Source organism: Musca domestica, unplaced genomic scaffold (assembly GCF_030504385.1).
Source record: "Musca domestica strain aabys unplaced genomic scaffold, Musca_domestica.polishedcontigs.V.1.1 37, whole genome shotgun sequence".
Lineage (NCBI taxonomy): Eukaryota > Metazoa > Arthropoda > Insecta > Diptera > Muscidae > Musca > Musca domestica.
The window spans coordinates 1,208,174-1,311,236 of NW_026712321.1; the positions used below are offsets into that span (position 1 = coordinate 1,208,174).

General features: G+C 32.8%; 12 protein-coding genes across 18 annotated transcripts; 4 read left to right on the top strand and 8 right to left on the bottom strand.

Moving 5' to 3' along the window:
- Positions 1–23,199: 23,199 nt before the first annotated feature.
- LOC101901026 (uncharacterized) lies at positions 23,200–30,513 on the top strand. Its single transcript, XM_005185055.4, has 4 exons — positions 23,200–23,663; positions 28,869–29,062; positions 29,686–29,960; positions 30,049–30,513. Exons 1-4 carry the CDS (start codon positions 23,612–23,614, stop codon positions 30,323–30,325), a joined length of 798 nt encoding a protein of 265 aa, XP_005185112.1. The 5' UTR covers positions 23,200–23,611; the 3' UTR covers positions 30,326–30,513.
- Positions 30,514–38,045: 7,532 nt separating this feature from the next.
- On the bottom strand, positions 38,046–56,132 carry LOC101888949 (calcium-transporting ATPase sarcoplasmic/endoplasmic reticulum type). Of its 4 annotated transcripts, none has more exons than XM_059126236.1 (9): positions 55,970–56,132; positions 48,197–48,343; positions 47,606–47,706; positions 45,336–47,507; positions 45,136–45,251; positions 44,825–45,061; positions 43,929–44,046; positions 42,827–42,944; positions 38,046–38,323 (listed from the first exon to the last, which is right to left on the bottom strand). In XM_059126236.1, the coding sequence occupies exons 2-9, from the start codon at positions 48,312–48,314 to the stop codon at positions 38,292–38,294; spliced, it is 3,012 nt and encodes a 1,003-aa protein (XP_058982219.1). In that variant the 5' UTR covers positions 48,315–48,343; positions 55,970–56,132; the 3' UTR covers positions 38,046–38,291. The 4 variants fall into 4 exon arrangements, with proteins under 4 accessions (XP_058982219.1, XP_058982220.1, XP_058982221.1 ...); XM_059126237.1 differs by lacking the exon at positions 55,970–56,132 and adding an exon at positions 51,202–51,350; XM_059126238.1 differs by lacking the exon at positions 55,970–56,132 and adding an exon at positions 50,850–51,012.
- Positions 56,133–62,210: 6,078 nt separating this feature from the next.
- Positions 62,211–66,427, top strand: LOC101901366 (transcription elongation factor SPT5). The gene is made up of 12 exons (XM_005185057.4): positions 62,211–62,338; positions 62,409–62,833; positions 62,900–63,024; positions 63,087–63,224; positions 63,285–63,735; positions 63,799–63,863; positions 63,923–64,089; positions 64,143–64,315; positions 64,375–64,628; positions 64,697–64,892; positions 64,948–65,260; positions 65,323–66,427. The coding sequence occupies exons 2-12, from the start codon at positions 62,420–62,422 to the stop codon at positions 66,297–66,299; spliced, it is 3,273 nt and encodes a 1,090-aa protein (XP_005185114.1). The 5' UTR covers positions 62,211–62,338; positions 62,409–62,419; the 3' UTR covers positions 66,300–66,427.
- A 55-nt stretch (positions 66,428–66,482) lies between these two features.
- Positions 66,483–68,193, bottom strand: LOC101901199 (probable transaldolase). Its single transcript, XM_005185056.3, has 3 exons — positions 68,023–68,193; positions 67,445–67,568; positions 66,483–67,373 (listed from the first exon to the last, which is right to left on the bottom strand). The coding sequence occupies exons 1-3, from the start codon at positions 68,117–68,119 to the stop codon at positions 66,599–66,601; spliced, it is 996 nt and encodes a 331-aa protein (XP_005185113.2). The 5' UTR covers positions 68,120–68,193; the 3' UTR covers positions 66,483–66,598.
- A 1,810-nt stretch (positions 68,194–70,003) lies between these two features.
- On the bottom strand, positions 70,004–70,952 carry LOC101901639 (elongin-C). The gene is made up of 2 exons (XM_005185059.4): positions 70,653–70,952; positions 70,004–70,259 (listed from the first exon to the last, which is right to left on the bottom strand). The coding sequence occupies exons 1-2, from the start codon at positions 70,853–70,855 to the stop codon at positions 70,118–70,120; spliced, it is 345 nt and encodes a 114-aa protein (XP_005185116.1). The 5' UTR covers positions 70,856–70,952; the 3' UTR covers positions 70,004–70,117.
- Positions 70,953–71,859: 907 nt separating this feature from the next.
- LOC101889129 (actin-related protein 5) lies at positions 71,860–75,501 on the top strand. 2 transcript variants are annotated; one of them, XM_059126268.1, is made up of 6 exons: positions 71,860–72,103; positions 72,159–72,485; positions 72,540–73,057; positions 73,111–73,539; positions 74,996–75,176; positions 75,240–75,501. In XM_059126268.1, exons 1-6 carry the CDS (start codon positions 72,097–72,099, stop codon positions 75,488–75,490), a joined length of 1,713 nt encoding a protein of 570 aa, XP_058982251.1. In that variant the 5' UTR covers positions 71,860–72,096; the 3' UTR covers positions 75,491–75,501. The 2 variants fall into 2 exon arrangements, with proteins under 2 accessions (XP_058982251.1, XP_005185129.2); XM_005185072.4 differs by having other exon boundaries at positions 71,860–72,099.
- LOC101901804 (NADH dehydrogenase [ubiquinone] 1 alpha subcomplex assembly factor 3) lies at positions 73,534–74,363 on the bottom strand. Its single transcript, XM_005185060.4, has 3 exons — positions 74,055–74,363; positions 73,802–74,000; positions 73,534–73,742 (listed from the first exon to the last, which is right to left on the bottom strand). The coding sequence occupies exons 1-3, from the start codon at positions 74,288–74,290 to the stop codon at positions 73,608–73,610; spliced, it is 570 nt and encodes a 189-aa protein (XP_005185117.1). The 5' UTR covers positions 74,291–74,363; the 3' UTR covers positions 73,534–73,607.
- Positions 75,502–75,849: 348 nt separating the features above from the next.
- Positions 75,850–77,297, top strand: LOC101887511 (uncharacterized). The gene is made up of 2 exons (XM_005185062.4): positions 75,850–76,531; positions 76,597–77,297. Exons 1-2 carry the CDS (start codon positions 75,929–75,931, stop codon positions 77,248–77,250), a joined length of 1,257 nt encoding a protein of 418 aa, XP_005185119.2. The 5' UTR covers positions 75,850–75,928; the 3' UTR covers positions 77,251–77,297.
- LOC101887343 (trifunctional enzyme subunit beta, mitochondrial) lies at positions 77,263–79,704 on the bottom strand. Its single transcript, XM_005185061.4, has 6 exons — positions 79,517–79,704; positions 78,911–79,061; positions 78,666–78,840; positions 78,228–78,603; positions 78,036–78,166; positions 77,263–77,971 (listed from the first exon to the last, which is right to left on the bottom strand). Exons 1-6 carry the CDS (start codon positions 79,575–79,577, stop codon positions 77,468–77,470), a joined length of 1,398 nt encoding a protein of 465 aa, XP_005185118.1. The 5' UTR covers positions 79,578–79,704; the 3' UTR covers positions 77,263–77,467.
- A 1,417-nt stretch (positions 79,705–81,121) lies between these two features.
- LOC101889308 (ADP-ribosylation factor-like protein 6) lies at positions 81,122–85,291 on the bottom strand. 3 transcript variants are annotated; one of them, XM_005185073.3, is made up of 5 exons: positions 85,114–85,275; positions 83,109–83,453; positions 82,911–83,039; positions 81,518–81,646; positions 81,132–81,451 (listed from the first exon to the last, which is right to left on the bottom strand). In XM_005185073.3, the coding sequence occupies exons 2-5, from the start codon at positions 83,287–83,289 to the stop codon at positions 81,303–81,305; spliced, it is 588 nt and encodes a 195-aa protein (XP_005185130.1). In that variant the 5' UTR covers positions 83,290–83,453; positions 85,114–85,275; the 3' UTR covers positions 81,132–81,302. The 3 variants fall into 3 exon arrangements, with proteins under 3 accessions (XP_019892862.1, XP_005185130.1, XP_019892863.2); XM_020037304.2 differs by having other exon boundaries at positions 81,334–81,467; positions 85,114–85,285; XM_020037303.2 differs by having other exon boundaries at positions 81,122–81,451; positions 82,911–83,453; positions 85,114–85,291.
- A 53-nt stretch (positions 85,292–85,344) lies between these two features.
- On the bottom strand, positions 85,345–87,619 carry LOC101887683 (5-aminolevulinate synthase, erythroid-specific, mitochondrial). Its single transcript, XM_005185063.4, has 2 exons — positions 86,035–87,619; positions 85,345–85,891 (listed from the first exon to the last, which is right to left on the bottom strand). Exons 1-2 carry the CDS (start codon positions 87,344–87,346, stop codon positions 85,551–85,553), a joined length of 1,653 nt encoding a protein of 550 aa, XP_005185120.1. The 5' UTR covers positions 87,347–87,619; the 3' UTR covers positions 85,345–85,550.
- Positions 87,620–94,275: 6,656 nt separating this feature from the next.
- On the bottom strand, positions 94,276–100,112 carry LOC131803998 (uncharacterized). Its single transcript, XM_059126105.1, has 4 exons — positions 99,521–100,112; positions 97,257–98,612; positions 96,583–97,193; positions 94,276–94,389 (listed from the first exon to the last, which is right to left on the bottom strand). Exons 1-4 carry the CDS (start codon positions 100,110–100,112, stop codon positions 94,276–94,278), a joined length of 2,673 nt encoding a protein of 890 aa, XP_058982088.1.
- Positions 100,113–103,063: the final 2,951 nt, after the last annotated feature.

The following is a 103,063-nucleotide window of genomic DNA, read 5'->3' on the forward strand; positions in this document are numbered from 1 at the left end:
AACTCCTAAATATTGACATTTCGGGGGTTTTTAGCATCGTTTTGATCGCAGATATTTTTAAAAGAGAAAAATAGGGTATTTAAAATGCTCATAACTCCTTAAATATTGACATTTCGGGGTTTTTCGCATCGTTTTGATCGCAGATATTTAAGAGGAAAAATAGGGGTATTTTAAAATGCTCATAACTCCTTAAATATTGACATTTCGGGGTTTTTTAGCATCGTTTTGATCGCAGATATTTAAAGAGGAAAATAGGGTATTTAAAATGCTCATAACTCCTTAAATATGACATTTCGGGGTTTTTTAGCATCGTTTTGATCGCGATATTTTAAGAGGAAAAATAGGGTATTTTAAAATGCTCATAACTCCTTAAATATTGACATTTCGGGGTTTTTAGCATCGTTTTGATCGCAGATATTTAAAGAGGAAAAATAGGGTATTTTAAAATGCTCATAACTCCTTAAATATTGACATTTCGGGGTTTTTAGCATCGTTTTTGATCGCAGATATTTAAAGGAGGAAAATAGGGTATTTAAATGCTCATAACTCCTTAAATTTGACATTTCGGGGTTTTTTAGCATCGTTTTGATCGCAGAGTATTTAAAGATGAAAAAATAGGGTATTTTAAATGTCATAACTCTTAAATATTGACATTTCGGGGTTTTTAGCATCGTTTTGATCGCAGATATTTAAAGAGGAAAAATAGGTATTTTAAAATGCTCATAACTCCTTAAATATTGACTTTCGTGGGGTTTTTAGCATCGTTTTGATCGCAGATATTTAAAGGGAAAAATAGGGTATTTTAAAATGCTCATAAACTCCTTAAATATTGACATTTCGGGTTTTTAGCATCGTTTTTGATCCAGATATTTAAAGAGAAATAGGGTATTTTAAAATGCTCATAACTCCTTAAATATTGACATTTCGGGGTTTTTAAGCAGCGTTTTGATCGCAGATATTAAAGAGGAAAATAGGGTATTTTAAAATGCTCATAACTCCTTAAATATTGAACATTTCGGGGTTTTTAAGCATCGTTTTGATCGCAGATATTTAAGAGGAAAAATAGGGTATTTACAAATGCTCATAACTCCTTAAATATTGACATTTCGGGGTTTTAGCATCGTTTTGATCGCAGATTTTAAAGAGGAAAAATAGGGGTATTTTAAAATGCCTCATAACTTCCTTAAATATTACATTTCGGGGGTTTTTAGCATCGTTTTGATCGGCAGATATTAAGATGAAAATTAGGGTATTTAAAATGCTCATAACTCCTTAAATATTGACATTTTCGGGGGTTTTAGCATCGTTTTGATCGCAGATATTTAAAGAGGAAAAAGAGGGTATTTTAAAAATGCTCATAACTCCTTAAATATTGAACTTTTCGGGGTTTTTAGCATCGGTTTGATCGCAGATATTTAAAGAGGAAAAATAGGGTATTTTAAAATGCTCATAACTCCTTAAATATTGACATTTCGGGGTTTTAGCATCGTTTGATCGCAGATATTTAAAGAGGAAAAAATAGGGTATTTAAAATGCTCATAACTCCTTAAATATTGACATTCGGGGTTTTTAGCATCGTTTTGATCGCAGGATATTTAAAGAGGAAAAATAGGGTATTTAAAATGCTCATACCTCCTTAAATATTGACATTTCGGGGTTTTTAGCATCGTTGATCGCAGATATTTAAAGAGGAAAAATAGGGTATTTTAAAAAATGCTCATAACCTCCTTAAATATTGACATTTCGGGTTTTTTAGCATCGTTTTGATCGCAGATATTTAAAGAGGAAAAATAGGGTATTTTAAAATGCTCATAACTCCTTAAATATTGACATTTCGGGGTTTTTAGCATCGTTTTGATCGCAGATATTAAAGAGGAAAAATAGGGTATTTTAAAATGCTCATAACTCCTTAAATATTGACATTTCGGGGGTTTTAGCATCGTTTTGACTGCAGTATACTTTATAGTAAAAATAATGGGTATTTTAAAATGCTCATAACTCCTTAAATATTGACATTCGGGGTTTTTAGCATCGTTTTGATGCAGATATTTAAAGAGGAAAATAGGGTATTTAAATGCTCATAACTCCTTAAATATTGACATTTCGGGGTTTTTAGCATCGTTTTGATTCGCAGATATTTAAAGAGGAAAAATAGGGTATTTTAAAATGCTCATAACTCCTTAAATACTGACATTTCGGGGTGTTTTAGCATCGTTTTGATCGCAGATATTTAAAGAGGAAAAATAGGGTATTTTAAATGCTCATAACTCCTTAAATATTGACATTTCGGGGTTTTTAGCATCGTTTTGATCGCAGATATTAAAGAGGAAAAATAGGGTATTTTAAAATGCTCATAACTCCTTAAATAGTGACATTTCGGGGTTTTTAGCATCGTTTTGATCGCAGATATTAAAGAGGAAAATAGGGTATTTTAAATGCTCATAACTCCTTAAATATTGACATTTCGGGGTTTTTAGCATCGGTTTGATCGCAGATATTTAAAGAGGAAAATAGGGTATTTTAAAATGCTCATAACTCCTTAAATATTGACATTTCGGGTTTTTAGCATCGTTTTGATGCAGTTCCTTATAGCCTTTTTTTAAAATGCTCATAACTCCTTAAATATTGACATTTCGGGGTTTTTAGCATCGTTTTGATCGCAGATATTAAAGAGGAAAATAGGGTATTTTAAAATGCTCATAACTCCTTAAATATTGACATTTCGGGGTTTTTAGCATCGTTTTGATCGCAGATATTTAAAGAGGAAAAATAGGGTATTTTAAAATCTCATAACTCCTTAAATATTGACATTTCGGGTTTTTAGCATCGTTTTGATCGCAGTTATTTATAGCCTTTTTTAAAATGCTCATAACTCCTTAAATATTGACATTTCGGGTTTTTTAGCATCGTTTTGATCGCAGATATTTAAAGAGGAAAATAGGGTATTTTAAAATGCTCATAACTCCTTAAATATTGACATTTTCGGGGTTTTTAGCATCGTTTTGATCGCAGAATTATTTAAAGAGGAAAAATAGGTATTTTAAAATGCTCATAACTCCTTAAATATTGACATTTCGGGGTTTTTAGCATCGTTTTGATCGCAGATATTTAAAGAGGAAAAATAGGGTATTTTAAAATGCTCATAACTCCTTAAATATTGACATTTTCGGGGTTTTAGCATCGTTTGATCGCAGATATTTAAAGAGGAAAAATAGGGTATTTAAAATGCTCATAACTCCTTAAATATTGACCTTTCGGGGTTTTTTAGCATCGTTTTGATCGCAGTATTTAAAGAGAAAAATAGGGTATTTTAAAATGCTCATAACTCCTTAAATATTGACATTTCGGGGTTTTAGCATCGTTTTGATCGGCAAGATATTTAAAGAGGAAAATAGGGTATTTTAAAATGCTCATAACTCCTTAAATATTGACATTTCGGGGTTTTAGCATCGTTTTGATCGCAGATATTTAAAGAGGAAAAATAGGGTAGTTTAAATGCTCATAACTCCTTAAATATTGACATTTCGGGGTTTTTAGCATCGTTTGGATCGCAGATATTTAAAGAGAAAAATAGGGTATTTAAAAATGCTCATACTCCTACAATATTGACATTTCGGGGTTTTTAGCATCGTTTTGATCGCAGATATTTAAAAGAGGAAAATAGGGTATTTTAAAATGCTCATACTCCTTAAATATTGACATTTCGGGGTTTTAGCATCGTTTTGATCGCAGATATTTAAAGAGGAAAAATAGGGGATTTAAAATGCTCATACAACTCCTTAAATATTGACATTTCGGGGTTTTTAAGCATCGTTTTGATCGCAGATATTTAAAGAGGAAAAATAGGGTATTTTAAAAAAGTGCCTCACTGACTCCTTAATATTGACCATTTCGGGGTTTTTAGCATCGTTTGGATCGCAGATATTTAAAGAGGAAAAATAGGGTATTTTAAAAATGCTCATAACCCTAATATTGACATTTCGGGGTTTTTAGCATCGTTTTGATCGCAGATATTTAAAGAGGAAAAATAGGGTATTTTAAAATGCTCATACTCCGTAAATATTGACATTTCGGGGTTTTAGCATCGTTTTGATCGCAGATATTTAAAGAGGAAAAAATAGGGTATTTAAAAGCTCATAACTCCTTAAATATTGACATTCGGTGGTTTTTAGCATCGGTTTTTTGATCGCAGATATTTAAAGAGGAAAAATAGGGTATTTTAAAAATGCTCATAACTCCTTAAATATTGACATTTCGGGGTTTTAGCATCGTTTTGATCTGCAGATATTTAAGAGGAAAAATAGGGTATTTTAAAAATGCTCATAACTCTTAAATATTGACATTTCGGGGTTTTAGCATCGTTTTGATCGCAGATATTTAAAGAGGAAAAATAGGGTAGTTTAAAATGCTCATAACTCCTTAAATATTGACATTTCGGGGTTTTTAGCATCGTTTTGATCGCAGATATTTAAAGAGGAAAAATAGGTATTTTAAAATGCTCATAACTCCTTAAATATTGACATTTCGGGGTTTTTAGCATCGTTTTGATCGCAGATATTAAGAGGAAAATAGGGTATTTTAAAATGCTCATAACTCCTTAAATATTGACATTCGGGGTTTTTAGCATCGTTTTGATCGCAGATATTAAAGAGGAAAAATAGGGTATTTAAAATGCTCATAACTCCTTAAATATTGACATTTCGGGGTTTTTAGCATCGTTTTGATTCGCAGATATTTAAAGAGGAAAAATAGGTATTTTAAAATGCTCATACTCCCTTAATATTGACATTCGGGGTTTTTAGCATCGTTTTGATCGCAGATTTAAAGAGGAAAAATAGGGTATTTAAAATGCTCATAACTCCTTAAATATTGACATTTCGGGGTTTTTAGCATCGTTTTGATCGCAGATATTTAAAGAGGAAAAATAGGGTATTTTAAAATGCTCATAACTCCTTAAATATTGACATTTCGGGGTTTTAGCATCGTTTTGATCGCAGATATTTAAGAGGAAAAATAGGGTATTTTAAATGCTCATAACTCCTTAATATTGACATTTCGGGGTTTTTAGCATCGTTTTGATCGCAGATATTTAAGAGGAAAATAGGGTATTTTAAATGCTCATAACTCCTTAAATATTGACATTTCGGGGTTTTTTAGCATCGTTTTGATCGCAGATATTTAAAGAGGAAAAATAGGGTATTTTAAAAATGCTCATAACTCCTTAAATATTGACATTTCCGGGGTTTTTAGCATCGTTTTGATCGCAGATATTTAAAGAGGAAAAATAGGGTATTTTAAAATGCTCATAACTCCTTAAATATTGACATTTCGGGGTTTTTTAGCATCGTTTTGATCGCAGATATTTAAGAGGAAAAATAGGGTATTTTAAAATGCTCATAACTCCTTAAATATTGACATTTCGGGGTTTTTAGCATCGTTTTTGATCGCAGATATTTTAAAGAGGAAAAATAGGGTATTTTAAAATGCTCATAACTCCTTAAATATTGACATTTCGGGGTTTTAGCATCGTTTTGATCGCAGATATTTAAAGAGGAAAAATAGGGTATTTAAAATGCTCATAACTCCTTAAATATTGACATTTCGGGGTTTTTAGCATCGTTTCTGATCGCAGATATTTAAGAGGAAAAATAGGTATTTTAAAATGCTCATAACTCCTTAAATATTGACATTTCGGGGGTTTTTAGCATCGTTTTGATCGCAGATATTTAAAGAGGAAAAATAGGGTATTTTAAAATGCTCATAACTCCTTAATATTGACATTTCGGGGTTTTTAGCATCGTTTTGATCGCAGATATTTAAAGAGGAAAATAGGGATTTTAAAATGCTCATAACTCCTTAAATATTGACATTTCGGGGTTTTTAGCATCGTTTTGATCGCAGATATTTAAAGAGGAAAAATAGGGTATTTTAAAATGCTCATAACTCCTTAAATATTGACATTTCGGGGTTTTTAGCATCGTTTTGATCGCAGATAGTTAAAGAGGAAAAATAGGGTAGTTAAAATGCTCATAACTCCTTAATATTGACATTTCGGGGTTTTTAGCATCGTTTTGATCGCAGATATTTAAAGAGGAAAAATAGGGTATTTTAAAATGCTCATACTCCTTAAATAATTGACATTTCGGGGGTTTTTAGGCATCGTTTTGATCGCAGATATTTAAAGAGGAAAATAGGGTATTTTAAATGCTCATAACTCCTTAAATATTGACATTTCGGGGTTTTTAGCATCGTTTTGATCGCAGATATTTAAAGAGGAAAAAATAGGGGTATTTTAAAAATGCGCATAACTCCTTAAATATTGACTTTCGGGGTTTTAGCATCGTTTTGATCGCAGATATTTAAAGAGGAAAAAATAGGGTATTTTAAAATGCCCATAACTCCTTAAATATTGACATTTCGGGGTTTTAGCATCGGTTTGATCGCAGATATTAAAGAGGAAAAATAGGGTATTTTTAAAATCTCATAACTCCTTAAATATTGACATTTCGGGGTTTTAGCATCGTTTTGATCGCAGATATTTAAAGAGGAAAAATAGGTATTTTAAAATGCTCATAACTCCTTAAATATTGACATTTCGGGGTTTTTAGCATCGTTTTGATCGCAGATATTTAAGAGGAAAAGGGTATTTTAAAATGCTCATAACTCCTTAAATATTGACATTTCGGGGTTTTTAGCATCGTTTTGACTGCAGTTCCTTTATAGCCTTTTTTAAAATGCTCATAACTCCTTAAATATTGACATTTCGGGTTTTTAGCATCGTTTTGATCGCAGATATTTAAAGAGGAAAAATAGGTTATTTTAAAATGCTCATAACTCCTTAAATATTGACATTTCGGGGTTTTTACATCGTTTTGATCGCAGATATTTAAAGAGGAAAAATAGGGTATTTTAAAATGCTCATAACTCCTTAAATATTGACATTTCGGGGTTTTTAGCATCGTTTTGACTGCAGTTCCTTTATAGCCTTTTTTAAATGCTCATAACTCCTTAAATATTGACATTTCGGGGTTTTTAGCATCGTTTGATCGCAGATATTTAAAGAGGAAAAATAGGGTATTTTAAAATGCTCATAACTCCTTAAATATTGACATTTCGGGGTTTTAGCATCGTTTTGATCGCAGATATTTAAAGAGGAAAAATAGGGTATTTTAAAATGCTCATAACTCCTTAAATATTGACATTTCGGGGTTTTAGCATCGTTTTGATCGCAGATATTAAAGAGGAAAAATAGGGTATTTTAAAATGCTCATAACTCCTTAATATTGACATTTCGGGGTTTTTAGCATCGTTTTGATCGCAGATATTTAAAGAGGAAAAATAGGGTATTTTAAAATGCTCATAACTCCTTAAATATTGACCATTTCGGGGTTTTAGCATCGTTTTGATCGCAGATATTTAAAGAGGAAAAATAGGGTATTTTAAATGCTCATAACTCCTTAAATATTGACATTTCGGGGTTTTAGCATCGTTTTGATCGCAGATATTTAAAGAGGAAAAATAGGGTATTTTAAAATGCTCATAACTCCGTTAAATATTGACATTTCGGGGTTTTTAGCATCGTTTTGACTGCAGTTCCTTTATAGCCTTTTTTAAAATGCTCATAACTCCTTAAATATTGACATTTCGGGGTTTTTAAGCATCGTTTTGATCGCAGATATTTAAAGAGGAAAAATAGGGTATTTTAAAAATGCTCATAACTCCTTAAATATTGACATTTCGGGGTTTTTAGCATCGTTTTGACTGCAGTTCCTTTATAGCCTTTTTTAAAATGCTCATAACTCCTTAAATATTGACATTTCGGGGTTTTTAGCATCGTTTTGATCGCAGATATTTAAAGAGGAAAAATAGGGTATTTTAAAATGCTCATAACTCCTTAAATATTGACATTTCGGGGTTTTTAGCATCGTTTGACTGCAGTTCCTTTATAGCCTTTTTTAAAATGCTCATAACTCCTTAAATATTGACATTTCGGGGATTTTAGCATCGTTTTGATCGCAGATATTTAAAGAGGAAAAATAGGGTATTTTAAAAATGCTCATAACTCCTTAATATTGACATTTCGGGGTTTTTAGCATCGTTTTGATCGCAGATATTTAAAGAGGAAAAATAGGGTATTTAAAATGCTCATAACTCCTTAAATATTGACATTTCGGGGTTTTTAGCATCGTTTTGATCGCAGATATTTAAAGAGGAAAAATAGGGTATTTTAAAATGCTCATAACTCCTTAAATATTGACATTTCGGGGTTTTTAGCATCGTTTTGATCGCAGATATTTAAAGAGGAAAAATAGGGTATTTTAAAATGCTCATAACTCCTTAAATATTGACATTTCGGGTTTTTAGCATCGTTTTGACTGCAGTTCCTTTATAGCCTTTTTTAAAATGCTCATAACTCCTTAAATATTGACATTTCGGGGTTTTTAGCATCGTTTGATCGCAGATATTTAAAGAGGAAAAATAGGGTATTTAAAATGCTCATAATCCATAAATATTGACATTTCGGGGTTTTTAGCATCGTTTTGACTGTAGTTCCTTTATAGCCTTTTTTAAAATGCTCATAACTCCTTAAATATTGACATTTCGGGGTTTTTAAGCATCGTTTTGATCGCAGATATTTAAAGAGGAAAAATAGGGTATTTTAAAATGCTCATAACTCCTTAAATATTGACATTTCGGGGTTTTTAGCATCGTTTTGACTGCAGTTCCTTTATAGCCTTTGTTAAAATGCTCATAACTCCTTAATATTGACATTTCGGGTTTTTAAGCATCGTTTTGATCGCAGATATTTAAAGAGGAAAAAATAGGTATTTTAAAATGCTCATAACTCCTTAAATATTGACATTTCGTGGGGTTTTTTAGCATCGTTTGACTGCAGTTTCCTTTATAAGCCTTTTTTAAAATGCTCATAATACTCCTTAAATATTGACATTTCGGGGTTTTTAGCATCGTTTTGATCGCAGATATTTAAAGAGGAAAAATAGGGTATTTTAAAATGCTCATAACTCCTTAAATATTGACATTTCGGGGTTTTTAGCATCGTTTTGATCGCAGATATTTAAAGAGGAAAAATAGGGTATTTTAAAATGCTCATAACTCCTTAAATATTGACATTTCGGGGTTTTTAGCATCGTTTTGACTGCAGTTCCTTTATAGCCTTTTTAAAATGCTCATAACTCCTTAAATATTGACATTTCGGGGTTTTTAGCATCGTTTGATCGCAGATATTTAAAGAGGAAAAATAGGGTATTTTAAAATGCTCATAACTCCTTAATATTGACATTTCGGGGTTTTTAGCATCGTTTGATCGCAGATATTTAAAGAGGAAAAATAGGGTATTTTAAAAATGCTCATAACTCCTAAATATTGACATTTCGGGGTTTTTAGCATCGTTTTGATCGCAGATATTTAAAGAGGAAAAATAGGGTATTTTAAAATGCTCATAACTCCTTAAATATTGACATTTCGGGGTTTTTAGCATCGTTTTGATCGCAGATATTTAAAGAGGAAAAATAGGGTATTTTAAAATGCTCATAACTCCTTAAATATTGACATTTCGGGGTTTTTAGCATCGTTTTGATCGCAGATATTTAAAGAGGAAAAATAGGGTATTTTAAAATGCTCATAACTCCTTAAATATTGACATTTCGGGGTTTTTAGCATCGTTTTGATCGCAGATATTTAAAGAGGAAAAATAGCGTATTTAAAATGCTCATAACTCCTTAAATATTGACATTTCGGGGTTTTTAGCATCGTTTGATCGCAGATATTTAAAGAGGAAAAATAGGGTATTTTAAAATGCTCATAACTCCTTAAATATTGACATTTCGGGGTTTTTAGCATCGTTTTGATCGCAGATATTTAAAGAGGAAAAATAGGGTATTTAAAATGCTCATAACTCCTTAAATATTGACATTTCGGGGTTTTTAGCATCGTTTTGATCGCAGATATTTAAAGAGGAAAATAGGGTATTTTAAAATGCTCATAACTCCTTAAATATTGACATTCGGGGTTTTTAGCATCGTTTTGATCGCAGATATTTAAAGAGGAAAAATAGGGTATTTTAAAATGCTCATAACTCCTTAAATATTGACATTTCGGGGTTTTTAGCATCGTTTTGACTGCAGTTCCTTTATAGCCTTTTTTAAAATGCTCATAACTCCTTAAATATTGACATTTCGGGGTTTTTAGCATCGTTTTGATCGCAGATATTTAAAGAGGAAAAATAGGGTATTTTAAAATGCTCATAACTCCTTAAATATTGACATTTCGGGGTTTTTAGCATCGTTTTGATCGCAGATATTTAAAGAGGAAAAATAGGGTATTTTAAAATGCTCATAACTCCTTAATATTGACATTTCGGGGTTTTTAGCATCGTTTTGATCGCAGATATTTAAAGAGGAAAAATAGGGTATTTTAAAATGCTCATAACTCCTTAAATATTGACATTTCGGGTTTTTAGCATCGTTTTGACTGCAGTTCCTTTATAGCCTTTTTTAAAATGCTCATAACTCCTTAAATATTGACATTTCGGGGTTTTTAGCATCGTTTTGATCGCAGATATTTAAAGAGGAAAAATAGGGTATTTTAAAATGCTCATAACTCCTTAAATATTGACATTTCGGGGTTTTTAGCATCGTTTTGACTGCAGTTCCTTTATAGCCTTTTTTAAAATGCTCATAACTCCTTAAATATTGACATTTCGGGGTTTTTAGCATCGTTTTGATCGCAGATATTTAAAGAGGAAAAATAGGGTATTTTAAAATGCTCATAACTCCTTAAATATTGACATTTCGGGTTTTTAGCATCGTTTTGATCGCAGATATTTAAAGAGGAAAAATAGGGTATTTTAAAATGCTCATAACTCCTTAAATATTGACATTTCGGGGTTTTTAGCATCGTTTTGACTGCAGTTCCTTTATAGCCTTTTTAAAATGCTCATAACTCCTTAATATTGACATTTCGGGGTTTTTAGCATCGTTTTGATCGCAGATATTTAAAGAGGAAAAATAGGGTATTTTAAAATGCTCATAACTCCTTAATATTGACATTTCGGGGTTTTTAGCATCGTTTTGATCGCAGATATTTAAAGAGGAAAATAGGGTATTTTAAAATGCTCATAACTCCTTAAATATTGACATTTCGGGGTTTTTAGCATCGTTTTGATCGCAGATATTTAAAGAGGAAAAATAGGGTATTTAAAATGCTCATAACTCCTTAAATATTGACATTTCGGGGTTTTTAGCATCGTTTTGACTGCAGTTCCTTTATAGCCTTTTTAAAATGCTCATAAGTCCTTAAATATTGACATTTCGGGGTTTTTAGCATCGTTTGATCGCAGATATTTAAAGAGGAAAAATAGGGTATTTTAAAATGCTCATAACTCCTTAAATATTGACATTTCGGGGTTTTTAGCATCGTTTGACTGCAGTTCCTTATAGCCTTTTTTAAAATGCTCATAACTCCTTAAATATTGACATTTCGGGGTTTTTAGCATCGTTTTGATCGCAGATATTTAAAGAGGAAAAATAGGGTATTTTAAAATGCTCATAACTCCTTAAATATTGACATTTCGGGGTTTTTAGCATCGTTTTGATCGCAGGATATTTAAAGAGGAAAAATAGGGTATTTTAAAATGCTCATAACTCCTTAAATATTGACATTTCGGGGTTTTTAGCATCGTTTTGATCGCAGATATTTAAAGAGGAAAAATAGGGTATTTTAAAATGCTCATAACTCCTTAAATATTGACATTTCGGGGTTTTTAGCATCGTTTTGATCGCAGATATTAAAGAGGAAAAATAGGGTATTTAAAATGCTCATAACTCCTTAAATATTGACATTTCGGGGTTTTTAGCATCGTTTTGATCGCAGATATTTAAAGAGGAAAAATAGGGTATTTTAAAATGCTCATAACTCCTTAAATATTGACATTTCGGGGTTTTTAGCATCGTTTTGATTGCAGTTTCTTTATAGCCTGTTTTAAAATGCTCATAACTCCTTAAATATTGACATTCGGGGTTTTTAGCATCGTTTTGATCGCCGATATTTAAAGAGGAAAAATAGGGTATTTTGAAATGCTCATAACTCCTTAAATATTGACATTTCGGGGTTTTTAGCATCGTTTTGATCGCAGATATTTAAAGAGGAAAAAATAGGGTATTTGAAATGCTCATAACTCCTTAAATATTGACATTTCGGGGTTTTTAGCATCGTTTTGATCGCAGATATTTAAAGAGGAAAAATAGGGTATTTTAAAATGCTCATAACTCCTTAAATATTGACATTTCGGGGTTTTAGCATCGTTTTGATCGCAGATATTTAAAGAGGAAAAATAGGGTATTTAAAATGCTCATAACTCCTTAAATATTGACATTTCGGGGTTTTTAGCATCGTTTTGATCGCAGATATTTAAAGAGGAAAAATAGGGTATTTTAAAATGCTCATAACTCCTTAAATATTGACATTTCGGGGTTTTTAGCATCGTTTTGATCGCAGATATTTAAAGAGGAAAAATAGGGTATTTTAAAATGCTCATAACTCCTTAAATATTGACATTTCGGGGTTTTTAGCATCGTTTTGATCGCAGATATTTAAAGAGGAAAAATAGGGTATTTTAAAATGCTCATAACTCCTTAAATATTGACATTTCGGGGTTTTTTAGCATCGTTTTGATCGCAGATATTTAAAGAGGAAAAATAGGGTATTTTAAAATGCTCATAACTCCTTAAATATTGACATTTCGGGGTTTTTAGCATCGTTTGATCGCAGATATTTAAAGAGGAAAAATAGGTATTTTGAAATGCTCATAACTCCTTAAATATTGACATTTCGGGGTTTTTAGCATCGTTTTGATCGCAGATATTTAAAGAGGAAAAATAGGGTATTTTAAAATGCTCATAACTCCTTAAATATTGACATTTCGGGGTTTTTAGCATCGTTTTGATCGCAGATATTTAAAGAGGAAAAAATAGGGTATTTTGAAATGCTCATAACTCCTTAAATATTGACATTTCGGGGTTTTTAGCATCGTTTTGATCGCAGATATTTAAAGAGGAAAAATAGGGTATTTTAAAATGCTCATAACTCCTTAAATATTGACATTTCGGGGTTTTTAGCATCGTTTTGATCGCCGATATTTAAAGAGGAAAAATAGGGTATTTTGAAATGCTCATAACTCCTTAAATATTGACATTTCGGGGTTTTTAGCATCGTTTTGATCGCCGATATTTAAAGAGGAAAAATAGGGTATTTTGAAATGCTCATAACTCCTTAAATATTGACATTTCGGGGTTTTTAGCATCGTTTTGATTGCAGTTTCTTTATAGCCTGTTTTAAAATGCTCATAACTCCTTAAATATTGACATTTCGGGGTTTTTAGCATCGTTTTGATCGCCGATATTTAAAGAGGAAAAATAGGGTATTTTGAAATGCTCATAACTCCTTAATATTGACATTTCGGGGTTTTTAGCATCGTTTTGATTGCAGTTTCTTTATAGCCTGTTTTAAAATGCTCATAACTCCTTAAATATTGACATTTCGGGTTTTTAGCATCGTTTTGATCGCCGATATTTAAAGAGGAAAAATAGGGTATTTTGAAATGCTCATAACTCCTTAAATATTGACATTTCGGGGTTTTTAGCATCGTTTTGATCGCAGATATTTAAAGAGGAAAAATAGGGTATTTTAAAATGCTCATAACTCCTTAAATATTGACATTTCGGGGTTTTTAGCATCGTTTTGATCGCCGATATTTAAAGAGGAAAAATAGGGTATTTTGAAATGCTCATAACTCCTTAAATATTGACATTTCGGGGTTTTTAGCATCGTTTTGATTGCAGTTTCTTTATAGCCTGTTTTAAAATGCTCATAACTCCTTAAATATTGACATTTCGGGGTTTTTAGCATCGTTTTGATCGCCGATATTTAAAGAGGAAAAATAGGGTATTTTGAAATGCTCATAACTCCTTAAATATTGACATTTCGGGGTTTTTAGCATCGTTTTGATCGCAGATATTTAAAGAGGAAAAATAGGGTATTTTAAAATGCTCATAACTCCTTAAATATTGACATTCGGGGTTTTAGCATCGTTTTGATCGCCGATATTTAAAGAGGAAAAATAGGGTATTTTGAAATGCTCATAACTCCTTAAATATTGACATTTCGGGGTTTTTAGCATCGTTTTGATCGCCGATATTTAAAGAGGAAAAATAGGGTATTTTAAAATGCTCATAACTCCTTAAATATTGACATTTCGGGGTTTTTAGCATCGTTTTGATCGCCGATATTTAAAGAGGAAAAATAGGGTATTTTGAAATGCTCATACTCCTTAATATTGACATTTCGGGGTTTTTAGCATCGTTTTGATCGCCGATATTTAAAGAGGAAAAATAGGGTATTTTAAAATGCTCATAACTCTTAAATATTGACATTTCGGGGTTTTTAGCATCGTTTTGATCGCAGATATTTAAAGAGGAAAAATAGGGTATTTTGAAATGCTCATAACTCCTTAAATATTGACATTTCGGGGTTTTTAGCATCGTTTTGATCGCAGATATTTAAAGAGGAAAAATAGGGTATTTTAAAATGCTCATAACTCCTTAAATATTGACATTTCGGGGTTTTTAGCATCGTTTTGATCGCAGATATTTAAAGAGGAAAAATAGGGTATTTTAAAATGCTCATAACTCCTTAAATATTGACATTTCGGGGTTTTTAGCATCGTTTTGATCGCAGATATTTAAAGAGGAAAAATAGGGTATTTTAAAATGCTCATAACTCCTTAAATATTGACATTTCGGGGTTTTTAGCATCGTTTTGATCGCCGATATTTAAAGAGGAAAAATAGGGTATTTTAAAATGCTCATAACTCCTTAAATATTGACATTCGGGGTTTTTAGCATCGTTTTGATCGCAGATATTTAAAGAGGAAAAATAGGGTATTTTAAAATGCTCATAACTCCTTAAATATTGACATTTCGGGGTTTTTAGCATCGTTTTGATCGCCGATATTTAAAGAGGAAAAATAGGGTATTTTAAAATGCTCATAACTCCTTAAATATTGACATTTCGGGGTTTTAACATCGTTTTGATCGCAGATATTTAAAGAGGAAAAATAGGGTATTTTAAAATGCTCATAACTCCTTAAATATTGACATTCGGGGGTTTTTAGCATCGTTTTGATCGCAGATATTTAAAGAGGAAAAGAGGGTATTTAAAATGCTCATAACTCCTTAAATATTGACATTTCGGGGTTTTTAGCATCGTTTTGATCGCAGATATTTAAAGAGGAAAAATAGGGTATTTTAAAATGCTCATAACTCCTTAAATATTGACATTTCGGGGTTTTTAGCATCGTTTTGATCGCCGATATTTAAAGAGGAAAAATAGGGTATTTTAAAATGCTCATAACTCCTTAAATATTGACATTTCGGGGTTTTTAGCATCGTTTTGATCGCAGATATTTAAAGAGGAAAAATAGGGTATTTTAAAATGCTCATAACTCCTTAAATATTGACATTTCGGGGTTTTTAGCATCGTTTTGATCGCCGATATTTAAGAGGAAAAATAGGGTATTTTAAAATGCTCATAACTCCTTAAATATTGACATTTCGGGGTTTTTAACATCGTTTGATCGCAGATATTTAAAGAGGAAAAATAGGGTATTTTAAAATGCTCATAACTCCTTAAATATTGACATTTCGGGGTTTTTAGCATCGTTTTGATCGCAGATATTTAAAGAGGAAAAATAGGGTATTTTAAAATGCTCATAACTCCTTAATATTGACATTTCGGGGTTTTAGCATCGTTTTGATCGCAGATATTTAAAGAGGAAAAATAGGGTATTTTAAAATGCTCATAACTCCTTAAATATTGACATTTCGGGGTTTTTAGCATCGTTTTGATCGCCGATATTTAAAGAGGAAAAATAGGGTATTTTAAAATGCTCATAACTCCTTAAATATTGACATTCGGGGTTTTTAACATCGTTTTGATCGCAGATATTTAAAGAGGAAAAGAGGGTATTTTAAAATGCTCATAACTCCTTAAATATTGACATTTCGGGGTTTTTAGCATCGTTTTGATCGCAGATATTTAAAGAGGAAAAATAGGGTATTTTAAAATGCTCATAACTCCTTAAATATTGACATTTCGGGTTTTTAGCATCGTTTTGATCGCAGATATTTAAAGAGGAAAAATAGCCAATTTTAAAATGCTCATAACTCCTTAAATATTGACATTCGGGTTTTTAGCATCGTTTTGATCGCAGATATTTAAAGAGGAAAAATAGCCAATTTTAAAATGCTCATAACTCCTTAAATATTGACATTTCGGGGTTTTTAGCATCGTTTTGATCGCAGATATTTAAAGAGGAAAAATAGGGTATTTTAAAATGCTCATAACTCCTTAAATATTGACATTTCGGGCTTTTTAGCATCGTTTTGATCGCAGATATTTAAAGAGGAAAAATAGCCAATTTTAAAATGCTCATAACTCCTTAAATATTGACATTTCGGGGTTTTTAGCATCGTTTTGATCGCAGATATTTAAAGAGGAAAAATAGCCAATTTTAAAATGCTCATAACTCCTTAAATATTGACATTTCGGGGTTTTTAGCATCGTTTTGATCGCAGATATTTGAAGAGGAAAAATACGGTATTTTAAAATGCTCATAACTCCTTAAATATTGACATTTCGGGGTTTTTAGCATCGTTTTGATCGCAGATATTTAAAGAGGAAAAATACGGTATTTTAAAATGCTCATAACTCCTTAAATATTGACATTTCGGGGTTTTTAGGGTATTTTAAAATGCTCATAACTCCTTAAATATTGCCATTTCGGGGTTTTTAGCATCGTTTTGATCGCAGATATTTAAAGAGGAAAAATAGGGTATTTTAAAATGCTCATAACTCCTTAAATATTGACATTTCGGGGTTTTTAGCATCGTTTTGATCGCAGATATTTAAAGAGGAAAAATAGGGTATTTTAAAATGCTCATAACTCCTTAAATATTGACATTTCGGGGTTTTTAGCATCGTTTTGATGGCAGATATTTAAAGAGGAAAAATAGGGTATTTTAAAATGCTCATAACTCCTTAAATATTGACATTTCGGGCTTTTTAGCATCGTTTTGATCGCAGATATTTAAAGAGGAAAAATAGGGTATTTTAAAATGCTCATAACTCCTTAAATATTGACATTTCGGGATTTTTAACATCGTTTTGATCGCAGATATTTAAAGAGGAAAAATAGGGTATTTTAAAATGCTCATAACTCCTTAAATATTGACATTTCGGGGTTTTTAGCATCGTTTTGATTGCAGTTTTTTATAGCCTATTTTAAAACGCTCATAACTCCTTAAATATTGACATTTCGGGGTTTTCAGCATCGTTTTGATCGCAGATATTTAAAGAGGAAAAGAGGGTATTTTAAAATGCTCATAACTCCTTAAATATTGACATTTCGGGGTTTTTAGCATCGTTTTGATCGCAGATATTTAAAGAGGAAAAATAGGGTATTTTAAAATGCTCATAACTCCTTAAATATTGACATTTCGGGGTTTTTAGCATCGTTTTGATCGCAGATATTTAAAGAGGAAAAATAGGGTACTTTAACACACAATATTTTTTTCTTTTTCAAATGCATGGAGCATGGTGCGGAGGTATTTGTGTCAAATTATTTTCTAAAACACCTGGACTTTTTTTCAAAATAAATTCCTTCATAGATTTTCCTCTTTTTGAACAGCTGACAATAACCACCCATAAAAACATGCACTTTTCCAACAAATGAAAATAGTTCTCAATTTTTTTCGTTATTAAATTTCAAGTTTTGTGCCAATGGCTTGAGGTTGCTTTCAGTGGAGGTGGGGTAACATGCATCGATCGTTTTTTTAATGGTATTTTTAATTATGTAATAGTATGCCTGCTCGTGCCCTTTATCCATTCATACAAACAAATGCACAGATGTCAACATACCTACATACATACTTATGTTATTATTAAACTATCAACCACCCCAAATTTTTGAGTTGGCGGTACAAAATTAACATAACTCCAGTGTTTGCTTGCCGAGGAGTTGAAAGACAACAACATTCTCTGCTGTTAAAAAAAAGTCGGAAAAAGAATCAAATAGATTGTAAAATAAATTAAAAAACATTAAAAAGGTGGTGGTTCAATGACTCCCCGACTAACTGACACTGTTGTTGTTGTTGTTGACTGGTTATACATTGCTGCATATGGACATGGTTGAAAACACCTTGCAGCTGTGCGGTACGTTACACGGTGTGGTGGCGCGCGGTATATTGCAATGGATGGATGGCACGCTCTATTGTTTTATTTTATTTTTTTTTGTTTTTGGTTTTTTAATTCTTTGGCCAGTTTAGTTGAAACATTTCCACATCAAGATATAAAGTTACTCTTAGCTGTCTATCTTTCATAAAAGGGGTGGAAGTAACAAAACAGAGTTTAAAACTCTTTACGGTTTTTGCCTTTCTAAGCATGTGTATGTGTGTGTGTGCGCGGGGGCCTTATATATGACCTTAATGTGTGGATGATTAAGCCAAAACCAGCACTCAAGCAGGCTGGCTGGCTGGCAAGAAGGCGCACATGTGTAACGCCGCCTAGGAGGGAAAGTTAAATGTAAACAAACCATGACCGAATGCGTTATTCTCACTCAAATTGTAACAATAATAACTAAAAATAAAAAACATACTTACCACCGATCCGTATGAGTAGATCTAGCCTTTTTATATCAAGTGTCTGGTAAATAGAAAAATACAATTTTAAATGTCTTCCTTTTTGTGTTGCATATTCCTAATGTCAAACCTATTACTTTGTTTAGGGTTGCCAGCATATGCATGCATGGTTGGGTTCATACATTAGGGTTGCAAGGGAAATAACCGAGCAACCGGTTCTTATATCCAATTTGGATTTTAAAGTATATTTCACAAAGTTACGTTACAGAACGTACCGTAATGCAATAATTTTACCGATTTTCCATTGTAAAATTAAGAAGATAAAGTCACTGCAAATAAGCATACCCATCTCTGCATTTTCTGTAATTTACCTTGACAAATTTTAAATCTCCGATTTCTGTGTATATTTATAAATATATATTTTGACAATCAAACGTTGTCAATTAAATAATTTTGAAAAAATTGTAGACATATGATGGCATATCTTAACCTTCTTAGTTTTACCATGCGATTTTCGTACAAAAAATAGATTTTCAAATTAATAAAGCAAAAATAAAAAATACAAATCTGTATTGTCCCACTATTTTAGATTCAATTTTGTAGAATAACTTCAAAATTCCATTCTTGTTTCGCGGGGTTTACAAAGTATAAGAGTTTTGTTTAAAAAAAAAATGAAAAATAAACAAAACCAACTGTTGTATATATAAAAGTCTATTCGACAGTATAAGACTCCAGCACAGAGTTGCATTTTTCTGGTTTCTTTGAAGTTGAGCAACCTTTCTTATTGATCCATGAGTAGAGGAAGGAATAAAAAACGAAAATAAACAAAAAAATATATATATATATAAACATTAGTATTTTCCATGGTACAATAAAAAGGTAAAGTAGAGCTAACAGCTGATTACATTTTTTTTTTCTAAGTGTGCCCGACTTCTGCCAATTTTGTGTATGTATTTATTGTTTTGAAAAATAAAAACAAAATATTTTCAAAATCAATGATTGGAAGAATCTTAAATTGCGGGGTGCGCATTAATGATATTAAACAGGTTTGCCACGGAATTGAAAAATTGGACACTTAGTATCATATTTTTGAGGGAACATCCAGGCATTTCATTCAACTTTCGCGCTATTTTTTTTTTTTTTTTTTTTCATTTTAAAAGTGAACAGAAAAAATCAAATAAATGAAAACAGCTTGTTGGATATAATTTTGAATAATTCTGACAGGAAGCGGGCATAGCCTCAGGGCTATTTTTCTGCAGTTTAACGAAGCTCTTCTACCTCCTTATTGTACCATGATATTTTCATAAAAAATCCAGTATAAATTCAACGAAACACTCTATAGTCGCAAGTGTCTTCGCAAAAGGGTTGCCTCCAATAAAACTTAAAATTACATTTGCTCTTTCTAATACCATGGCAAACACCAGAGGTAGTCTCTTTTGCTAAATCGAATTTGACAGCCCTTTTCCTATGAACTCGACCTTAGGTTTCTTCGTTTACTTTTCCAGTAACATTTACTTACTGTAAAAAGTTACTAAGAAACAAATAAGATTTTCTCTCACGAGAGAGAAAAGATTGTAGAGAGTAAACAAACAGCACCTTACAAAACATTTGTAGAGCTGCTATCAGACGATGGGAGTTTTACATATGTAGTGTCATATTTTCGATTCGTAGAATTTGCACACATCGTGTGATACATGGATGACATTTCACTTGTGAAATACATGTGTAAAGTACATATGTAATTTTTCGATCACAGAGAGTACTATTTTCATCAGAAAAAATAATTTAATAAAAAGTAATGTTTGTTTGTTGTGTGAAAATATATAAGACATCCATAAAGTATATTCTTTTAGAAAAAACACAATATAATAAAAAGAAATAAAAAACATATGCAAATGTGTGATAGCAAGAATTATGAGCCATGTGTAAAATTGCTAATTTTGATATACACACGAAAATAAGCATGGATAATAATAGTGACAGCACATATATAAAAACCCTTATCGTCTGATATCAGCCATGGTAGAGGAATACAAATAGTCGCATCGACATAGTTGCTGGAACTATGAAGTGTTAAATCAATTTTAAAATTGATAATTTTGATTGAAAAAATATTCAAATTTGTTAAAATTGTTGAAAAATGTATATCATAACAACCTCCGATTGATGTCGTATAAAAAACATATATAAGAATTTACTTATTTTTGAAAAAAAAAATATTTTAAAATGTTTGACATATCAATGTTCCCAAGCGTTGATGCATCTACCTGTATTCTTCTATCATGATAGCAGCTTAAGATCAATGAAAACAACATTGGCGCAAATCTTAACAGCAAAAATATTTTGATGCACTTTATATTTTTTACATTTTCATTACAAAAAATAATGAATAATAAAGAAAGGGTTCCATGCACAGAGATACCGTTTGCAACAAATATCTATTATTCATGAATATCCAATTAAAACAGGGGAAATTTTCGCAGTAAGAATTTACAACCTCTCAGTAATACAAATGTCAAAATGTATCTCATTTCGCTCTCATTTACTGAACTTTTGGGAGCGGCTTTCAGTATACATTTGTACAAATTATCAAGCAATACAACATTTTTATTGTTGAAATAATTGATTATGTCTTAAATACTTACGTGTGGCGAGTGGCATATTCTATAAAAGTACGAAAAGACGAAACTTTACTTGGCCTTAAACGTATAAAAATGCGACTAATATGCTGGATGACAATCTTACTTACAAATGTTGTTGCTGAAATGCTGTCCTTCATTCGGAGATTTTATCGAAATCAAAATTTTCATCAATATATTTTTTGATCCTTCAGCATCTGATTGTTCAGCATCATAGCAACATTGAGTTAAAACATCTATTGTTTGCATTTTCAATTTTCAACCAATTATTTTGGCAAATTCTTGAGTAAATAACAAAGCGCGTATGTATACGTAAACAAAGATCAGCTGACTGTCATTCTATATAATTTTAAAATAGTCTAAACAAGTATTTAAAACTTGGATTTAGAAATCGAGTCGATTTAAAATGACTAGTCTAAATGGGTTATTATGTGTATCTAAAGACAAATGATTAATCCTAGTTTTGGCGTGACACAAAACATAAAATTCTTTATTCATTGACTATTATTAAAAAGGTTGGACTATGTTTACAAGCCTCATGATAGAAGAATACAGTTGGTCGTTGGGACAATGAACTGTCAAACCGAGTTTGGAATTGAAAATGTTGAATGAAAAATTATCGAAATTGGATTTTTTTTTTTGAAAAAAAAAAAAAAACGCGTATTATAATAACCTCTAAATAAAGTTGTATAAAAACTATATAAAAATCTACTTATATTTGAAAAGACATTTAAATTTTTTTGACATATCAATGTTTCCAAGCGTTGATGCATCTACCTGTATTCTTCTACCATGATGTAAACACAAGTGACTAAACCCAGCTTTGACGTTACACAAAATTCTTTATTCATAGACCCGTTCTTATATTTTCCCTTTTTAGTCCACTTTTGTTATCCCTTACTTTAGGAATAGTGAAGGATAAGTTCACATTATCGGATTCTCATTATTACATCTTTCCTTTAAAGTATAGAGATATGGCAAGCTTTTTGTAAAAGTAACTGCTAGTCACAGCATTTTTTTCACAATGGCATCCTCATTTTTGGTTGAAAATAATAAATAAATTTATAATTCAATTTTTCAATATGAAATAAATGATTTGCGTTATCCATTTTTTTTATCATTTAAATAAATTTTTATTATTTAAATAAAATATGGCAACATGAATTCAGTAAACTTTTGCTTATCGGACAGTTTATATTTAAATGAGACTTGTAATAACGAAAATCGATTTATGTGTCCGACAACATCATTGTTTTATCCATGGTACAACGATATCAAGGTAGGGCTATGATACCATTGGTTTGACAGTTCATTGTCCCAGCAGCTGTGGCGATGCGTCTACCTATATTCTTCTACCATGCAATAACATGAACCGGGTTTTTTCATTATTATTTGCTTATCGAACATCACTAGGATGCATACATGTATGCAGCCGTTGTGTTTTGGCCACATGATATTGACCGGTCTTATATTCTGCCCAACAATATTTCTTAAAGCGTATCATTCTTTTGTTTGATGGTTGGTTGGTTGGCTCGTTCGTTCGTTCCATATGCGACCGCTCTCCTTGAGTACAAAACATAAACCACCACCAACGCCGCTATTAATTGCAGAGTGCAAAAAACAACAACAACAACATTATCAATATCAAAATGATATTTTTCTTCCTTTCGACCAAAAACCATTTAAATTTAGTTGATGTTTATGTCCGATGTCGTGTTTTTTATTTTATTTTGTTTTCCGCTCACTCATGGATGGACTGGCGGCAGACGGTTTGGGCCAACCAATTGGAACGACAATGTTGTTATTTTTGTGTATGGCACCACATCACACCGCTCACTCGCTTACTCACTCACTCAAACCAAAAAATGATCGCACAACGGATTCGCTCAGTTGTCGGACACTTTTTGAAACAATCGGTTGGTATCATCACCACCACCACACAAAACAAACACCCAATAGCCAGCCCAATCGTAGCTATGGTCTCGTTTTTTGCGATTCTATTGCTCTGGATTTGAATGAAAAAGGAATAGAAAAATAACAACAACAAAAAAAAAACAAAAATAGCTCCTCTGGTGTTAGCTCCTGGTGTTCCAAAATAACCACACGAAAAAAACAAAGAGGAAAGGAATTTCCAATATTTAAAAAAAAATAAACGAAATAAAAAACTAAACTAAGTGTTTCCTGTATCCGTGTTGTGCCGTGTTTTTTGTCGTTAAACCCGTTTTATTCTAAAAAGAAATTTTGAAAGGAATACCCACAATGAAGTTATTTATGCTATTAACATTTAGTTTTTGTCTTCTATATAGTCAAGGTAAATCTCATTTCATTCAAATCAAAACTATTTTGAAATATATATATAATTTTTGAATGTGTTGTATAGATCGATCGCGCACACCAACGAAACGAAACGACAACGCCATAATGTGTAAAAATAAAATATAAAACATCTGCAAAAAAATATATTTATACATATATATCTGTGTGAAAACTGTCTTGTACATTTTGAAAAAAATAACGAAAATGAAAATATCTAACAATAAACATTCGTACACAGCTATAGATACAGAAGAAAGTGAGATCACCATTAGCGGCGCCCAAACGCCACACCAAAAAAATAAAGGATATTCAAATATTGCTATGCAGTTGTGAGATACTAAAAGATGACTAATAAAATCTTGTATAGGGTTCCGATTGGCAAAAGTATACAGCCTCTTGCCAGAGTTCCCTGAAATTTTTGAAGAAAACCAGGTCTATAATCCCTTGTTCATTACTGCAGTGGGATTCCTTTCTTCTTTTTAAGTTACCGACAAATATCGCTACTAACGAAACATTCCGTTAATTTCCGAATTTCGAAAACCTTAATATTAACAATTTATGTCGGTAATAGTACGTTTATATATATGAGGGTTAACCCACTGGGTTTGGATTTAAATTGTCATATTCATTATTTTTACTTCAAATAAATCCTCTCAAAGTAGGTTAACCCTACAAAATGTTCTAACGTAAACATGGCATAACTCAAAATGTATGTTAGAAAATCGCAATACCAGAGGTGAGAATACATAAAACGCTTTTTTGATTGGCTTAAATCATCGACTGGCTTCTTCGTAAAGCGACAAAGGAGTTTTAGGTTGAATTAGTTCGATTTCGGGCCTTTGTCCATTTCCGAAGAAGATAGCCGATGATTCATGGTAAAATTAAAAAGGTAAAGTTATATCAAATAAGCATACCCATCTCTGCATTTTCTGTAATTTACCTTAACACATTTCACTACATAAAAACAGGTTGCCATCTCTGATTTATAAATACAAATTTTGACAATGAGATGATGTCAAATGAATAATTTTTGAAAAAATTGTAAACATGTGATTGCATGACTTTACCTCCTTGATTCTACCATGCCAATGACTTAAGCCAGTCTAAAAAGTGTTTTATGTATTCTCACCTTAAAGTTATTATCCTTTTAGACGATAAGGCGTTATCAGACGAAATGGGTTTTACATATGTGCTGTCACTTTTTTTACAATCCATGTGTATTTATGTGTGAATGTCAAAATTGTCATTTCACTTATGATTCATAATTTTTGCTATCACACACTTGCCTATGTTTTTTTTATATATATATTGTGTTTTATAAAAAATGGAAATATTTTAGGGATGTATTTTTAACACAAATTGAATTTTATATATTTTTTCACAAAACAAACAAACCAAGACTTCTTTAAATTATGTTATGTTATTATGTATGTATGAATTAGCATATGTAGTTTACTCATGTATTTCACGGCTAAAATGTCGTCCATGTATTACACGATATGTGTAGATTCTGCATATGGAAAATTTGACATTACATATGTAGACAACTTTTCTTCTTATATGCACCTCTGCATTTCTGTATTTTAACCTGTCACATTTCACTGTAGAGAAAACAGCTTGTCATCTTTGATTTGGATTTATAAATGGACATTTTGACAATGAAATGTAAAATGAATTTACCTTTTTAATTCTATCATGACAGAGTCTTTAATTTTAGTAAATATTTCATCAGAACTCTAATACGTTGAGGATATGTTTATATGGAACCTACCAATAATAAAACTCTTCACTTGAATTGGCAGTTCCAAAGAATATATGTCAATATAATTGGGCGTTTAGAAACAAAATATTTATTCGAATTGACTAACATTATCATTAGAGGGATTTATTGCTTAGAGGGATGTATAGCCACTTTAGAATAGTCATTTAAAATTGACACGATTTCTGAATCCAATTTACACATATTACTTGTTTAGACTAGTGTAAAATGATATAAAATGTCAGTCAGCTGATCTTTGTTTACGTATACATACTTGTTTTATTATTTACTCAAGAGATTGCAAAATTAATTGTTTAAAAATTAACAAGTTAAAAAGCAGTAAGTTCGGCCGGGAAGAACTTTTAATACCCTCCACCATTTGCAACGAATTTGGAAATTTTCAAAAAATAAAATCCTTAAAAAATTCTGTTAAAATTTTAAAAATACCGAATATAGCCGTTATTTTGGGGTCTATACGACGTGGACATACATAGGCATTGTTGGTCATAAGCCATTACCATATTCAAATTCGAAACTTGAAATAAACGGTGAACAATGTGGCTAAAATCATCAAAATACCGAATGTAGGGAGGTACCGATATATGGGGGCTATACGAAGACCGGGACCCGCACAGACAATTGTCACAGACTGTAGTTCCCATAACGAACTTCAAATACCAATTTTAAAACAATTCCGGTGAATAATGTCGCTAAAATCATCAAAATACCGAATATAGGGAGGTACCGTTATATGGGGGCTATACGGAGACGTGGACCTGCACGGATAATTCTCCATCTTAGGGTGTAGTATCCATTTTGAACTTCAAATACCAAATTTAAAACAATTCCCGTGAATAATGTCGCTAAAATCATCAAAATACCGAATATAGGGAGGTACCGTTATATGGGGGCTATTTGAAAACGTGGACCTACATGGCCCATTTACGAACTTAACCTGCCTACTGAAAAAATAAACATGTGTGCAAAATTTTAGCCACCTATCTCAATTCATTCGAAAGACAGCGTGATTACAACAGACAGACGGACAGACAGACAGACGGACATCGCTAAATCGACTTAGAATTTTACGCTGATCAAGAATATATATACTTTGTTGGGTCTGACATGAGTATTTCGAGGAGTTACAAACGGAATGACAAAGTTAATATACCCTCCATAGTATGGTGGAGGGTATAAAAATGGAACCAATTGATGTTTTAATTCAAGTTTTTCTCCAATGTTGCTATCGGTGGGAAAGTGAATAAATTATGCTGAACAATATTTTCATGGATCAGAAGAATATATTAATAAAGAACATAATCATATAAGGTCTAAACGTACTTTTAACTAACCAGATTTAACAGATATTCTCACGACTTTATTCTTAGTACTGCGGTACACTCACAATTCGAATGCGTTTCCGCAAAAGGCGTTGTTTACAGTTAGCATTCGAACCATGGTAGAAGAATACAGGTGGATGCATCAACGCATCAACAATGATATGTCAAAAATTTAATTTTTTAATCCAGCCAGATTTTTATATGTTTTCTTATATGAAGCCAATCGAAGGTTGAAATACATTGTGAAATACTTTATTTTCCTTGTCATCAGTGAAAAAAACACTTATTTTCCAACATTAATTGTCTTCATTTTGTTTGTTTATTCTCTTTTTGTTATGTATGCATACGTAAACAAACATCAGCTGAGCGGCATTTATATCTTTCTTGTGGTGCGACCATGGTAGAAGAATATAGGTAGACGCATCGACGCAGCTGCTGGGACAATGAACTGTCAAACCAATTTTGGAATTGAAAATGTTGAATGAAAAGTTATTTAAATTTTTAAAAATCGTTGAAAAACACGCATTAAAATAACCTCCACACGACTTTGTATTAGAAAACATATAAAAATCTACTTACATTTGAAAAGAAACTAAAATAATTTTGACATATCAATGCTCCAAAGCGTTGATGCATCTACCTGTATTTTTCTACCATGGGTGCGACTAAACACGAAATATTAACCCACTACATCTGTTAATTCCAGTGGCTTCATTTTCAATTGTAAACTGGCTATAGGCCGAAAATAAATCCTAATAATGTTGCTAAATCTCGATTAAAGATTGTATGTAAACATAACATTTTATTTGCATTGTTCCATCGCAGAAGAATACAAGTAGTCGCATCGACACAGCTGCTAGGACAATTAACTGTCAAACAGATTTTGGAATTGAAAATGTTAAATGAAAAATTGTTGCAACTTGTATTCTTCTACCCATGGTAAAAAAAATAAGGAAAAATCAATTCAAAAAAGACTATCCATCTCCGCATTTTTCTTGATTCTACCATGAATTGTTTAAAAAAATTTTATAATGTGGGGTACACACTATCATTTTTGACTATTATTTTAATAAGAAACTAAGCACCGATTTTTTGTAGGTAAAAAAGGTTGCCACGGCGAATTCAAGCCTTTACAAATAATCAGAATTTATTTCTTAATTAGGATTTATTCAATTAGATTTGCCATACAGAAATAAATCTTCCGACGACCGGTTGGCGATGCTTGTGAATGTAAACAAACCCATGGTAGAAGAATACAGGTAGTCGCATCGACACAGCTGCTAGGACAATAAACTGTCAATCCGATTTTGAAATTGAAAAATTTGAATGAAAAATTATTGAAATTTGTAAAAATTGTTGAAAAATACAAATCATAACAACCTCCGATTTGCGTCATATAAGAAAACATATAAAAATCTACTTTTTTTGACAAAAAATTTAAAAAATTTTGACATATCAATATTCCTAAGTCTACCTAAAACTCCTTTGTTTCTCTACGAAGAAGCCAGCCGATGACTTAAGCCTGTCAAAAAAGCTTTTTATGTGTTTCTACGTTTCTACGTACCATGGAATGATATATTATTTATCACTTATGTACTTACGTAAATATTTCAGATATCAAAAAAATAGTTTGAAAAATTTTAAGGTGGGAAGAAGCCAGCCGCTGGTTTAAGGGTGAAAATACATAAAGCGCATATTTGGCTGGCTTAAGTCATCGGCTGGTTTCTTCGTAGAGGAGCAAAGGAGTTTTAGGTTGACTTAGTTCGATTTTTGTCCTAGGCTCCTTTATTCATTTCCGAAGAAGCCAGCCGGTGACTTAAGACAGCCAAATAAGCACTTCATATATTCTCACATTAAGTCATCGGCTTGCTTCTTCGTATAGGAACAAAGTAGTTGTAGGTTAACTTAGTTCGATTTTGGCCAACGCTCATTTGTTCTATTCCCATGAAGCCAGCCACTGACTTAAGCCAGTCAAAAATCTTTTTATGTATTCTCACCTTTAAGTTCAAGTACTGCAGAAAAGTTTTGTCTAAATATAAACTAACACCTGATCGTATATAAATTCTTACTTGTATTATTTCTTTCTTCTTGTTTTTTGTAGTGATACACGGACTCAAAATTAACGATTTGGATGGCCCAGAACTTGTCACATTAGACAAACATACAGACAACAAAACTATTGACTTAGATTGTGACTATGAGTTGAGCGAAAGTGTTCCATATTTATTGGTGAAATGGTTTATGAATAACAATCTTATCTATCAATGGATTAGGGGGAAGCAGCCGTCGGTATTGGTGAGTATTCGTATTTTAGCATTCATTTCATTTATATAAAGCAGTAAACTTTTTGTTAGACAATATTTAGCTTACTTTGAATTCATGGTAGAAGAATACAGGTAGATGCATCAACGCATGGGAACATTCATAAAAAAAATTAAAATGTTTTGTTAAAAATAAGTAGATTGTTATATGTTTTCTTATACGACGCAACAATTTTTACAAATTTCAATAATTTTTCATTTTAATTTTCAATTCCAAAAACCGATTTGACAGTTCATTGTCCCAGCAGCTGTTTCGATGTGATTTCTACCATGAGTAAATTTCACCACCTTTGCATGGTAGAAGAATACAGGTAGATGCATCAACGCTTGGGAACATTGATATGTCAAAAAATTTTAAATGTATTTTCAAATATAAGTAGATTTTTATATGTTTTCCTATACGACGTCATTCGGAGGTTATTATTACATGCGTTTTTCAAAAGTTTTTACAAATTTCAATAATTTTCCATCCCATCAGCTGTTTCGATGCGAATTCTACCATGGTTGCATTTCACCACCTTTGACATTCATATACCATGTTCACACAGCCACTGAAATTGTACTTGTTCTAATTAAAATATTTTATTCTATTTACAGCCTGTTCTTCGGGATTACATTGAATTGCGGAAAATATCTGATGACCCGGACCATGAATATAGTGGTTTGACGCTGAACAATATCAGTATACAATTAAATGGCACCTACAAATGTTCAGTTAATGCCGGTCATAAATATAAGTCGGTGGAAAAAGAGATACACATTGTTGACCTGAGGCAATACGAAGTCGAATTTCATGCACGCAAAGTACAAAATGAAACCCATTTAGAGTGTATTGTCAATAATATTTTTCCCAAGCCCATTATTAACATGGTGTAAGTATTAAGAGAAAAAAATGTTGAAATTTACAAATGTCAACAATATTGGGTTTTCAATAATATATTTCTGTATAATTTTTTGTAGATCCAATGACCCCATGGCAATAATTCTCAAAGATAATCCATCGACAGTACTACGAGAAAATTCCTATTTCAATGTTACCCAAACAGCTGTTGCTTCCAATGCCGAGAGCGAAGAATCGTTTGATTGTTTTGTCTCCTTTGAGAGTTTACCCTTCAATATCTCAGCCCGTGAAGTAGCCGCACAATTAGAGGCTGGTACCGATGCAGCTTCCATGCTTGTTAATCCGCAATTTGTTGTATATGTTTTGTTTGTTATATCAACATTGTTGATGTTTTAGTCAAATATGAGAAAGAAAAAAATATTTATTTATTATTTATTTATTTACTATGTATGTATGTATTTATTGTTTGTATATTATTAATAACTTAGTACCGAGTACATAACTAATACGAATTTTATAAATTTAATAAAAATAACCAAAAAAAAACGAAAAATTCAATAAAAACGATCTGGTCAACTAATAAAACAATGTTTGTCAAAAAAAGGAAAAAATAGTTAATTTATAGACAACTTTGCTATAAAGACTACAATTTAGGCCAAGTGCACAATTAAAGGTGAGAATACATAAAACGCTTTTTTGAGTGGTTTAAGTCATCGGCTGGCTTCTTCGTAAGGAAAAAAGGGATTTCAGGTTGACATAGTTCGATTTTGCCCTTATTCACCTCTCTTCTTTTCCAAACAAGCCAACCGATGACTTAAGTCATTCAAAAAAGCGTTTTATGTATTCTCACCTTTATTTTCGAGTGTATACAAGTAATCTAAATATATATGTCCAAATTTTCAGTCGGCTAGTTTACATGCGACAAGTTACTATTTTGTAGGAGAGAAAGGTAAGGGGAAAGGAAATCGAAAATTTGTTAACACTAAAAATGGGAATAACAATGACAGAGAATTACAACAATTTCTGTAATCACATTGTCTTGTATAAATTAATGCGGCAAATTCAAAACTTACCTGAATCAGGATTATATATCAAAATGATATTTTATATTATCCACAGTGTGTGCAACAACTTACGGATGAAACGATCAACAGTGTGTACTTTACTTCAAAAATGAAGTTATCAACAGTTTGTACTCTACTTTACTTGGATGAACCGATCAACAGTGTGCACCGTACTTTATAGATTGCAATTTAAAAGGGATTAAAAGCACATTTAAGGCCAAAGCCGAATAAGGGTGGAAATACATAAAGCGCATATTTGTCTGGCTTAAGTCAACGGCTGGCTTCTTCGGAAATGAACAAAGGATCCTAGGGCCAAAATCGATCTAAGTCAACCTAAAACTCCTTTGTTCATCTACGAAAAAGCCGGCCAAGTATGCCCTAAGCTAGTCAAAAAAAGCGCTTTACGTTTTTTTCATTTTAACAAAGGAGTTATAGGTTGACTTAGTTCGATGTACTACCTTTGTTCTTTTCCGAAGGTTCCAGCTGATGACATTACCGGGCCAAAAAAGCGTTTTTTGTATTCTAACCTTTAATTGGGAGTATATCCAAGTTATTTAATAACGACCTAATAATAACATGTCCGAATTTACAGTTCGCTAGTTTAAATGCGGCAAGTCACTGTTTTGTAGGAAAGTTAGGGAAGCGGTTACTTGGAGAAAAAAGCTTATGGATGAAGTAATCAACAGTGTGTACTCTACTTTAAATGAAGAAACTACTTATTGTTGAAATGATCAAATGTGTGTACTGTACTTTATATAATAAAGTTTTTAGTGAAGAATGCATCAACGCTTGGGAACATTGATAATATACTGTCATTTGTTGGAGATGGGACATATTTCATAGTTTTTCAGAGAATGCGGAAACATTTTTTCCCCTCAGATATGATTGTGTGGTGAATTATATTTATATTTTTAGTAATGAACTGTGGAACAACGAATAGGTAGCGAATTGCTTGCAATGTGAACTTGGTATTAGATTATGTTTATATCATGGCTAAAGAATATAGGTAGACGCATCAACGCTTGGGAGCATTGATATGTCAAAAAATTTAAATGTAAGTAGATTTTTATATGTTTTCTTATACGACGTCATTCGGAGGTTATTATAATTCGCGTTGTCAACAATTTTTATAAATTTAAATTATTTTTCATTCAACATTTTCAATTTCAAAATTGGTTTGACAGTTCATTATCCCAGCAGCTGTGTCGACCCTTAGGAAAATTGATAAGTCAAAAATAAGGTTATTTTATAAGTTTTCTTATACAATGCCAATCGGAAGTTGTTTTGATACGCATTTTTCAACAATTTTAAACAATCTGAATAATTTTTCATTCAAAACTTTCAATTACAAAATTGGTTTGACAGTTCATTGTCCCAGCAGCTGCGTTGATGCAACTACCTGTATACTTCTACGAAGATTATGATTGAATATTCCTCATACATTTTTGTTTACTTTTTCACAAGTTTAATTAATTAATAATAAAAGTTCTTTCATGGTAAAATGAAGAAGGTAAAATAATTTCAAGTAAACATTTCCATCTCTGTATTTTCTGTAATTTACCTTTTCAAATTTCACTGCATAAAAACAGGTTCCCATCTCTGATTTGTGTATATCCATTAAAAAAACAATTAAACATGTGATTGCATTACTTTACCGTCTATTATAAGTTGTTTACTGGGACCGCTTTTGATTTCTGTGTTCCATATTATGTTTTAAATTACCAAGAATGCCTTTTGGTGCTGAAACAAAGCTTGAACTAGGATCAAAGCGTGGAATTCTTCCATTTTTTGTATAAACTTTTTCGATCCGCTAAGAAAACAAATTGGAAAGTTCTGTTGAAATTATGCAGCTACTTTCAAATCAGGGTTACCATGACAACATAACACACAACATCAACACAGCTGATGGTACAATGAACTGTCAAAACATTTTTGAAAAATCATTTTTTTAATGAAAACATTTTTAAATTATTTACATATTTATAAAAAATATTTTAAGAGGTTCTTAACGGAAAATATTTAAAAGATAATATTTTTGACATATCAATATTCACAAGTCTTCCTAAATATATTCTTCTACCATGGGGGCACCTGTGCAAAATTTTAGCTTTCAAATTTTTCTAATAGAGCTTTCTAAGAATGTTTTTGTTGTTGTTTATTTTTACCAACACCAGTGAACATGTTGTTTTCAATTTTGCTTTAAATATTTCCATTCTATTAAGCTTTATAAAGCATACCAATAAATTTAAAAGCAAGCTAGCAGCTAGAACACTTTGTCAGGGTCATGTGTCCGTAAGTGTGTGTGTGTGAATAAATAGACCCTGGAAAGTTCATTTGTTTTTCTTAAAATATTTGTCATCTGTCATTAACCTCCAAAAAGGAAGACTAAAAACGAAAACATAATTGACAGTTTTTGATTTGTTATTTTTGGAAAGTGGTGGTGGCCATGTGAAAGATGGAATTTTTTGTGGGAGGTATTTGTGGTATTTTTTTTTCCGTTTTTTTAATGACGTAAAATAAATATCGCGTAATTTTCATCATATCTATTTTTAATTCTTTTTGGCTGGTTCTATGACAGAATATGGCATTTGTTGGTGTGGTTGTGAAAATAGCTTAAATCATATTATTCATACATAAAACTTGTCATAATTATTGTATAATATGTCTGATAAATGCACCACAATCTTCTTGCATTATTAGTAGAAGTTAAACGGTGGAAATTTGAATGTCACTAATGTCTCATTTTAATTTTTGTCCAACATGACAGCATCTCATTGTCAAAATGTACATTCACTGATCAGAGATGGGAACGTGTTTTCTATTCAGTTACATATAACCATTATTCATGGTAGAAGAATATAGGTAGATGCATTAACGCTTGGAAATTGATATGTCAAAAATTGTAAAATGACTTTTTCAAATAAAAGTAGATTTTTATATGTTTTCTTATACGACGTCAATCGGAGGTTATTATAATATGCGTTTTTTTTTTTTTCAGCTATTTTTACACATTTGAATTTTCATTCAAAAATTTCAATTGTAAAATATGTTTGACAGTTCATTGTCCCAGCAGCTGTGTCTATGCACAATAAAAGCAGCACCATCGACACAGCTGATGGCACAATGAACTGTCAAAGTACTTTTGAAAGAGCATTTTACAAAGCCTTAAAAGGCGTCCTATAGGAAAATATGTAAAAGTCACATTTTTTGCAGATTTTTTAATATATTGTTGACATATCAATGTTGTTTTCTACACAGTTAAATATAAGAAGAATGATATGGTAGAGGAATACAGGTAGTCGCATCAAAAAAGCTGCGGGCACAATGAACTGTCAAACTGATTTTGAAATTGAAATTTTTAAAAGAAAAATTATTCAAATTTGATAAAATTGTTAAAAATGCATATCATAACAACCTCCGATTGGCGTCTTGTTTCAGAAAAAACAAAAACATTTTAAAAATTCTGACATGTCAATATTCCCAAGCATTAATGCATCTACCTGTATTCTTCTTCTATTATTACACAATAAAAGAAGCACACTCGCCACAGCTGATGGCACAATGAACTGTCAAAACATTTTTTGAATTCAAATTCTTCAGTGAAGGAGCATTTTAATTAGTTGAAAACACATATGTTACAAAGCTTTGAAAGGCGTTCTATAAGAAAATATGTAAGAGTCACATTTTTTGAATTTTTTTTAATATATTTTTGACATTACAAGTGCTGACGCACCGACCTTTATTCTTCAAACCTGAATATAGCTCCGTTCATGTAATTCTTTATGATCAAATTATCAACAATTTTTTAATACCTGTATGAACATACAAATAGGAGAAGAGAGCTTCATTTTTGTTTAGAGATAAGCATGATAGAACATTGATATGTCAAAATTTTAAAACTGTTTTGTCAAAAATAAGTACATTTTTATATATTTTCTTATACAAAGCTTTGAAAGACGTTCTACAAGAAAATATGTTAAAGTCCCATTTTTTGAAGATTTTTTAAATATATTTTTGACATTACAAGTGCTGATGCATCATGTACTTCTTTAAGATCAAACTGTCAACAATTGTTGATATCTACATGAACATACAAATAGAAGAAGTAGAATACAGGTAGGTGCATCAAAGCTTGGAAACATTGATGTGTCAAAAAAATATTAATTGTTTCTTCCAAAATAAGTAGATTTTTTATATGTTTTCCTATATGACGCCAATTGGAAGTTGTTATGATTTGCATTATTCAAAAATTTTAACGAATTTAAATAATTTTTCATTCAAAAATTTCAATTGCATAATTGGTTTGACAGTTCATTGTCCCATCAACTGTGTCGATGCGACTACCTATATTCTTCTACCATGGAGATAAGAAAACATTTGGCACATTTTTTAAGTACGGGAACCGGTTTTTTGGGCAAAAAGTGCAAAAGTATCAGAAACTTTATAGTTTTTGAAATGTGGATACCTTTAATTATTGTACTATGGGTGACATGAATAAACAAAACATTTAAGGTGTAGGGTATATAAGCAGCTTGGCATCATGACATTTTTTATGATAAGTCACAAAATATTCCATGCAAAGATTTCAAACTGCATATGTATCCACACCTTTATTGAAAACAACTTCAATTTCTTAAAGCAAGCATTCAATAAAACAATTTTGTCATACAATTTTTGTGAGATGTTATGACTGGGCTTTCACACAACAAGGTTCACAAACAAATAATATATTTGTATTTAAAAATACCCCACACATTTACATTCAGAATACATAGGCCGGTTATTACATCTTGGCGATAGGTAAAAAAGTGATGTTGCCGGACACATAAATCGTTTTTCGTTATTACAAGTGTAATATAGTGAATGATGGCAACCCTAAAAAAATTGTCAATTGACGTTTGCTGATTTTTCATAATCCTCGATCTCTTCCTTTAGTGACTGGCTTTGAGTAAACAAGTATTCTTTAACATTAAATTGTAATTTCTATTTTTTAAGACATAACTATTATTCAATAAATGAATTCCGAATAATAAAAGTTATGTTAACTAGTTTCATTTAAGTATGAACTATCCGATAAGCAAAAGGTCAGACCATCTTTCCTTTATCTTTTAACGTAATGTTTACTGAATTCATGTTGCCATATTTTTTATTGATAATATGGCAATAACAGCAAAATTTATTTAAATAAAAAAAATGGATGACTCAAATCGTTTATTTTATATTGAAGATCTGAATTATAAATTTATTTCACGAAATTAATTACAAATTCGGATTTTGTTAATTATTTTTGAACTAAAATGAAGATGTCATTGTGAAAAAATGCAGTGAATACCAGTTCATTTTTAAAAATGCAAATGTTTTAAAGGAAATATGTAATAAAGAGAACCCGATAATGTGAACTTTATACTTCACTTTTCCTAAAGTAAGGGATAACAAAAGTGGACCATAAAGGAAAGATATAAGAACGGGCCATAGTCTTTAAAGCAAAAAGGCAGATAAGCAGAAAATTTCTCGAAAAAAATATTTAGAGAGAAAGGTGAGAACACATAAAACGCTTTTCTGACGGGCTTAAGTCATCGGCTGGCTTCTTCGTAGAAGGAAAAAGTAGTTTTAGGTTGACTTAGTTCGATTTTGGCAATATCCTTTGTTCTTTTCCGAAGAGCCAGCCGATGACTTAAGCCCGTCAGAAAATCGTTTTATGCGTTCTCACATATGTTCACTTTAATCTCACTTTCATCTCCCACTGGTAAAGACACTAGTAATTTCCTAGAAGAAAGAAGTGTGATTTTGGGCGAAACCTGACCTTTTTCGTCCAAAGACGCTTAATTTCATGAAGTTATTGGCGTAAAATCCCTAAGTATTGAACATGCTTTCATGTGTTCAACAAATTTCTTTGTCTTATTATCCGTGAGATATTTTTATATCAAAGATTACACAGTGTTTTTTATGTGGGCATGAATAGAAATTCAAAAGAGAATTGAAAATATAAAATTACAGAAAACGGTAGTGCCTAAGCGTAGAAAGTTCAATGTTTGTACCTCACTTAATGCAATTATTCTTAAGGCCAGCAATTTGTTATTTTGAAAACATATAAAACTCCCAGGTATGCATTGTAAGAGTATTAAGCAAGTTTGGTAATGTATTTATCTCTCACTTAACAGAATGTAGAGCAAAATGACAGATAAGCAGAAAATTTCTCAAAAAAAAAAACCATTTAGAATAAGGCGCTTGTGAGAGATAAAGAAAACCTTCATGTTTCACTGGTAAAGGTACTACTAATTTCCTAGGAGAAGGAGGTGTGAACCAGTTATTTTTATATTTTTTTTATGTGGGCATGAATAGAAATTCAAAAAAGAATTGAAAATATAAAATTACAGAAATGTATCCCACTTAATGCAATTATTCTTAAGGCCAACCGGCCATAAATCAATTTGTTATGTTGGAAACATGTAAAACTCCCAGGTATGCATTGTAAGAGTATTAAATTAGTTTGTTAATGCATTTATCTCCCATTTAACAGTATGTAGAGAAAAAACATCCATTTAAAGATACATAATACCAAAGAAACCCAAAAAACGTTTTATTTTTTTAATTATTTTATTTATTTTTATATATTATTTTGTGTTTTTTTTTTTGTTTGTTTCGGTGAATACTTTATTAAATAAAATTTAATTTCACTAGGCATGCTCATACATATATATTTTTCCGTTACTAATATATATGTTGTATATTGTATATATATACTTATACTTTTGTTGTAATAGTTGTTGTTGTTGTTCTAATTTGGATTTTGTTTTTTTCCGTTAAATATAAGTTATGTTTTTGTTTTATACATATACACACTCAACATTTGTTTGGTTTTCTTTATGTTTAAAAGGTAATAATTAATAATAGTTTTATTTAATTCTTTTTTATGTTTGTATATGGTTTTTTTCTCCATTACTTTGAGGGGGAGGGGTATTCAAAACTGGTGCGGCGGTTCATCTAAGAAGTTATATAATTATAACATACGTAACGTACGAGACGAAAAATGGGGATATTTGTTTGTTGGCTTTGTTCTTTTTTTTCGCACTGCATACATATCAATTTTTAAATATGTATGCAGTTGCAAAGTTGGGAATTAATAGTAAACTTATTAATGTTGTTGTTTTTGTTGCTGTTTTTTCTTCGGGTTGATGAGGTTGTTGGTGTACACATTACGTCCTTATGAGACGCCAACACACGATTGATTGTGAATTGTTGCTCTGCTGCTGCTGTAGTTTACTGTTGTTGCTGAGTAGTTTTGTTATTGAAATCAATTACCATTTATTGGTGTCAACAACATCAGGAACTATCGATGTAAATATGTATAAAAAATTATTTGTAAAAAAAATCAATTATTTTACTATGTGAAATATAGATTGAGATAGATTGTTTTTGTTTTTAACAAACGTTATAAAGATCCATTCAAATAGTTCATAAATCGGGGGAACGGGGGGTTTGCGCTGTTGTTGTTTTTTTTTTTTAATTCTAAGAGAAAAGCTGTAAGGAGAGAAACCAAGGCAAATAACGGAAAAGAGTAAAACCAAACCAACAAAGCTCTCAACTCCAAAACCAAGGTAGTGTTGTTTCAACCGCAAGTTAAGAGAAGAGCAAGGATAAGAGTAAGGGGAGCCAACAATATGCATTGACTTCTAGCTGGTGGAGTGGGGAGGTAATTTTCTTTCTTTAAAAGGCAGGTCTGTCTGGCGGCATCATCTGTAAGGTGATCTTGATATGATGGTGTATGTGTGGTCCAAAGTAAACACAAAGATAAGGGAAATTTTCCATGCCCCTTTCTTTGTGTTGTCATTATTTTGTTCTTTCTAACGATGTGGGAAGAGCTTGCTAGGTAGGGGGGTATGTTGTGTTTTTTTCAAAAACTGCATACATTTTTTTAGTGAAAAAAAAAAAAAACAAATTTTTATTTCGTGTTTTCCGTTGCCTTTTTTCGTTTTTTTGGTATCTGTGTGTTTTTTTTTTTTTAATGTTTGTTTGTTTCTTTTTATTATACTTAAGCAGCTATAGCATCTTAGGAAAAAAATAAATAAATTTTATGAAAAATACATCGGAGGGAGGATTGGTGGTGGCCTTTTTTTGTTTTGATATTTTGGTAATCTTTTTTAATGGAAATTGGGGTTAACTGCAAATGGAATGGAAGAGAAAGGTATTCAAAATTTTATGATTAGAATCGAAATTTTGGTTTTGTAAAAAATTTAAGTTTTTTTTTTGTTGGGGGGATTAGTAAAACAGAACATACCGAAACGTTTTTGAGAGGGGGTGTGAGTTTTTTTTTTGTGTAGCAAGCAGGCGAGCGAGCGAGCGGGCGGGCTGGCTTTAAACATGTTTAGGTTTGCGCATAAATTACATCAATGTTGAAACGAAAAAGCCCAGAAAATTATCGAGAAATCTTGGAAATTGGTGTTTTATTTTAATTTGTTTTACAGCTTCTTTATTCTATGGTGTTTTGCTATTATCACTGTTTGTGTGTGTATGCTTTGAAAACAAAAACCTGGAAAAATGTGTTGTTTTGCCGCCTAAAAGGAACCTAAATTATTTCTAGTCTAGGAAAAACAACTACCGTTTTAACAATTTAAATAAAAATCTCCACAATTCGATTTGTGAGAATCTGGGGATTAGTTGACACTGAATAAATTAATTAATAATAACATTTTCTGAACCCTTTGTTCAGTTTTCAATTTCATTAATTTAAAACAAAATTGGGATATATTGAATATTACGTGTGTCCACTTATCCTAAAATTTGAAAGATTTTGTGCAAATTGCATGGTAGAAGAATACAGGTAGATACATCAGCGCTTGGGAACATTGACACGTCAACATTTTTTAAATGTTTTTTCAAATATAGGTAGATTTTTATATATACGACATCAGTCGGAGATTATTGTGATATGTGTTTTTCAAAAATTTTTACAAATTTGAATAATTTTTCATTAAAAATTTTCAATTCCAAAATTCGTTTGACAGTCCCAGCAGCTGTGTCGATTGTTACTAGAAGTAATCTGTTAACACAAAAGTTTTGCAAAAGAGAGAACGGTTCGAGAGAGACATTTTGACAGTTCTTTCTCCGAGTGCAAATTTTTTGCTGGGCAAATTACTTCTTGCAATCTCTTTCAAATATTCTTCTACTTCCGGTGATTTATTCTTTTTTTGTTTTGGAAGTACGAGCCTTAAGGTGGAAGTACATAAAATTCGATTAGTGAGAATCTGGGAATAGTTGTTACTAAAAAAATTTGTCAATAACATTTTCTGAATTCTTTCTTCAGTTTTCAATTTCAATCATTAAAAAAGAGATTGGAATATTTTGAGTATTAGATGTGACTGGTTACCCTAAAATTTGAACGATTTTGTGCAAATTGTTACTGGAAGTCACCTGTCACAAAAGTATTGCAAAAGAGAGTGGTTGGAGAGAAAAATTTTGACAGTTCTTTCGCCGAGTGTTTGCAAATTTTTGCTGGCCAAATTACTTCTTGCAACTCTTCTTCTTCTATTTCCGGTGATTTATTAAACTTTTTTTGTTTTTGAAAATCGCAAGCCTAAAGTTGTGAATACATAAAACGCCTTTTTTAATGACTTAAGTCATTGGCTGCCTTCTTAGGAAAAGTATAACGGAGACAAAGGCCAAAATCGAACTAAGTCAACCTAAAACTTCTTTGTTCACTTTTCACTTTGTTCATCTAGGAAGAAGCCAGCCGATGACTTAAGCTGGACAATTCCTGATGGAAAAGTAACCAGACACACCTATTGGATTCTTGTTCTCACTTCTTTAATTCTAAACAATATTCTATGGTTATTTTTTAACTGCAAAACAGGATAAATCTTGATGCACCTTGATGTGTTTTTCTCGTTTTTGGGTTGGAAGCGGCTGCATAGACAGTGTGATGCTAGTTGTTGTTGTTGGGTGTAGTATGTGTGTATTTTGTGTATATATGTATGTATGTTATATTAATAATAGTAATAATGCAATAACATGCCAATATTAGCAAATAGCTTTTGTTGCTGTTTTTTTTAGACTCAAAATTTTAGGTTTTAGTTAGAAGAGAGTAAATGATGTAGTTTGTTAAATTAGATTTTTTTTATTTTATAATGAAATGATTTTTTTCAATGTTTTTTGTTTTTTTGGTGTTCACAACTCATTTGAATTCGAATGTTGTTCTACTACTTCTTCTTGTTGTTGTTGTTTAAATATGTAGTAAATAGTGTTTTGTTTTGTTTTTTTGTTATATACAATTAAAAATTTCTTTTATTTGTTTGTTTTGTTTGTTTTCTTTTACTATCCTTAATATTTCGTTTAAAATTTAATGCAGATCCTTAAAAATGGAGACATTTAATAATTTACATATTTGTTTTAAATATTATTACCACTAAACTAAATTTACGAATGTCTATAACATTACCATATCACCGTCAACCTCTCATAGCCAGTGAATGGTGAGTGACGATGATCATCAAAATCATCAAAAAAAAAAAACGAAGACTATTTGTTGTTATGGTTTTGTTTGTTGTTGTTTCTTTTGTTTTTTTGCAATATATATATAAGTCACAATAATACTTCTAAAACCTATATATGTGTGTATTGTTGTTGTTGATTTTTAATTGTAGAAATACAGCTAGTTTTGGGGCCAATTTTTTTTGGAGATGTTTGTTTGTTTGTTTTTTTTAGAAAGTTTTCTTTCAGTGGGAAAAAAGTTGTAGTAATTGGAAAACCTGTCGTCTTGGCCGAAATACAAAAATGAGGTGGTATTAAGTTTTTGGCTGGCATTTCCCTACCCTGGTGCTGTATTACAACAATATCTTGCTTACCCAGATTTTCAAAATCCCTTTGTTTTTGTCTTAATAAATTGCTATATATTTCTTAAGTACCAAAAGTTTTGTTTTTTTAGATAGAGAGAGAGAGATAAATTATGAAGAAAATTAATTTATGGGAAAATTATTGCTTATGTTTTTTTTTTTTTTCATGGAAACCCAATACATACATATTATACTATTTATAATTAAATTGGAAACACATCCTCACTATTTTTCGCATTTGACAAAACATAACCTATAAAAAAGTGGTTGGTTTGTGGCTACTATCATCATCATGAACATAAAAGACAGAAATTGCACTATTTTATGTGTAAATGTTTTGTTGTAGTTTCTTGTAATATAGTAATAATGGAAAATGATTATTGTATACAAAAAAAAAAAGAAAGAAATAAAAACAATGCTGCAGTAAGAGATTCATTCAAAACGCATATGTATATATATATAGCAATATGTATAACAATCATCAAACAAAAAGCATTTTTGGGGGGCGCCAAAACGTTTGTTTTTTTTAGTTAAATTTTTAAGCCTAAATGTTATATCATTTGTTTTCGAATAAGTTAGTATTGGGTAAACAATTAGTTATATATATTTTTTTGGATTTCTTTTGCAACAATTTTGAGTTTCCAAACATGTTGTTCTGTTGCTCGGTTTTGTTTGCATTTCAGTTGTTTCTTTGCTTGAAAAAGTAGAAAAATTAGTTTTTAGAGGTTTGGAGAAGGAGGGTATATATAAAGCATTAGAAAAAGATACGAGAGATATTTGAAAAATTAGTTGGTATGCACATAACGACGATGATTATTGGCTTTTCATTTTTATATATATATATAGTATATCAGAGAGGTTTTTTGTTTTGTTTTTGTTTCTTTTGTTAAGATGGGTTAATTAATTTTAAACTTAAATTATTTAAGACTGCATAACAAACAAGAGGCCAAAAAATACGGCCCACATTAATATAATCCCGTGCACTTTATAAATGGGATTCTCACCGTCAGCGATCTTTCTAGCAGCGAATTTGAGTGTTTCATCTAATAAAACTACAGGAATAGAGAATTTCATCACAGTAATCCATTCTTCGCCCGACAATGGTGTCACTTGGAACACGGTCTATTGAAAATAATATTAAAACAAAAAAAAACAAATATTTGAGTATGGAATTGATAATATTTGATTTGAATTTTTTGATAAACGAACACCGAATAAAACCAGTAAAGAAAGTCTTAAAGTCAGGCGGGGCCGACTTTATGATACCCTACACCACTTTGCTAATTTAGTAGAGCTCCGCATAACAATTACAAGTTTTTATGGGAGAATTCAATCATATACGCTATGACTATAATTATAAGTTAAAGTTCAAAGGACTAAATATGCCGAAGCATTTGTATCTTTTAAATTCGGACTTGCATTGCCCATTTGGTGCACAATTATTTTAAAATGGGATAAATATATACCTATATGGGAGCTATATCCAAATCGGAAACGATCTCGATAAAATTTAGCAAATGTATTTCTGAGCTGTATTTGATATATTTCCCGAAATATTGTTGTTACAGAGTGCATATTACGGCTGCGGAGGACAAAAATAACAAATCGGATGAACAATATATATGGGAGCTATAGCTATATCTGAACCGATTTCGATCAAATTTGGCATACTTATTTTCAGGCCTAATTTGGTTGTATGTGCAAAATTCCATACTATTCGGGCTGATATTACACGTTGGGTGCACAATAAAAGGCAAATCGGACGAAGATATATATGGGAGCTATATCTAAATTTTGTCCGATTATCTCCAATTTCAATAGGGTTCGTCCTTGGACCAAAAAAATGATTTGTGCAAAATTTCATCTGGATAGGACAATAAATGCAAACTGTACTTTGTTTACAAAAATACATGGACAGGCGGACGGACGGACGGACATGCATAAATCGACTCAGAATGTGATTCTATGCACATCATCAAAAGGAACTATGGGTCTATCTCGATTCCTTTTGCCTGTTACCAACAAATGCACCAATACATAATAACCTGACCACCTTGTGGTGTAGGGTATAAAAATTTCGAGGGAAAAAAAGTCTGCAATACTTACGGAAAGAACATCGACGTAGAGAATGACAAAGTGCAATGAGAATGACAAAGCCATTGAGCCAATCAACCACATGTTGGACCATGGAGGCATAACAATCAAGGATTGATTTTCAGACAAGCTATAGAAAAAATGGAAAATGAAAAGTTAATAAATAATTAAATTACAACTCAACATAACCTAATTCATAACTTATTTTGTGATTCAAAAATAAAAAAAAAATATTAAAAAATTAAAAAATGTAATTAAGTTTTAGTGTTTTTCAAAAAAATGTAAAAAATTGGAAACATGACAAAAGAAAATAACTAAAAATAAGGTCAAACCTAACCTCAAAAAAATTAAATAATTAGATTATATGTCAACATAACCTAAAACATTCACAAGTCTTTTCTTTGTGATTAAAAATTAAAAAATTACATTAAAAAATAAAAATATTACAAAAAATACAAGTTTTAATGTTTCTTAAATAAATATAAAAAACAGGAACTTGACAAAAGAAAATAACTAAAAAATAGCTCAAACCTAACCTCAAATTGTATTTTGATAAATTTAATTTAAATTATTCCTAACCAAACCTTATACAGGACATCAAAGTTATACAGATTTTGAGTTACCCACCTGATCATGGCGTTAAGCATTTCAATTGTGACCAATACAGACAAGGCCATGATCATGGCATGAGGATCGAAATATCATGAGGAAAATATTACAAAAAAAAAAAAACAATACAAGTTCTGTTTTTCAAATAAATGTAAAAAACAGGAAACATGACAAAAGAAAAAACTAATAAAAACAAGTCAAACCTAACCTCAAATTTTATTTTGATAAATTTAATTTAAATTATTCCTAACCAAACCTAATAGAGGACATCAAAGTTATACAGATTTTGGGTTACCCACCTGTTCATGGCGTTAAGCATTTCAATTGTGACCAATACAGACAAGGCCATGGTCATGGCATGAGGATCGCTGAAGATCTTGCAATCAACACCCTTGAATTCATCACCACCGCCCAAGCAAGACAAGTGATGGGTCAATTGCCAGTAGCTTAGATGGGGACCGGTTTCGGCAAACAAGAACCACCAGGCAGCGGAGCCAACGGTAGCAGCACCGACATAACCACCGATGGCCATGTAACTGAAGACCAAAGAAAAAAAGAAACATTTCAAAACATAATTCATACATTTTCCTCTGTAACTCTCAAAACTTACCGGAAGAACAACCAGCCAGAAATCAAACCTTCATCGGCCTTACGTGGTGGTTTCTCCATGATGTCCATGTCAGGGGGATTGAAACCAAGAGCAGTAGCTGGAAGACCATCAGTTACCTAGAGAGGGGATAACAAAACACAGAATTAATTATTACAATTTCCCTTTGCATTGCACCCTCCCTCCCCTCTTTCCCAACTTACCAAGTTAACCCACAACAATTGTACGGGAATCAAAGCCTCTGGAAGACCCAAAGCGGCAGTCAAGAAAATGGACACAACTTCACCAATATTCGAAGAGATCAAATAACGAATAAATTGTTTCATGTTATTGTAGATAGCGCGACCTTCTTCAACGGCAGACACAATGGAGGAGAAGTTATCATCAGCCAAGACCATCTCAGCGGCAGATTTGGCTACAGCAGTACCCGAACCCATGGCAATACCAATTTCGGCCTTCTTCAAGGCGGGGGCATCGTTGACACCATCACCAGTCATAGCGGAGATTTCATTCATGCTCTGCAAATATTCAACAATCTTCGATTTGTGTTGGGGTTCTACGCGCGAGAACAAGCGGGAACGGGAAACGGCAGCCTTTTGCTCGGCAGGGGACAAATCATCAAATTCACGGCCAGAGTAAGATTTGCCAGTGGTATCTTCATCTTCGGCAAACACACCAATACGACGGCAGATAGCTTCAGCGGTAGCCTTGTTGTCACCAGTGATGACAATAACACGAATACCAGCGGCACGGCAACGGACAATAGCATCGAAGACTTCCTTACGTGGGGGATCCAACATACCGACAACACCGACAAAGGTAAGATTGACTTCGTATTGATAGAATTTCGAGGAGTCTCCCAAGTCCATTTCTTCGGGGCGCATTGGGCTATCGGCAACGGCCAAAGCCAAGCAACGCAAGGTATCGCGGCCAGTACCGTATTGACCGGTCAAGGTGAGGATCTTGGCCTTCAAGGCGCTGGTAAGAGGAACCTTAGAGGTACCAACACGGGCGTGTGTGCAACGTTCCAAGACACCTTCGGGGGCACCCTTAACGAACAATTTGGGACCGGTTCCCAAGCGGGATTGTTTCAATGGTACACAGTAAGAAGACATGGATTTACGATCGCGAGAGAATTCCAAGGTGAACTCCTTCTTCCACTTGGTTTCGATTTCTTGACGCACGCAGATGGCAGCAGAACGACGATCCAAACCGGACTTGTTGACACTGAAGGGATTCATCTTTTCGGCCAAGACAATCAAGGCGGTTTCGGTGGCTTCACCGACCTTCTCGAAGCATTGTTTGAATTCATTGTAATCAATAGCGGAGTCGTTACACATGATGCAAATGGTGGCCATTTCTTGCAAGACATCGAAGTCGGCAGCCTTAACCTTTTGGCCGTTCAAGAAGACCTCACCGATGGGTTCGTAGGTGGAGCCAGTCAATTCGAATTCCAAGAAGCTGCTGTCATTACCTTCAACCTTGTCGAAGACGAACATGCGGGAAACAGACATTTGATTGGTGGTCAATGTACCGGTCTTATCAGAGCAGATGACAGAGGTGCAACCCAAGGTTTCAACAGATGGCAAGGAACGGACAATGGCATTCTTCTTGGCCATACGGCGGGTACCCAAAGCCAAGCAAGTGGTGATGACAGCGGGCAAACCTTCGGGAATGGCAGCTACAGCCAAAGCAACGGCAATCTTGAAGTAGTAGATGGCACCCTTGATCCAGGAACCACCGTGAGCGGGATCGTTGAAGTGACCAATGTTGATGGCCCATACAGCAACGCAAATGATCGAGATAACCTTGGACAATTGTTCACCGAATTCATCCAATTTCTGTTGCAATGGAGTCTTGATTTCTTCAGTCTCGGACATTTCAGTACGGATCTTACCAATGGCAGTATTGAGACCAGTGCCAATAACGACACCACGGGCCTTACCAGCAGCCACATTGGTACCAGAGAACAAAATATTCTTTTTGTCCTGATTGACAGCACGGGGATCGGGAATGGGATCGGTGTGCTTGATCACAGATACCGATTCACCAGTCAAGATGGACTGATCGATACGCAAGGTGGTCGAATAGATATGTGTTAGTCTGATATCTGCTGGGATCTTGTCACCCACAGACACTTCCACAATATCACCGGGCACGATTTCCTTCGCTCTAATCTTTTGGATACCTGATTTGTCTTGACGGACAATCTTGCCCATCTCAGGTTCGTATTCTTTCAGGGCCTCGATAGCGGATTCAGCATTTCTTTCTTGCCAGACACCGACAACGGCATTAGCAATCAAAATCAATAAAATAACTAAAGGTTCTACAAATGCAGTGAAGGTATCTTCATGTTCTTCAAAAAGGGCTAAGACCTGGAAGTTTATAATGGGGAAAAAAGAAGAGAACGATGAGTATGGGGAGTTAAAAAAAATGAATGACCTCTACTTATTAGGTATGTCACAAAACTTACGAAAGAAATAATAGCGGCCAAAAGCAAGATCTTGACAAGCAAATCATCGAATTGTTCTAAAACTAGCTGCCAAATCGATTTGCCTTCTTCGGTAGGTAATTCTGTAAGGAAAAAAAGAAGAAACAATCGTGTTATACGTACATTTATTTGGAAGCAATAGAGAGGTTTATTTTGTTCGGTGGTCAATTCGCAAGGATTTTTTTGAGTTTTTTTGTGGACTTTTTTCTTTTTGAAAAAGTGGATTTTTTTCTTTTTTAAGAAGAAACTCAAAAACTTCGTAAAAAGCTAATCACCTTCTGACCACCGATGGATTTTTATGGAAGACTTTTATGACAGAAAGATTGAATTTGGAGATAGGGTACCTTTATTAACCTTCAAATATGTTTTAAAGAAATTGTATGCCATTGACCGCCAAGGAAGGTTATGCACCTAAATTTAGTTATTCAAGATGGCGAACACTGCACCATGTCCTCATTTTTTTTACAAATTTGGAAAACTAAATTTGCCACAGAAAATTGGCGATCCCACCTTCCAAAAATTCAAACTTTCTAAGTTTTGGGGTTTTTTTAGTCTGAAAAATGAAAATCTTACCGTTGGGGCCGTATTTCTTTTGGTTGTCTTTAACTTGGTCGAGTGTCAGGCCACGTTCTGGATCTGTGCCAAAATGTTGTAACACCTGTTCGACGGTTTTAGCATGACCGTCTTCCATGGCTGAGCTTTAAGAAGCACTTAGCGTAACTGCAAAGAAAAACAAGAACAAAAGAAATAAATGTTAATAATTTTGTAAAAAATTTGCTCAAAATATTGATGTTTAGTTTTACATTGATTTGTTTTGGCCGTGACATTCAAAAGAAAAGTTTTAAAAAGAAAAAAAAAGAACATGAGACCATTTGTTCAAGTGAAGGGGGAATGCAAGCTGTTTGTTTTGTCATTTCCGATGTTTGTTATTCAAAAAATAGTAAAGAAAAAACAATAATCTGAAATTCCCTCAAAAAAATTGTGAAAGAAAACCTAATTTTTTTGGTAAATTTGCGTGATTTTATGTTACCGACATAAACCGGGGAATTTCAAACGTAAAATTCGAAAATTTTACATTTTCTGTTTCCATGTCCCATCTATTTAACGTCAACATTTCAAAGAAATTAAAAAAAAAATACCGAAATAGTCGATGTTGATAACACTTGTTGTGTGGCCCGTACCTTTACAACACAAAAGTTAACCTGTGGCCCACTAGTTATCTTAGGACAGCCATATTCTTATTAATTCTTTATTCTTTCAATTATAGTCAATAATAAATTAATATATAACATAATTATGAATACCAACAACATTCACTAACAAAAAGGTGATAATTAAGCCTTTTTTCTTTATGTTTATAATACCGCTAAAGTGAGGTACACACTAGCGAACATGTGTAACAGTTTTGTTGGCACATTAGTTTTTGATAAAAATATTGATTACATCTGGAAATAATCAAGATTGCAACTGCATTAAAACGTAATAAAGAAGAAAGACTGAAATGTCAGGGGATTTTTGCGGTTAAATTATTACGAAAATCTATGTTGCTACCTTATTTAAAGAGAAAATCTAAACACAAAAATATCATTCTATAAATAGATCAACTCTATTCTACAATTTGTAAAAGTAAATGTAAATTGTAAAAGTAAATGAGAGCTCACTAAACGCCAAATGATATGATGCCTGTCAATTGACGTACAGAAAAGAGAGAGAGAGAGAGGTGAGGTAACTACGTGTAAAACAGAAACCATAAATCACCTGTTAATTTCTTTAGGAGCTCGCAAGAAAGTTACAATCATTAATATAAATGTAAAAACTATGTAAATTTATTTCTATTACATAATATTTCGAAAAAAGAGAGGAAAAGTCCTTGTATCTTAGATGGAGAAAACACGTCTCAGCTCACTTTTTGGGAGGTAAAAAAAAGAAACAAAAAAAAAAAACTTTCACAAATCCCCCGAGACAAAAGGTTAATGTGCGATAATATTAGCAACAACGACCAGAGCAAAAAAAACCCCCCTCTTGGAAAAAAAAAGTGTGCTACGTAGTCTGCTTTTTAACAGAAATATAAAAAAACAACTCCGTTTTCGCTAAGCGATCTCCAAATTGTCACATATATCAAGAAATTGTTTTTGCTACCCCTAAATAATGATATTTCCAAACTAATCCTAGTGGCATTCCAGCCAAGGTAGACAAAAACCGTGTGAACATTTTGATAAGAATAAAATAACAACTACAACGTAATTAAAATCGGAAGTTTGCTGTTATCTTTTCTTTTTGTTCAAGTTGTTAACAAAAGTGGCAATGACATCCCACCACCACCACCACCGCTACGCAACAGGCCTATTATTTACTTTTTTGGGTAACCATAACTCTTTAATTGAAAGCTGGAGATAACATTCTATAATCTTAAGAAGAAAAAAAGATAGGCGCACTGGCCTAGTTCTATTTTCCCACTATGTACAATAACAACAACTACAAATATTTGTTCTAAGAAACTAGGTATTTTTATTTAACATTTGCCAAGGTAAAAAAACAACCTTTACACCATGTAAAAAAACTATTTTTTAGAAGGAAGCCAAATTATTTTGTTAATTTTTTTTTGGGGGGAACTGATTTGGCAATCGAGTCTGTGGTGACCCATGCATGTAATAATGGATGACTTGGTCAATTCGAAAAGAACACGTGTAACATAGAAAATTATTTTGCAAACATTCTCGCGCTGGCCTTAAAACTGCCAAATCGTTGCTACGTTTCTTGCTCTCTCACTCTCTCAATCGCTCTTTTCTCACTTTTTCTTTCGTTTTTGATGACTGTTAATGCTTCTTCTTATTATTCATACAGACTTGCCCGCCGCCTTGCCGCTTTGCTTTCTTGCTTGCTTTTTTTTATTCACACCCGCTTTCAACCAACTCTTACCCAAAAGCCAGAAAACCAATGAACAATTTCACTTATATTTCGTTTAGACTCAACCACATACAATAAACGTTTTATTGCGCATTCCTTTGTGGTTTTCTATAACAAAAAATAGCCCCGACAATTCGATTATTTTCACTTAATACTTTTTTCTTACAACACTTTTTCTTCTCTTTACAAAGCACGGGCACACGAATTTGCCGAATTGCAATTTGCACAATGGAACAAGAAATCAACTTGCATGCATTCGTCCGACGTCCAAGGTTTTTTTTGTTGAACAATTTCTATTTGTATTTTCTTTGTTAAATACCTGTGTTGAATAGTAATAAATACTACTAGAGTTTACGGGGTTTGGGTTTAACTTATACACTAGAACTATAACTATATTCTTTTTTTCTTGTAGATATTGTTTCAACGTATAAAATATAAAGCTTGTGATTTTGCAAAAAAATAAGTGTGTTGCCTCTCTTCTCTTTATGCCAAGTCTTGCACACACACACACTCCACTCAGCAGCAGTTACTGTTCAGTGAATTGATTTTAATGTTGATGCTTCTTCTTTTTCAGTTGCTTAAGCCTTATGTTATCAATGATGATGACAATGTTAGTTACTGTTCACAGTCACCACAAAATACGACTCTGTTCGCAAAAATTATTTAATTACCGTTAAAAAATAAACTGAACAAGCAAACCAAGAAAAAAGGACCACGATACGTTTGCTTGGATTGCCGTTACACTTGTGCGCTTTACTAATACAAAATTTTATTTATTTGGCTTCACCACACAACAATTGCCTGGGCATTCAGCATGAAAATTTATTATTCATATTTCAATTGTCTGGGATTTTAACACAATTCGTGTGTGTGTGTGTGGGTCTGTCTGTCTGCTTGTGAGTGAATGTGTGCGAGCTGCGCGCGCTACTGTTTGTGTTTATGTTCAGAGTTTTGCGTTTTGTACTTATGACCCATTTGGATTGACACGCTCATGACGGCCCACAGTGGCAGGTGTTTTTGTCTTAAAAGGGCTATTTGTAGATGCTCGCACTTATTCCCCGGGAATTTGAATTGTTTCATTTACCTTATTTGTATACAATACTTGACTTTTTTAGGTCAAACAAAACAGAGAAGAAAAATAAATAAACCGTTATAATGTTCATTTTCCAAAGATTGCTTGCATTTGCATGCATTATCTACACGTATATATGTACAATACGAATTTATCTGTTGGCCAGGAAATGTACTTTATATAACATTACAATGGCTGCTCATTTTCCGTGATGGATGGATAGATAGATAGACAGACAGATAGATGGACAGAACTTTGTCATGTCTTCTAATTGACAAGGGTATGTGTCTCTTTTTTCTAATTAATGTTATGTTTTAAAAATACTATTTAGTACACATAGCCATATTTACACACACCAGTTCTTTCTGTGTGTGTGTAACAATAAGTGAAGGCCATGTAGCTTGACTTGTTTTAAATGTCTTTTTCGTCTCTATTAATTTAAGTACACGTGATTAATTTATCAAAGTTCATTAGCCCCTATGTATATGCCTATTACATAATTATTTCAGGTTATGCTTTGAAAGCATAAAAACATATTTCTGTCTATGCGACTATTTTTAGATTTTAAAAAGAACCTTACCACAAATATGCTTTTACGTTGATATCCCTTAAAATACTAATTGTACTTTAACCCTTGCCGATGTTTTTAGCGTATTTTGGTACATATTTTAAATATGAACTTTTGTTTGCCGGTATTTTTGTACAAAATCTATATTTAACTCATTTCCAGGGTAAAATGCGCACAAAAATCGAATACATAACCCATTGTCGAATAGCTACTCTAATAAAACATATGATTGCATGACTTTACCTTCTTAGTTCTACCATTCTTGCTACAAATAAATTTATAATTTACATAAAATTTTGTTTACTATAGAGTTTTTATCGTTCTATTGCACAAATCACAAAATTTTGTATATTCATTTAAACCTTAGGGAACATGAAATAGAGAACCTAAAAAAAAACTGAAAAAGCTTGGACAAAATAGTGGATATTTTACAAAAAAAAAAAAAAATAATTCATTTAAGCTCACAATATGAACAGATTCAAACTGTGACCTCCAAATATATATATTTTAACAATGGTAGAATTATGTGTTTACAATATTAATTATACCTTTGACAGCATCTCATTGTCAAAATCAATCAGAGATCGGAACCTGTTTTCTATGCAGTGAAATTTGACAAGGCCAATTATAGAAAATGCAGAGATGGGTATGTTTATATGAAATAACGTTACCACTTTAATTCTACCATGATATTGACTGGCAACAATTAAATAAATTCTTAAATTCCGTTCAAAAAGAACGTAGAATATTATAAACGTTCTTATACAATTTTGAATTACAATTATAATTTTTCTGCATAGTTTACATTTTATAAACATATTTTGAACTATTTTTAAAGTCTCTTATAAAATTACTATTTGACTATTTGACTTTTATCTTCGTTCGAATCATGTATGTACTACTTTCTTCCCCTTAGCTTCCCCTTAAAGTGACGTATCCATTACGTATACGTCAAATTAAATTAACTGAGTTGAAGTTTTGACATATAGCCAATGGAATTTATAGTTGAAATCCACTCTATTTATTTTGTGTAAACAAGCCTTTAGACTTTGTTTACACCTAAAGTGTTTTCATAAAACCCGTTATTTAGATTGTCAATTTCTTTTGTTATACGCCATATAAAAGGCCAATAATTGAAAATCGCGCAATTTAGGTGTTGGGGTAAAACATACATTTGTTTTTATTTACATCGTACATGGTTTCGTAAAAGACGTAGTTGTCAAATAGCCAACTTCTTTGATCAAATAAATGTCTTATCTGTTTTGTAAATAAATGACTTATTGTCATTTGTTTATGTCTTCTTTCTATTTATGTTACAAGTTAAGTGAAGTTAACAAATGCTATATGAAAATATTAACAAGTACAAATCAAAATAGAAGAGAAAAAAATCGTTATAATTAGGTCGTCTGGGTTCACTCAGGAAGGTGCTTTATTTTGTTGTCCTCCAACACCATAAGTGCACGTTTTATGAAAATTCCGCATTCATTTGTCATATAATGAGAGGAATTGACAATCAAAATGTTACGTTTGGTGAAGATATGTTCGACGTGAATAAGACTTTTGTCCAACTAAAGAAATTCCTTTTGCTCAAGTTCAATTTTGTTAGGCATTCCCAACTATTAGCATATCAATTTGTTGATATTTTATGAAATGTTTTTAATCAAATGAAATCAAATGAAATTAGAATTGATAGTTCAATTCCAGAGGATTTCGTACGTATAAACATGGCATTAGAGTTGTTTTGCTTTGTATAGCTTTAAGCCGCCTTTAGACTTTGCGTTTCATAGACAATAAAATATTTGTGACAGTGCACAAAATATTAACATATCTTTTATAATTGTGTATTATTAGACATTTTTGTGGATTATCTAATTATTGTGCAAAAAAAATATTTGTTGTTTTTTTTTGCTTTTATGCCTTTCAATATTGGCAGAAGTACTTTTCATTTAGGATGACATTAATGATTGTCTACTTTTGAAATGCTCTGTTAATTATTGTTCATGATACATATATACCTTTTGTACGTTTCGTATTTCTCTGCTTGTGTGTGTGTGCATGATACACACATATATACATACATTGACATATTTTTGAAAAAATACATATTTATGTTCATATTCTTGCCAAAAATAACTTTGCTAGCTGCTGGCTTGTTATGCAACGGCAACACGAAGAACAAAATGAAAAAAAAAAAAATATGAAAAACCATGAAAATTATTATATATTTAAAGAAAAAAAGTTGTTTTTGTTTTCTTCTCGAATTGTGCTTTTTTGCTTGAAATCTCACAAAAAAAAGCTTTCCTCTAGAGACTGCTTTCTACGCTGCTCATTGGGCAAATCTAGTGAATACCTATATGGTACATATAGGTATATTGTGTATTTATATAAATATACCACTTCTATACGATGACAAACACATAAATATGTGTTGACATTCCTTTTGACAATTCAATTCTTAAGGTGAGTTTTCTGTCGCAAAGACAAAGAAAATTATTACAAAATTTTTGGGGAAAAAATAAGATCATTTTTGAGAGAGAGCGAAAGAATATGGCACATTTAAAACGAACAAGAGAGAGAGAGAGAGGAGAGAGTTTGTGTAGTAAATTGTTTGTGGGATTTTAGGCCAACACTTCCTAAGCAGTTTTTCCCCATTTTCAAGGCACCACTAGCCAAATATTTCTAATTAACTAATACCACGAAAATGATAAACACTTTGAAACACATACACACACACTCTGTATATACATACTCCGATTTTTGGGGACCACAACAGCAATTTAGTTAATAACAGCAAAATAGAAGACATATAGCTGTTTCTTAAGATAAATGAGAGGGGACAGAGAAGGGAGGGAGGGAGAACGTTAATATGTACATATACACAGATTTATACTAGGGAACCTTGAATAGATGATGGTTTATTTTTAATTTTTATTTGTTCTTTCTTTTTTCACTTCGCTCTCTTTCTTTCTGGTTTTTGATGGCAGGGGAGAAAAGTTTTAAAGATAGTTTTATTATTAGTAAAAAATATAGTATAGGTTAACAAGTACTGGTGCGTACATATGTGTGTAGTTTTTTTTGAATAAGAAAGATTATCCTTTGGGGAAAAAATATAAATACAAATTAACAGAATATACATACATATGCACACACTGCAACCACAATCATACAAAGAAAGACATGAAAAAAATTGTCACATGACATTGAATTTAGAAAAAAAAAAAGAGAAATAAATCCGTTATTCTCTTCTTTTTTTAACTCATTTGCACAATGACAATCCAATGTTTATATAACAAAATTTTGTTATAATATTTTTTTTTAAATATGATTATTGTATGATTATGATTTGTACTTCCCATTTACACATGCGATATATGTACATATGTTTTGTTGTATATTTGTATTTATTTTTTTTTCTTCGGAAGAAATTTTTTTCTTGCACATGTTCTTTTGAATCCTCCTTAAACACCTTACAAAGATACTGGTATACTGGTATAACAAATAACTACTATTTATTATAACGGTTTCAGTGTTGCCAATAGAGTTATGATTTAAGCACTTAAATTATAGGTATGATGACATATGGAAGTCCTTTTTTTCTCTTTTAACACTTTTTCGTATCATTTTTTGTCCTTTTTCGCAGTTTTTTTGTTTTAGAACGTTGTTAACTCTTTTTTCTCTCTTTTTCTTATTATTTGTGATTTATTGTAAATAAAAACATGTGTTGTATTACAGTTTTTCTTAATTTTTTTTCTTTAACAAAAAAAAAAAAATAGTTACAATTGTTGGCATTTAAACTTACAAAGTATTTTCGTTATTAAAAAATGCTGTTCGAACCCGAAAGAATTTTTTATGTAATTATTATTTTTTAAATTTTTTGGCCCAGCCAAAAAATTAAGAACTAAGGAAAAGATCGCGCTTTTGAAACGATCGACGGCGACTAAACACAGGGAGAAAGTGCTTGATGAGAGTGTCTATCCGAATTACAGAATTTGTTGCTTTTGGCAAAATTCCCAGACAGACGTAAACTCTCTACTGCCCGGGAAAATACTTTTAGCATATTAGAAAAAGAAAACACACAGAAAAGCAACAGCAACAGCAGCAGCCAGCCAGCCATCCAACCAACCGATCGATCGACCAACAAACATACATATGTTTTTGTTTTTATTTTTTTTTCGTTTGTGATGAGGATATTGATGATGGAGATGGTAAAACGTAAAGGCAGAACGCTAGTCGTCAGCCTAGTGCTAGCATTTTATTTGCTTTTTGTTATTGTTGTTGTTGGTATTTTGACTTCGTGTCGTCGTTTTTCATACACGTTGTGGCTTTGTTGTTGCTATTTTCCCCAAAAAAAATTTTGTTTTTCTTTCTTTTGCCTCAAGAATAATAATAACTGCATGTACATATATTCCCCCGATTATTGTTGTTGTCGTTTCTTTTCTTTCTGTGTGCCACTCATATTTGTTGTTATTTTGTTAATATTTTTTTTTTTTTGAGCATTTTCACAAAGGTTATTATGTTTATATGACACCAGGGACGTGGTGTGGATTTTCCATATGGATAATAATAATAATAATTATAAATATGTATGTATTTCAATGTGTTTCCAAGGGAATTGCCTCACGAGTGATGGATGTCTTTGCATTTAAAAATATTAAACATTAATTTGCAAAAAAATAAGAACATTCATGCATATTTTTCATGTAGTTGTTTCGACACTACAAAAAGAAAAGGGTTTCAAACAACAAAAAAAAAAAAAAAACTAGACATTAGCTGTGGAAAATATGTTCCCCCAGCATCAGCTGTCAAATTCAATGTGAAAAAGACAGGATATGTCATTAACGAAAAATGAATATTAAAATTTTGGTAATTTATCAAAGAAAATACATGTTACCAAGTGAACAAGGAACCTACATTAACACATGAAAGTCTTGAAATAATTTCGTATAAGTGCAATGTGGTGGTAAAATTTAATTTCATAAAACTCATCAAAAAAAGTGACTGATTGACAGACATTTTATTTTGAAGTATTACCACCAAGTTTTAGCATTTATATTTGTCTTCCTTTTCCGCATTGCCAGTTCCAACTGCTTTGTAAACCTACCTTCTTAATTCTCCCATGATTAATTTTATTGATGACGGAAAAATGCTATGGCAGAAGAATACAGGTAGATGCATCAACGCTTGGGAGCATTGATATGTCAAAAAATTGTAAATATATTTTCAAATATAAGTAGATTTTTATAAGTTTTCTTATACGACGTCATTCGGAGTTTAGTAAATTCGCATTTTTCAACAATTTTTACAAATTTGAATAAATTTTCATTCAACATTTTCAATTTCAAAATTGGTTTGACACATGGCAGAAGAATACAGGTAGATGCATCAACGCTTGGGAGCATTGATAAGTCAAAAAAATTTAAATATTTTTTAAATATAAGTAGATTTTTATATGTTTTCTTATACGACGTCATTCGGAGGCTATTATAATTCGTGTTTTTCAACATCTTTTACAAATTTAAATAATTTTTCATTCAACATTTTCAATTCCAAAATTGGTTTGACAGTTCATTGTTTCAGCAGCTGTGTCGATGCGTCTACCTATATTTTTCTACCATGGTTTGACAGTTCATTGTCCCAGCAGCTGCGTCGATGCGACTATCTATATTCTTCTACCATGGCATATATGTAAAAAAATCCAGTAGCTGTCAGATTTTACGCAATGTATTGTGCATGGTAGAAGAATACTGGTAGATGCATCAACGCTTGGTAACATTGATATATCAATTTTTTTAAATGTTCGTTCAAATTTAAGTAGGTTTTTTTATACGATGTCATTTTGAGGTTATTATAATTCGCGTTTTTTAACCATTTTTACAAATTTTAATAATTTTTCATTCAACACTTTCAATTCTAAAATTGGTTTGACAGTTCTTTGTCCCAGCGCAATCCAGAACAATGAGACTGGCAGTTCAAATCGACGGGTTTATTAAATGCGAATACATTTAGATTTACGAAATCAACTCGATTTCAAATGTCAATTACGTATACGTCAAATAAAAACTGGATTCATGGCCAAAGAATACAGGTGGATGCATCAACGCTCGGGAACATTGACATGTCAAAAAAATTTTAATGTTTTTTCAAATATATTTTTATATTTTTATTTTTATATATTTTTTCTTATGCGACGTCTTTCGGAAGTTATTATAATTCTCGTTTTTTAAAAATTTTTACAAATTTAAATAATTTTTTTACAAATTTAAATAATTTTTCATTCAACATTTTTAATTCCAAAATTGTTTTGACAGTTCATTGTCCCAGCAGCTGTGTCGATGCGTCTACCTATATTCTTCTACCATGCCTGGGTTTTATTAAATGCGAATACGTTTAGATTTATGAAATCAACTCGATTTCAAATGTCAATTCCATAACGTATACGACAAATAATAACTGGATTTATGAAAACGATTTACGTGACGTGTACGCTTTGGAATTGACATTTGAAATCGAGTGGATTTAGTAGTCTAAACGTGCTTTAAGTTTTAAGGCTACATAAAAACCATAGTAAAATTAAGAAGGTTAAGTAATTTTAAATAAGCATACCCATCTCTGAATTTTCTGTATTTCAAATTTCACTGCATAAAAACTAGTTTTCCATCTCTGATTTGTGTATTTACAATGAATTTATATATATATATATATTTTGACAATGAGATGTTGCCAAACGAAGAATTTTGGAAAAAAATAAACATATGTTTGCATGACTTTACCTTCTTGATTCTACCAGGGACAATGAACTATAAAACCAAGTTTAAGGTGCAAATACATAAAAAGCTAGAAGTCATGGCTAGGCATACTAATGTCAAATTATGATGGAAAACGATGGCTGGATTTTAATGCGGCTCTGTAATCCCGTTATGAAATTTCACAAAATATGCCTAGCCGTGACTTCAAGCTTCTTATGTACTTAGACCTTTAGAGTTGAACATTTTGAATGAAAAAATATTGAAATTTTTAAAAATTGTTGAAAAATGCATGTCATAACAACATCCGATTGGCTTCGTATAAGAAAACATATAAAAATAAATTAAGGTCTGGAAAACATTTAAAAATTTTGACATATCAATGTTCCCTGACCGGTCTAAAAAAACCTAATAAATCCCAACATAGACTACGCTTCTGTAATGAAAATAATGAGTAAAAATTTCTGTATGAAAAAAAAAATATATTACAGAACCTCGTACTTTTTTTAGATATAAATAAAAATAACGCATGCAATGTCAAAATTTCTAATAGCCGAAGGATAGAGTGTATACAAAGAGTTTTTCATCTTTAGCTGTATGTGGCGTGCATATCACAAACCGTACAACATTTCTATGGGCATCACATTCACACATACATAAATATATACTTGTGAATATGTGCGCATTTCGATCTACATGCACACATATATACTCCTCGGTTATGGCATAAATCTTAATGATTAAATAATTAAGTAAAAAAGAAAAAGAAATTTAACAAAAAAACAAAAATCAAAATGAAAAATTTTAAATATTCCCAAAACATATTAGAACATCTACTATAGTCATACGTAAACGATGTCACATAAACATAAATACATACATGCATACACACAGCTGTGGTATATTTTAAATAAATATTTTATTTAAACAAAAAAGCGAAAAAAGTAAAAGGTCAAGAACATTGGACTGTACCAAACAGCCGCACTCACCCCCGCACACATCTGCCTAAAAATTCAAATTTTTTATGCAAATTGTTCTATCATAATAAATATTTGAATAAAAATTAAGTGAAAATGCTTTGAAATACACAGTGGTATTGATTATATTCCGTAAGACCAGCTGATTTCCTTTGTATTGTCAAAATAAATACTAATTGTAAGGTATTCAAAAATAAAATCAAAACTATGTGATTGGCTTTGAATTTACACGACCAGTTTAATTAACCTTGCATACATGGTAGAAGAATTTAAGTAGATGCATCAACGCTTGGGAACATAGGTATGTCAAAAATTTTAAAATATTTTCTCAAATAAGAGTAGATTCTTATACGACGTCAATCGGAGGTTATTATAAAAAGCGTTTTTCAAAAATTTTTACAAATTTGAATAATTTTTCATTCAAAAATTTCAATTTCAAAACTTGTTTGACATTTCATTGTCCCAGCAGCTGCGTCGATGCGTCTACCTGTATTCTTCTTCCAAGCTTGCATATATGTATGCAATCTGTTGTGCAATCAATACAATGTGGAATTACGTTTACATACAAATCTTTTTCCGGGTTAACCCTGAAAATTGGCGAATCACAATAAAGTTGTCCGTATAAAGATTTTGTATATGTGTTAAATGTGTTAAAATATATAATTTATACTATTGAAGATAAAAAACAAGTTTATATGCCAAACTCTACTCGGGCTAACCCTGATAATTGACCAATTACAATCAACCTAACTGATTGCACAATTATCAGAATTAGCTCGGGTAGAGTTTTAAATGTAAACGTACCTTATCCCATTGGGTTTAATATATCTATTAGGAGAATATAGGTAGACGCATCGACACAGCTGCTGGGACAATGAACTGTCAAACCAATTTTGGAATTGAAAATGTTGAATAAACATTTATTTAAATTTGTAAAAATTATTGAAAAACGCGAATTAAAATAAACTCCGAATGACGTCGTATAAGAAAACATATAAAAATATACTTATATTTGAAAGAACATTTAAAATTTTTTATTTGATACTTGTTTATTTAATTTTAGCGGATTATGGAGGGAAATGAGATTTTTGAGGATAACGATTTTTGACAATAACAAGTCCCCATGGTACAACAAAGAGGTAGAACAGCCTGGAAAAAATATCAGAATTTTACAAAATAAGATGCAACAAGTTGTTTCATATTTTTCCTCATTGAGTAAAGAAAAGAGGGCAAAAGATGAATCATGGTAGAACTAAGACGGTAAAGTCGTGCAATCATATGTTTACAAGTTTTTTTTTTCAAATTTATTCATTTGACAACATCTTATTGTCAAAATCTATATATTCACACATCCATTGTATACACACAAAGTCAGAGATGGGAACTGTTTTTTATGCATTAAAATTTGACAAGGTAAATTACAAAAAATGCAGTGCTGGGAATGCTAATTTGAAATGAGGTTACCTTTATTTCATTGTACCATGAGATGAATGAAATGCATGGAACTACTTTCCAAAATTTGATCCAAACTGTTCATCATTCAAGTCCATGCCAAAAGTAATAAATATATTTAATACGAACCCAGCAATGTTCGCGTCTTTCAATCATTAATTTTGAAAATATTTTGTTTTTATTTTTCAAGACAACCAATATATACACAAAATTGGCAAAATTCGGGCACAAAATTTCAATTACGATTTTAATTTTTTGTTTAATTTAGAACGACTAATTTGGAAATATCATAATGTCGTCATAATGGTAAAATTAAGAAAGTAAAGTCATTTCAAAAAAGCCTACCCATCATTTTCTGTAATTTACCTTATAAAATTTCACTGCTTAAAAAATAGGTTCCCATCTCTGATTTTTGTATTTATAATGGATTTGTAAATATATATTTTGACATTGAGATGTTGTCAAATTAATAATATTGAAAAAAAATTAACATATGATTGCATAACATTACCTGTTTGATTCTAACATGGCCGTCATCTGCCTTGCCAATAAAAATTTCAGCAAGATGTGTTTTTATTTCAAACTATTTTTCAAAACTATTAAATTTAACAGAAGATTACAGAGAAATTGAACGTCACTGATTTTTAGCAATAAAGAGTTTCTATACATATTTTTGTTCATCCCATTGCATTAATATTCATTAATTCATCAGTATTATATATTAATAAATTGGAGCTTACTCATCCCTGGAATAACAGCTGATTGTGTTGTCTCCCATGTCTTATTTGTAAATACTCTTGGCATTACACTTCACATTCATTCGTAAACAATATTCATTCTATTTTGCAGCAATTTTTATCTGGCATTCTGTCTTTTTTGTATGGAACGCCTTTAACTTTTTTAGGCTCACAAATCAAGATGGCGAAGACAGTGTGCAAATGTGTGTCTATGTGTCCATTTGATAATCGAGAAGGAATATTGTGGCTTTTTGAAAAGGTGAGCATTATCTATTATTTACCCATTTAACTTAGTATAATATAATAATAAATTACACTATTTTACATAGTATTAACAAAAATGTCGGATTCGGAAAGTAATATGTCCGATAGTGGGTCTGAGGACGGATCTGTCGGTTCTAACAAATCGCAGAAAAGTGTACGCTCTAGATCCCGTTCTCCCATACGTTCCCGGTCAGGTTCACGTTCCGTTTCCAGATCACGATCTAGGTCTCACTCGAGATCACGTTCCCGATCGAGGTCTCGTTCGCGTTCTAGATCTCGTTCCAGATCACGGTCGGTTGCATCGGAATCTGGATCGGAAGGTTCGGTAAGAGGCCATAAGAGGGCACGCGATGAAGAAGAGGAGGAAGAAGAAGGTGATGATGTTGACTCCGAAGAATATGAGGAGGACGAAGAGGACCGCCACCGAAAGAAAAAGAAGAAGGATCGTTTCGGTGGTTTTATTATTGACGAAGCCGAAGTGGACGATGAGGTAATTATCCCAGTGGCTTTAGTTTAAAAATGCAGGTGCATATTCTTAAGAAAATTATGCTTGTAGGTTGACGAAGATGAAGAATGGGAAGAAGGAGCCAATGAATTGGGCATTGTTGGCAATGAAATTGACGAATTGGGTCCTACGGCCCGTGATATTGAAATTAGACGACGTGGCACCAACCTTTGGGAGTAAGTACAATCCGCCCTATTTGTAATGTAATATTTTACTTACCCTTCTTTGCTTGTTCCAGCACCCAAAGGGAAGATGAAATCGAGGAGTATCTTCGCAAGAAATATGCTGACGAATCGATTGCCAAGAGGCATTTTGGTGATGGAGGTGAAGAAATGTCCGATGAAATTACCCAACAGACACTTTTGCCAGGCATTAAGTAAGTCAATAATATCAAAATAAATAGTATACATATTAAGTTGTATTTACCACCGCCTAGGGATCCCAATTTATGGATGGTAAAATGTCGTATTGGAGAGGAAAAGGCCACAGCTTTATTGTTGATGCGAAAGTTTCTAACATACCTAAATACTGATGAACCATTACAAATTAAGTCAGTTGTAACGCCAGAGGGTGTCAAGGGTTATGTGTACATTGAATCGTACAAACAGACTCACGTTAAGGCGGCCATTAACAATGTGGGAAATCTTAGAATGGGCCAATGGAAACAAGAAATGGTACCCATTAAGGAAATGACCGATGTTCTAAAGGTTGTCAAGGAACAAGTTGGTCTTAAGGTGAAACAATGGGTAAGACTCAAGAGAGGTCTATACAAGGATGATATAGCGCAGGTGGACTATGTGGATTTGGCCCAAAATCAAGCCCATTTAAAGCTATTGCCACGTATTGATTACACCCGAATGAGAGGTGCTCTTCGGACAACAGCAAGCGTAAGTAAAATGAAAAATGTTCGATTTAACAATTTAATGAAAAATCTATTATCTTTATTTTAGGATGCAGATAAGAACAAAAAGAAACGTAGGCCACCAGCCAAACCGTTTGATCCAGAAGCTGTAAGGTAAGATAACATTTAAAGATTTTTTGTAAATATATAATTTATTCGTCCCTTCTCTGCAGAGCTATTGGTGGTGAAGTCCATTCAGATGGTGATTTTTTGCTGTTCGAGGGCAATCGTTATTCACGCAAGGGTTTCTTGTATAAAAATTTCACCATGTCTGCCATTCAAGCCGAAGGTGTTAAACCCACTTTGGCAGAATTGGAAAGATTTGAAGAGACGCCAGAAGGTACCAACTAAAAACAATTCCATGGGAATGTTTTAATTTAGTTTATTTTCTAGATGTCAATTTGGAGATTGCCTTGGGGGCAAAGGATGACCCCACCATGGGACATTCCTTTTCAATGGGTGACAATGTTGAAGTATGCGTGGGTGATTTGGAAAATTTGCAGGCTAAAATCATAGCCATTGATGGAGGGATGATTACTGTCATGCCCAAGCATCAAGACTTGAAGGTAAGGTGAAATTTTATTACCCCAATGTTTACGTTTAGTAATTGTTTTATACTCCATAGGATCCCTTAGTATTCAAGGCAAATGAATTACGCAAATACTTCAAAACTGGTGACCATGCTCGTGTATTGGCCGGTCGTTATGAAGGTGAAACGGGTTTGATTATACGTGTTGAACCATCACGTGTTGTATTGGTTTCCGATTTAACCAATCATGAGTTGGAAGTGTTACCTAAAGATTTGCAGCTTTGTTCCGATGTGGCCACAGGTGTTGATTGTTTGGGCCAATTTCAATGGGGTGATTTGGTACAACTTGAGTAAGTTACATATATTCCCACAAGCGAAACGAAAGTAGTGGTTTTTATTAACTCATCTAATTTTATAGTGCTCAAAATGTGGGAGTTATTGTACGTCTGGAGAGAGAAAACTTCCATGTATTGGGCATGCATGGTAAGGTTATTGAATGCAAGCCAACTGCTTTGCACAAGAGAAGGGAGAATCGTAATACAATTGCTTTGGATGCAGATCAAAATCAAATCAGGCGTCGTGATATTGTTAAAGTTATGGAAGGACCGCATGCCGTAAGTTCAGCTTCAATACTGTTTTTCTTGACTCCAACTAAAGATGTTATTCTAGGGTCGTTCTGGTGAAATCAAACATCTTTATCGCAGCTTGGCATTCCTCCATTGCCGTATGTACACCGAAAACGGTGGTATATTCGTTTGCAAAACACGTCATTTGCAATTGGCTGGTGGCAGTAAATCCCAGACTAATAATTTTGGCCCATTGGGTGGTTTGGGTTTCATGTCACCTCGTATACAGTCTCCCATGCATCCATCTGGTGGACGTGGCGCCCGGGGTGGTGCCAGAGGTCGTGGCGGTTTTCGTGTTACACGTGATCGCGAAATCTTGGGTAAAACTATTAAAATTAGTGGTGGTCCTTACAAAGGTAGGTCAAATGTTTATTTCGAATTGAAAGGTATTAAAGGTATAAATTATTTTTTTACGTAGGTGTTGTTGGTATTGTTAAAGATGCCACCGAGAGTACAGCCCGTGTGGAATTACACACTTCTTGTCAGACAATTTCCGTCGACAGAAATCATATTGCTATTGTTGGTCCAGCTGGCAAAGATGGAAGTCTTTCTTCCTATGGTCGTACACCAGCCCGCACTCCTGGCTATGGTTCCCATACACCAATATATGCTGCTGCCGGCTCCAAAACTCCATTGCTTGGCAGTCAAACACCCAATTGGGATTCTGAAGGTCGTACTCCATACAGTAGTTCTATGACACCATTGCATGATGGTAGCATGACGCCACGTCATGGTGCCTGGGATCCGACCGTTACAAATACCCCGGCCCGTAGCAATGACTTTGATTATTCCCTGGAAGAGCCAAGCCCAAGCCCTGGATATAATCCCAGTACTCCCGGTTACCAGATTAATACCCAGTTTCCACCACAAACTCCTGGTACATTGTATGGCTCAGATCGCAGCTACAGCCCATTCAACCCAAGCCCCAGCCCAGCACCATCTCCTTATCCTGTGGGCTATATGAACACCCCATCCCCGTCAAGTTATTCCCCCAATACACCAGGTGGAGCACCAAACTCTCCCTATAACCCTCAGACACCAGGCGCCGGATTGGAATCGCCAATTGGAGATTGGTGTACAACCGATATTGTGGTTAAAATTCATACACATGACGATGCGGATTTGGTGGGACAAACCGGCATTATACGCACTGTTTCAAATGGTGTATGCTCGGTGTTTCTTCAAGAAGAAGATCGTAGTGTATCGGTTGTAAGTGAGAATCTAGCACCGGTCGCACCCGGGGAAGGAGATGAATTTAAGGTTATTTATGGTGACGAACGAGAGTCGGTTGGCAAAATACTTTCGGTCGAAAAGGATTCGTGTGTCTGCAAACTGAATGGCGAAGTTAAGATGATACCAACTTCACACTTGGCAAAAATGAAATCAATTGATTAAATATTCTTCTATATTCTATTATACGTAGTATATACATATACACAATATAATATTGGGATTCTCTAATAACAAGGATACGCGGACAACCGCTCAGTGTATGAGTAATGAACAAAGTAGTCATTTCAATTGTTGGGAATCTGTTCTATATTACTTTCATATTCTAAGTAAATAAACAAGACAAGATTTGTTTAAATCTTACAAAAAATGTTTATACAAAACTTTTATTTATACGAATATAAAATCGAAACAAAATTGGAATTTCAAAAATGGAGATATGGAGACCCTTTATCCTTTAAGATTTAAGCCAAACGCTGGCTAATGAGATTTTCCAATGCCACAGTGTCAACAGCAAATTTACGAATACCTTCGGAAAGTTTATCCGTGGCCATGGCATCTTCATTTAGCATCCATCTGAAAGTGGGCTCATCCATGCTGATCTTTTGAAGATCTGTGGCAGCTGCCTTTTCGGCATTCAACTGGGGAACAATTTCTTCGTTATCGTTTTCCAATTGTTTGAGTAGAGAAGGTCCAATTGTCAATAGATCACAACCGGCCAAGGCCTTAATTTCCCCAGTGTTTCTGAAGGAAGCACCCATTACAACAGTTGGATAGCCAAACTTCTTATAATAGTTGTAGATTTTTGTGACAGAAACCACACCAGGATCCTCCTTGGCTTCGTATTGTTTCTTATCAGTATTGGCCACATACCAATCGAGAATACGGCCAACAAATGGTGAAATCAAGGTGACCTTGGCCTCAGCACATGCCACAGCTTGGGCGAAAGAGAACAACAATGTTAAATTGCATTTTACACCGTGTTCTGACTCCAAGATTTTTGCTGCCTGAATGCCTTCCCAGGTGGAAGCCAACTTGATCAAAATGCGTTCCTTGGCAATGCCCATATCAGCATATAAACCAATCAATTTCAAAGCCTTTTTGACACTCTTTTCTGTGTCAAAGGAAAGACGGGCATCCACCTCAGTAGATACTCGACCGGGAACAATTTTCAAGATTTCACAGCCGAACAAGACACACAGATAGTCCATGGCTTCTTCGACTTTTTCTTGGGCAGATCTGTGTTAATAAAAAGACGTAATTCGATGGTTAAAGATAAAACGACTTCAATTATAAGGAGATTAACTTACCCTCCAACTTTCTGGCCATATTCCACAGCCTTTTCCACTATGCTTTGATAACGTTCCATTTTGGCGGCATTTAAAATGAGTGAAGGATTAGTGGTGGCATCGGTGGGCTTGTAAAGCTTCATGCCTTTTTTATGAAACAAAAAAATAAGGGAAAAGGTTATCTCAAGACATTTTACTGGGGACGAGAGTGTATGCGTGCATCGTGTAATTAAATCAAAGCTCGCTCATATTCTAGAATAGATAGATCTTTATGTAAATGTTGATATTTGCCGCCTGCCCGCCAGGCATGACTAGATAGTTGTCTTTGTTCTAATCTAAGGCACAAATCAAGGTGAAACTGCCTACTTGAAAGTTGCGCGATACCTAAGGTCATTAATGTGTGCGTAAATAATTACTGTTGTGAATGTAGTATGGCAATGGATATTTGCTGATTTTTTTGCAAATCATACGATCAAACGTGTTCATCTATTAATGGCACATTCACACATGTAACTCAAATGATCCAGCTAGAATATGACCTAGGTGCCAAGTATTTAACCGGTCCTTGAATTTGGGTGCAAATAAATGATAATACTCACTTTCAAAGTCACCGGTGTCGGCCACAATTGTGGTAAATTTCTTCAACTGTTCCAGCGAACTCATTTTTGATCTTTTTGCCTCGATGGGAGCCACCATTATGACTTGAATTCCTCCAAAACGTGCGATGGTAAAAATCTAAAAGTTGAAGTCGACTTTTGCCTATAGTAAAAATCGACTTTTCGTAATCGATTTAATCAAAAATTTCGATAAGAATGTACAAAACGTGAACGTTGGTAGTGGTGAATGTTCTGCTGGAGTATAGCGTGTTCCAGAGAAGTACATTTTGGTATTAAATACTTTTAACAAATTTCTAGACTTCTAATTCGAATGTGATAGCTCCAAGTTAAGCTTATTTCTTACATTACGTTTACATATAAGTGGGATAACACACTGGATCAATTACTCATACTTCAAATAGATCCTATTAAAGGAAGTTAACTCGACAAAAAGTTGTAACATAAACATGGCATTATTCTATGTTTTAATTTAAGCTGTTTATGTTCAATAGATAGTTGATAGTTTTTAGAAAATAAAAGCAGTTAACTTAACACAAACCTGTGTTTCACAATTTTGGGTTATCATCTCAATTAGCTTATCATTTTAAGTAAAAAAATTACTTTGGCAGATCCTGACATATGTCATTAGAAATTATTGAGTTAATGGATCAGAATGAGAAAAAAATAACATCTCTAGTCCTAAACACTTAAAATATTTTTTAAAACACGGCAGCGCGTGTCATAACATTGGGAATCATTTCACTTTACATAACATCAAAAATATTGGGTAATCATCTCACTTTGCATAACATCAAAAATATTTAGGGCTCTACTTTAATAAATGCGTATGTAAACGATTTTATTCACCACAAAAATTAATAACAAATTAAATGATTTTTATCAATATACGCCTTGCATAAAAAAAATTAAAATTGCATAAATACTAAAATAAAGTTTCAACTCGCAATTTAAATTCCAACAAACCTTAGTGAATTTTTTAAACCGTAGACTTTAAAACCCATCAGTCCGTCTTCCTATAGCAGCACAAATACAGGAGTATGCAATGAAAGCAATATATTTCTTGTGGGAAAAAAGCCCATAACTGCAAAATTAAACTTTGCTTTAAAAAAGATTTGCTAGCCGAACACGAGTCGAACATGGATGTAAAAATAGTGAACATTTTTAGGCGATACATTTTTGAAAAATTATTTGAATTATTTTTCAGCATTCAACATTCTATTATGTATCATATAACTATATTTGCACTATAAGAAATGCCATTTTGATTCCCTATCCTAAACAATTTTAAAGTGCAACACATACATTTATACATATATTCTGTTCCAGAACCTGCAAAAATATGCTAGTTTTGCATTTTTTTTTTCAAAGGGAAAAATCGGTTATCATTAGCAAAAACTTTTGCATTCTTACAGTTCTGGAACAGATCAATATTGTTCGATAACCTCTTCTCAATAAAAGTTATTGAGTATTTTTTCTGGATAGAATTTTGTACATACATTAAGTTTTTAATATTAATAGTATTTCAACCTTATTTGTGCTGGCCTCTCAGGCCCCGCAAAATCCTAAGTTTGGCTAAAGTCCTCTAATCATAGTCTACCCTCTTTAACAAAAATATTATGCTGATGCTATTAGCCTACAGATTAATGTTGATAAAGTGGTCAAAAAGTAAACAACTTATCAAGAATGGGTAGGTAGTGTAAATTGTTGGTATATCACATTGATGATGATACATCTTTACGATGTTGTCGTCATGTCAAATTCGACTTTGTTATATTCCGGACAAAGTACAATTACGAAAAGATAGATAAGTTAGTTTTGAATCATAACACGTATGGGGTCTCTGACATTTTCAATAACTCTAATCTACAATGCTAACAACGTTTACATTTGCTACATGCAGGGACATATATTCTTAACTTTTAACCTATTATCGTGCCCAAGGAGTAACAAAAATTTCCAAATATTTTGTTCTCCAAAAAGCCTTATTTATTATTATTAAAATAATCGAAATTTTTCGTAATCATATGAGTTTTATATTAAAAAAAAGGAAAAATAAACAAAACACCCAAATATTCTTCTAACAATCTAAAAAGTTTGCAGCCATTAACAGTTCCAAAGCGATTTCGGGGGCAATCGGAAATTCTGGAATCTCTGTAGAGCTATTTGTGTAACGCACTTTGTAGGTAAAGTAAATGCATACTTTTTGCAAGATGTGTGAGCTGAAAATTGAAGAAACAGAAGGAAAAAATCAATAGCAAGATTTGAGGTGGTCATTTACCAATAATGAATCATTATTGTTATAAAAATGCAAACAGTAGCTAAGGGTTGAAACCGGTATTGATAGCCATAGATCACAGTGCAAAGACAATGTTTCTTTTTTTATTTTTCATAACCATTGTTTGCTGAAATCCTCAATTGACTTTCAAATATCAAACAATTGTATGAATCCAAAAATGTCCACACATTCTAATACATATATATCACGATATGTACATAGATATGTATATTTGTTTATGCACTTGAACCTAGTATATTCTTTTGTACATTACACCAAATTAAATTTTTATTTGTTTATCTAATTATTCCAAATCGTTTTGCTGCTTTTTACTTACGGTATTTCTCGAAAATGCACTTCATTAGCTTCATTTTCAGCAAACTGGCCAGGTCCAGAAAGCATAGCCTTGATGGTGCCAGAGGTTAAAGCGTGTTCCCTTTTGACAATAAATTCATGGCCATCCGAAGAGATTAATTTGACATACATGGCATCGGGGCCCTCACATCCGCCATAGATTTTATCGCTGCGTGGTTCCTCCATAATAATTATTAAATAATTTATTAATTTTTTTATATGTCTCTCTCTCTTGTGTGCAAAATCTAAAGTTCCCTGCCGCACAAATTGACGCAGTCAACTTTATTTTTACTGTCGGCCGATGCCGCCTTAATTTGTACCGGCGTTAATTAATTGTTATCGATATGCACAGTGCAATGTCAACAAGTCGAGCTGATTGAGCAATATATCTATTTTAAGAATATGTTCACATACAAATATTGTTTCGAAATAACCATAATCCATTATTATTCCACCAGATTTACCATAAAATATATAAATTCTTCTGATTGGTTTTATTTTTAATCCGGTGCCAATACTTTGTTCCAGTACCTGCAAGAATCTACTAGTTTTGCATTTTTTTTCGATATCACAGAGAAAATCGAAAAAATAAAAATGTTTACATTCTTGCAGATCTGGAACAAACCACAAATCTACACACAAGTGATACGCAAAGCTGTACAAATCCAAACATTTTAATAACGCAATATTTTTATTGTGATGATGCATTTTGCCAAGTTAATATGTTAATTAAAGCTATCCTTTGAATTACGGTAAAATTAAGAAGGTAACCTAAATTCAATTAAGCTTATCCTTTTTTCTGCGTTTTCCTTAATTAAACTCGCCAAGTTTAACTTCACACGTTCCCATCTCTGATTTGTGTGTATAAAATGTAATGTAACCTTCCGAAATCCAATGCTTAGAACCTTCTAAAAATACAATTTTTGTCTTAATATTTTGAAAGGTTGTTCAACTTGTTGGTATTGGAACTCTCATTAAATTTTGGTGTTATATATTTGCTTGTCATTGCCAACATTTGCTGTTCCAGAACTGCAAGAATGTAAGAATTTTTTCTACGATAACCGATTTTTCCTTTCTTGCAATTCTGGAACAGAGCAATTGAGTGAACAAACAGATGTTTTGTTGGGAGAAATTGTTTTTCTAGAACCCTTTTTCGATCTTCCAGATCCCTTAGAACAGTCGCCCCTGTTTTTGTTTACGTTTGTAAGTTTGCGGTATTTCTTGTCAGTGCGAGAAGGTTTAAAAAACAATAAAATTATTAAAAATAAAATAATAAAAATAACAGGAATCAGATATTGTTAATTAAACTTTTACTCCACACTCCGTTTTAAAGAGAAATAGGGACTTAAGAATCTTAAGTAGACTCCTCGAGGAAGCTTTCCGAAGCAAGATCGCTGAAATGGCGGAAAAAATTCTAATAATTGACAATGGTTGGTATGCAAAGTTATAGTTTAGATTTCGCACAGATATTGAAACATATATATTTCAGGATCCTACAAATGTCGTGTTGGATTTTCAGATTCCACAGCACCTTTGTTCGAATTTAGAAATTTGATTGCAAAGCCGAGAAAAGACAAGAAGAAGGATGCCCCTAGTGCTTCAGAGAATGCCTTCCAAATAGGCGATGAAATCGATGTTGATGCAATGCGTTTATTGCTGAAGACGCAATTTGAACGAAATGTAGTGACACATCCAGTTTACCAGGAACATATATTTGATTATATTTTGGGAAGGATAACGCCGGAGGGTCGTGATTGGACGCCCCAGCCGATTTTAATTACAGAACCTTTAGCCAATCCAACCTACTGTCGTCAGAGTAAGTTAAAGGACTTTTGGAAAGCAATTTATTTCACTTACTTTCATTTGACAGCAATGAATGAATTATTCTTTGAGTGTTATGATATACCTTCAATTTGCTATGGCATCGATTCAGCATTGGCTTGGCAACATAACCGCTTGTCCACAGAAGAGAATAGTTTAATTGTAAATTTTGGTTATCACACTACACATGTTGTGCCGATTTTGAATGGACAGCTGCAACATGACAAAATACGGCGATTAAATTTAGGTGGCTATCAAATGATTTCGTATTTGTATCGTCTTTTGCAAATGAAATATCCAGCCCATTTAAATGCTATATCATGGACACGAATGGAAGATATTTTTCATAACCACAGTTCGGTGGCAGTGGATTATTTAGCAGAGTTGAGAAAGTGGGATAATATGGATTATTATAATGCAAATGTTAAGAAAATACAGCTGCCCTATACCGCCCCGGCAGCACCAAACCCTTTGGCTGCTGAAGAGAAATTAAGAAGACGGAAGGAAATGGCAAAACGACTGATTGAGGCCAATCAAAAACGGCTAAGGGAGAAAAAAGGAGAGGAGGTAAATATTAGATTATTTTCTTGAAAACAATTATAACTTTCAGGGCTTTATAGCTAGGTTCTGATGCCGCCGTCCCTGTTAGTACAAGCTCCTCGACCTCTAGCAGAAATTCAAAATATCAACCTCCACCAAATGTACCGCTTGAAGTGTGGCTGGAGGAGATTAAGAAAAAACACAATGACATTGTCGAAAAGAAAAGTACGCGGCTGAAAAGACGCCAAGAAATGGTTAAACGTCATACAGTGGCGTCTCAAGAACGTATGCGAATTATTTCCCTGCTTGCCTCACACGATAAAGGTTCCGATGAGTTTGGCAAAGATGACAAAGATTGGGATGTCTACAAGAAAATAAGTCATGAAAATGAAAGCGATAGTGATGCGGAAAATGAAAAACTAATGGAATATGAGGGAATAATGAAATATCATCAGGCATCTATGGCAAAGGACACTGAGTCCATTGAAAATACAGCGGAAATGTATCAGGTATTTAAAATTTATGCTATTTTATATATTTGAACAAACTTTTTTAACAAGATTGGGGTTCCATGATTTTAAAAGCCTACTTGCATTTTACGTGCACTTGTGGCCATCAAATCATTCTCATTATATGAAATGTGAAGGGGAGGTATAAGCGCTGAGGCAACCATACGATTTTCGGCATTTAGGAAATTAAACGTAGCACAGGCCTATAAATACAAATTATTAGAAAACTATTAGATAGAAATTCAAATGTTTGCAATCTTACTTGCTCGGTCCTCAAGACCTCAACATTAATTTTATATTTTCTCATAAAACTTAAAATTTCCTTAGATATATTTGGCGAAGGAGTTTGATCACCAATGCCCAAAATTAACACATCAATTTTTGGTTCTAGGGCGGTAAATAGAGATAGACTAGCTTCATTAATATCTTCCACCGAGTTCACATTCCACGACAAGAGGGATCTAAGAAGATAACAAAGTTAGTTATAATTTCAGTAGCGTATCGCTTCTACTGACCTCGGAAACACTGCCACCGGCCCAATAACAACCATATCGTTGTTCATACGGAAGCCAAACTGACTATATCCCGTAATCATTATACCCAAGTCTTGTTGTGTATTAAATATATCAATTTTTGTTTTGCCATCATAGTCATAAGCTTTGCTGCTTAATTTACTCGATGATTGGTGCAAGTTTCTTCGGATTAGACCACCAGCAATTGTGGCACTTCGTTTCAAACCATTTAAATACATAATTCTAATTCTCTAACTTACGCGAACAACTTAGATCACAGATGTAATCAAAACAATAATGAAGTCGTGCATGCCTATGCCATGCACATATGTTCAACAGGGTGACACACATATTTTTTAAATAGAACCTTAGGAGGGTTTAGACGATGTGAAATACTTCACAGAGCACGCGTGTTATTAATTGTAAAACCAAAAAATGAGAAAAAAATGAAAATGTGACTGAGAATGTATGGAAAAAAATTAAAAATTTAAAGCTGGATTTTAAAACGGACATACATGTTTATTTATTTGCCGAAAGAACTTACAGGATAAATGTTACTGAAAATACAAACGTCATCCAATAAGATAATAGTGCGATGTAGTGCGATTCTCTAACTCATTTTTTGAGAACTTCGAAAACCCAAAATTTTGATATACAACATTGGTATCTATCGGTAGGTCATACCGATTACTCTGATTTCATCGCTAACTTACCGACAAATTTCGTTAATTACCGAAATTATAAGCATTTTTATTTTACCGACTTTTGTTGATAACTCAAAAAATGAGTTAGAAAACTTAACTACGGGTCAGATTAAAAGGAATAACATTTAATTAATTGTTCATACAATAATAAATCGTCCAATGAATGCTGAGCTCCCAAAAATACTCATTAATGTTTGGTTTTATTTTTAATAAATTTATTAATCCCATGTTTTTAAACAGTTACACGTTGGTGTTGAATCTCTGCGTGCCCCGGAATTATTATTTCAACCAAGTATGGTGGGCATGTATGAAACAGGCGTAGCCGAGTTATTAAAATTCGTGTTCGATAACTTTGCACCAGAAGATCAACAGAAATTAGCCGATAATGTCTTCATAACAGGTGGTTGCTCAAAATTACCAGGTAATTTAAAAACTTATTAAAATCATTTCCCTCCCAATCTAATCATATTCCTCTAACATTTAGGTTTAAAAAATCGTCTAGTAAAGGAACTGCAAGAAATGCGCCCATTTCAATCAACCTTCTCAGTAAAAGAAAGTAAAAATGCATCATTAGATGCCTGGCTGGGAGGCAAAGACCTGGCCAACTCTGCGATTTGGACATCGTGTCTGACAACAAAAGCCGATTACACGGAGAAGGGGACAGAATATTTTAAAGATTATCCCACAAGTAATAAATATTTAGTCACTCCCAGAAATGTTATAAATAACACTTAAAAGGAATTAAATTTTTGTTTGTTTTTATTCATTTCATTAGGCTACACAAGAGGTAAGTTGATAACTTAATAAACCGGATCGTATATATATTTTTGAATAAGTATTTCAAGAATTCGAATAGCCTGGGTAGACTGCCAACATCACTCTGTTTTAGTTCATATATATGTATATATTCGAAATAGTCACTCCAAGTGGATTTGTTTTACACATGTCAGTTCTTGACTTGCTGTATTTCATTTCAATTTGTGAACGCCGACCTACATACGTTTCCTACTACTTTAGATAGCTAAACATTAAACCTAGTCTAAAGCACCCTTTTAGAAAACAGTATTATATGAATCGCCCTGTGTTTCAATATTTACAATTTTTGACTAACACATGATTATGTCAGAATTGTGGAAGTAGGATAGACTTTTTTCCCAAACTTGGTCTGGCAGGATGTTGGCGAGTCAAAGATTACGGGTTTGCTCCCCATTATATCTAAATTTATCAAAGAGACTGATTTCCAATGAAATCAGAGAGGTGTTCAATACTCGTCTCGAGCCCCCGGCCGGTATCAATGGCAATCAATTGCAGTTGTCAGTTATTAGCAAAAACCTCAATGCTCTTAACCTAGATTTGTACGTAAACAGTCTGGGCCAACATGAGGACAGAAGTTCAACGATTGTCGATCTTTTGACTCACATCCGATCAAGTCGTTTGGCCAATAGCTGTCTGGAATCAACAAATTTCGGTGTTGTTCGCCAGCTATTAGATAACGTCAGTGTTCAGGAGTTGGTGCCCATATTGATTGATCGTCCTAAGTATGGTATTTTCTTGGACAACTTTACGGGATTCGCAGTCACGTCAGCTTTGCACAGTGAGAAGGAATATTTGTTGGCATTGCCGTTGGCTTTGAAATTGGTTTTGTTGGATGATTTGGACAGCGTTTTCATACAACAATTCTGTGCTAAATCGTCATTGGCTGAATTAAAGAAACAATTGCTGGAGGAAAATGCAACTGCTGAGGAACCCAAGGCACCTGTTGGCAAGGTTCAAGAGGTATGTTATATATACCTATCTTTGTAATTTTTATTAACATTCAATGCTCACAATTTCTCTTTTAGCAAAAAGTCCGTGTCCACTTTATACGCAATCCTTCGGAATATGACATCAAGAACGATATTTCCAAATCTTTGTTGAAAATGTCTTCTAAAGTCTTCGCTGGAGAAGCCCAAGACAACGCCAAGATATTGGGCTATGTTCTTGGCAAACTTTTTAATGATTTGGAAAAATCTTTGTCCTCAATAACATCAGGCATTTGTCCTGATGTTTTCGAAATAAGCAAGGCTTTCCTTATCCGCTGTGAGCAAACAGATATGGTGGCTAAACTAGAAAGTGCTGCTTCCAAAAAGAAAGGCAGCAAAAATTTCGAAGAATTGCTAGATTCTCTGCTTGAAGAATCAGTGACCAAGGAGGCGAAAACATTGGCTGAACGTCAAAAGGAATTATTCCCCACATGGCAAAAGCTAAGAGAAGAAAAGAAAAAGGCATTGGAAAAGGAAATTGCCGATATGGAAAGAAAAGAGACCATAGAAAAGCTGCAAAACGAAATCGAAACCAAAAAGCAATTGCTGTGGTTCTTCGAGGAGGAAGATAAATTGGATTTGGAAATATACAAAAAACGGGTATTCTATCCCAAGAGGTGGTTTGGCAAAAAGAAGAAGCCACGCGTCTTGGATGAACACTATGTACCACCACAAATTAGAAGAATTCAATAAAAATCCGTGTGGTTTAGGATTGGTTTTGAACCAGTAATTGTATTTTATTTGTTAAGTTTTTTTTCATTTTTTCAAAATAAAAAATACATACATAATGAAAAAGTTCGGGTGAATTCGATGAGGGAAATGCATTTAAATATTTTTACAGACTCGTTGGAAGTTTAACTATTTTTGGACTTAAACAATAGTATTACACTTAGGACATAGAGAGTAGCTTTTAGTTGGCTGTGGCACCGGGATATCTTTCGAGCAGCATAGCAACGCCTTGACCGCCAGCGGCACAAGCGGCCACAACTCCCAATTTTCCATCCTCTCGCACCAAACGATTGGCGGTGTGCATGCATAGACGTACACCTGTGGCGGCAAAAGGATGGCCAATAGACAAAGAGCCGCCCCAATTATTGAATTTGCTCATATCAGGGGCACCATATTTTTCACTGAGACCCAAATATGTCTTGCACCACCAGTCAGAATCCATGGCCTTAATGTTTGCCACAATTTGACCGGCAAATGCCTCATGGACTTCCCAGGTGTCAATGTCTTTAAGGGTGAGACCGGCCTTTTTCAGCAACTTGGGGATGCCATAGGCGGGGCCCAAAAGCAATTGATCAACGGGATCTTGGGATACAAAAGTGAAATCACGCAAATAGGCTTTGGGCTTAAGACCCAATTGTTTGGCTTTCTCTTCGGTCATGATGAGACAAGCTGAGGCACCGTCGGTCTATAAGAAATGTAAAGATTTAGTTTGCAAAGAAAAAAGCAAGTCATTTTAAATAAAGACATACAAGGAATGAGGCATTGGCAGCAGTAATGGTGCCATGAGGTTTAATAAAGGCAGGTTTGAGTTTACCGAGTTGTTCCATGGTGGATACACGAATACCATTGTCTTTGGAAATCAGACTATCAACACCAGATACTGAAAAAATATAAATAATAATCAATTTTTATGTTTTTAAGGTTTCAATATTCATGCTCACCCTTGAAGGGTACCAAATCGGTAAAGTAACCCTTTTCTTCGGCTTGCTTGGCCAAGGTGTGCGATCTCAAGGCATATTCATCTTGTTCTTTGCGCGATACATTGAAGGCGGCAGCCAAACGATCGGCAGAGTGGCCCATAGTCTCACCCGAAGAAAATTCAGCAACAGCTGGCAATTCGGGTACTAGGAAGTTGGGTCTAAAGGTCGACAAGAGTGATAGACGTTGACCCATAGTTTTTGCTTTGCTAGCCCTCATCATAAGGGAACGCATTTTACGTGAAAATCTAATGGGAACATCAGACATGAATTCAACACCACCAGCCACAATGGTGTCATATGTACCAGTGGCAATTAAACCCATGCCAGTGGTAATGGCCTGTCAAAAATATATATTTTTATAGAATTTCAATGAAAAACATTCAAGAGCATATAACTTACAGCGTTTGAACTAATGCAAGCCATGGTGACAGTGTGGGCGGGTGTTTTGTCACTAAAGCCAGCAGCCAGGGCAGCCTCACGTGCAATGTTGGAAGTCTTAACTTCCTGTATTACGGTGCCATAAATGATGTAGTCAATAAGTTCTTTGTCCACTTGGGTTTTGCGCAAGAGGCTCCTAAAGTGAAATATCAAAAGAAAAAGTTCATAATGTACTGTAGATTGTAAATTGAAGATAGAATACTTACAAAAGCGAATGACGAGCCAATTCATGTGGCATTAATTTGGAATAATTAGTACCAGACAACAAGAAGGGACTGCGTACACCATCCACAAGAACTATGTTTTGACGGCCATTGGGACTGGTTGAGGATGGTGTAGACATAGAACGGGCAGCACCTGAGCAATTGTTTAAAATATTTGTTTAATTATAAAAAGCCGGTATGTTACCACACACACAGTCGCACATACATTATTGGATTTGCAAGGAAATATTTGCATTTAATTATAAAAAATAAATTACAATTTTTTAATATTAAATAATTTTCTTTTATATTTTCTTTGTTACTGAACTTATGTTCCATATTTTTTTATTCGTCTGCGGTTTATCATCATACATAACAATCTAAATTATCTGTTTTTTTTTTGTCATAGCTAACTTTGGACTTTGACCATCAAATCAGTGAACTAAATCAAAAATGTTTTACAGTTAAGTACATGTGTATGTGTGATTGTGTGCGTAAGCCTTAGCATTTTTTTTTTTAATTTTATTAATTTGACACAGTTTTTAATTTCACATAATTATTATTATTTTTTAATTTATTTTATTTTATTAATTTTCTTTAAATACTTACTAATTGCCCACAACTTTTTTGCAGCATTTTGCACAGCAATTGATTTTAAATTTGCCAACATGTTTAAAGACCTTATGACTTATAAATATTAAAAAGCAACTATGAAACTCAAAGAGGTAAATATATTAACAAATAAAAAACAACTAATATATGAAAGTACAAAGATCACTGCAAAAAAAAAAAACTTATAATACGTCAAAAAATAATTTGCAAAACCAAGATAAGCACAGAATTCAGTAATCGAATAACCGACTTTTCATTGATTAGCTTAAACGACGTTTACATAGTATTGCCTAACGGTTTTATAGGAATTTATATTATGCTGGTTTCAGTAAATCTAGTGGATTCAAATTTCAATTTATTTTGAACAGGGTCTGGATTCTTTTTCTATGAAAATATGAAATGAAAAATATTTCCTTTATAAAATTTTTCATTTGACATTTCTTTCCTTTATAAAACTTTTCATTTCAATTCTTGTTCTATGAAAATGTGAAATGAAAATTTTATAAAGGAAAGAAATCTCAAATGAGAAATTTTATAAAGGAAATATTTTTCATTTCATATTTTCATAGAACAAGAATCCAGACCTGGGCCTCAATTCTTGTTCTGTGAAAATGTGAAATGAAAACTTTTATAAAGGAAAGAAATGTCAAATGAAAAAATTTATAAAGAAAATATTTTTCATTTCATATTTTCATAGAACAAGAATCCAGCCCCTGTTCAAAATAAATTGAAATTTGAATCCACTAGATTTACTGAAACCAGCATAATATAAATTCCTATAAAACCGTTAGGCAATACTAAATTTAATTGACTAAATTTAATTCAATTGTATATTTTTCAATGGTAGAAGAATACAGGTAGTCGCAACGACTCAGCTGCTGGGACAGTGAACTGTCAAACCAATTTTGGAGTTGTAAATGTTGTATGAAATATAATTGGAATTTATAAAAATTGTTGAAAAAGGGATATCAAAACAACCTCAGATTTGTGTCGTAAAAGAAGACATATAAATATCTACTTATATTTGTCAAAACATCAAAAAAATATTCACATATCAAGGTTCCCAAGCATTGATGCGACTACCTGTATATTTCTACCATGAATTTTTCATATTTCCATTTGATCCAACTTGCATGGTAGAATTAAGAAGGTAAAGTCATTTCCAAAACTATATCCATCTCTGCTTTTTTTGTAATTTTCTTTTTCAAATTTCACTGCATAGAAAAGTGGTTTCCATCTTTGATTTGAGTATATACAATGGATTTATAAATATTCATTTTAACAATAAGATATTGTCAAATGAGTAATTTAAAAAAAAAAAAATTGAAACATATGATAACATGAAAGCGGTTCTCAAAATGTTATCCACGGCTTCGTTGAAATTTGAAGTAACATTTGGATGTAAAAAGAATATATATTTAAAATTAAAAAATCTTCATAATTTGTCTACCATTTATGTAGTAGTGACATAGAGATACATAACTCTAGCTTTCCTACAGGTTAACAAAATTATAGCGATTGATATATATTCACACAACTACTATTCAAAAATCATAGTGTGTACTCAGCTTTGTGCAGCAGGTATCATCTCACGTTGCATAGCCTGCCTTAGCGCAATTAATCAACGATGTAACGCGTAACCTATACAACGTAAAGTAACTGTCGAAAAAATAGTTATACGTTAACATTTGATTGGTTTTGTTCATGCGTGAATTTCTATTAACAGTTATTTTGTGAAATACATTAATTTGACTATCTTAATTTCTTATAAGCAACAATCAATTTATTTTTTCTTGTGTTTGTCCTTTTTGTGTGTTAGATTTCTGATCTGTTGTATTAGCCATTGCACGCCCTCTTCCAGACCATCACCAGTTTTGGCACTACAACAGCAAATATGCCACGGTTTGTCACAAATTGAAGTAAGTTCTAGAGCTGAAGAAAACAATTACTGAGCATTTATTTTGTTATTTTTGGAAGACAAAGAAAATTGAGACCAACCTGAGGCTATGTTGACACTTGATAGGGAATTGTCACAATCACTTTTGTTGCCATAGAACAGTATTGGAATGGACCGATTCACTAGATCTGGATGTTGCAACAGAATATCCAGCTCTTCTTTGACCACAACTTGAAAGATAAAGTAGATAATGATCATAATTTTTAATGTAAGCAAATAAGGGAAAGGGTGAAAGACAGAAAAATTTAAATAGAAAGTAGGTAAGTAGAACCTCTTGGGGAATTATTAGAGAAAAACTCAAATATGCAATTTTTGTTTGAATTTTACATTAAGGAATAATTGCAATCAGGTGTGAGCAGTATTTCTAGGACAATGATTTTTTTAAGGTGTTAGAGAAAGCTGCCCACATACAATTTTCGAACATTCAGGACAGGATTATTAAAATTTGAGAAGAACATTTATCTCATGCTGTAATTTTAGGTATGAGCTTTTTATAGTACATTGAAATATTGCTAATAGATTTACTTTAAAAGCTTTCAGATACGATGTAGCCCCATACACATACCTATGTGTAGCTTATTAAACTCTATTACAAAAATTAAGTCATTTTGACTGGGGCTTTACCTAGAACTAAATACCATAATTATTTCAAATCCCTCCAGAAGTTTTTGCCTCCGGATTTGTCATTCAATACGTATTAAAAAATAATTCTAATTCATTTTCATTCATATCAAGTCGGACTTAAATTAAACCCCCTTGGTCAATTGATTTACTCTTTTACCGCGAAACAATCACGAACTGCTGAAAATTAAGTCTTCCACATTTACTAAAAATCATTTTAGATTTTGTTAAATCTTTCGCAATCATCTGTTCACTCTTATTAAAATTCATATTTATATGTATTTGTTATTGTTGGAGCCAAATATTTGTATAGATTATCAAACAGTCTGTAAAGACTGACTTTGGTTTCTCCTCTGCTTGGATTGGAAATGTGAATAGCAATCCGTCCAATGCCATTAATTCTATGGCATTTCTTAGTATAGTTTGTAAGAGGATATACATGTTCTTTGTACTTCTTCGTACGTGTCGCATGGCATTCGGTGTGTGCTCTTTTAAAGCTGTCTCACAATTGCTATTCACGTGGCAAGTGGGGTGTTGTTGTTTTTTTCTAAAAGCAATACGAGTACGAGTTACCTACAGACATGGAAAATCCACTTGGTAAGCAAGACATGTTTTTTGTTTTGTTACTTTCCTCCTGTCCAAAATGCAAATTTGCGCTAAATATTTTATGCCTCGAATTGAATGACGTAAATACAAATAGACGTCACAAAGTTTGGGTTGAAATTCAATATAATTTCTGTTTTTTTTAACTTAACTCTAAGGTCAAAGGAACTTTACAAAATTTTGTGAAAAATTTAAGCAAAGCACACTCACCCATACGCATTTTATCGCTGGCGTCAATGACATAAATCAAACCTTGACAATTTTTAAACTGATGCTGCCACAAATTTCGATATTTCCATGCTCCAGACATATCAATCACCGAAAACTGCACCCCTTGACCTGAGTAGAAAAAAGTAATTTTTTTAATATTCACTTTAGTGTGATTTTTATTTGGATTTTTATGCTTACTGTAAAATTCTTCATGTGTAAATCCCACAGTTGGTATGGAAATATATGAATTGGTATCGTTTTTCCGTTTAAATTGCTGTATTATACTGGATTTTCCACTGTTGTTGAGACCCACAACCAAAACAGTCATTTTTTCTTTGTTAATTTTAATGAGACTTAAAAAATTATTAAACATTCCCATTGTTTGTATTGAAATGTGTTTCGTTTTTTTTTTATTTTATGTCCTTAGCTATTGAACTTGTGTGTCTAGACTGCAATATTTATATGCGTTTTTTTTCATTTGTTTGCCTTATAAGATCCTTATACTGTGCAAGGAGTGTTACTATGGCAACATGTTACACTGGGCTACAAAGGAGGTATAGTAGTATCGAAATCATAAATAATCAATTTCTTATTGTAGATACTTAATGGGAAGACAAATTTGCATCCGTTCTAGGATAAAGAATAATTATTTGGATTCTGCTTCCAGCCACATTGAAAGAATGGATAAATCCATAAAGAGGTCAAGCTTTGTGGAGTGGGATGCCTGCTGATCTAGATGTCCTATTTTGTATTGCTATTCCTCTCACTCTCTCTCTCTCTATTTCTCCTGACCATGAAGGTGTTTTCTAACCAGCACAAGCGGCCTTTGCCTGTCCATAGGGTGGAAATTTGAATGGCTAGTCCGTATCACTTAAATCGGTGATGCATCGACACAATCTTTGTAGACATTCAAGCAGTTGAAATAGCCATCAAATCCTCTAAAATCAAGGTGCAAATTTTTATGTTTATAAAGTACATATATTCAAGACCTGCGTAAAATCCTATGACAAAAATGAAAAGTTTCAGAATCTTATCACCCATTTCAACTTTATCCCCTGATGTTCGTCGTTTTATAGGTGTCGGTCCCAGTATCTAAAAAACACCTGGAAATTGTTATTTCCGGTTCTTTGTGGATGGATAAACTCCTATGGAAAAGTTTCCAAAATAGATATAGCCCCGATATGACGGAATTTTCATGATACAGCATTTGCAAAATCATTGATATACCTAGAAGTTTTAGTATTGAAAACTAAGTCATGGCCTCCATTACAACTTGAACCTCTAATGTTAGTTTTCGGTGCCAAATTCCAACCACAATGAATTCGATACTTGGAGTTCTTTGTGTATAGATTGAATCCTTTCAAAAAGTTTCCAAAATAGATAGAGACAGGATTTTTCAAATTTTTTTGATTTTGAAAATAGACGTTTTGGCCACATGCAAAGCTTGCACATGTTGAAAGGTTCAACCCAGTCGACCTTAACCTCTTTTTTCTTATTACAATTTACATGGCAACATTCTTCTCAAGAAGTAAATACTTAATTATTTAAACGAAATCCAAACTCCGACAACGATTTAAGTTTTTTTTTTGCAAAGCGACTTCCTGTAAATTGGAATTTCGTTTCCGATTTTGCCACTTAAATAATTGTTTCAATTTCCCCCACTGTGCTCAATCAAATAATCGCTAAAACGGAATTAAATATTTTGCGATAATTTTGTTTTTGCTTCCCCTTGAAATCGAAAACTAAAAAAGATATTGATGCAATAATAATGGAACACAACATCACCATATTCAAAAAATATGAATAGTTCAGATATGGCATAGTGCTTTCTGGCGAGACTGGCGAATAAGTTGCCTTAGGGCACGTGCTCGCTCTAGCCGCATTGTATTGTTCTTGTAATTTATCAGAAAATATAGCTTTGCCAAATGAAACCAAGGTCTCTGTGCGAAAAGTAAAAGCTATAGGAAAACAACTGAACTGAGAAATCACACGAAACAAAAACAATGCTAACGTGTTCGTATGACCCACTCCACGAGCAGCAGCTAGCATGTATCTAAACAAACGTTTGCAATTCATTTTTGAAAGTTAATCGACAACGACGACCAATACATGTTTACATTTTTTCCTCGTATGTGTATCTACAATTACAGTTCAATCTAAGTCATTGGCGCTTCAAACAACAAGCAACGTCTGTTGTTATTACCTGAGATTGAATTTGAGACCCCAAGATAAACCTCTTCAAGTGTGCTCTCTGATGCCAAGTCATTATCAGTTTTCGTCATTTTGCTTTGTGTTTTTTATACTTTATACAATTGGCATTTAAAATTTTCAATCGTTTTTTTTTACGACCACCACTTGACGAGGAAAAAACTGGCTTGTGGGGATGACTGACCAAATTCTGAAGTCGAAAAAAATCGAAATAATAAATAAAACATTTCATGCATATGAATGAACTTTATTCCATTTATTTTGTATATTTTATTAGTCTGAATGTATTAGTGTTTCCCTTTTTTGATTAACCTCATCCATGAATTGTTTTGTGGATTTTGATATATATGCACATACATTTAACATGCACACGTATTGAATAAGTGTATATATTTTGTAAGGTTTTTTTATTGTTTTTGCATTTTATTTTTTCTAATTAAGAACGTTAATATTGTTCTTGGCATTCATAAAGTTGGCATGTGGCGGGTTGTTGGTAGCAGTAGCAGTATCACGGGCAGCAGGTTTCAATGGCATGTCTAACATTTTCCATACTTTTTTCATATCATTCACCAGTTGATTCATCATGTCGACATTGTGGAATGGTGTGGGGGCCAAACGCAACTTTTCCTCGCCACGAGCCACAGTTGGATAATTGATGGCTTGTATGTAATGGCCAAATTCGAACATGAGCAGGTCGGATATCTTTGAACTCTTCAAGGGATCACCAATGCGTATGGGTATAATGTGGCTGGGCGTTGGCTCAACGGGAAAACCTTGAACAAAAAGGACGAACAAAAAAGGAAAATATGTTTAGCAAAAATAGTTATGTACATAAAAACCAAACGAAATATTGCATGATTGATTGATGGCGGTCATTCGTTCGTTTGTAACATGCAAACTTATTCTTTTTAATTACCTTCGGACCGTAATAAGTTACGTAAATAGTTGACGTTGCTGCGATGCAAAGCTCTCAATTGTTGACCTTCTTCGGATGCCAAAATGTCAACCGATTGAAGGGCACCACTGCAGACGGTGGGCGGCAACGAGGTGGTAAAGATGAACCCGGCCGCATAGGAACGTATCATGTCCACCAAATTATGGGTACTTGCAATATAACCTCCAATATTGCCAAATGCCTTGCCCAATGTACCAGAAATGATATCCATTTTATCCATAACACCGTCTCGTTCCCCAATGCCCGCACCATGTTCACCATATAGGCCCACGGCATGCACTTCATCCACAAAGGTAATGGCACCATATTCATGGGCCACATCACACAATTCCTCCAGGGGGCAGATATCACCAGTCATAGAATGTACCGTCTCAAACGCCACAATTTTCGGCATTTTCTTATCAAATTTACACAGCATACTCTCCAAGTGGTCCACATCGTTGTGTCTAAAGATATGCTTGGGTACGCCACTATTTCGTATACCCTGTATCATAGAGGCATGGTTACCAGCATCGGAGAATATGTGACATCCGGGTAAGAGTTTGGCCAGAGTAAACAACGTCGAATCATTTGCCACGTAACAGGAGGTGAACAGCAAGGCCGCCTCTTTGTCATGTAATTTTGCCAAGCGGGCTTCCAACATTTCATGGTACATGGAATTACCCGATATATTACGGGTACCACCTGCTCCCGAGCCATGACACTCCAGGGCATCGGCCACGGCCTTTTTAACTTTAGCATGGGCTGACATACCCAAATAGTCATTGGAACACCACACAGTTATGGGACGTTCTTCGCGCGTAGAATACTCCAAGGCATGGGGAAATAGGCCTGAACCAGCCAAGCGATTAACTTTTTTGAAAACACGATACGAATGGTCCTGCTTCTTTTTCATAATTTGCTCTTGGAAAAAGTTCTCATAGGCAAATTGATCTGGTTTCGTTTGAGCAGCAGCAGCGCTCGTAGCTGGTTTGCGATTCAACATCTTATTCTCCTCTTTGGGTGCAACATTGGTTGTCTCATACAAAGGTTCCTTCTTCAATTCCTCCTCCTTCTTGGGATTAGCACTGGAAGTCACATAACTCCTAACAGCATTGACCTTCACATTGGCCACTCCACCAATCGGAGCAGTGGTATCCTCATTCGATGCTGGCAAAATCGCCTGTCCATTATTGAGCAATACAGGACAATAACGGCTATAGGCTTGCATCAAATTTTCCGAATAACTTCGTACAAAATTTGTACTAAGCCGAGTTAGAAAAGGGCAAGGCATGTTTCCACAATTTTTTCCTCTCAATTAATCCTCTGCGATATCACAATCAAAACAACTTTCCAATTTGAATGCCACAAATGATACGTGAAATTGCGTAATGACAGACCGACGACGACGACCACCAATCAAAAAGGGGGGGCACACAGCTCTGTCGATGTTTTGTAAAAAGTTTTTCGCTTTCAGATAGTTTGCCTGCTGCTATGGCTTGTTGGGGTTCCAATTAGAAACTGCTGCCGCTGTTTGCTTGCTATCCAACCAAATGTCCGAAAGTAACTGAAAGGTTTACAAAAACACTTTATTTTAACACATGATAATAAAATACTGCAACCAATACCACCTTCCACACTTGAGTATTTCGATTTATTGTCTTTGTGTTGTTATCATTAGTGGGGGTGTGGGGGGTCACATTATTCTCTTTCTGTTCTTGGTTTATTGGAGTTTTCGCTCTTTCTTAGCTGGTTCCTCCTTATTCTTTGTGGAATGTCATTAGGTGTGGTACACACTATCGAACATAAATGACTAATAATCTATATTTCTTCAATTCAGATTTTAACTGATGAAATATTGACAACAATTTTAAATAATACTTTAGATTTTCGGTGTTCTTTCTTCTTATATTTTTCTATGCCTTTATATATCCGTAAATTGTTTCGGAAATTATGATAAGTTTCATTTATTTCGGCTTGTCCTGAATCGATGTTATCGCTATGTCATCGATATATCGATGGACAAGCAATGTTGCCAATACTCTTTAGTTGGTTAATGGAAATAAATAAACGTTTTTAATGCGTTGTCATGTGAATATGATTGGAACACATCAAAAACTTGGATGATGTATGAGCCGAATAACCCTTGGATAATAATGTAACAGACTACTAGATCATTTCTAAAAAATAGAAATTAAAAGAACAAAATATGAGTAACGTCTGAAAAAATCTTTGTGTCTCGCACCATCGCTCGTTACCACGATACTGGTTGCGTAGCCCGACGTCAAGGATGTGGACGGAAGAAAACAACAACATCAGCAGAAATGGTTCGAAAAGTAAAGAAAACTGAGCTCAAGGTAAAGCCATTGAAATTCCAAAAAGTGAAAGAACTTACACCGCAACGGAAACAGAAAGAAAATAGACTCAAAAGAGCCAAAGAGTTGCTTCGCTTTGCCGAAAGGGGTGAACGGCCGAATTGGGTTTTCTCCGATGAGAAAACATTCGTTGTCCAGCAGTTTGTAAACAAACAAAATTATCGTGTTTACTTGCCAAAAAGGTCAGCTGAAAATGTGCACTTTCGGTTGGCTACCAGAACGCAAGCGCCATGGTGATGGTGTGGGCCGCCATAACAGCCGATGGTCGCTCTCCGCTCGTATTAATCGACCGTGACATCAGAATAAATGCCGAATATTATCGCGAGAATATACTGGAGGGTGTATTAAAGTCTTGGGCACGCAAACATTTTGGCCGCAGATCTTGGATATTCCAACAGGACTCAGCACGCTCCACCCAAGAATGGTTACAAAATGAGGATCCTCGTTTCATTTCCAGCGCACAATGGCCATAAAAATCTCCGGATACCAATCCGTTGGACTATTGTGTCAGGAGTATTTTGGAAAGCAAGGTTGGCACTAAAAAATACCAAAGTGTCGATAACCTCAAGCAAGCTCTTCGTCGAGAATGGACCAAACTACCGCAGAGCAACATTCGGGCAGCGTGTGACAGTTTCATTGGTCGTTTGAAGGCCGTATTCAAAAATTTGATGCTATTTCCGACATTTTTTGCTTTCATTCAATAATTTTTTTTAAAAAAAAAAAGTAAACATTATCTCACCCTGTATTCTCGATGTAATAAATATGATATAAAAATACAGTTGTGTTCCAGGTTATATTCATTAGCAAAATTTGAGTATATGAAACCACAACAATAGAAATTGGTGAACCATATGTCAAATCCAACCTAAAACCTATGCCTGACTTAACATCACCGTTCATTATTATACCCTACACCACAAGGTGGTCAGGGTATTATGTCTTTGTGCATTTGTTTGTAACAGGCAAAAGGAAACGAGATAAACCCATAGTTCCTTTTGATGATCTGCATAGAATCACATTCTGAGTCGATTTATGCATGTCCGTCCGTCCGTCTGTCCATGTATTTTTGTAAACAAAATACAGTTCCAGATAAAATTTTGCACAAATCATTTGTTTGGCCCAAGGATGAACCCTATTGAAATTGGACATAATCGGTCAAAATTTAGATATAGCTCCCATATATGTCTTCGTCCGATTTACCTTTTATTGTGCACCAAACGTGTAATATCAGTCCGAATAGTACGAAATTTTGCACGTACGATTAGATTGGACCTGAAAATAAGTATGCCAAATTTGATCGAAATCGGTTCAGATATAGCTATAGCTCCCATATATATTGTTCATCCGATTTGTTATTTTTGTCCTCCACAGTCGTAATATGCACTATGTATCAACAATATTCAGGGAGACATATCAAATACAGCTTAGAAATACATTTGCTAAATTTTATAGATATCGGTTCAGATTTGGATATAGCTCCCATATATAACTTCGTCCGATTTTCCTTTTATTGTGCACCAAACGTCTAATATTTGCCCAAATGGGATGAAATTTGGCACTTATGACCGAATTGAGTCTAGAAGCTAGTATGTAAAATTTGGTGAAGATCGGTTCAGATAAAGCTACAGCTCCCATATATACTGTTCATCCGATTTGTTATATTTGTTACCCACAGCCCTAATATGCACTCCGTAACAACGATATTCAGGGAAATATATCAAATACAGCTCTGAAATATCTTTGCCAAATTTTATCGAGATCGGTTCCGAATTGGATATAGCTCCCATATATATCTTTATCCGATTTCAAATTAATTGTGCACCAAATGGGCAACACAAGTACGAATTTAAAAGACACAAATGCTTCGGCATAGTTAGTACTTTGAACTTTAAGTTATAATTATAATCATAGCGTGTATGATTGAATTCTCCCACAAAAACTTTTAATTGTTATGCGGAGCTCTACTAAATTAGCAAAGTGGTGTAGGGTATCATAAAGTCGGCTCCGCCCGACTTTAAGACTTTCTTTACAGGTTTTATTTTTTGATTACGTACCAGATTTACATTTTGATTTTTATTTTGCCTAGAGAGAATTAGGAAAACTCGAATTTACATTTACTGGGAAAGTAAACGAACTGAGCTATTATCGCAATGCAGACAATATGACCAACATTGTGTTATTTTCCAGAAATGAGCGATTTTTCAGAGATGAGAAATTAGGTGTGTCTGGTTACTTTTCCAGCAGGAATTGTCCAGCAACTTCTTTCTGAGAGAGTAAGGTAGTTTTATTCTCTTTTGCAAGGAAAATGCGAAAAGTAAACAGACGCTATTCCTGCAGAAGCTTGCAACTAATCAGCTGATTTGTCAAAACAAACCAATTTGTCCCCCATAAGGAGAATTAAAACAAAGGAACCAATTCTAATTTTAAAAGTTTTTTAAATAAAAATGTTGGAAATAGTCTTTTATTTTCTTATTACACATTAACATTTACGTTTTTCACATTTTGTAAAGTTGTTCTCCAAAAACAATTAGTCTTGCTAATTCCAAAACAATATTTTCAAATTAAAATTACCAAAAGAAATAAATAAACAATAGAAAACATCTGATTGAATGTCGATGAATGAGAAGAAGAAGAGTTGCAAGAGATTGCAAGAAGAAATTTTTCCAGCAAGAATTTGCAAACTCTCACTGAAAGAACTGTCAAAATTTCTCTCTCCAACCGCTCTCTTTTGCAGAACTTTCGGGTTAACAGACGACTTCCAGTAACAATTTGTAACAATTGTTACAAACTTTAGGGTAACCAGACACACCTATTGTGACGTTAAATTTGTCAAAGTACAAGGGACAAGGCAAAAAAAAAAAACATAATAATAATAATAATAATAATAATAATAATAATAAATAAATAAAAGGCTGAAATGGAATTAGGTTTCCTTGAATTGATTTTACCATCTTATATAATTAGAAAAAATCAAACATTTTTTGTGAAATAGAAAATGTCCTTTATTTGAAAATTCCTGTGAGAAATTGATTTTTTTATATCAACAATCCGTGGAAGTTGAATGAGCCCATTTTTCGGAGATGGGAAACCGTGAAGGTAAATTTGACAAGATACAAGGGGAATAAAGCAGACATGAATGTTTTTTTTTCAAATTAGGTTGATTTGAATGTATCATTTTATGTAATTAGAAAAAATAAAATTTTATTTTTTTTATTTATTTGAAAAGTCCTTGTAACAGTTATTTTTGTGCGGACATGGTACTGCGGTCTTAGGCTGCGGCTTAGCTCGCCGGAATGGGTAGGTTCTTTCCGCTTCAACTGAACATATAAATTTGTGTACCATTGGTGTTATTTTTTTTGTAACGGAAATTCAAATTTAATTTAAAAAATAAAATAAATACAAAGGAAACGGATGTAGTTCGATTTATAACCAGATTTAGCATTTCAATTCAAAATAAATACAAATGAGATTTCCATTAGGTGAGGTTTAGATGGTAACCTCGATGGCTTTTCCCTCCCCATATGACTATTTCAGTCATCCTTGGTATTTTCTGTGCCATCAGACTTAAGTGAAAATACCCCAAATATAATTAACCACGCACTAACAAATATTCAACCCATTACTTTAAAGTTCAAAACATTTTGTTAAAAAAAATTATTACTCAAAATATTTCAATATTTAAATTAAATTTATAATGCATTTTTATTATTATTATTCTTAATATTTAATATATATATATATTAAATTTTTTTTTTTTTACTATTTATAGGTTTTTTTTTTTGGTTTCAACAAAAATAATTTTTGGTTTCCTTAATAATAATTAAACATATAAATTTTTGTATTATATAATAATAGAAAATTTACTTTGATATAACAATTTCTAATTGAGTATAGATATTTTGTTCAGAATTTATATTATTTATTTTTATTACAATTCTTATTTTTACTTATTTGGTTTCTAAATATATATATAATTTCAGATTTTTAATAATTTCTTATTTTTTTGTGTATAAATATAATTTAGAATTTGTTATATTTACATATTTTAGGTGTAATAGATTTGTGTAAATAATATTATTTGTTTGCAATATTTATGTTATTTATTATTCTTATTTTTATTATTGTTATATATATTTTTGTTGTATCTCTAGATAAGTTATATTGAATTTGAAGAAGGATTACATTTCATAACCACGTGGGTCTTATATAATATTTTTAGGTTATATTTAGGCAATACTTCATTTACCTATAATTTTATCTCCAATTTGCTGTTTTTTTTATTTATTTGTTGATTTTTAAAATAAATTAAATTTATCAGGTTTTTCTTCGGTCTACCCTAATGTTTTTATAGCAATATTCATATTTTTTAACGCCTTAACATATGCTTTACGTTTCAACTAAATTTTGAATGTTTTAATTTTGTGTCAAAATAACCACGTGTGAAATATGTGATTGTTGCGTAGAGATGGAGCTTATATCATATTTTATTTTGCCAATTCACAACAATATCTTGATTTAAGTATACCAGTTTTAATAAAGGCAACTTATTGATCTAGATGGTGTTGTATGGCACTTTTTGATATATGTTTGATGATTGTACTCACTTATGATAATCTCCTTATGATGAGTTATACATATATATAGGTATCTTATTGTCCGAAATTAATGCCCAGAATATGTGTCTCCATTTACAAGTGACAATTTGACGACTGCCGCGGTGTTGAAGTCGTCAGAAATTCACTTCTTTCTGCCTTATTTGGAGAATAGGTATTTCAACACGATATTCTATATTATAAAAATGGCACAAATTCCTTGACGTTAGACACTAATCAAAAGCAAATTATTTTCGTTTTATGTTATTATTCTCACCTGGGCAATTTTCAATATTTCTTTATTAATATTTCAGCATTAAATTCTCCAATCTTTAGTTTTAATATTTTAAATTTTTATTAATTTAACTAAAAGAAAAAAAAAAAAAAAAACGTTTTATAACCACTATCACCATTACTCAATGTTTCAAATTTCACCTTCTAATTTTAATAATTGCTAAATATCTTAAATGTTAACCTTATTGTAAACCTTCAACGTTTGAAATGAAAGAACAATTTCAAGGTGACTTTGTGAAGGTTGGAACTCACATGCTGGAGTTTTAGAGATGGTACAATTGGTTCCTTTTTCTAGTGGTATCAATTTGTAGTGTTAAGCATTCTATATAGATGGCTCTCTAGTAATGATCATGGCAGCATTTATTTTTCTTGTGTTCAAGATTTATTAATACGAATTAATAATGCTATCATATTTTTAAAAATTCAAATAATTTAAAGCAGGTCAAGGATTATTTTATTAAAAGCTTTTTATAGCAATTGTTAAAGCTTTTTTCCAATTGTTGTCCAACATTTACTACGATTTATTGGAAATAAATCTGTTGTACGACTGCGGTGTAGTTACGACCAGATAATATGCAGATGGTAAAAATACGATTGCAGAATCCCTACTAGATAATATGAACTTGGTCAAGATACGATTGTGGCATCCCTATAATGTTTACATTTGAAACATCAAGCCGCTAAATTGTAAAATAAAAAGTCATGTTGAAAAATATTAAGTGAGTTGCTCATCTCCACAGCCCAAGGGTGGCTGTCACAAAGCCAACTCTTTTCGCGCAACCTGTGTAGTGTAAAAGAGTTGGGAATATGTATATGGAAAACAATAAAAAGGTAAATATAGCAATTCCACTCACAACATGTTGTTAATGTTTTTTTTTTCTTTGCAGGTATTAAGGGATGTATGTTGGAATCTTTGGATTGGCAAGAAAATATTTACATTAGAAACACAACAGCAAAATTTATCAGCCAGGATATAAAAATGTATTACATTGTTGTTGTCCAATGTCAAAGGCAATCGGAAAACTAGTGTGTTTTGGTGTCAAAGGTTTTGTTGGATATTTGCAACAGGCATTTGTCTTGGCCAGAAATACAACAACATAAAGGAAAAATGGATAATGGAGATTTTAGGAAAAGGAGAAGTATTTTCCAATCAGTTTATTTGTTATATTAAGATTGTAACAAGTGTTTGTTTTGTTTCCAGGTACACGTTTATGAACGTATGGAATGCATTTTTTTGTGTGCTATGAATGACGTAGAATGTGAGCAGGTATATTGGCCTACATGTGTGTCTACTCTATTGGTCCAGTTGGGAATTTATTGCAGATATGGTAAGTCTATTGGAGATACAATGTTTGTTGTTCATTGTACTAATTACTGTCTTTATTTTTATTTTCAGAAACATTAATGGAAGATATATGAAATATTCAAGTTATTGAATACTGATTGTAATAAATGCAATATGTTTTACAAAAAGCAAATGATTCTACGGCCATATATTTACCCTACATAGTAAATGGATAGATTTTTACCTGAATGCATTAAAAGGTATGTTCATGATCATGTGGGTTAATGGCAAAGAATAATGTGTGTACTTGATTATTAACAAACTCAATATTTTTGTTTATTTTCCAGGTAGACGTATTGAAAATGACAAACTAAATGCCTTATATATTCAGATGTGTGGTGTTGTGTGCTTGTAGATAATAACAAACGAACATGTTGACGGAAAAAGGAAAGTATTATTCCAATTGAATTTGTGTTGCCATCAAAATGTTTATGAAGTTTCTTTTTCTAGGTAAGCATTGACGGGAATCTAAAATCTATGAGAATATTGACAGTTGGTTTCATGCGAATATCGTTATAGTAAATTGGCGAATTTGAAGATAAGTATATTTTGAAATTGATTATGCTATTGTTACTAATATTTTCTTTCTATTTTCAGGTTCTGATATGAAGTTATTTCTGGTTATTAATAGTTTTCTTTCTTTTTCAGGTAGTTGCAGAAATTAATTCATAATGGATCAATTGAAGGGAGCAATCAACATAACAACAAAATATGCCGTAGGTTTTGGTGAGAAAAGTGGTTATTAAGATTAATATTAGTTATAAGAGTAGGTACTAATACTATTGCTTGAGGTGTTGTGCGTGGATAGTTCCTATTAGATCGCCTTTAAGATTTTCAATTTGGTATAGGCAGTTTCCTAAGGATTTTCGTATCCTACACTTAATCCACGGTTTACAGAGTTTAGAATTTATACCTTTTGCAAAATTGCTTTGCACAAAATTCTTTCGGAAGACTTCCTGTCCAGGTTTGTAGGTTATGAATCTACTTCTCTTGTTATATGATCTTGTGTTTCTTTCATAGGCTTCATGTATCTTTTCGTTGATCTTGTTGTGCATTATTTGCATTTGGTCGGATTTAGGTAACAAAACTATTTCACCGTCTTCTAAGGCGTTTAGTTTCTTTAGAATCTTGTATGCATCTGCATGAGTAATCATTTGATAGCCTGTTAAAGCGAAGTATGGAGTTGTACCTGTAGAAGCATGAATTGTTGAGCGTAGTGCACATTCAATTTTGGGCAACTTTTCATCCCATTTTGCGTGATCTTTCTGTAGGTAACTACGAATGCTACTAAGGATTGTTTGGTTTACCCTTTCGCTTGCATTAGATTGTGGTGCATGTATTGCAGTACGAATGTGTTGTATGCCAAACATTTTCATTAGCTCTTTAAATGCTTCAGAGGTAAATTGTTTTCCATTATCTGAATGGATACATTCGGGAACTCCGAATTTATAAAATACCTCTTCGACAAGAAATTTATTTACTTGAGAAACTGTTGCTTTAGTCATTGTTTTGAGCAAAACGAATTTAGTTTTATGATCTAAAACTATAAATATAAAACTCTTGCCTGTTTTGACCTGGGGTAAGGTCCTAAAAAATCAATGTAGATCTTCTGAAATGGTCGTAATGTGACAACTTCGTTCCCCATTGGAGGTCTAAGTGTTTGTCTAGGATGCTTTATTTCTTTACATGTATCGCAATTTCTTATAAAATCCTTTATGTCTGTGACCATTGAAGGCCAGTAGAAGTACTGTCGTATGTTATGTATAGTCTTAGCTATGCCACCATGACATGTGTTTATCTCATGTGACTTTTTTACGATTTCGTTGGTCAAATTGCTTGGTAGCCAAATCTTCCAACAAGCGTCCTCGCTTTCTATATCTATCGTATTGAATTTGACCCTTTTGTAAACAACTCCTTCTTGTACCTTTAAGTCAGGCAGTCTATCTTTATTTTGCTCGATTGTGTCAATGAGACTTAGGTAGATTGGATTCTTGAATTCCTCTGAATCAAAGTCTATTATGGATGTTGTGTCAACAGAAATTTCTTCCATGTCTAAGCGTGAGAGCATGTCAGGTACTACATTTTTGGTTCCCTTTCTATGTTCAATTGTGAACCTGTAGCCTTGTAGTTTTAAACTCCATCGCGCTAGACGTCCATTCAAATCTTTCTGTCTCATCAGCCATTGTAGACTTGAGTGGTCAGTTATGACTGTAAAGTCCATCAATTCTATATACTGTCTGAACCGCTCAATTGCCAAGATGACTGCAAGACACTCTTTCTCTGTAGTGGAATAGTTGCGTTGGGCACTGTTCAATTTCTTGGAGAAGTATTCGATAGGGTGTTCACCATCGTCATCACCTTTTTGAAAAAGAACAGCACCAACTCCGACGTTCGATGCGTCACACTGCACAAAGAAAGGTTTTGAGAAGTCGGGACTGGATAATACTGGACTAGACACTAAACATATTTTTAATTTTTCAAAAGATTCTGTTGCTTCAGGAGTCATTATAAATTTTGGAGATTTCTTTAAGGTATCTGTAAGAGGGGATGTTAAAGTGGAAAAATCGTGAATAAATCTACGATACCACCCTACAGTACCTAAAAATTTCCTAACATCTTTCTGGTTTTTGGGTGATTTGATATTCATTATGGCTTCAATTTTTCCTGGATCAGGTTTTAACTTGCCTGCTCCAACAATATAACCAAGATATCGAAGTTCTTTATAACAAAATTTAGACTTGTCCATATTTATTGTTAAGCCAGCGTTTGTTAGTCTATCTCCTACAGTCTTGAGCATTTCTATATGTACATCGAAGTTTTGGGATACCACCAATAAATCGTCGAGGTACACAAATACACGGTCTTTCAACTCTGAAGGAATCACTTTATCCATCAGGCGGCACATCCTTTGCGCAGCATTGCACAATCCGAAAGGCATGACCTTAAACTGGTAATGTGGCCTACCTTGGACCGTGAATGCTGTCAAAGGACGGCTTAATTCCTCCAAAGGAATTTGCCAAAATGCGTCCTTTAGATCTATTGCTGATATGAAATGCGTATCTCCGAGTCTAGCTAACAAACCTTCGATATTAGGCAAAGGATATGCATCTTTACGCGTCACTTTATTGAGTTCCCTTGCGTCCAAACATAACCTGTTTTTATTGGGTTTTATGACCAGGGTAACTCTGTTGTTCCATTCTGCATTTCGTGCTATCTCGATTACATCCAGTTCCAGCATACGGTCTAACTCGTCGTACATGAGTTTTTGTACTGCGGGACTCACTGGGTAATATCTCATCTTCTTAGGAGCTGAATTTCCAATATCGATGGAATGCTGTTCCAGATGAGTTTTCCCTAGACCGTACTTCGTATAGCACCGAAATGAGAGCTTGGCGTTCTCTAATTTCACATTTTGTTCATACGTAAGATCATGCATTTTCCTTTCCTCGTCAATCTCTAATACTTCTTTATTGATTATATTTGGTTCAAACGATATTTTTATATTAAATGTTTGCCAAAAATCGTACCCTAAAATGAGACTTTGTTTCAAGCTAGGAACTAAGTAAAATGTCAAGTTTCTAACCTCATTTCCACATTTTACATCACATTTAATTTTTCCTACAATTTGTTGTTGCTTGCCGTCTGCTGTTCTTAGACAGGATTTAAAATTAAAAATCTGGGCATTCATTTTCTCAGCATTTTCTATGCAATTGCTACCTAGGCAACTTATGGAAGCTCCACTGTCCATCAGACCAGTGAATTCTATTTCATTAAGTTTCACTTTCAAATAAGGCCTAATGTCATTATCGACTTCAAGGTATGCTGATGCAATAACTTTCCTTTCTGTCTTTCTTTTACTATATCCTTTTCTCGCTTTTGCAACTCTTTTACTGACTTCAGGCACAAAGTCCTTGAATATTTCAGCCCTTTTCTTATTGTACTCTTTTAATCTTTCTTCATACGGAACAATAGAAATTAGTTTTGTTGTTGTTGGACAAATTGATTTTGCAACATGTATTAATGTTGGCTTATTGTTGAATGTCTGGGTAGTAGTTGTTGTTGGTATGTCTGGGATCGATTGTTTTACTGGGATGTGTCCTTCTGCGAACATGGATTCCCAGCGTTCCCCATGCTCTTGAAGCGGTTTCCCATACATCTAGGACATTTAGGTGATGTAACTCCATCGAACCCACATTTGTAGCAAAAAATATTTCGCTGTTCGACTTCACATTCTATGTAAGTGTGACCTGCCTTCTTGCAATTCCAACATGTAATTTGCTTTGCTGTTGTTGTTGCATGGATTGCTTCAACATCAGAGGTCGGGTCACAAGAGTCATTGTCAAATTCAATCTCATGGATTCTCCTAAATTGTTGTTGTGGTTGCCGATAATGCATACGCTTCGAAATATTAGCCTCAGCCCTTCTACACTCTTCTATAAGGACATCAATGGATTCTATATTCCTTGCATATATTAATTGTACTAGTCCTTCCTTCAGATTATCTTTGATTATTCGGACTATTTCTAATTCAGGGATGGGAACTCTCATTTGATTTTTCAATTTAATAATTTCGGAAATAAAGATGTCGGCAGTTTCGTTAGGAAGTTGTCGACGCTCTATGATCTTTCTTTGAATTTCAAAATCAGATTCGAAATTTCTAAATTTTTTTATTAGATTGTACTTCAAAAATTGCCATTCGCACAAAGGATTTTGCTGACGGAATTGCCATATCCAATCATATGCTCTTCCTGCTAACAAATGATGAAATCCTTTGACGAAAACGTCCCAAGGACAACTGTAATCCACTCTTAAGGATTCAGCTCTGAATACAAATTCCTCAATGCTAATATTTTTTGACGAGCCATCAAATTTTAATCCCCATTTTTGCAATTGTAGTGGTGTCTTTGGTTTACAACCAATTGCAAAGTTTTGACTAAAGTTCTGGGAATAGTGTTCTCTATTATTATTGTTGGTTTGTTGCTGTCTCTGTTCGAAGTTATTTGGCATATAGTGAGAATTTAACGTTGGTTCTTGTTCGTACCTATTCGGATCTTGAGTATTGAAGGACGAATTTCTCAAGGAATCAATTGAATTTCTGACCACTTGAGGTATCATCACTGCTAATCTCTCTTCCATTGTTCTTAGAGCTTGGTTTTGAGCTATTCTAACAGAGGCAGTTATGTACTCTCTTAAACTTGGACCATCATTACTATTAATAGGGGCCTCTAAATTTACATTTTCTAATAGGGGTTGTTGTCTAGAATCCCTCTCAAATTGGTTTCTTACCTCTTGGGCAGTTGCACTACTAAATTCTGGACTACCTATAGCGGTAATAGTTCCTGGTGAAGATGTCGTTTGGAGTCCTGTTGGTGGTGGAATATTGCATGCCATTAAAGGTGGAATAACATTTTGTACAACAGTTTGATTAGCATCTGGTGCAGAGTTTGTTGACATGTTTGAGATGTTTTGATCTGAAGTATTATTGTTTGGCAAAGATTGGTTACCTAACGGGTTATTGTGTGATAGTGTTGGTCCCGAAGTACTTGCAATATGTTGATTTTGAGAAGATCCAGAAGGATTATTTCTACTCGCTATTCTACTTGATGACCTACTAGGTTGTTGAGTTTGGTTCCTATTTGCCATTTTTGAAACAGTCAGTTATGAACAATATGTGGAATGAGTTTGAATTTGTTATTGTGTAAAGATAAGTTTAAGGGTATATATGAAGGTTTGCAATAATTATAAGTAGAATAATATTAACAAAATTTATGAATTTTTAATATTTTTGAATTTTGTTAATTAATATTTCTACTTATTTGGAATGGAAATTAAATTATAGGTATTTTGCTAATGAATTAATTAATAACTTTAATAATAATTATTTTATAATGTTGTAAATTATTGTTATATTTCGTACAAATTTTTAATAATTAATATAATTATTTTTTTCTCTTTTCAGATCTTTAACAATTCTGTTTGTATTGTTTTTGATTTTATATAATCTTTTAAATATGAATATAAATTTATATTTTTAAATTTGTTTTATATATTTTTTTAAGACTTTTATTTTTAGTTATCTTCAATGATTTTTTTAATCTAATATTTTAAATTATATATTTTATACAAATTAGATTTTTATACAAATTTATTTTTTTTAATAACTTGAGTAATTTTAATTTAAGTATTTTTAACAATTTTTTTTATATAAGCTAAATAAATTTTCAAAAATTAGTTGCAATTACTTTTTTTTTATTATTAGAAACAATATTATTTTCTGGATTGATGTTTATTTGTTAGATTGTGGTTTGTATTTATTTATTTTTGTAAATATAAATATATGTAAATATATATATTTCTAAATATTATATACAAAATGGAAATCTTTTACAACTTTTTTAATATTTTCCAAAATATTAATATTTTCTAATGTAAATTAGAAAATTAATTATTTAGAATACAAGATGTATTAGAATACTTAATAATGATTATATATTTTTTTTATAAACATTTTAAATAAAGTATTTATTTTAAATCGAATGATGTTTCTGTCTTGTTAAATGTTATGTGTTTTGAGGTTATATATCGAAAAACATTTTGGGATAAAGAATTAAATGAATTATACCTATTGATGTAAATGAATATTTCTTTCGTTGAGGTACAAATAAATATTAAGCTATAGCCACAAATTATGATACTGTCACGATTGTAATATCATTTTCATCGATTGGTAACTCGACATTTCACTACATCAGAGTATTTGTACAACACGATATGACATTTGAATTGCCTTCCGGGATACCTATAAACTGATTGTAGCTGAATGAAGAGTTTGGGTTATAGGTGGAATACCAATTTTTTAAGAAGCTCGAAAGTTGGGCGCCATATATGTAACAGTTATTTTTGTGCGGACATGGTACTTCGGTCTTAGGCTGCGGCTTAGCTCGCCGGAATGGGTAGGTTCTTTCCGCTTCAACTGAACATATAAATTTGTGTACCATGGGTGTTATTTTTTTTGTAACGGAAATTCAAATTTAATTTAAAAAATAAAATAAATACAAAGGAAACGGATGTAGTTCGATTTATAACCAGATTTAGCATTTCAATTCAAAATAAATACAAATGAGATTTCCATTAGGTGAGGTTTAGATGGTAACCTCGATGGCTTTTCCCTCCCCATATGACTATTTCAGTCATCCTTGGTATTTTCTGTGCCATCAGACTTAAGTGAAAATACCCCAAATATAATTAACCACGCACTAACAAATATTCAACCCATTACTTTAAAGTTCAAAACATTTTGTTAAAAAAATTATTACTCAAAATATTTCAATATTTAAATTAAATTTATAATGCATTTTTATTATTATTATTCTTAATATTTAATATATATATATATTAAATTTTTTTTTTTTTTACTATTTATAGGTTTTTTTTTTGGTTTCAACAAAAATAATTTTTGGTTTCCTTAATAATAATTAAACATATAAATTTTTGTATTATATAATAATAGAAAATTTACTTTGATATAACAATTTCTAATTGAGTATAGATATTTTGTTCAGAATTTATATTATTTATTTTTATTACAATTCTTATTTTTACTTATTTGGTTTCTAAATATATATATAATTTCAGATTTTTAATAATTTCTTATTTTTTTGTGTATAAATATAATTTAGAATTTGTTATATTTACATATTTTAGGTGTAATAGATTTGTGTAAATAATATTATTTGTTTGCAATATTTATGTTATTTATTATTCTTATTTTTATTATTGTTATATATATTTTTGTTGTATCTCTAGATAAGTTATATTGAATTTGAAGAAGGATTACATTTCATAACCACGTGGGTCTTATATAATATTTTTAGGTTATATTTAGGCAATACTTCATTTACCTATAATTTTATCTCCAATTTGCTGTTTTTTTTATTTATTTGTTGATTTTTAAAATAAATTAAATTTATCAGGTTTTTCTTCGGTCTACCCTAATGTTTTTATAGCAATATTCATATTTTTTAACGCCTTAACATATGCTTTACGTTTCAACTAAATTTTGAATGTTTTAATTTTGTGTCAAAATAACCACGTGTGAAATATGTGATTGTTGCGTAGAGATGGAGCTTATATCATATTTTATTTTGCCAATTCACAACAATATCTTGATTTAAGTATACCAGTTTTAATAAAGGCAACTTATTGATCTAGATGGTGTTGTATGGCACTTTTTGATATATGTTTGATGATTGTACTCACTTATGATAATCTCCTTATGATGAGTTATACATATATAGGTATCTTATTGTCCGAAATTAATGCCCAGAATATGTGTCTCCATTTACAAGTGACAATTTGACGACTGCCGCGGTGTTGAAGTCGTCAGAAATTCACTTCTTTCTGCC

Coding starts and splice junctions, on each gene's coding strand:
- LOC101901026 (XM_005185055.4), top strand. CDS start 23,612: ATGAAGTTATTTATGCTATTAACATTTAGTTTTTGTCTTCTATATAGT. Junction 29,063..29,685: donor GGAAGCAGCCGTCGGTATTG/GTGAGTATTCGT, acceptor TTCTATTTACAG/CCTGTTCTTCGGGATTACAT. Junction 29,961..30,048: donor AAGCCCATTATTAACATGGT/GTAAGTATTAAG, acceptor AATTTTTTGTAG/ATCCAATGACCCCATGGCAA.
- LOC101888949 (XM_059126236.1), bottom strand. CDS start 48,314: ATGGAAGACGGTCATGCTAAAACCGTCGAACAGGTGTTACAACATTTT. Junction 47,508..47,605: donor TGGCCGCTATTATTTCTTTC/GTAAGTTTTGTG, acceptor ATAAACTTCCAG/GTCTTAGCCCTTTTTGAAGA. Junction 45,252..45,335: donor AATTGTTGTGGGTTAACTTG/GTAAGTTGGGAA, acceptor TCCCCTCTCTAG/GTAACTGATGGTCTTCCAGC.
- LOC101901366 (XM_005185057.4), top strand. CDS start 62,420: ATGTCGGATTCGGAAAGTAATATGTCCGATAGTGGGTCTGAGGACGGA. Junction 63,025..63,086: donor CGTGGCACCAACCTTTGGGA/GTAAGTACAATC, acceptor TGCTTGTTCCAG/CACCCAAAGGGAAGATGAAA. Junction 63,736..63,798: donor CTCTTCGGACAACAGCAAGC/GTAAGTAAAATG, acceptor TCTTTATTTTAG/GATGCAGATAAGAACAAAAA.
- LOC101901199 (XM_005185056.3), bottom strand. CDS start 68,119: ATGGTGGCTCCCATCGAGGCAAAAAGATCAAAAATGAGTTCGCTGGAA. Junction 67,569..68,022: donor CGACACCGGTGACTTTGAAA/GTGAGTATTATC, acceptor TTCATAAAAAAG/GCATGAAGCTTTACAAGCCC. Junction 67,374..67,444: donor TATGGCCAGAAAGTTGGAGG/GTAAGTTAATCT, acceptor TTATTAACACAG/ATCTGCCCAAGAAAAAGTCG.
- LOC101901639 (XM_005185059.4), bottom strand. CDS start 70,855: ATGGAGGAACCACGCAGCGATAAAATCTATGGCGGATGTGAGGGCCCC. Junction 70,260..70,652: donor GTGCATTTTCGAGAAATACC/GTAAGTAAAAAG, acceptor TTCAATTTTCAG/CTCACACATCTTGCAAAAAG.
- LOC101889129 (XM_005185072.4), top strand. CDS start 72,069: ATGGCGGAAAAAATTCTAATAATTGACAATG. Junction 73,058..73,110: donor GGGAGAAAAAAGGAGAGGAG/GTAAATATTAGA, acceptor AGGGCTTTATAG/CTAGGTTCTGATGCCGCCGT. Junction 73,540..74,995: donor ATACAGCGGAAATGTATCAG/GTATTTAAAATT, acceptor GTTTTTAAACAG/TTACACGTTGGTGTTGAATC.
- LOC101901804 (XM_005185060.4), bottom strand. CDS start 74,290: ATGTATTTAAATGGTTTGAAACGAAGTGCCACAATTGCTGGTGGTCTA. Junction 74,001..74,054: donor CCGGTGGCAGTGTTTCCGAG/GTCAGTAGAAGC, acceptor TTATCTTCTTAG/ATCCCTCTTGTCGTGGAATG. Junction 73,743..73,801: donor AGGTCTTGAGGACCGAGCAA/GTAAGATTGCAA, acceptor TTGTATTTATAG/GCCTGTGCTACGTTTAATTT.
- LOC101887511 (XM_005185062.4), top strand. CDS start 75,929: ATGTTGGCGAGTCAAAGATTACGGGTTTGCTCCCCATTATATCTAAAT. Junction 76,532..76,596: donor CTGTTGGCAAGGTTCAAGAG/GTATGTTATATA, acceptor TTTCTCTTTTAG/CAAAAAGTCCGTGTCCACTT.
- LOC101887343 (XM_005185061.4), bottom strand. CDS start 79,577: ATGTTGGCAAATTTAAAATCAATTGCTGTGCAAAATGCTGCAAAAAAG. Junction 79,062..79,516: donor AAAAAAGTTGTGGGCAATTA/GTAAGTATTTAA, acceptor ACAATTGCTCAG/GTGCTGCCCGTTCTATGTCT. Junction 78,604..78,665: donor CTTGCATTAGTTCAAACGCT/GTAAGTTATATG, acceptor TATTTTTGACAG/GCCATTACCACTGGCATGGG.
- LOC101889308 (XM_020037303.2), bottom strand. CDS start 83,289: ATGGGAATGTTTAATAATTTTTTAAGTCTCATTAAAATTAACAAAGAA. Junction 81,647..82,910: donor CAGCGATAAAATGCGTATGG/GTGAGTGTGCTT, acceptor TTATCTTTCAAG/TTGTGGTCAAAGAAGAGCTG. Junction 81,452..81,517: donor AAGTGTCAACATAGCCTCAG/GTTGGTCTCAAT, acceptor TGTTTTCTTCAG/CTCTAGAACTTACTTCAATT.
- LOC101887683 (XM_005185063.4), bottom strand. CDS start 87,346: ATGCCTTGCCCTTTTCTAACTCGGCTTAGTACAAATTTTGTACGAAGT. Junction 85,892..86,034: donor TAACTTATTACGGTCCGAAG/GTAATTAAAAAG, acceptor TTTTTGTTCAAG/GTTTTCCCGTTGAGCCAACG.
- LOC131803998 (XM_059126105.1), bottom strand. CDS start 100,112: ATGTCAACAAACTCTGCACCAGATGCTAATCAAACTGTTGTACAAAAT. Junction 97,194..97,256: donor AGATGTTAGGAAATTTTTAG/GTACTGTAGGGT, acceptor CCCCTCTTACAG/ATACCTTAAAGAAATCTCCA. Junction 94,390..96,582: donor ATAGACTGCCTGACTTAAAG/GTACAAGAAGGA, acceptor TTTCTGGCCAAG/ACAAATGCCTGTTGCAAATA.